The sequence below is a fragment of the Diadema setosum genome, chromosome 19 (assembly GCF_964275005.1).
Source record: "Diadema setosum chromosome 19, eeDiaSeto1, whole genome shotgun sequence".
Taxonomy (NCBI): Eukaryota; Metazoa; Echinodermata; class Echinoidea; order Diadematoida; family Diadematidae; genus Diadema; species Diadema setosum.
In genome coordinates this window covers 22,025,429-22,169,607 of record NC_092703.1, presented here as the reverse complement: position 1 = coordinate 22,169,607, position 144,179 = coordinate 22,025,429, and the positions used below count along the sequence as shown (strand labels likewise).

The window sequence follows — 144,179 nt, the reverse complement described above, 5'->3', positions numbered from 1 at the left end:
GTAGAGGAGGATGCGCCATTTTCCTACGCTCCGGTATCGCACACGACATCATTAACTGCGCCCCCTCGCTTGAGGCGCAACAAGTTAATGTTTTGTTAGGCACCGCTAAATTGTCTGTTGTTAATTTTTACAATCCATTAAAAAAACTTTCATTAGATAACCTCAAAGCATTAATCTCCAATTGCCTCCCAAATTTTATATTAGCAGGTGATTTTAACGCTCACCATCCTATGTGGGGCGGAACCACGGAAGATCATAACGGGAGACTGATAGCTGATTATATATTATCCAACAACATATCTATATTGAATGATTCCTCCCCTACACGAATCGATATTTCACGCGGGACATCGTCTTCGATAGATTTAACTCTCTCAAGTCCCTCTCTAGCCGCACGATGCAACTGGTCTGTCTCTACTACCACCATGGGAAGTGATCACTTCCTGATCAAATGTGATATAGCACTTAAAGCACCTGTACCCAACATCACTCCCACTGATTTCAGATTACCTAAACCATCCCTATCCTTCCACAGGGCCAACTGGGAGCTGTTTGAAAAGGAATTACACAATACTTACAAGATGAAAAATGTTGACATTGAAAACATTTATGATTTCTACAACTTTTTTATTCTGTGCATCCAGAAAGCAGCGGAAACCGCCATTCCAACTAATAAAATAAAAAAACTTTCTCCTAATCCGTGGTGGAATTCAACATGCACCCAGGTTATCAAGGCTAAACACAGAGCTAAAAGAAGATTGGAAAGCTCATATTTATATTCTGATCTCTGTGATTATCTTAAAGCCTCCGCTCTGGCGAGGAAAACGATTAAATCTGCCAAACGTGCTCATTTTGAACAGTTCTGTAATACATTAAACCGTTTTACTCCTCTCTCTACCATATGGCGTAAGATTAAAATACTTTCTAATAACCGCCAGCATGGCACGACTTTCCCTCCTCTCCATATCAATGGTTCTCTTTCTTCTGACCCTCTAACTATAGCCAACGCTTTAGCAGCCTCATTCTGTGAGAAGTCCGCCTCTTCACATTTCTCAACACGTGAACTACCCACTACGGCTACACCGAATATCATTCATGATAACAACACCCCATTAAATTCCCCCTTTACACTCAGGGAACTAAAAAGAGCCATCCGCATAGCCAAAAATTCCTCACCTGGAGCTGACGGGATCAACAAAGCTCTCATATCCCACCTGACTGATAGCATGATTTATTCGCTGTTACGAATAATAAATCACATATGGGACACTTCCACCCTACCACCCCAATGGAAACACTCTATCGTTATACCCATTCTGAAACCTGGCAAGGACAAGCACGACATACGTTCTTATCGTCCCATCTCTCTGACTCCATTCCTGTGCAAGATCATGGAACGAATGATATCCAGCAGGTTAACCTATGTCATAAACAAACACCATCTGGTATCTCACACTCAATCTGCTTTTTTACCTCATCGCAGAATAACCAACAACCTTCTTCTTCTTGAATCAGATGTCCGTAAATCCTTAATCACTAAACATTACACCGCAGCTATTTTTCTAGATCTCAGCCAAGCATTCGACACCGTCGACCACAACGCTCTCATTGCCAAACTCCAATCCATCGGACTACAAGGTAGATTTCTTGAGTGGATTCGCAACTTTTTAGACTCGCGGACTATACAAGTACGCATTGATTCTTCTCTGTCCGACACTTATCACCAAAATATCGGTCTTCCTCAAGGAAGCGTTATTAGTCCAATTCTCTTTACTCTTTTCATCAACGACATCTCTTACTGCAGCAGATCCAATATATCTCTTTACGCAGATGATATAGCGATTTGGCGCACTTCCACCAACCTACGATACATCAATTTCAAATTACAGGTGGACATCGACAACATTGCCTCTTGGCTGAAACAATGGGGCCTCTCTTTATCAAGCAACAAATCCAAAGTAATGATTTTTTATCCACGATCAGTTGCCGCCAGTAATTTCAATATACATGTATCTGATACTCCTTTAGAAATTGTGCAAAATTACAAATACCTCGGCGTCATTTTTGACTCCTCGTTAACGTGGTCATCTCATGTAAACTATATACTGAATAAATGTAATAGACGCCTTAACCTTCTTCGGTCTGTATCCGGCACGTCCTGGGGCGCTGATACTAAAACCTTGTTGTTATTATATCGTTCATTAGTTCGCCCCCACCTTGATTATTCATGTGAAATCTACAATTCCATTTCCCCAACACTCGCTAAGAAGCTGGACTCAGTTCAAGGCCACGCCCTCCGTATAGCCACTGGTGCTCTCCCCTCCACCCCTCTACACTCTCTCCAAGTGGAATGCCATGAAGCTCCCTTAGATATACGCCGTGAGAGGGCCGCTTTCAACTACTGTGCTTATCTGTTTTCTCTCTCCACCACTCACCAAGCTCGGGCCGCCATCTCGGACTGCTGGCAGTTTGCCACTGTCAAATGGCCTGAACACAAAAAACCGTTTGCCCTCCGCACTTCATATTTATTTCCCACTTTCAGCAAACTCATCCCGCTATCTGACTGCCCGTGTCCGCCATGGTCAATATTATATCCAACAATCGATCTCTCCATTCATGACCACTGCACAAAGACGTCCCACCCTGAAATGCAAAGACAAACTGCTCTCCAGATAATCAACACTACCTATGCTAAACACCTTCATCTCTACACAGACGGCTCTCACGACCCCACCAGCAACAGGGTTGGTATTGGGATTTATATCCCCCGCCACGAAATAAAAATCCACGAAAGAATCTCCCGCATTTCCATATGCCGTGCTGAACTCACTGCAATTTTAGAAGCTCTAACTTGGCTAGAAACTTCTTCTCCACAGAAAGCTGCAATATTCTCAGACTCCCTCAGTGCTCTGTCTTTGTTAGAAAATTATTCCTCAAATAAACTCGACCTAACTTGCGATATTTTATTGAAATGTTCAAATTTGTTATCTAATGGATTTTCCCTTTCCCTAGTCTGGATCCCCTCACATTGTGGTCTAAAAGGTAATGATTGTGCAGACTCTCTCGCGAAGAAAAGTCTAAAAAAAGATTACATAACCATCATGATCCCTCCTACCGTTTCTGAGATTAGACATCTAATCTCGACAAAATGTCTGGACGCCTGGAACGAGACCTGGCGCACATCCACCCATGGTCGTCATCTATACTTCATTCATAGTAATGTCAAACAGCTTTTCTCCATCGATTGTACTTGCCGCCGAGACGAAATTATCATTCACAGACTCAGAATGGGTCGTGCTCGACTCCCTGCTTTCTTACACTTAATTCACAAACACCCTAATGGCCTTTGTCACACCTGCAACTCCCCGGAAACTGTAGGGCACTACCTACTATACTGCACCCGATTCAAAAAACAACGTACAGCATTAGCTCAAAGATTACATAAATCTACCCTGCAGCTGTCTGATCTTTTCTCCAACCAGCAGTCCATGGACCACCTGCTTCAATATGTAAAGGACACAAACCAGTATTTCACAATTTGATATCTCTTCCCTTTTATCTATATGCCACTACCTACATTAATTATACCTAGGTATGATGTTTGCAGAGGTCTCAAACGACTGCAAGGGAGAACTCCATACGCATGTCATGTAGCATCGATATACTCATTACGCCTTTGTTCTATTCCGATACCCACCGTCATAATTATTCAACACCATCCTTAGTTCTATATCTCTATTCTTTCTCTTCTTCTACACTTATCGACATTTTTTCTCTCAGGTTAGCATTATCAATGGCACGTGACCGACGGTAACGCTTCTTTTAATTGTTATCCATTTTTACATCCCATGCATGTATTGGTAACGGGCTGACCCTATGTCAGAGAGAGGAGCTCAGCACCCTCCACCCCCCTAGCTGTCTGTCTTCTCGTTCTGTCTTCACCCTTTCCGCTATTCTTCTATCGACACTTCTCTTCCACGATGTCTCTGCCTACTAGGCTAATAATAATTAACACCTAGGCCGATAAGACAACTAGAGGCGCCTGACCCCGGGAAAGGCCAAGACATCACCGGCGTCGGCGGGCTGGTCCTACACCTGCTTTGCCGACGGGAACGGCGTAACCCTGCATCTCTCTCGATGCAGGAGTAGGCAGATGACATCATTTCCGGAACCCTGTCCCCTTTCCTTCCGATGTATATATATCATTGTAAATATAAAATAAATGTAATTAGGTTTTTTGTAAATAATTTAAAGTATTTTAGGTTTTTATAATTAATTTAAGGCATATCTGAATAATTATATTTTTTGGAGCAAATTGCCCACCCGGCAGAGAGCTCCACAATCTAAAAGAACAACAACAACAACACGGTAACTCATGCTGCGCACAAAGGTAACGTACGTGCGTCCCACACGTAGAAATTAGTGCAGGCGCGGAGATAAAAGCCAAGAGTTTAATTGTTATAAATACCAAGGCAAGGAAGAACTGATGTTTTCCGCAGCAGAATGGAAGTATCTAAATTAAATAGGATTTTTTCGCTCATGAAGCTGAGAAGTTACTCTGCCAGAGACATCTCGTCTAGATTGAGAGAGCCTTCTGCGGCGGCCTCACTGCAGCTACGATGCCTCTTTCTGACCAGCACCCGGGAAGGTCCGGCTGAACGGCCTGCCGTGGCTCGGTGCAGTGATTCCGCTGTAACACCGAGGATGGGATCCTTGCTGGGTATTCAACGTTTGGAGTGTAATGCGGGAAGTATTGGTGAGATAATCCTGAAAACTTGTTACTAGTAAGGTGTATGTGTACAAGGACATCTTTCCACGTATAGAAATAAAACAGACCTAAAAAAAAAAAAAAAATGAGTAATCTTACACTCATCTTTGATGTAGGGCACAAGGCCAAGGGGAGAGTCTAGCGTTAATTAGATTAAAGTCAAGAATTAAAAAGTTTTTTTTTTCTTTTTGTGTGTGTGTGTGTTGTGTCTTTTGTACTTTTTTTTTCGTTTGTAGGGAAATATTATTACCTCTGCCCTAGGAAGAAGGTTATGTTTTCATCGGCGTTTTGTTTGATTGTTTGTTAATTTGCTTTTTTATGTGACTGTGTGCAAAATAACTGAAAAAAAAAAATGTGAATGAATTTGGATGAAACTTTACAAATACCAGTACAACTCTATCTAAATTTATCCCCAATCAAGGTTGCGAATGACACAAGGAACAGATGATTAAATTTTGATAGTGATCTGGGAATATTTATGGATCTTATGAGGAATTTTCGATATTTTGGCAGGTAGAGTCAATGAACTTTGGAATTCAAGCGGCGCATTTTTTAGGTTTGCATACGCACACTATTAAAAGTGCTTGCTTCACTCGGGCGAGGCACTTACACGGCACAGTGCAGTTGGAAGCTGATGACTGACGTAAGCCAGTAGAGTAACAAAAGGCTTCTATTTCTAGAAATAGTTCTTTATTGGGAAATTGGGCAATTTTCAACATGCATGTCACATCTTCATGAGTGGAAATACTGATCTATTTGGAGAAGATGATCAGTGGTAGAATGAGCTGCTTGGCGGAGGTCTGCACTCTCGGAGTGTTTCTCTTAGCTCTTATGTTTAAAAGTCTCTAGAAACCTCTGCTTGTAGATAATTTCCTGTTATGTCAACTGCATTTTGATTGTCAGGTACACAGTCACGAGGACTGGCATCCAAGGCCCACACAAAGTATGCCAAAAGGAAGAAAGGTAAGGCTTCTTTTGTGTACAACAGCAACAATACACACATACAAACTTACACTTTATATTTTACGTGGTAGTTTGTTTAATGGACAAAACAGACAGGAAAGTACAATGACATGAGCCCTCCATGCTCTTGCAATTCAGCGTACTGCAGAAGAATCCTCTGGTCTCGGGACCGGCATTGTACTTTTGTTTTTGGGATATCAAACTTTTGACATACCCAAACAAATGGGCCCGAATTCACGAAGGTGGTACAAACAAAACCATGGTTTAAACCATGGACAAAAACCATGGAGTGCCAAGTGTCGCACGGAATATTTCGTTACGAAATTGGTCATTTCGTCGATAAAATGACAGGTTTCGTTAACGAAATTATCATTCCGTGGACGAAATTATCATTCCGTGGACGAAATGTTCATTTAGTTACAAAATGTTGTCATTTTGTTACAAAATAATAATTTCATCGACGAAATGACCAATTTCGTGACGAAATATTCCATGCGATACTTGGCGCTCCATGGTTTTTGTCCATGGTTTAAACCATGGTTTCATTTGTACTACCTTCGTGAATTCGGGCCCTTGAGTACACACTGTATATTCATATTTATAGATTTGTAGGCAATAACTTTTGGCCCTGAATTTTTACTTTGTTGTATTGCAAAATGTCACAACAGTGTGTGTAATAATGGGAGTGTACTGTTTAAATAGCAACTGTGAGTTTGTTGTATAGGTTGAGCCAAATTGATGCATGGCTGGGGGGGGGGGGGCACTTTTTGTGCACCATGCAAAGGAATACATAAGGTGTCATCACTTTGGGCCCCTCCCCCCCCCCCCCCCCCCACTTTTTTAAATCTGGAAGCATGTAAGTGGCACTAAAAAGAAATAGATAGAGATCTTGAAGAGATGAGCTGAATACATGTACCTTTTTTTTTTTTTTTGCTTGTTAGCTCATGAGACCCAGAAGTGCCCCCCCCCCCCTTCATAAAAACGCTCCGCCGGCCCTGTGATGGGACTTAAGTTCATACTTAGAAAGCTCCCAGGCACAGTTATTATGGGCACAGGCCAAAGAACAACATTTTCACACTCTCAGACACCCATTTTGTATGCTCCCACAAACACTCACATGTGACTGTGAGGACAGTCATGGGCAGGGCAGTTTGCTTATTTTTGAGAGGGCAGCCACAGACAGGTTCTTCAGTGAGGTGCTTCCAGTTGAACATGGACTCACATGAGTGGCCAAAAAAAAAAAAAAAAAAAAAAAAAAGGAGTTAGCTAGGAGAAAACTTCACTTTTATGTATGCTAGCAGTATCTGGAAATGAATTGGGCAAATATGCATTTTAGTCATGATAAAATCTGAAATCTTGGGGCACCAAGAGTCATATGCTGTAGTTCCCCAACCCAGGCTGTAGAAGTTGGCAGTCCTGCACACGCATACAATACTGACAAATTCATGTCCTACAAATTTTATGCCATGTGTATATTTGGCTAGGGATGTGTTACAAAGTTCTTGTGAGATTCATTTCAGTGGACTATGATTGATTATCTGTCATTGCTCATTGAAACAAACTGCCCGAATACACACAGGAAAATGGATGCCCACCCCCTGTGGTCTGCCCCAGGTGACTGGCAATACACTAGTTTAGCAAACAGCATCAACTTTGTACATTGTTCGTCACAAAGAAGAAGATTTCTCATTGACTTATTTTCACTGTTCTGCATCATTACCAAAGCAGATGTGTGCATTCATGTTGTTGATGTGTTTTCTGCGCAACACAAATTTTTTGCCCTCAGCACCGACTGATCGCTTCCTTGGCCTGGACCCATCTCAGCCACGACTGGGATTTGAGAAAGTGAAAGCTCTTGAAGAGTAAGTCTGAATGGACTTTTTAGCTGTTTTGTTTTTGTTTTGGTGTGTCGTTGTTATTTTTTTTTTAGTGTGCCATTGATTTGACATTATGTGGATTGGATTTGTTCTTTACAGCAACAACAACAAAAAAAACAAAACAAGCAATCAATCAGTTCAATATTTCAATACTCAAGACACAGCAAGTTCTCTTTTGATTTGATTTGATTTGTTCTTTGTTCATGGCCAAAATCAGTAATGCACTCAAATGTGTCACTCATAGCAGATTGGCATTTGACTAGAGAAAGATGTGATTTGATTTGATTTATTCTATGTCTGTGGCATGAATGATCAATTATGGCAGGTTGCCCACCAAGTACTGACAAGCACAATCACCTTTCAGAAAGATGATCGAAACTTGTAAACAGCAATGATTCATGAGGTGCCCAGTTGGATGATTGTAGCGCACTTCTATCAACTGCACTTATAATACATGTACATCAGAACATTAACAGTCTTAACTAATTTTGCACCCTTGAAATGGAAATTAAAATGTGATCTTTTAAATGTTTGTGAAGGAAATTGAGGTGATCTGTGTTTATGTGAATCATTGCTTTGATGTGTATACATTTTTTGCTTACTTCCATACGTACACATGCTTGTAATGATTTTTATATTTCATAATTCATTCTTTCTTACTACACCTTGAGCACATTAGTCATAATGCGGAATTGGTGCATTTTGTGTATCCTGTATTATCATTATTGTTACCTCCGCCAAGGGAGGAGGTTTGTATGTTTTCGTTACCGTTGGTTTGTTTGTCAGTTAGTTTGTTAGTTTGTTTTTTTGTCCGTGTGCAAAATAACACAAAAAGTTGTGCATGGATTTGAATTAAACTTGCAGGAAAGGTTGAGAATGACACAAGGAACAGATGATTAAATTTTGGCAGCGATCCAGAAATTTTTGTGGATTTTATGAAGGATTTTCGATATTTTGGCAGGAAGGGTCAATGAACTTGGGAGTTCAAGCTGCGCATTTTTTAGGTTTTCATACGCGCACTAAAGTACTTGCTCTAGTTTCTGCTAGGGCGAGGCGCGCCGCGCAGCTGAGGGTTTATAACGTAACAAAGGCTTCTATATTGGGAAATCGGACGATTTTCAGCACGCATACGTATGGGTGGAAGTCACTTATCTCTATGGAAGAGCAAGATCATCATTGGAAAATAGCTGCTCGGTGGAGGTCTGCCCTCTCAGAGTGCTTTTCTAGTTATTACTATTTTTGTTGCTGTTGTTTTTATGTAACGGAATGATTAGAAACCAATTTGTAAACAAGCAGAGGCTTTGAGTAGATCAAGATGCAGTGTTTGTCAATGATGGAGTGTTGGAAAGGGTTAGCATTTATAGTTCAAATGTCTTTCTCATGAATGTTTACCATAACTTGTTACAGTGCACTCCCGTTATAACGAACACGGTTATAACGAAATTCCGGTTATAACGAAGTAAAAATTTGGGCTGCAATGTCATCCACTCTATGTATTTCTATTGTTTATTTGTTCGGTTATAACAAAATTCCGATATAACGAAAGAAAACTGCCGGTCCCGAGGACTTCGTTATAACGGGAGTCCACTGTACCATTTTACTTCATCAAATGTACTTTCGGTGGTAACGAGGTGTTTGTTTTGTTTTCTTTATTCTTGTTCATCTTTCAGTGCTGACGAAAATGTGAAGAAGATTTTCAGCCTTGAGTTTGGCAAAGGAGTAAGTACACATCGTTTCTGTAGAGAGTGCAGACCATAGATTGATGATTGGAACCCATGACAACGTGGGAATTATTTAAAATTTGAAGAGTGGCTTGTCGTTTCATTAAGATTACACTTGATGATGCATAAATTGATATAACTCCATGATGCATTTAACAGTTCATCTGTGTTGAGCCATCACTATGAAAAATATTTTTTTGTTAAATTAATTGTGAGTGATAGTTTGAGGTCTTTGTATTTAAGGCTGAGCTAACTCAACTTCCAGGCAAAAAGGAAAAAGAAAAAGAGGAAAAAATGCAGTTTATTTAAAGGGATGGTATAGTATTGGTGGAGCCGAGGACTCTGGGCTTTGAACTTTTTGCGAGATATCAAGAACTCACTTATGAAATAGTACAGAGCATACACAATAAGAGAAATTCAGAGTTAAGTTGATGAAAATCAGCTTTGGAATGGCGGAGACATCCAAAAACAAAATAAAACGAAGCAGTTTTAATAAAAGGTGGGTCCCACTGTGTATTAAGATCGCTCTGTATTGGATATCGCTGCCATTTCTAAATCAATTTTCATCAAATAAACTGTGAATTCCTCTTAGAATTACATGCTCTTTCACATTTCATAAGAAGTTTCTCATTATCCCATCAAAAAAGTTACAGTATATGTATGTGAAGTTAGGTCTCAACCAAAACTACATGATCCCTTTAATCTAGAGATAACGTTATCAGTTCTCACATTTTATCATGCCTGTTTGACAAAGCAATTAAAAAAAAAAAAATGAGGCGACAGGTTCACATTCATAACCGCCCTCCCCCGTGCACTTTTCAAATGATGAGTAGTAATACTGACTATTCAGCTGTGATAAGCTTGGTTTATGGAGACTGAGAGTATTTCTACATTTGTGCAACAAACAGGTGGATCTCCATAGGATGAGGCGAAAGCTCTCTGAGGACAAGCTGCGTCACGACCCGGATGCCAGGGATGATCTTGGCGTCAAAAGTGAGTTTGTGTCACCTGAAGCATTTCTGCATTGATGAAAATTTGTTGTGGTTAATTAGAGTATTAAACACATTTAAGAGGGCTGCACACTAACCCATTTTTTCTGCTAGTCCAACCTGTCTGTCGGACCAGCAGGGAGAGGGCTTTGGTGGAGTAGGATAGAAAATTAAGTTCTCGTAGCATTGCTTGTGTCTCATATTATTTATATCTGTGACCGTGCTCCAAGGTTTCTCTTAGCCCTTTCTGTGCCGGAGACTTTGGACAGTGTGTGCAATGCTATGGGGGCAAAGCACACAAAGGATTGACTGCGTTTCTCTTTCTCTCTTTTCTTTTATTCTCCCCACAACAGTTGCGACCATTACGGAGCACATCCGAGCTCTTGCACCACATGTTGAGGCAAACAAAAAGGTATGGTATTCTAAACCCTTAACCCTTAACCCGTTGAGGACGGTTTGATTTTGCTACAACACGCATTTCCCATAGACACCTGCCCGAGTATACTCGGGACTCGTCCTCAACGGGTTAAAGGGATGGTACAGTTTTGGTGGAGATGAGAATTGGGCTTTTAACTTTTTGCGAGATACCAAGAAAACACTTATGATATAGTACAGAGCATACCATTTTAAGAGGAATTCAAAGTTTATTTGATGAAAATCGGGTTTGGAATGACTGAAACATTAAAAAACAAAGTAAAACAAAGCGCTCGTAATAAAGTGTGGGTCCCACACTTTATTAGAATCGCTCTTTTTTGGATATCTCAGCCATTTCAAAACCAATTTTCATCAAATAAATGTTGAATTCCTCATAGAATTACATGCTCTTTCATATTTCATAAGAGGTTTCTCATTATCTGACCAAAAAATGTTAGAAACCTGAAATTAGGTCTCAACCAAAACTATACGATCCCTTTAAAGGAAATATTGCCCTACCTTTCAATCTTTGGGCAAAATGTGTTACAGTATCCCAGTCAGTGCCATCCAGTATAACATAATCATGGCCTGCCATGAAACTGATACTGTTTGATAGCTTGTGCACAGCTATGTGGCCAGACACTTGGAAATAAATTGCTACGCTTTATCAGTATCTACATTAAGACATCTGTCCAGACTTGACTTAGTTGCAAAGTTGGCAAGCTCACTCAAAATGTCTAGATGTAAAAGTGTGCCTCAGTCCAACAGAAAGATATGATTATATGCAACAGTCCTGAATAAGGAGGATTCTAGTTTCCAGACATCTGTGCTAATTAATTTAAAAGAAATAACAAACAACAACAACAAACAAAAACTCCAGCATCCGTACCATTTGGGGAACAATGCATGGCAAGGGTCAAAGGTGATTTACAGTGTTTGGCGACAAATCCCACACAATACACTTCAGTGTTTGCTTTATTAAAAAAGTTCTTGATGATGTAGAGACATCTTCTTTGTTTGCAAAATTGTTTTAATCAAAAATTCCCTTTCAGCCCTGCCAGTTATTACAGAGAAGAAAGATTGGCTACAGCTATATCTTTTCTTCAGTTCAGATCAAAATAGTTTTACAAATCCTAACTACAGTGTATTGTATGGATCTTTTGCAAGAGCTCTTTGTTGCCTAATGCTCCTCAGCAGCAGGTTGTGGTTTTGTGTACCCATTGCTGGTCCACCCACAAACATGACTAAATGCTGCAGTTATTATGTTATTTTGATATTACTCTATTATAAATTTTTCCATATTGTGGCATTTCACTGCAGGTGTGTACCAAGCCAGTAATAGTTTTCCATTCTACCAATTTGGTCAAAAAGTGTTGCCCGATGAACTATTTCAGACATTGATTAAAAACTGACATGAATGCTCAGCAGAGCTCTTGTTTAGTGTCCTGTTTCTTGTTCACGAGACATATTTAAAGTGTCAAGAAGATTTGCCCCAAAGTAATGACATGGATATCAAGTGTGGGACATGCTGAGAGTGTCCTATATTTTGTTTCGATTTTTGTGACTTTCGGAGCGGATTGATACTTGCAATACAGCTCACAAAGATACTGCTCATGTAATTAAAATTTGCTGTCCGTACGGTGGGAAATTGATAACTTTTCATCGTGAATAGTTATGGTACCTATTTCCCATTCCATCTCTGTGGTTGTTGATCACAAATCCAACCACTTATGCAATAGTCTTCCAAGTCCCTGTTGTTTCAATGCATGTTTTGCATGTGTGCAATGTAGGGCTTATCGGTATGCACCAGCGCCAAATGGCTGCCTTGTGCTCCTCTTTATATACTGTTTTATTTTCCCTCATTTTGTCTTGCCCAAGTCTGATTTGTATCAGAGCGAACCAGACAACCATGCGTCTGTTTCCCCAGGGAAGAAATGATGAGATGCACCCCACTCAGCTGGCAAATGTTACAAACATATGGCCAAGGATTCTACAATCCACCATGTGCTCTTTTGTGTGCCTTCTCATAACAGTCTCATAATGATCTTCTCGCCTCACCTGGGGCCTGTTGAATAATACTTTTTACCTGAGAAAAACTCAGGTTGATTTCTTACAGAGTTTTTCCATGTGTAAAATCAGTGGCGGAATCATACTCTGGGGCGGAATCATACTCTGGGGCGGATCCAGAAATTCTGTAAAGGGGGGGGGGGGGGGGCAGAGCGCAACCAATATTTCTGCTGCCACTTCCGGGTTTCATTTCATTTTTTTTTCTTTATTTCGTTTGTTTTTAACGAAAATTAAAGGGGGACGTTCGCTGGTTGCGCCCCCCTCTGGATACGCCACTGATACTATCCTGAGTTTTCAGTTCTTACCAGAGTTTTTCCTTAGGTTCAATTTTTAATGCAACAGGCCACAGGTATGTTGCTCTTTCCTTCATGACTTCTGTACTCTTGTCAGCTGCAGTTGATTGCAGTTGTTGCCACGTTGTCTTTTTTGGGGTCATTTTTTTCGCTATTGCAATCATTCATCATCTGTTGTCCGGCCTCCATTGTGCGTCTTGCATCCTGCGTTACACTTTCAACTGTACACTTTCAGCTGCTTCCTGAAAAACCCCATGATAGATTTTCACAAAACTTGGCAGGTAGCATCCATAGGGTAATACGATCTGAATTTATTCAAATTGGCACCATGCTCCCTTCCAACCTGTGGGACGGAGGGATGAGGACCAAACCACCCAAACTAAAGAAACTTAAAATATCTTCTCCTCTGGAACCAAAAGTGATAGCGCTAAGTTAGTGCTCTGAGTATGTACATTTTAGTGACTGTTGTTTTGAGTCTGTTCATGGAAATACCATGGATGGCCTTCCTTATCTTCTTGAAAATGTAAGGTCAAATTTTCACCAAACTTGGCAGATACTATCACTTGACTTGGGTAATAAAATATTATGTTTGTACAAAAATGGGAAAGAATTCCCCACTTAGGGGCCCTGAAAGGAACAAATTAGAGAATCGTAGAATTTCATTTTTTTGTTGTTGATAAAACTAGAAGTGCTCTTAAATAGAAAATGCATTAGTAAGTGTTCTTTCAAGTTTGATTGCGGCAAATCTAGGGGTGATTCTCTTGGGGTGAGACCAAATTGGGTGCCAGTTTTCACATTTTGATCTTCTTTTGGAAAGTAAATTATGGTCTGATCTCCTACAATCTTAGTCCAGGTATTATTGCCAGTGTGATAGAATGTACACGTTGACACCATGCTTCTCTGAACACCCCCAAATGCCCCCAAAGTTCACTATGTTGAATTAGTCTTCGTAGGTAGTCTGCAAGAATGATAGGAAGGTTAGCTTGTGATACTTGGTTGAGCAATAAGCTAAACCCCTTGGCCTTTAAAAAAAAAAATCATTATTCTGGAAGCGGCTACTACCCCCTGATTTTGCTGGAGGCTTCATCTCGTGTGAAATATTTCTTCATGAGGGAGATTGAAAAAACAAAATCTCCCTGATGCAGAAATTATTTCAATTCAATAATTCATTATACAGTTGAACCTCTCATATCCGGACAAGTCGGGACCGGGGCTCATCCGGATAAGGGATTTGGCCGGATATGGGAGACTCAATGCTTTAGACATGTACATATATACATACACATGTACTGATGTAGCCCATTGTAGTACCACATGTGCAGTAGTAATGTGTATACTGCAACCTTTTCATTGTTACACTCAGTAACAGACAGCTACATTACCTAATACTGTACCGGGCCCAAGGTAAAAAGTGATAGCGCATTGCGATTGGGTTGCTCTCTTCCCCACACTCTCTCTCCCTCTCTCTCTTTGTGTGTGTACTGTGTGTGAACAATTTTTGAGTGTTCAATATCATTCGTTGCTCAGCCAATGACTCGAAACAATGCATGTCTATCTAGTCATATCGACGGCTGTGTATGGACCTATATGTGGCAATGCGATATGAGAGGACTCGAGCGCATAATCTGTCCATGTTCTTGCGATGATTTGGGGATGTTTGGGGATGTTAAAATGTCTGAAGGTAAGCAATTTGGAAGGAAATTTGATGTAATGTATGTTAATCATGTTGGAAGTACACGTAATATGTAATTCATGTGTGTTTGTGTAGGAGTTCTCAAGGAGTTGGGAATCCCCCTTTCCTCCCGTAATTATATAAAAAAAAAATCACGGCGAGACTGCGTCCGTATAATAGAGAGATCCGGATAAAGGGAGGCCGGATAAGAGAGGTTCAACTGTATATGATACAAAGCGGTACATGTGTCAATTCGACTTTCATCCAGTTGGGAAGGACAGATCATTGAACACAGTATATATGCACAAGTGGTATTAGAGCAAAAAAAAAGGAAAAAAAAAGAGCAAGGCACACTTTGCCATGGTAACAAAAAAGAAGACGTATATTGCAACAATGGAAAAGTGTGGTCCACTAAAAAGCTAAGCTTTTAGGATGTGGAGCATTTAAAAGAAAACAAATAGTAACACTAATATACCAATATTATGTATCTAATGTTAAATTCATCTATGTATCATTGTACATCAATTTGGTGATTGATATTTATATGGTGCTGATATAACAAGCATACAACCAACAACAGTACTTGTTTTGGAATGCAAATATGATATATTATTGTAACATAGCAATGTTATGGCACAGACACTATTCATTTGGGGAACATTTTCCCATTGAAATGCTTGTGACACACAAGATTCTTGCTGACTCCTCAGTGAAATCTCCCTGATTTCTCCCTGTTGGCAGCCCTGCTGCAGCTCCAGTGACACAGGGAGAAGAAAAAGATTCCAAGTGAAAATTTGTTTACACAGTAAACAATGGGTATAATCAGTCACATGATATGGTCACATGATCAAGAGAGCTACCTATCATGATTACATGACTATGGGTGGCTCAAATTTCCTCATGGGAGATGATGTAAAGCAGTCACCTTTTCAATTTGTTATGGCTGTATCAAAATTTGTCCATTTCTTGTTCAAATTTTCACTTACCCGGTATCTCCTGTTTCGATGGTTTACCAGAACATACTTTTATTACCTCCGCCAGGGGAGGAGGTTATGCTTTCGTTACCGTTGGTTTGTTTGCTAGTTTGTTTGTTTGTTTGTCCTTGTGCAAAATAACTCAAAAAGTAGTTAACGGATTTGGATGAAACTTACAGGAAAGGTTTAGAATGACACAAGTAACAGATGATTAAATTTTGGTAGTGATCTGAGAACTTTTGGGGAATTTATGAAGGATTTTTGATATTTTGGCAGGTAGAGTCAATGAACTTGGGAGTTCAAGCTGCACATTTTTGAGGTTTTCATACGCGCACTAAAGTGCTTGCTCCACTTTCTGCTAGGGCGAGGCGCGCCGTGCAGCTGAGTGTTTATGACATAACAAAGGCTTCTATATTGGGAAATTGGGTGATTTTTCAGCATGTATAGCTATGGGTGGAAACCACTGATCTCTATGGAAGAGCCCAAAGAGCTTTTTCCCAGGGATGGAGAGGAGAAAAATCTCTTTGGGAAGAGCAAGATCATCGGTGGAAAGTAGCTGCTTGGCAGAGGTCTGCGCTCTCAGATTGCTTTCCTAGTTTCATCTATGTTTTCAGTTTTAGAAAGGTGACACCACATTTGCTCCTGCAACAGTTGCTTCGGTCTTATTTTCTCCAAGGAGTTAGGGTTAGGGTTAGGGTTGTGACAGGGTCTTTAATAGGTATAGCGTGATGTTAGGATTAGGATTAGGGTTAGGAATATCTTTATGGATAAAATGTATGTTTGACTTGCAAACATGCAAACATATCATGGGAGCAATTTTTGCAGTAGCAAATGTCATGGAACCCTCACATCAGTTTGGTTTTTTTTTTTTTTTTTTTTTTTCCTTCCTAGTTTTATTCTGTTTCCAGGAATTTCCCATCATAATTGTTCACTGTCATTAGATACGGCATGCAGGGGAGGCTGCCTTGGAGTCAATAACACAGTCAGGTGGTTTGGCCATCTGCCCGTCACACACATAATATTATACAGCTACACACCAAATTCAAGGTGAAGCTGCAGTATGATCTTATGAGTGTTGGAAAGATGATCCTACTGATGGATGGACGTAATTAAGATGTGTGTGGAAGGTTACCGTGAGAACAAACACTTTACCTTTAGTTACATCCAGCAGTGCAAAACACCACATGAGTCAGCTGCACATTGTGAAAAGTCAAAGGGCAGTGTTGTTTGACAATGTACTCTTTTATCTGCATATTCAATAACAATGACATGTACTACAACAAGAAGTAAGAAAGAAAGATTATTTCATAACTTGCACATGACGCCTTTAAAATTGTGTAACTGCTGAGATTGTGTAAGACCAGGCTGGAAATAAATAGTAATTGTAACAACAACATAAAAATCTCATTACTAAAGTAGAACCAGGGTGCTAGCTGTAAGTACGGTGCTCTGTGACTCATAGGTTTTTAACAGTGACAAAAACGACAACAACCAAGTAGTGTTCATGATTTATGACCTATCTTCTTCATGTAGGAGTTTCTGATGATGCTGTTCATGTGCTGTGCTTATTCATAGAGACATCGTAATCTGTGTCAAGACATTTTTGCAGTCAATAACGAACACTGGTGCCTTGTGCCACCCACTCAAAACAGGCATCCGATATTATACAAATGATGCACAGGATAGAGTGCGTTAGTGGAGGCGTATAGTGCCCTCGAGGGTATTTACAATTGTGAAACATGCACTACATTGTAAATACCCGAGAGTGAGCTACGCCTCCACTAACGCCACGAAATAATCCTGTGCATTATTTGTTTTAAAAAATGGGTCGAAAATTAGAAAACTAACAACATTTTTCAGCGTTTTTCACGTACCTTTGTGGGTCAAGACGTCCGAAGATGTTTGTCCCAAACATTTACGCACGTCGCACTCGGAAATCCCGCACATACAGTACAGTACAAGTATGATGGGGGGTTGGGTTTCCGTACACTTAAGTTCCCGCATGAAAACTTACTTATTTTACATAGAATATGCACCCTTTACCTCAAAGACTTGATATAGACTCCTCATAAAGGCCTACTAGACAACATACTCTGAAAACGGCGTGAGAATTAACCTGCTAAATCGTTGGATTTGCCCTTCAAAGTGACTCCATGTACGCGTCCGGTCCCACAACGCTTAGTCTACTGTACTGTACAAAGTGTACGTAAGAGTATACATACGTACGCCACACGTATGCACAAGGGAAGAAAGGCCGGCCGGCCGGCAGCCCGAACTAGAAGTTGTTTACAGGATTGACAGCGCGTAGGGCCTACTGTATGCATGCAATTCAAAGGAGCCGCCGCGCGCACAGACGATCGGCAATAGGATTTAACAGGCAGTGCGATGGGACTAGAATAACCAAAGCACACGTGACTCATTTCAGCGCTTCCTATTGGCTACATTCTTGAACCCATTTTATAACACTCCTTGGACAATGCCATTTTATTCTCATAGACGTGATAGACCACTGGATCATTATTGGCCTTTAATACTAGCCGTGGCATATCTTGTCCTGATTCAGTGGGCAGAAGTTATCTACTTGTTAGGGTGACCACTTCAAAGGGTTAGTGTTAAGGTGTTACTTTTGAACTGCAATTATGCCAGAATTTTCATGTCGAGCTCTGTGTATTATGTGCACACTCAAACACAAAATGTTGTCATTTCATTACAAAATGGTCATTTCGTCAGCGAAGTGACTGATTTTGTAATGAAATAGGCCTTGCAACACTTGGCGCTCCATACAAATTGTCCATGGTTTAAGCCCTGGTTTCAATTGTATCACCTTCGTGAATTTGGGTCTCGATGTCCAAAAATCTGCCATTATTATTTCTTTTTACTTTATTTGTACCATAGTAAAGAAAATCATTGAAATTTTGACCCAATTTTATCTGTAATATGTCCCACACTTCTGAAAGATTGAAAAAACAACAACACACCTCTGTATTAATATTGTAATGATGGATATCTGACATTTCTGATCTCCTGTGCTAAAATTCCTCAAGTGATGGAAAAATACATATTTATATGCTGCTGTCCGTATTATCAGTAGGGCCTATGAGTGTACATAATGTTTATCATTTAAGAAACAATGCTATTTGTGTGTGCGCTCATGTATGCATGTGTGTGTGTGTGTGTGGTCAATATTATAAGGGCAGGATACATGTATACGTAGAAAAGCCTAAACAGGTGAGTAACTGTACCACTTTACATGACCTCATTGTGAAATGTGCGCTCTTTATCAATGTGAACCACCTTTTCCATTTGGTGTCTATTTGAGATAACCTAAAGCAAGGATGTTACTCCTCCCTGCCTAAAGCCAGGAAATTTGATTTATGCATGGAATTGAGATAAAAAGTAATCCTTTGAGGGGAAACGTTATGAATATAATTATGCCCAGATTAGCATTCGAACTAGGTCAGGATTTACCATGCCCAGGCATTGGTATCAGTGACAGTGATAAACTAAACTAAACTAAAACCAAACAAAACAAAACAAAACAAAGCAAAACAAAATAGGCAAATTGTAATGTTATGCATCATGTTAGCGAATTCATTATGTTTCTTCAGCCACCGAATAATGGATGAAATACAATATGGTGAATAATTGATATGAAATGTGACTCTAAATAGGGGAATAAAATTGTATTTTTGTTTTGTTGCCAGCTCAAAGCCCTCCAAGTTATAGTAAGTCCTGAATTTAGCACATCTGAATAAACTTGTCAAGAATTTTTTTTTTATTAGGTAAGAAATAAGAAAATTAATGAAGCTTTATGAAATTTTGCATTTACTGGAAGACAGCTGTCAAATATGCAACAAGCTGTGAACAATATTCCATAAATGTTTTATCAGGAAGGTGTTGTAGATGAAGGAGGAACTTGTGCTCTCCTTTGAAGTCATGCTCGTAACACCAAAAAGTTATGCGTGCGTGGTACCCAGGTGCTTTGACAAAAGAGAGCATTCAGTAATCATGGCTATAGTACTCTTGCAGCAGAAAAGACTCCCCCTTGCTGCAGTTTGCTCTCTCTTTCAATGTGCTGGCAGCGATGAATGTGTGTGGAGCAGTGAATCAAAATGCATTTTACAAATTGAACATTTGACAACGAAAAAGTAGGAAAGTGTGCTGGAACACGCTAAGCAGAGTACTTTAAGTTGAAAGATCAAATATGCCCGATTAAAGACAGTAAACTGGCATGAGCATATGCATGCCTTATGGAGAATATGTTTATAAGTTTTTTGAGTACATTTCATTTTGGTTTGTGCAATATGAGGAGAGCAGATTAATATTTGTGAATGATCAGTAATTCTTTCCTACACTGTTCTACTTCATTCGAAATTTTATGTTGAAGTACAGTTTGTAATCAAATGAAATGTGAGACTTTTCTTTGGCTCCAAATTTCGTCTTGGAGCTGGAGTGGCACCGAGTTTGACTTCAAAGCAAAGAGGAATGTTAGACATCCCATTGTAATGCTGTAGAACCCAAAGATGTCTTTGCATGGACTTCACAGAGTTGCCACCCTTATCCATATCACCTCCCTGTTTTTTCCTTCCTCTTTTGTGATGGAGATAATTTGCTTTCCCAGAATGGAATATTTGTGTGCAGAAATGTAGCTTTTTTTTTTTAATACGATGTGGCATTTAAAAGCTACAAAATCAAGTGCCAGTGAAAAAAAAATAATCAAAAATCAAAATATCATACATTCTGAGTACAAAAGTTATTGAGAGTTGTCCACAACTTTCGTTCAAGTTGATTATCTCTTTGACTGGCCTCGAGAGAGATACCAGAAAATATTCTTTCAGTGCGGGCCTCCTTGAATGTTTTCTCTTCGTGTTCGATCGGAATGTTTACATGTAAAGCAGGGAGGTTAGATTCCACTCCTTCTCTTCCCACCTCCCTGTTTTACAGTGCACTCCCGTTATAACAAACATGGTTACAACAAAATTCTGGATATAATGAAGTAAAAATTTGGGCTGCAATGTCATCCACTCTATGTATTTCTATTGTTTATTTGCTCGGTTATAACAAAATTCCGATATAACGAAAGAAAACTGCCGGTCCCGAGGATTTCGTTGTAACGGGAGTCCACTGTATATATGTAAAAACCCGGATGCTCGTGATATGCTCTAATGTCGCCTGCTGAACTCCACGACCCTGCACAATACCAACTGTAATTGCCTCGCAAAACTACCTCGTATCGATAATCTGGAATGTTGACCTTTAACTCAATGTGCCACCTTCATCACTCTGAAGTGTTGACCTTTAACTGTACGTGCCACAGTGTGAACCCCGTGTGTGTCACATTATTCTCAGACTTGAATGTATGAAACCTCTGGAAAGCATTTTTTTTTTTTTTTTTTTTTTAATAGGGAAAACAAGACATTCAGTCTTGACATTTCTCTAAGGCAAATTGTGTTGCTTCCCAAAAATTCCCCTCCCCTTTTTTAAAAAGAAGAAAAAAGATGATACTTGAATGAATAAATGCATGTGGAGGAAAATGGGAAGTTCAATATCATAAAAGAGGCAGTTATCATACCCACCAAGACACTTTTACTTTGAAAAGGGATGTGTACATGTAGGTATTGGCAGGTGGTTGCCCTGCCAAACTTGGCAGATTCATTTCTTTGGAAATCTGTAAGTGATTCATGTGAAATGTCAGACATTTTTCCCCCTTCTTTTGACATGTCAGATGCATACTACCTTTTTTTTCTTTTCAAGAGTGGCAGATAGGGAGCTGCTATGATCATAGCATGTTCTCTCCCCCCCCCCCCCCCCAACAAATAGCAAACAACTTCCCAAGGGTTCAGCAATTCCAATGAAAAGTGGCACACCGGTTGATCTTGATTTGAGATATTGATGAGCAAGATACAGATTTCGGGGAATAACAGAAATGACTTTGCCAGAGTAATAGAATTTCATCATCAGAACAGGGGGGGGGGGGGGGATGGATGGGGAGTTTGTGGAGAAAACTATCATTTAAGATGGTTTGTCATTTAAAAGTCCACTGGCATGCATCATAGTCATGAAACATTATTGGGTAAGTTGTTGTAATAGAAACACTGTATCAGCTCTTGGGACCTATTGTGGAATGGGGTTACAGACTATCAGCAATGATATTTCATTTCAATCTTTAGTCAGTTCTCAAACCTGATTACAGAAGAACTTGACATGAGGCAACAGCGAATATCCTGCTCCTTTTCTCGCATTTCAAAAGCAAACATTTTATGATGTGTTCAGTAGGTAGTGAAACACATTGATAACGATATGCTAGATTAGATTATAGACACATAGTTACCTTGTTGCACTCTTTGATTCTTAGAGGATAGTGCTATCAATGGAAAGAATTCAAACTTGCTGCTTTATACATATTCTTGAATGAATCCAGTGAATGACATTCATTATGAAGCATTGTTTAAATCATGAAGTCAGGAAAGTTAGGGACATTCTACTGGTGATGATGATGGGAACCAGGTCGGAAGTCTTGTGGTCCCAGGTGAGGAAGAGCACGTCGGGGCCTTGTGCCGACTTTGCATCCTTCTAGGCTGATGCTAAAGATAGCCGAAGTTTATAAAGGCTGAGAGTTTGCAATCCGTGGATGAATACAGTCAGTCTACGACGCTGTCCCACGGTCCCTCGTCTGGACAATGGATCGATTCCTTCGTGAGTAGAGCATACGTGGAGTGTATCCTCGGAAATCATTCGTAGGTCTCAGAGCTGTTGGGGATGGGAAACGTGAAGAGTCTGATGGATTGTTAGGGTCGTTATCTTTTGTTGTCGGCTGTGAGCCTTTGGTGGTGGGATGCAGTGATTTTAAAAACATCCTTTAAAAATACGTGTACCATTTCTCTCTATCTCTATATCTTTCTCTCCCTCTTTTACTCTCTCCCTCTCTTTCATTTTATCAAAAAAAAAAAAAAGATTTATTGAGGGCATGTTCCCTTGAAGTAGAGTCTCCCTCTGCCCTACTTTCTGAGTTAAGAGCAAAAGTTCATATGCCTGATTTCTTTGAAAGTAGGGCAGTTTTTTTTTTCCCCATACCCATACCCAAATCTGTGACTTTTGCTTGTCATATTTAGGGGCTGCTGTGCTTTCATTTGGTTTGTTTTCTTTTGATGCCTCCACCATAAAATGTAGCAGGAGGCATTATGACTTGGGGTTGTCTGTTCGTCTGTCCAGCCGTCCTTCTGTCTTTCTGTCCGTATCACAATTTTGTGGATAGCATGATTTAAAAAAACATTTGAGGTATCCTCATGAAACTCAGCATAATATGTGATGTGTGAGTGGACCAAGTTGAAGATTATTTCAAGAATTGTGGGCCGTGGGGTCAAAGGTCAAGTGAAAGTGCTCAACTTCCCAAATACTTGGCTGCTCTCTTAAACAATTTAGTCATCCATCCAAATGAAATGTGGTTCAAGGACAAATTTGTCATTTCAATATTTTGCCAGTCATGTGAAACTGTCGTCTCGCATTGTCAAGATGTACTCTATACAAGAACCTATTGGGAGAACCATGCCATATGGCAGAGGCAACCAGTTGCCATAGTGACACTTCTAATTTTAGCTCACCTAAGCCGAAGGCTCAAGTGAGCTTTTTGCGATCGTTCTTCGTCCGGCGTGCATCGTGCCCAATTCCTTCTTTACTGTCTTTCCTGATTAAAGTTTGCCTATCTGTGCAAGTTCCCCCATTTTATGTATGAATGTATAGAACACCAAATCAGTACAAATTGATTTTGATGGAACAGTGTAAGTTTAACCAACTCTCTATCAGAATGTCCTTATTTGTAAGTACTGCCACAGCCTCCTGAAACTGTAGATTGGATTTTTCTCTCTTTTTCAGGATTCTGTCAACAAGGTGAAGCTGCTCAATGCTATTGACAGGCGGCGCAAGATGCTCAAGTACCTAAGGAAGCAGAACTATGACCGCTTTCAGCAGGTGCTCGAGGAGCTGAACCTCTCCTGGTCACCGCCGCCGGAATACTACCGGCGACAGACACGGCGTGCCACGGAGAAGCGGGCCGTGGTGCAGGAGGCGTACGAGAAACGGAAGGCGGCCCTGGAGGAGTTTGAGGTGCGCTGGAGGGAGGAGAAGCTCCTGGAAATTGCTCACCTGAAGGAGGATCTCGGCAAAGAGTTGACAGAAGAGGAGCGAGAGGTCCTGGAGAAGAGTCGCGAAGGGGACCCAAACTGAGGAGCCGAACTCTTGTCGATTCTCTGTTCACACTCATCTCCGAATCTATGACAGAGGACCCTGTGTGCGGATAGGGGATTTTTCTTCCAGTTCCTGTGAGTGAATGCTCCGAGGCAAAAGCTTCCCATGTCCAATCCATGTGTTTGGGTTACAAGACATATACCGGTATCCTAGGAGAGGAAACAATGCTTGCAGTGGTGTACATACATCACACACAGATGCAATAACTATTATATATTCCCTTCTACCCTTGTAGATTTTTATGCCTCCGCCACGAAGTGGTGCCGGAAGCATTATGTTTTCGGGTTGTCCGTCCGTCCGTACGTACGTCCGTACGTCTGTACGTCTGTACGTCCGTACGTCCGTCCACTTTCGTTTACGCGATAAATTGAGTAATATTTACTGGAATTTTACCAAACTTAGTCCAAGTATGAAGTATGATGGGGCAATTATTTGATTAAATTTTGGGTGAAATCGGCTAAAGGTCAAAGGTCAAGGTCAAATCATGAAATTGCATCCGTTTACGCGATAACTCAAGACTGGATGGAGCAAATTTCACCAAACTTTGTTGGAGGATGATGTATGATGGGACAATTACTTGATTAGTTTTTCAGTGAAATTGGACAGAGGTCAAAGGTCAAAGATCAAGGTCAAATCCTAAAATTTATCTGTTTACGTGATAACTCAAAACTGGATGAAGCAGCTTTCACCAAACTTGGTCCAAGGATGATGTATGATGGGACAATTAGTTGACTAGATTTTAGTGACATTGGCAAGAGGTCAAAGGTCAAAAGGTCAAGGTCAAATGCTACAAATGTTGCAATTTCCCCCATATCTATGCAATGCCCAAAGGTATTTTCTTGAAACTTGGTGTGGACATGTACTACTGCGTAAAGATTCTCCAGAGAGAGTTTCATGTCATAAGGTCAAAGGTCAAAAGGTCAAAGGTTAGGTGAAAATGTTGCAATATCACTTTTCTTGCAAATGGTTCAATGTATCTTCGTGGAATTTGGTACATATGCATGTACTGTCTGGCAGGGATTATCTAGGGAATTTAGGGGTCATGGGTCAATAGTCAGGGGTCAAAGGTCAAGGTCAACTCCTCAAAATTTTACTATTTCCCTCATATACTAGTATATGCAATGCTTGTATTATTAGTTTCAAAACTTAATACATGCATTATTTACCTAATGGAGATTCTCCGGGAAATTTCCAGCCAGAAGGTCAAAGGTTAAGGGTCAAAGGCCAGGTTTCAATGCCCCCCCCCCCAAAAAAAAAAACAAACAAACAAACAAACAAAACAAAACAAAAAAAAACAAACAAACAAAAAAACACACACACACACACACACAAATCTATTTTGTACCATCATCACACTCTTTCTTCATACTTTGGAAATTACTCAATGCATAAAATTCCCCAAATATGTGTACCTGCACTCTTAGAAAATTATAGCAAACCCAGTTCAAGACATTTCTGACAAACATGTCATTTCAATATTTGGCAGTTATGTGAAACTGTCATGGATCACACATTGTGAAGACATTGTACTATACGCCTATTGGGAGAATCATGCATTATGGCGGAGGCATCAGTCGCCATAGCGACATTTCTAGGTTTTTTTTTTTTTGCTGAGGTCAAAGCTGACCAGTATTATCAACCAACCATCCATAGTTGTCCTCACACAGGATTAACTTTTGTTTTATATGCTATATCATGAAGTGAAATTTCATTCCGTTTGAGAAATAAACACAAAATATAGTCAACATTATGTTTACATTTGAAATAGATCTTCAGACTGCTCATCAAGACGATGGCATCGAACATCGATCATCAAAGGCACAAATGCACCTGTGGAATTGTTTTGTACATCAATAGAAAACTGACAACTGTTTGAATAATCACTACCAGTTAGAACTCCAGCTATGAAACCTCCTTGGTTTTATGTATGCACAATCCAAACTGTGGTCCTGTTGGGCAGGTGGTCTTTACATTATAAAGGTATCAGTGACAGTGGGTTTGGTTTGATCTGAATCAAGATAAATCATTCGTTGCTACAGGGGTGTACCTAAAAACTATGACAGGTACCTTGTTATTACAGGTTTCTCACTTTATCATTGTACAAAACAAGGAAGTATGAAGAATTGGGTCCTCCAAAATTACCTTGTTATAAGAGAGTATTTTTATATCTGACCTCTTTATAATGACGTTCCATTGTACAAGGTTTGAGAGATTTTTTTTTGAAACTAGATCAAAAGGAAGACATGTTCACACAGGCATATTACATTATATAGATTTAATAATGAAGCCATGCTCCAATCCCAATGCAAGTCGCAGTCAAAAGGTCGGTAATACCCATCACATTTAGCGTGTCATACAGATCTAGATATATTTGGGTTGCACAGCACAAGGGTGATCAGCGCGTACTGCAAACAAAAATCAAAGCAGTGCACACTCAATTAATGGCGCATATCGGTATGCATGAAACGATGCATACCGATTAGCGCTGGCTGTGTGGGTGTGTCTTCCCAGACTACAGGCCTTCATCTGAGGTTCCTCCTGAGGCAAAGGAAGATTGCCTGTATGGTTGCACTGAAAGAGAATTTCCCCAAAAATATCATTGTACACTGTCGAAAGTGAAATTTTGGTTTTATGTATGTAACCAACTCCTATCCAGCAGGACCATATGGTATCAGTTAAGACATCACTCTTTGCATGTTTCCTCTTTTCTCCTAATGTGGCATAACACCATTTTATATTTCGTCTCTGGAAGCACCCTAGCTGGCACCCATTTTTCAGTGAGGAAAAAAAGAAAACCAAGACATCCAGCAAAACAAACATGTCAGAGCTCCAATATAAAAACAGTGTAAAACTATCGATGAGGTTACCCCATATGAACAAGGTGGTGAGATAAATAAATAGATAAATAGATAAATGAATAAATAGATAAATAAATAAGATATGGTGTATATCATGTCATACGCTATTTTCGTGTTATAACTTTTTTTTTTAAATGATTGACTTCACAATACCTCTACACTAACCTTCAGTGTACCTGCACTAAATTATCTGTTAAATAGGAAGAAGGTAAAGTGTGTATACGTAGAGATTTCTCAAAAAGAAGTTGCTTTTTCATGTTATTGTGACTGCTAGCCTGGAGATGCTTTTTATTTGCATGTTTTTTTTCTGTGTTTGTTTTTATCTTATGTGCCATTGATGTGGCTTGAAGAAGTATTTGAAGAAATGAATCAATGACAATATTGATAATTATAATTGATGTGCTATCATTGTATCACATATTCTCATCAAGACAAGGCTTTTTCCATACTTTGATCAATGAAACAATGATTTTTGACTGTTTGCTGCACACTGTATTGCTCTCTATCAAGTTACAAATCAGCAGTATAGATACAAGCCAGTGAGATAACATCTACAATATTCTAATTGACACATAATTGTGCACTTTACTTTGTCTTTTCCCCACGTAATGTATGAAAAGTAGAGGTGAAATTGCATAATCCGGTAAAAACAACTTGTTTTTCTATACAATAAACAGTAGTTTTGTCATCATTCATAATCATCAACATTATTTGGTTTTATTCATCTTGGGATTTTATTTTTATTATTATTTTCTATTTTTTAACTATGGCAGTTTGTAAACATGTTTTCCACATAAATGAATAATACCCAGTTTAGATTGCTGTTACCGGCACTCTGATGGGATTATTATTTGCCCAGTGATGAATGTATTTCTGGATGAATAAATGCATCCTCTGGGATGTGCTGAGAATAGAACATTGCAAAATAGCTGCCTGTGGCGTGTCCGTCAGTAGCATGGATGAAGAGTATGCTTCAGTGTAGTTGTGTAGAAAAGCCAAATAGTGTGTTTGTGTGTGTGGGTGTGTGTGTGTGTGTGTGTGTGTGTGTGTCTGTCTGTCTGTCTGTCTGTGTATAATGTGTGTTTGTTTGATAATCTTAGAATGTGATAGAAGCTTTCATGTGGTTGTGTAAGTTTCTCAGTGCATGTTATATTAGTGATTAGCTATATGATTATTGTGTTTCATCTTTCACTCTTGGCTGTCTCTGTGTCTGTTCTCTCTCTATGTCTCTCAATCCATCTATCTATCTATCTATCTATCTATCTATCTATCTATCTATCTATCTATCTATTTATCTATCTGTCTATCTGTCTATCTATCTACCTATCTATCTTTCTACCTATTTATCTATGATCTATCTATCTATCTTTCTATCTATCTATCTATCTATCTATCTATCTACCTACCTACCTATCTATCTATCTACCAGTTCCTTGGTTCTTGATTATGCGCTGCAGAACTAAAATTGACAAGTGTTTATTTTTAAATGAGTATACATGTATAACGTTTTAGGCCAACCGTAAATATAGGCAGAGACAAGAGCTTTTGTTGTGCCTGTGTTTTAATATACATGTTAATATGTGTGTGTGTGTGTGTATGTTTGTTGTGACCAATGATAATTTTCTAATTTTACATTGTACAGTAATTCTGAATTGAATTGCTGTCTTTGGTATTTCTTTTAATGAAGTGAAAAAATAAAAAAGTTCTTTCCAAACATATTACAACACCACAAAACCCACAAACAAGCGCACACTTTCCTTCTTTGCGAATGATGTACATGAAGCTCAGGGGTCTGTTTCATAGATATTGATCGTAAAATTGATCTTATGATAGATGCGATTAATATATGTATATATATGCTCGATCTGCTATTAAATCTGTGCTTTAAATCAAGCGCAAGTATCTTTATGCAACAGACTTAGATCAGGACTGATCTTACCCTCGATTCGCTGAGTTGCGCTCAATAAATTTAGCGTAAGATCAATCGTATTTCTCTATGAAACAGGCCCCTTATAATATTCTAACAAATATAGTTTTCACTGTTTTTAAAAACATTGTCAAGTTGTGTGTTCCTTTTACCTGAAATCAAAGTAAATATTACCGCATTTACCATAGACCACGAGCAGTTACACACAAAACGAATTATACAGCTATAGAAACCACACAAACACACTCACACTCAACACACACACACACACACACACACACACACACACACACACACACACACACACAATCTCTCCCCCCCCCCTTGCTATGCATATAGGACAACCTATGTCTGTATGTTTGTGTGTATTGTCGTTTGTGTGACATCGACGCCAGAGGGGAAAAAAAAATATTGATTATCCTGTTTCGCACATTCAAAATTGACCCTAATCAAGCTCACGAAAACACCATTTCTTGATTAATTACTGACGTTTACTTCAAAATTAAACGAGCGAAATACAGGTCGAAAGTTCAATACAAAAATAAATGACTTAGGCATACACAATAGGCGTTTTCACATCAGCCCGATAAAAATCCAAGCTCGAAATATTTCCCGCGATTGCGAATTAGAGCGCTATTTCATTTCTTATTCACATCAGCCCGAAGAGGAGGTAGCCCGAATAGTTAAAAATTTTAAAAAACTAATTCGACAGCTGAGTATGTGCAAACAGCATCAGTAATGTGTGTGTCCTCTCAAAAATTCCTCATGACTTGTGTGCAGTTTGCCTCCATCGATCGGGTCACACACGCTAGGCATAATGGGATTTATCGCGCTAATTTCTCGAGTCGTTTTCACATTATCAAATAGCGCGCTACTATCCCGCTATTTCAGAAATTTCCAGAGTTGGAGTCGAGAAATTTTCTCGATCAGAGCGATACAATTAGCGCGGTAATTTGTGTTCACATATAGCGCGCTATTTCGCTGTCGGGAAATTTCCCAAGTCAGAAAATAGCGCGCTATTTGGAGACATCGGGCTGATGTGAAAACGCCTAGAGTACCTGGGATAAGTGACAAGTGATTGGGCACGAACGTTCAAATTAAACAGCATGAAACAAAATACTAGTAGTTATTTTGACTTGCACACTACCTTCTGTGATTCTTTTATTCTATCTCGTTCAAGTTATAACACATAGTGAGTCGTATTCGTGAATACTGCGCACAGCACTCGAAAAAGAGATAAATCGTAAATTAATCTTTTCCTTTAGGTCATCATAATACGGCCTAACCGTCCATCACTTTGAATTCTGTTGGCGATGCCTTAAAAACACATAATAATAATTATTATACAATGACTCTGAATATCGACAGAAGAACGTATTGCGAAATTTGCATTTATAAGATTTATCAAGACATAGTAATGAATCGTAAAAGATCCCGCCAGAAACAAAAACAACAGTATTAAGGAATAGCTCGAATGTTGTTCTGGATGATTGCTGGCTCATTACCTTTCCAAAATATATAGCTATAGCTATGAAAACTGCGAGGTGTATCAAACGAAACAAGACCAAAACATATTGGTAAAGGAATTTGTATGTTTGCTCCACTGGCGTGTGGTGTGAAAATTTGCTGTGATTTTTTTTCCGATGACAGGCAAACTCTGCTAATTTACACCGATATTAGATACTTTCCGTATTTCAAATCCCAGTTATCTGCGATGCGATGCCTGCAAATGCTTATTGTTGTTGTTGTCGTCATCGTTGTTGTGTTGAGCAGACTGTCATAAATGCGTCTATTTTCATCAGTAATACCACGCTGGATCAAGAAGCATTAGCATATAGATTTGATTCGAATGGCATTTACCTGCACCGTTAGTATGCTCGGTACGAAAGACGAGCAATGGTAATGAAAATGTCTGTGATGATTTTGCTTGGAAAAAAGATATCTGATGAATAAAAAAAAAAAAGAATCATATATTTACGACGGCTGCGCAAGAAACATTCTCTTTACATGTAGTAGCAGTAGAAATAGTCCTTATGACAACTGAGTACGTTAGTTATTATTATAACAACAGTCGTAACCAATAATGACATGTCGCCGTATGAGGACAAAATGATAAGTACAATACCATACGCAGTAGAAGTATTTCAAATAGTAACTGTCGCGCCTCCGTAGTAGCAGCGGTAGTAAAAACAGTGGTACAATGTAATAGAAAGAGAAGTAGTAGCACAGGTACTATAAATAGAAGCGGTGGAAGTAGTAGAAGTAGAGACAGTGGTATTCAGTATGCCTACAAAGGCAGGAAAGACAAGAATCTGGTAAAGCCCTAAACACAAAGCGTATAAGAGTTCTGCATTGCTAAAGGAACGTTTGTTGATGTGTGAAGCAAAACAAAGGCGTGAATCTGCCAATGGCAAGAATGGCAAAGTAGGCGAAGAAAAGTGAAAGTGAAGTTTTCTTTTGTGTTGGTGGTTTCTGGGCCCTGTTGCATAAAACCCTTACCGCTGGACTTACCGCTCCTTTCTAGCAGTAAGTCTTCAAATTAGCTGTAAATTTTATAATCCTTGATGCTGATTGGCTGTGACGCCTAATTTTGACGGTAGTTACCATTGAAATTCAACGGTAAGTTTTATGCAACGGGCCCCTGGTTTGTTCGTTTTTTTTATTTACGTAGTAACAGCAAGTTCCTTTTCGACATGGACACCATCGTAACGGTCATTGCCAGCCATTACCGGGACACCTCTAACCCTGATTCTTCCCACTCTCCGTAATCGTGCCGACGATCGAGGTGACGTTCGCGGTGAGGCCGGTGGTGTTGGCATGTGTGTGGGAGACAGTAGAAGTCTCGGCGATGTCGATCCTATCGAACAAGACGACGATGATTCCGAGGGGGTGTACGGACGCGATATCGTGTTCAGATTCGGATGCGATCTCGTCATGGCGTTCGTCGGCTTGGCGTCGAGTCTTGGCAACTTCTTGTAAGGCGTCAGTTCGGCGTGGTTCAGATTTGGGATCGACGAGGAATTCGTCATCGGGAAGAGATGTGCGCTTCGTGGACGAGACGGGGAACAACGTTGCTTCAGGCGGAATGGGGAGAAGTCCGGGGGTAACGTCGGAGACACACACGGAGACAAACACGGTGTGGTACCCGACGACACGTTGGGAGACAGGTTGGGGGACACGTGTAGAGAACTCGACTGATTCTGCGGTGAGCTGAGACGCAACGAGGTTCCTCTCTTCTCATGAAATGGCGATGATGATAAATTGTCTGATAACTTCAGTAAAGCAAGCGATTGCTGCAGATTTGTAACTTTATCGGCATGTCGTGACACCGGGACGGGCATGAACTCGATGATTTCAGCCTCGCTGTTGTCATTGGACGATCCCGAGAAATCACCGACGTAGCTCTGCTGTTTCTTTCTTCTCGTTATCGGTGTGGAACACGAACTGGAGCAGCTTGTTCCTGGAACCTTGTTCGGGCAAATTTCGTAGCATGACTTCGACGACGACATCGGCCGCGACTCTGACCACGGTATCGCTGACAACGAGCGACCTCCTTCGGTGCATATCGCAGGCAGGTCCAGTTGCGGCGGATTGACGTCGTCGTCCTCCTCGGCCAGGGAGAGACTGTGGAGGTATTTGCTGATGAGGAAATTTCCTTCTGCTTCGCTACACTCATACTGCTCGTCCTTCGTGACATCTGACAAATCGGTTCTCCGTTGGTCGCTTCCGACGCAAGACGTCTCGATCTGTTCATGCGTTGATTCCATCTCTTCCTGCCGAGTACTCCAGCCGCGTTCATAGCCTTCATCATCACAGCCTTCGCTATCACCAGCTATCCTACCGCCACATTCAGGGGTTTCAAGCCTTTGATCCTGGGCAAACTGGTAGTGGTAGTCGGCTTGGGCCGGAGACACTAGCGCCTCCTCGACTGGAACTTTGCTCTCCCTAAACTCTTCGCGACTCGCCTTCCTCGCCTTGAAGATGATGTCCCGCAGACTTATTCTCTGCTTCTTCAAGTATTTCGCCATCTCAGTCATTTTGGCGCCAGTTGCCTGGATGTTTCCAATTGCGACTCGTTCGATGCTCAGGATTGAGTATAGCAGGCTGTGCGGGTGGCTGTCGAGACAACTTCTGCCTGATTTGATGTCTTCAGCTGCCGACGCTGTCCTATTTATACCTTCGGTTCCGAATGTGACATCTTCGCCGAATCTGCTTTCATCATCTGTGACGTCAGCCAATTAGCAGTGGCATCATGCGTCGGCGACTCTGCCAATGAACAAGTGCACACAATCCAATTGTTATTATCGTTTATATTAATATGCGTATTCTGTGTCCTATACTCGATGCCACCTGCACAACGTAATTATTCTGTCAGTGACAAGTGCAAAAATACACGAAAGGAGACTCTTCGAGACATTGATCGTGCAATAATAAGTCAGCAAGTGTGATTTTCCTCCTATCTCCGTATCATTATAATGGCTCTACATGAATGTTCTCCCTTTTTATCTATTCGCACTCAGAAGTGGATCAGAAAGACAGGAAAAAAAAAATGAGACATTTTATGTAGATATTCACTTTAGTAATCCAGCATCTGATGCGGTTTAAGAAGCTAAGACGAAAGACTGGCCAGGTTGCTCCTAAATGTTTTCCCCGTCTTTGGAATATGTTGAGGTTATAAAGAAGGAATGGATGAATAAATTTAAAAAAGGGAACATGGAGGGATGCATAAAACGAATATGGCAACGTGTAGTTGGTTAAATAGGTAGATAAGAAAATAGACATAATGACACCAAAATTGCAGGATATAACAGTAATGAAAAAACAGCACTGAAAAAAAAAAAGAGATTGACACATCCCCAACCAAGATCAAACAGACGAAATCAAAGACTTTCAGTGATGTCTCTATTCCATATTAATTTCAGATTGATTATATACATACATGGAATTGCGAAAGATATATATATATATATATATATATATATATATATATATATATATATATATACATATATATTTTTTTATATAGTAAATGTATGTGGTATTAGTAGAGCACATCAGTGAAAGTTTGAGAGAAATAGGTGCAGCCATCTCTGGATAAGAAGACTATTACATTTCGTGACGTCACGATAAAGAGAAAATATAAAGAGAATTCAACAAAACTCTTTTAGATAAAAGTACACAATCATTCCCTCGACTTGCTACTGATATAATATTAAGGGTTACATCGTTTTCTGTTTTCTAAAACAGATGTCACGTGTTCTTTTATTATGCTAGAAGAGTGAAAATATGATGTTTAATTTTTCTTAATGTTTTCTTTATAATTATTGTTTTTCATACAAGAAGTAACAAAGTGTTGCAATCTTCTCATCCAGCGACGGCTGCACCAAAACTTAAAAATCCATAACTCTATGTGAAGAATTGTCCGAATATCCTCAGTCTTTCACCGATGTGTTCTGCTAATATTGGTACATTCCCTCAATTCACATATCATTATGCTAGGGTCAATGGTCATGGGCAAGTACCCCCGGGCAATTGTAACCCCAGATCCTTCCCCTGACCCTAACCCTAATCCTAACCCAGGGCTGTCAAACATTGGAAACTAGTTGAGAGTGAGACTCCCATAGGCCAATGCTGTAATTTAGGACTCAAAATGAGTGATCAATAGAAGTGCATGCAAATGAAATAAAGTTTTAGAGTGAGAAAGGACCAAAATGAGTGAGTCTCACTCTCAATGAGTGAGAGTTGGCAGCCCTGCCTAACCCTAACCCAAACTCTATACCCTAAACCTAACCCTATAACACTAACCTTAATCTTTACTCTAACCATATTACTAATCAATAGTTAGCGGTGATAATTCTCATGGGGGGGGGGATTGCCCTGATACATATGTATGTATTTCGGTTTCATTCTCCTTAAAGCGAAATGTAGCGACAGAGCTGAAAATCACTCACTGGCCTTATTGGCCAGTATAAGTGCGCGCTATTCACAAAGGTGCTCATTTAATATCTGGGTTACAGGACAGGTAACGACAATACCTGAAGTTTTCCGCTACCACTAACGAATCGTTTGTGGGCGAGGTCAATGACGCTCTTGAGATGGCTGGCCTGTAGGGGTTAAACTAAATGACATCCGACGGAAACGTTCAGTTGAGACCATGGGAATTGACTTTCTCGAAACGTGGTGGGACATTGAGAAGGTTTGACGCAAAGTTTTTACAACTTGAAACAAAACTTTACTGCAGAAATAACGAAGAATAGAGACGTGCATGTGTTGCACAGCATGGTGTGATAGAAAAGAATCAGTAGATCAGTACATAGTCTTTCTGTAATTATTCCTAACGATAGTTTGTGGATCTACACATAACTGGTAGGTGTCTCTGAATGATGAGTTGGCAATTAAATCGATCAAATATCAACCAGTCAGACTAAATAATTACTGATAGAATTGCCAACACAACACGTGCCTTCTTGCGCGGGGAAAACATTTCTTCGCTGTTAACTGCTTCAGGATTAATTTTTCTGTCACAGGTTTAAAGGATGTGAGGTGAGGATTTAGCTTTTAACGTTTTGTGAGATATTCAGAAACCACACTCTCAAAGAGCACGCAATTCTAGGGGGTATCAAAAGTTTATTTGATGAAAATCGGTTTGGAAATGGCTGAGATGTCAAAAAACAACAACAACAACAAAAACGACAACAATGAGAAACAAAGAGATCCTAATAAAAAGCGTGGCCAGTAGATTTTTATTATTATCACTTTTTTTGGATATCTCAGCCAATTGAAAACCAATTCCCATCAAATAAACGTTGAATCCGTCTTAAAATCACATGCTCTTTCATATTTCACAAGATGTTTCTCATTATCTCACTTAGGAATGTTATAAACCTGAATCCCCGCCTCAACCAGGATTGTACAGTCCCTTTAAGAACGAAAATATAAGCACAAAACTCTAAACCGTAGTTGTGAAGGCATGATATGTCATGATTTACGCCAATCCAAAAGTGACTTCCGTAATAAATACATGTTTTCTTTCTTTATACCTTTCCTTTTTCTCGGTAGTAAATGTTTCATTCTATAAACAATCGCCTCAAGGGAACAATTATTTTGTTCCTTGATCCCACTTCCTATTGCCTTTCTGCAAAAATACGGCAACGAGAAACATGGTATTGTCCTCATGACAATATCATTTTCATGTTTTGCAAGACCATCTACCAGGAATCAAATTTAGTTTAAGGAAACATGTTTATACGAGTCTGTCATAAACACCTATAGATGCAATGTTTGCGTGTGGCACTTTTGTAAACAAATCATTGGTAAACACCTTCCGGCAAGCGATCATTAATTTTGTTCTGAGCATAATGATAATTTCTTTCCGCGGGTTCCTTAAAATGCTAGTGATTACCGGCGGTTACTGCTGATTCATTAAGGCCGCGGCCGTGGCTATGTTTGTCCTGGCTGACTTACTGCACTGGCGGACGATCCCGGGAGAGTGCCTATGCCATGCTGTTTGTAAACATTCCCCATAAACTAGGAGATCCCAAAAGCTTCCTGTTTAGTGGTCTTATATCTAACGAGCTATCGTAAGACGAAATGTGTCATATGAGATAAGATTGGTTTGTTCTTATGAAAAAATAAGTGCTTTCATTGAATTTCTAAAACTTGGATCATTATCTCTATACAAACACGAAAGATTAATATCTTTTACATCCAGCCCTCTTGCTGTAAATGCATGAAAGTAATACCGATATCATTACTGTTGATATTTTTGTTATCATTATCATCACTATGTGAACATACTAGTAACTATTACATACATAATTGCAGGCCTATATATCATCATCATCATCGTCATTATCATCACAACTTTTATATTTGTCGAGGCACTGATATGACTGAGGTGTATGTTTTCTGCACGCCTGTGTGCATACAACGGTGTTCAATGAATGTACAATATTGTTCAGTTTTTTCCCACCATGATAATTTTGTAAATACATACATGAATAAATAAATATATGTAATATATACAAATGAATTAATAATGTGGATCGATGTGACAAACATACAGTTATAAGTGTGTGTGTGTGTGTGCGTGTGTGTGTGTGTGTGTACGCGCGCGCGTGTGTCATAAAAAGTAACGATAAAGTACATTTGTAATGATGATAACTGAATATTCTTCGATAAAGAATAATGGCAATGATTGCCTATTAAAAGGCGGTTGCACTGTCCATGGACAAACACCGAAATGTTTTCATTGTAGGTCCATAAACTGTCTAGACATCATCAGATTATATCGAAATGTGTGGACATTATTAGGTTATATGGAATATACTTAATGGGCCTGTCTTTTGTGACCACCATATTCTGTCCTGGAGACATTTAGAGCCTGCAATGAAATGAGCCCCACAAACAATGCAGCCTACAATGCGTATACAACTATACATACCATTTACTTATTCAGTTCCGCTCCGGCTATAAAGCGCACACACCAATTATCCAGTATTCGCTTCGACAATCGACGTCTTTTCCGAACATGATCATTAAAATGTCACTAAGACTGGTCTTGATATTCCAATTTATAAACGCTTACAGGTTCGATTTTGGATCTCCCTTTCCTGCCGGAAACAACGGCCAATTATTATTGTTGATTATGTCGAGGGTCTTTTTACGAAATATTGAAGACGAGAGCACTGGCTCATGACATGTGGTTACGTAATTGTCATTGCATTCGCATAAAGAGTGACGTCAATACATTGCTCTCTGCACAACCTTCACTGAATTAGTAGGCCGATAATCTTGAGAATGAGGAGAAGAGGTTAAAGAACAAGTTCTCTGAACAAGGTTGCTTTGTGGTGATTGTCCTCATTTGAGGAAAAACAAAAACCAAGAAGAGGGTTCAACGATTGATCGCCAGAAAGAATAATTATCCTCAGTGGCATGGATAAAATGATGCTGGAAAAGTACTAAGAAAGTACATTGATGAAAGCGTTTTTACTTAAACGTCATCACGCCCGGAGCTTACGAGCTAATAATACGGTTTGCGTTTATTGATCTCTCCTTAACACCTTAAAGGGATGGTACAGTTTCGGTTGAGATGCGGCTTCAAGTTCCCAACGTTTTTTTTTTTTTTTTTTTTTTTTTTTTAAATAATGATGGTTTGTTGAGATGATGAGAAACAGCTGATGAATAATTATAAACGAGCATATAATTTTGAGAGGAATATAAAGTTTATTTGATGAAAATTGGTTGTAAAATGGCTGAGATACCACAAATAAACCGATCCTAATAAAAGGTGATGGGACCCATCTTTTATCGCTTTGTTTTACTTTGGTTTTTTTTTTTTTTTTTGGGGGGGGGGGATATATCTCAGCCATTTCAAAACTAAATTTCATCAAGTTGAACTTGCAATTCCCTTTAGAATTGTATACTCTTCAACATTTCATAAAGTTGTTTCTAGAAGTATCTCGCAAAAAGTTAAAAGCTGAATCCTCACCTCAGCCAATATACTATCTATCCCTTTAAACACAGATGATGTGTACTTGTAAGCGTACGAACATGGATGTTAACATAATTATTATGCTATATATGGCTGATGGTAAATTTGCTTTTCCTGCACTGCTGCAAGGTGAATCGGATACCGTAATAATTATGTATGGTCCATGATGTCCCCGGACAGGGCCTTTTTGTTGTTATTGTTGTTGTGAAGGCGAATGAATGACTATTATAAGACAGACAATATCATAACACGTATATTTCTCAATGCTGGTTATGTGGGATATATACGCGGAACAATAAACATATCATATATCAGAACATTATATTTCATTTCATTCTTCTTTTTCTTTACTTCATAAAACTACATAATGCCTGTGGAAATTCTAATTTGTCTGATTTCTCGTCGGGGTATCTCGAGAAAGTCATCTACACGCGCACGAGAATACAACAACAACAACAAAGTAAAAAAAAAAAAATGAGGATCTATATTTTGAACATCCCCCGGAGTATGTGAATACGCTATGTCATGACGGTTCATTTCTCTGAGTGAGCAAGGCAGCTGTGTCCGTTCTCAGAATCTTTGTTGCGTCAACACAATCCTCAACGGAACTAATGAACTGTCTGTAATGCCATTTGAACGAAAGGTGATGACCATGTAAGGTTTCGTCCCGTAACTATTGGGATTCAATCACTTCTTCATTCGGTCATTCGAAATGCTTGCATGAAACCTGGCCCTGGGTTTATTTTGGTCTGAATATACTATTATAGCGAAGTGTATGTAAGTGTCTATGGGGAATCAATGAATCTCTAGAAACATTTTCCTTATATATTATCATCTTTTTTGATATTCTTCATTAGAATTTAGTTCAATAATAAAGAAATCATATTCACAAAGAAACAAATACACCCGAACACACACAATAACATGCACACACGCACACACAGAGTTAACATGAATGCAGATATATGGTGATTATCAAAGTAACCATACATTAATCAAATACACACCCACTCAAACATGCAGCTCATATTAATACACTACATTCATACACGGGAAAATTCGAACACACCCACACACAATTAAGATAGATAATCTATATGAAACTGAGCACGTACGAAATCAAAAGTTATTATGCCTGCGATGATGCCAAGTATATTTTTCTTTTGATAAACGCACATGATCTAGTACCTGCTACAAAATACAATTTGCACTATTGTATTATTGTTGTCGTTGTCTTGGCCATGAAACTTCTCGTAGTGTAAACTCTCTATCAGTCCGGTCTCATTTGTATACTTATTACGATTACTGATCTTGCTAAAAAAAAAAAAAAAAAAAAAAAAAAAAAAAAAAAAAAAAAGATTTCACTCATCAGGCGCAGCTGTACAAAAGGGTGTTTTATGTTGCTAGAATGCTAAAATACGTGACCGTGTACAGGTGTACGAAGGGGTCGGAGGTAGGGTCTAATAATGAAATCAGAATGATTGTTTCAGTATCGCATGTAACAGGCTAACACTTATAATGTATAAACGTCACATCATACAGGTATATAGTTTCCTATTTAATGCCGAAACTTTGCATACAGCCGCAGGCAAACTCATAACAAGTTAGTGACGATGTGTCACATTCCTCCATCAACATATACGCGCGCATAGAATGTTTACTGAATGATACAAATTGTTTCGTCCTGTAACTTAATTGCATTATAATCAATTATTGATTATCGGTACCTTGTAAAACGCTGCTCGATCGTCATCGTAGTAAGCAACGTAACGAAGAGTCCACTTTACTTCATATTCAGTCTTCGTGGAAGTTGTTTGGTAATGTATACGTGATCCGAGTTGTTTCCATGGACACGACTCACGCATGTCTGACAATCCAAACTGTAGCGAGGCACCGTTTTGCTCTTTGTATAAACGTCGCTAACATTCATATCTCACAACGTCGTTTACGGAGAGCTTCATAAATCTGAACCCTGATCCCAGAGCAGCGTATATTGATTCTGGCGAGATGACAGAAAACTTGGAAAGAACCTTTTTATGTGAGTGCATCATCCATGACCTGCATGTCTGCTCGCGTAGCGTGCAGCAGGATCTACCACCGCTGTCTGCAAACATGGAGCTTGATGTCACCCAAAACCGCCACGCGTGTAGTCGAAAAAGAAGGAAAAAAGAAACAAACATGGCATGTGCGATCATTATCACGGCTTATAACGTCTGTTTCAGAGCGAGAGCGAGGGGGTGGGGGGGGGGTGGGAGGGGGAGGTAGAGGAAGATAACTGTAAACACATGTTAGACACTCTTCCGGGTCTGAACTGACCCGGAACCGGGTCCGTTGGGTCACACCCCGTTCCGGGTCAAAAATGACTTGGAATTTGGTCATGTTGGTCATGAAGACCCGGAATGGGGTCACCCTGACCCAATTCATGACTTTAAATGGGGTCATATCTGACCCCACTCCTTGTCATGTCTGAACGGGGTGTGACCCCAACGGAACCTTTCCGTGTCAGTTCTGACCGGATGTTTTAAAGAGTGGATGAAAATGGCTTTTGCTGCCTAGCTTAAACTTCTGCATAATACCTATTCATTTCACAGCCGTGCATCAGCCGTTATTAAATAGTGTACAAAAAAAAACAATACAAAACAAAACAAAACAAAACAAAACAAAACGCTGTTAAATCAGGGAGGTATCTCCCTGATTAAACGTAGTGTCGATCCCAAATGTATAGCAGACCTAGTACATTTTTAACCCTACCTGAACAATCAATAGGGATATAATTTCATGCCAACCGCTTACAAATCTGGTCCTCTGTAAGCAGCTATGTCCTCTCTCAAACCATGGTCATTGCCCATTAAGTATAGGCCTATACCTAAGAGGGTACGATGTATATCTTGTTTCAAGTGTCATTGAAACCTAATAGACTATCGATAAAGCAACTTGCAACCAATGGAACGTAACGGTGGATGAAACCACAATCTTTTGATGCGTATCGTCTAAATCGATATGACCGATATTGACCCCCGGGTATTGATCCTTCTATTTATTGGACATTGATACCTATTAAACCATTTGAAGAGTTGAGAGGGGCATGGGATGGGGGAGGGTGGGGGTTGCGCAGCTGTTGCCAGCACTATCATTATCACAAAGGATAAAGAATTTTTGTGGTTTATGACCTTGGCCATTATCACACCTCATTGTGTTTGCACTGAACACGACGATATACATGCACGCCGAGTTTCCTTGAATGGTTTGTCGTCGGGTTCACTCGTCCGGGTTCAAAAGCTGATGTCAAAGGACAACGTGATTTCAAACAAAACAACTTGGGGGATACAGCATGGCTATTCACCGCAATAGAACTGTATAAGGCTTGCGTGCATGGTGTTCTTCAACTGCCAACAATGTACTACGGCATAAAACCTGCTTGGTTACCATTTTTATTTGTGTGTGTGTGTGTGTGTGTGTGTGTGTATGTGTGTGTGTGTGAAACCTTTCGTTGTCGATTTCATCATTTCAGTGTCAGAAAAGGGGGAGTTACTGACATGATTTTGATGGACATCACGTTCTGATAAGTCGTTCCTACCACTTGAAATTACGATGTGGTCATACACACACACACACATAATAGCTGTAGTTTTACGTGCCCACGACTCCTGCTACAAGGTCACTGGATCAGTACTGAATGATGGTAAATATCCTAAAGGCAAAACCATGAGAATCAAAGTGTATAAGTACAAAAAAGTTGGAATCGGTATATTGGCATGGTTGCGTTCCCCCCCCCCCCCCCCTAAAAAAAAAAAGACAGGCGATCATCTAGATATCAAATTTGACTTTGCACGTGAATTGCATGACAGCAACTTAGTGTACGGAATTTGTTCAGGGTGTTTGTTTCGGATTAGTTAGGTTAGTTTTAGGTCTTTTTGTCTTAGTTTCTTTGATTTCTTCCACTTTTTATGACAATCAGTCAATCGATCATATCATTTCTTGTATTACGTGTGTTTGTGCGTGTGTGTGTGTGTGGGGGGGGGGGGGAATGCACCCTACAGGCACTGCTTTTTAGCATTCCTCCCCATCTCCATCATTTCCGTATATACTTACAATATTTTGCAAACTTATCCTTTATTTTGTATATAGATGAAATCTATATATTCAATTTCTGTAATATATTTATATGTTTCTGTTGGAAATGAAAAAATAAATGAATGTATTCAATGAAATGAGTTGTTACTATCTATGGATACATGCACTTCACTGGATAGCACTCTAAACGCAAACGTTGCACTTGAGGACAAGGTTTGGGGTTACGCATTCTGAAAAGAGAGAAACATTTTCCAGAACCCTAGAGACCAGATTGATAAATACGATCCGTTGCCTGGTAACTAACTTATTTCCACTTTTTTTTTTGCAAACTGTGTATGCGTCTCGATTTCCAATTCTCTGCGCGGAAAAGCTTTATACAGTCAAACCTGTCCATAGCGGCTATACAGAGGGGAGAAAGAGTGGGGAAGAAGTGGCCGCTATAGGTAGGTTCTTTACTTTGCCTTTTCTCTCGGAGGGAATTGTTTTAGTGGCCATATACAGCAGGTGGCCGCTATAGACAGCATCATAGACAGGTTTGACTGTATCTCCAATTACTTATCTCCGTTAATTTACTTTGCGTCCTAATTGACGGAACAAGTACTTGTGATCATAAATTTGGAATGCCATGAAAAGGAGGCCATATGTTTTCATGTAATTTTGTTTACGATTGTTTTTGATAGGAAATGACTACTACTATTCACCATACATCAATGAAGACTATTAACCAGATGATTCACGGCCCCGAATGATATCATCAAGAACGAAAATAGAGTCTTCTTCTTCTTCTTCTTCTTTTTTTGGTAACTTTTCACAGTGATAAATACAGTCAAACCTGTCCATAGCAGTTATCAAAGGGTGTGACTGTGCATCTTTTTGTTCTTGTGCTTTCACATCGCTACATTTCTCGAGGGTACAATGTATATAACTTTGTCTCTCACTACCGACTAGCAGCAACATTGGAAGTTACTTTAACAAGCGATGAATAATGAATTATGTTACATTGCATTAAAAAATAAAATGAAAACAGATAAGAATGAAAACTCTCCAGCACTATTATGACCATGAAATCTACATGCAGATAATTTTTTAACATGGGCAGGCATGTTAATCCTTGAAGAAACAGAAATAAAAAAAAGAACATTCTGTGGGAGAAATTGTTTTTTTTTTGTGGTGAAAATATGGCAAATTTAAGAAAATAGCATGATAATACAAACTGCATTAAGAACGAATCCTTGTTAAGTATTTTCTTCCTTTTGATGAAAGAAGCCCGTTTAAATCTGGTGTCAAAAAAATACTACATGTACTTAGCAGCTCTGCGAGACACTTCCAAATACTCGACAACAACAACAATAAATAAAGCATATATAGTCAGTGTGTTGCCACACAGGCGAAATTTATATACCAGACAATCCAATAAATATTTCTATTTCCAGATATCATCAGAGCGATTTAACAAGTAAACCTGTGTGAAACGTCGCCACTCTAGCTGCAAAACCATAAGAATATAAGCACCATAATTAATACAAATCGGACAACTGCATGTTCTCAACAATAAAATGCTAGCAATGGTTGCACAAAATACGGTAAAATTTCTGAATGACCCTTTTACCTTAAACACGGAGTACTGACTTGTCTTCAGGAAACAAAGAACAAAAAAGAAGCAAAATAACTTGCATACCAGCAAGATAAATATACACTGTAGTTCGATTCTTGCACAAAATTTGAGCGACAATAAATATAACAAAGTGAATTTAATTGCAGTATACATGTACATAATTACCCAGGTTACATAATAGTTGTCCATCACAAATAGCCATAGTTGTCATATAAACAATGAATAAATAATCACACATCGTTATTGTCATTATCTACCAGAGTCAACTCGCATAGAGACAACAACAACCCCAAAACAAGAAAACAAATGTATTATACACATAAACATAACATAAACACGAAATATAATTATTGATAATGACTATGAACTTACTTCATGAGAATTCAACTCGGTCACTCCCACAAGCCCAGCAACCTATCATGTATGTAATGGTTTTGGCAGTTTGACATGTTAGCCCAGAAGGGTAAAACTTCATACCATAATTTTACCCTGCACATGAACAATAACTATAAAATTATAAAAACACATGCCTATGCATCCCTGTCAAACAATAACACATTTCACTTCACATACTCAGCTGGCTATAATAATCATGATACATAATTGCATTTCATGGTATACTGTATACGCTGTTATTTTTGTGTACGAATATTTTCGTTAATGACAAGGCCATAGACATTTTCGCGAGATGTTGTTTTCGCGAATTGACGCCGATGCTTACGTTAATGCACTATTAAAGGGATCGTATAGTTTTGGTTGAGACCTAATTTCAGGTTTGTAACATTTTTTTTTTTTTTTTGGTGAGATAATGAAAAACCTTATATGAAATGTGAAAGAGCATGTAATTCTATGAGGAATTCAACATTTTTTTGATGAAAATTGGTTTTGAAATGGCTGAGATATCCCAAAAAGAGCAATTCTAATAAAGTGTGGGACCCACACTTTATTACGATCGCTTTGTTTTACTTTATTTTTTGATGTTTCAGTCATTCCAAACCCGATTTTCATCAAATAAACTTTGAATTCCTCTCAAAATGGTATGCTCTGTACTATATCATAAGTGTTTTCTTGGTATCTCGCAAAAAGTTAAAAGCCCAATTCTCATCTCCATCAATACTGTACCATAACAGGGCGCATGGAGACATTAAATTGGCGATCCAACTGAGATTCGCGAAATTCGCGAAAATTAAACCCTCACGAAAATAACAGCTTATACAGTAGCATACAGTAGTTACAATCTCTACAGCGTCTTGATAAATGAAAATGGTGAATATCATCAGAGCCATGCTGTCTTCCATATTATGCTGCTGCAGTCCAATTTCAAGCAGTTCAGTGCAATTTTGGTTAAACCTCTTTCCAGATTACTGCATACATTTCCATGCTATGGGACCACATGAAACCATGATATTAACAGTCAAATATGTTACACTACTGTTTAGAGAAATATTGCATGCAACCCACAATTTCAGTAAATAAAAATATGTCAAGAAATATTTGTTATGAATATACCCATAATGAACCATTCTATAGAATACTAAAGCCAGTGCTATCAATTTGTTGGTAATATATGTGTTTATCTCTATGTCAGTACTGTATGAAGAAATAATATTGCCTACAACCCACAATTTCAGTGATTGAATATCTGAAGTAATTATATGTTATAAATTCTGTGTACTTATGATGAACCATTCCCCCACATTACCAAGTCAATGTTAGCAGTTTGCAGGTATATATATACATACATTTGTATATATATATGAAGGGTTTGTTTGCAAAAACCGATAAGTCCATTTTTGAAGATTTTGAAGTACGATCTCTGTCATAAAGTACAAAATAATACCTTTTAAATGATATATTGGTCACTACATTATAAAGGTATATTTTTTAAGTTATGGTCAAAAGAAGCAAAAATTTTCTTATTATTCTCCTTATTTTTCTTGACCTTTAATCGCAAATATCTCCATTTGGCAAATATGGACTTATCGGTTTTTGCAAACAAACTCTTCATATATATATATATATATATATATATATATATATGAGATTCACCATACCACATCATTCAGTTTGCAAGGAGATAACATAATAAAAAAACACTCTCTTTTCAGAGTCATACGATATTGTTGCACACAGTGTTCATGTGTAACTGTCAGTACTGCTTATGATTATTACTGGTACCAGTTTCATACATAAAAGGTCCTGATTTCTCCCATATCAGATTGTACTGTAAAAACCAAGTTGCACATCCTTGTGTATCTGTTACATCTGTCTATGTACACTTTCAAAACTCTTGACAGTGTTGTATGTGATCAAAATAATACACCATCATTTTAGACTCAGCACAGTGAAATACAAAATGCCTCAAGTTATTCAGACTGGGGGAATAATCAATGCGCTACAATCCCTAACGGGCATTCTAAAATAAGTAACACATCTAAGAAGCAAAATGCACATGGCTTCAAATAGCACTCATTTCAACTTCAGAAGTACATAATGTACAGATGTAGCAGACATTGGTAATATATATGCAAAGACCATGAAATCCCTCCAATCTATATGCAAAGATATCTGAATGTTGTTAAGCTCCAGGAAGCTCTGATCCTAGCCAAGGATGGGGGAAGCACTGCCTCCTTTTTTTTTTCCCGTAGCATTTTCTTCAAGCTTAAAGGGATAGTTTAGTTTTGGTTGAGATGGGACATCAGGTTTCCAACTGTTTTTATGAGATTATAAGAAACATCTTCTGTAATATAAAAGATCACATAATTCTAAGAGGAATTCAAAGTTTATTTGATGAAAATTGGTTTTCAAATGTCCCTTTTCTGTGATATTGCTGTGATATTCAAAACACGGTGATCTTAATAAAAGGTGGGGTCTACCTTTTATTAGGATCACTTTGTTTTACTTTGTTTCTGGATATCTCAGCCAATTCAAAACTGACTTTCATCAATTAAACTTTGAATTCCTCTTAGAGTTGTGTACTCCAAACATTTCCAAAGTGGTTTCTAGGTATCTTGCACAAAGTAAAAAGCTAAATCCTCATCTCAACCGTTAACGATCGCCCCGTCACTGTACAGGCATGTTAACCTGGAAACATTAAATTGCACATTACTTGAATATGAGACCATTCTGAAGCAAATAATTTTCACATAACAACAGATATATAATATACTCTTAAATGAATCCTACAAGGATTGGAACAATCATCCCCTAGCATTCCCACTGATTCCCACTGATCAGTTACTAGCCATCCCCTTTAATACTGAAGATAACTTAACATAAAATCAACAATTTCTCATGGATCTGTGACATTAAAGTACAATACCCATCAATCAGTGTTGAAACTAACTTTATCATGATACCAGTTGTTTTGTTCATCTCTCAAAGATATTACAAAACATTTTTTTCCAGACTCCCTGCACAAAATATTATTATTGTTCAAAGTAAAAGCCACTATCATTTAAAAACATGAACATGTCACTGCACTACAGATGCAAAGCTGCCAGTCACAAAGAGCGATATACTAGTTAGGCACCAAGGCAGTGAGTATTGTCATAATTTCAGCAATATTTTTTTTCTTTCTTTTTGCACACACAGTGAATATTTTAAAAATGCAATTGTAGGGAGATGAAAACCTGAGCATTAATACAGAGCCTTAAAAGATTGCACTCAAAAAAAAAAAGAAAGATTCCTGAATGTTCAACTTAAAAGGAAAAAAAAAATGAAAAAGAAACACCACTGGCAAATCATAGTGTGGTATCAGAAGTGTGGTGCACAAATACAAGGGCTGTCAACATTCATACAGCACAATGAGGAAGATTCCAACAAGTTATCCGCGACATACCAATGTATTACATACATCTCAACAGGCAAAGTTTATCCTTGCATCAGTGAGACTCTTACAGTCTATTGTCAGGGCATGGAAAGAGTAAAAACAGTTTTCAGAGAGCCTTTAGGCAGAATCTGTGAGACCTGACAGTTCTGTCAAAGGCTTATGTTCTCTGGTCACAATTTCCTATTTCTTTACCACACTTCTGCTCAACCCTTTCTGAGCCACCGACTTTGGACATTGTGTACAATGCCAAGGCTTTCTATGCTAATTAGCACTCAAAGCACAGAAAGGATTAAAATAAGTTATCAACATGATTTAGACACAAAAAATGGCACTGCTGTTTATGTCATCATCTCCTCTTGTGCTAAATTACAATTGAGGGCAAATATCTTTCGAAATCATGAGCATTTCGACTTGTCTTTTGAAAAATTAGAATATTACAAAAGGAACTTGCAGATTCTCTCAAAAAATACATATTCATAAATGTACTATGATAAAAAAAAGAGATGGATATGCCATGACATGACAATATTATAAGAAACAAAGAACTGGAAATCACTTGGTAACCTAACATTAGTTGTACTTTTTGCATTAAATGTGCATATTACATTTTCAGTGAAAGGCATTGGAATGGAGAGGCTATATTGTGTTGTGCATTAAGTTTCATTTTGAATATTTCTCCAATGTCTACTTGAGGCAGAAAATATTCAAATATCATATTCTGTCTTGGCCCTTCCACCTACACTTTTTAAGATTCAACATTTCCATTTCTTTCGCCTGCAAATGAAATACAAATAAAATTGATAAAGTTAATCTTTAAAATGTATATTAAAATCACAGAATCTAATAGGTAGCTTTGGACAAAATGTGACCCTTACATCAAATGAGAAAGAGATACATAAAATGTTACATTCTGATCACCTATAATACTACAAAATCTAGTCATCAACACCTGCATTATTCTTATAGCACTTGAATATCACATTGTATAATATTGTCACATACTTGACCCTGTATTCAAATACCACATCTTTGTTTGTGCAATATTAAAGTCTTTCATGTCGCTACATTCAATAGACAAAAAAAAAAAAAATGTATAGCATGTCACCATTAAAATGATATTTTCAAACTTGAAGAGAGTAGCCCATATCAGGGGGGTGTAAGAAAAGGAGAGACAACTCCTGCTCTCCTTTGAAGGATGCGCGGCACCGCCGAGAAGTTATGCGCTTAACTACAGGTGGAAATCAGGTGCTTTGACAAAAGAGAGCATCAATAATCGGGACTAGCGCTCTCACATCTAGAATACTTGCCCCTACTGTATTTCGCTCTCTCTCAACAATGAATTTGTGTACCTTGAATTGGAGCAGCGAATCAAAATGCAGGGTAAAACTGACAATTTTAATCAATTCGAGTATTTCATTAAAAATTTTATGGGGGAATAAGGTTTGTAATTCAACGAAAGGTGAAATGCGTTCCTCGTCTCCGAACTTCGCCTTGCAACTAGAGCGGTGCAGAGCATGACTTCAAAGCGTATAGTGGAATGATAGACATCCCATTGTAACGCTTTGAAACCAAGCATGTGTTTGCATGAATTACGAACGAGTTGTCTCTCCTTTTCTTACACCTCCCTGCCCATATCCAACCCAACAAAGAATGTACTGAATGTGAATAGTTTAAAAATAACATGTATATATGATGAGCTCACTATGAATGATAAATTTAAGCACTGAGATAAAAGCAGTCAGGAGAAATGGGTTTCGTTGGCAGGTAAAAACTGCAAATAGAAAGATGCATACATAGTTTTATGTACTTGAATATACACGCTCCATTATACCTAACCTGACAAATAAAGAAAACTCAAAAAATAGAATCACTTGATAAAACTTTTACATGATTATAAACCATAATAATCATGTGAAAATTGGCAGGTATGATAAAATGCTTCACTCTCTCTAAGTACCACATACTGTGACTAACACGTAGAAAAACTTCATGAAATTTGTTGAATTAAGATAAAATATGAGGAATGGATTTCTACAACTTTTGATGAATTGATTGATTCAACAGACAAACACAAATTATTAAAATAGTGTTTTTTATTGCTCTCTACATGTGTGTTTTAACCTTAAACAAAAAATGCCATATGGCCCAGTTCCTACGGGAACATGGTCAGATGGTTGCAATAAATTAATAAATATATGAAATTAAATCAACATGTTTCTCATAGTAAACATATTAACCCTGAACTTGATTGCTGAGGGAGATGTTTTTCTTTTTCTTCTGAGTTGTGATTTTCCACTCTGATCCGTGTGTCAAATTCATCAAATTGCTGACTGCAATTTGACTACAAGTATCATATTTCAACATTCACATCTCGATCTACAGTATTTCAGTTCTGAACCATTTTTTTTTCTTGTTGGTGGCAAGCATAGTGTACTGATGGTTAAAGACCTATTAACAACATAGTGAACACATGAAGTGAGATTGTTTGCATTGACAGTTAGATACTTTTCAATAAATTGCTTTTGATAGTCAGCTTGACACAGTTCATTATGAAAGAGCAATGAGATATTATAGTTTGCAAACATGCAAGAATGGCAAAGATTTTCAAATTTCAGTTTAAACAATTTCACAATTGTCTCTATAGGATTATGAATATTGCAACGTTTCCACAGACCTTCTGTTCCCTGCAACAATTGAATAAATATGACTGCTGGTTAGTCTAACCATAAATTAGAATGTACATGTATGACTGCTGCACACAGTTGACTGGAATTCCTTCCCATGTCAATGATCAGTATATCATCTGATATAACCATGTGACCTTTCACCTTCACTGTTGACTAGAAATTGACCTTTAACCCTTTCTGTACAAGGGAAAAAATTCCGCCAAGCCATTTCTATCCATTACAACATCTATTTAACATTTATTAAACTTAAATAGAAAGCAATGCAACTTTTAGCCAGAAAATGATATTTGAGCTGAATTTTGACCTTTCACCGCTGTCACCACAGGCAACTAATCATTCACATTTCTATCCATCTTACCAGATAATATGATTATAAATGGACATTCCTAAATCAAGGTGCAGTGATCTTTCACTATGACCTTTGACCCACCACCACTTTCTTGCTAATACAATAATAATTTTAAATCTATTCAAACTCTGTCCATCAACATACATCATCACTGACTGGAAATGACCTTGCTTTGCAAGACTAAATGTGACCTTTGATCTTGACCTTTGACAAAAATCTATTTGTTACCTTATTACCAAACAACAGTATCAGCGCATTTCAATTTTGAGCTGTAAACTAGTGACCTTTGACCGAGAGAGATTTTACCCAAAATCTTATGAGCACATCTTCATCTCATGCACTATATCTGGGCAAGATATGCACCACACAAATCCGTCACGTGGTTTTTCTTAAATCTCAGTAACAAGACGCGAGACAAACACATGACCAGAAAACCTCGCATGAATAAACACTGTGGCCTTTTTCTGGATTCGGACAGCACCATGAATGAAAAACACATTGCAGCTAAATAAATGATACGATAATTATCTATAATGAAGCAAAAACTGCCATTTCAAATTTTACTTCTCACTCCTAGCTGGCCAGCATGTGTGCTTTCATCATTCTTTTCTTTCTTTAAGACCTTAGTAACTTCCTCTAGCACATTACAAATCTGTTCGAGATAGTGGAATGAGACGTTCTTGTGAACTGGGAGATATATAACGTGGTCAATGATATACCTTGCTTCACTTGGATACTTCCCATCAGGAGCAGCCAAACTGCTTTTTCTGTCTGGCTTGTCAGCTTCATGACGACCTCCAGAGTGAAGGTGATCACTGGATTCTTGGAGGCATTCAGAGGGCTGGGGCTGGGAGGGTGGTTGCTGTGAGCTGGAAGTCTGGGTGAGTGCAGGAGTACCACTACAGCCATCTGGCTTGATAAGACGAGGAGAATGTTGGCTACTGCCAATTCTACCAGGAGGCAAGAGGCGTCGGCATCCCAGCGCTGTGAAATTATCAGAAGGGGGTGCGGACAGAGGATGCGAGACTGTGGAGGCACTAGGGCGGGAGAGATGCCTATCTGTGTTCCTCAGCAAAGATGCCTCTGGCGCAGAAACACCGTCCTCGGAAGACTTGTCTGATTGCCAGGGAGGTGGATCTTGAAGCTGTGCATGGACAGAGTGACAGGCATGGTCCTCGGATGCTTGTGAATTTGACACTTGGGGGGAATGAGAAGAGAAATACTGCCCTCGGGGCATTAACTCAGCTGCAGAATCAGAAAGGCTGGAAGACAGAGAGTTTAGTGGACCAACTCCATCCAGATTTCTTTGCCCCTCTGCTTCATGCCCCACCCTTCTGGCCACACCCATTTTGGTGTTTTCATCCTTCTTCTCCTCTGCAGAACAGGATGCCTGTGTTTTATTGCTCGTAACCTTGCCACGAAATGCTATATCACTTGCCACGATGCGGCCATTGCAACGTGGAGTGCTGCTGATGTGTGAACTACCAGCATTATTTCTCAGACTAAGTTGGACTGTCGACTGGCTCTTGTTCTCCCACGTAGAACTATCAGAAGGCATCTTCTGACTGGAAGACTCTCCATGATGGGCTTGGTCCCAGCTAACTCCCTCACCGTGTGTATGGGGCGCCGCCAGCCGAGGATCGGGTCTTAGAGAAGGAGGATTGAATTCAACCAGGTTGAGCTGTGTCGCACCCCTGTAAGCATCCACACCCCGGGCATTCAGCTCACGGACAACTCTCTCAGGGTCATTCTGGGAGAAAACAAACATCACATGACTGGTGTCACTGGTAATGCAGAAGCAGCTAAATGAACTTCAGATCAACTAAAATATTCTCTTCTTAGAATTTCCTTGCTTGAATCTCAAAATTTATTCAAAATTTCCTACATCAGTCTCTTTGATCTTCAAATCAGTCTAGATATGGATTTCTTCAGAATAGAATTAAAGAAATACCAGACTTATGAAGCTGCTGAAATACTAAGGCCATTGTAAAATTATAATATGTGACCCGCTACAACTGCAGAACATCGGGGAAGGACAATTTTCTGAAAATTATTTTCTTACTCTTCAATTTTAATTTCATATATAACATGATTCATAAAAATACTTGGTTGCGGGATATTGATGATTTTATTAGCACATGTTGAGTGGTTTAGAAAATCAGCGTTTCGAGAAAAACGCCTTCAAAGTTTTCCTTCTGATGCAATCGTGATCAAGGGAGGTAAAGACAGTATTCACCACTTGATAATAGAAGAGGTACATGTATGCTCCTAGCAACCTCCATGATATTCACTCAAGCTTAGAGCCAGCAGTGTACGCATGGCCAATCAGTAACCAGGATGCCACACACTGACCAACAGGATCACTCCCTTGTTGCTAGGGGTGGAGTCTAGCTGCAGCACTAAATCCAAATCTTCAGACATGTTTCTGTTCCATTGAAAGTCAGAAAATCATGGCAAGAATAATGCTATTTTCTTGCCTTTCCTATGATCATTTAGCTTTGAAATTTTGGCAGATGATAGACGATACATTAGACTATAAAATTATGCCAAATATCCAATTGTTTTGACCAATTTTGATGATCTGACTTCAAACTTGATTTTCTCGGCTCAGCCATTAGTGACTTTAGGATCCTTTTGTTGTAGAGGGTCACTATTATGTTAAACATCATAGTATATTTTCTTTGATGAAAAAAAGATAAGATTAAACCTAAAACTTTCTCATCTATTTCTTACACTTATACTTTTATATTAGTACATATTATCCCCTAATGCGTCCAGGCATGCAGCTATAATTCAATGTACTGTTTTTATCAGTATTCAATCAATATCTCAAGACCTTGCCTACATTATGTAGTTGTAAGTTAAGGCATATATACAGGAAGGCTATGATGACAAAATAAAGATTAAACAAGATTGGATAATCTCTCTTCATACTCAAAACAGGATTTGACTTACAACAAGAACTGGAAATAGCCAGTAATTTCGTGTCTTGGCCTGCAGTCCCAGCTGTTTGACTTCCTGCGGCAGGCGCTCAGACACAAACTCTGCCTTGATGTTGCCAAGCATGAATGAATTTGTGTCAAAGTGAAGCAATCTGTTCATGGACAGAGAGAGAAAAAAATGGTTTCAGTTCTTTATTTCAGTCATTACCCCACATGACCAAAAATGCCAACTTCTTGACATTACGGAACAGACAGAATATCTTCAAAAAAAAAAAAAAAAATCAGATTTTGGAGAGGAAAATCAGATTTCAATGAAATCTTGACACCACCATTAGCCCATTGGCTCTGGGCCAGTGACATGTCAGAAAAAATGTTTCCCTGGTTAGAACAGGCCAGTGAAATGCTGCTTATTCATCAACATTGATGAGAAAATTGAAAAGCATTTGCATATTTTCAGCCCGTTTAGGTTCGTTGTTCAACGTTTTTGCAGGGGTTGCAGGAATTAAGGCTTTGCATCAAAATTATGACCAGCAGGATCCCTCAGGATCCTGGTGGTCATAATTTTGATGCAATGTCTATTAAAGTGGTACATCTTTCTATATGATGACGTGGATTTAGCAATTTTCTGCAGTTTATATTGGCTTCATTTTTTTTTTCAGTTGAAATTTGAAAAGCTGTACTTTCAAGAGGCAATATCATAATCGTATTTTACTCTGTTTATCATACTACCGGTAAATACTATAAAATCGTATTGTTACCATCTCTGCACAACACGTAGCTTTTACTTAGCTGTATTTTACCGTTGATTACAGGCACCTCATGAGTCGTTTGCAAAGAAATACAAAGACCTGAAAATCTTACAGGGATAAAGTTTTGGTCAAGCAGATACCGTATGTTGAAGATGATAAACATTCACCAAGATGTCTACTACTGTACGAGCTGAAATTTTCGCGAATTGCTACTAGGAGAACATTTTCACGTGTTGTTAATTTCGCGGTTGCGAGGTCTAACTGTGCTTATCTGTTCGCACGTTGTTATTTTCGTGTGTTGTTATTTTCACGGTTCAAAGGCGATTCGCGAAATTCGCGAAAATAAAACCACCGCGAAAATTTCAGCTCGTACAGTAATACCATGTCATGGTCAGAGGAGAGAGAGAGATGCCTGATGCATACCTCTATTGTTGTTTTGATGGTAACTTGGTGATTTTACTTTTTTACAAAATTGGGTCATTTCCTTCAAAAAGTATATATTTCTGTATGACTGCACACTTTCTCAACTAGTCAGTTGTTGCTCATTATGAAAAAAAAAATAGATAAATGGGGCCCTATTGAAAAATAAGTTGCTCCAGACAAGACTGAGTTCAATTTAAGCAATATTATAAAAAGTTGTATTACATGTATATTGCTAACAAAAAAACAAACAAACTACTACTTCCCCCACCCCCCCCCCCCTTTAAAAAAAAAAAAATGCACCGGGTATACTAAAAAAAAGTGTGTTTTACTTGACTGTGACATGTGTGGAATATGACTGGAATCCAAATCAATAAATCAAAAACGATGAACCCTGAGTACATACTGACAGATTGGATGGACGTTTGAAAGGGAACAAATAGATGGGTGGACTATAAAATATGTTTTGCCCCAGGCAGATTTCACACTGAAATACAAACCACAGGCCATTATAAGTTATGCTGTAATGGATTGGACCAAAGTCTGAGCTCATCATTATTTCCACATGATATAAATGGCAGAAATTTAGAAATGATGCTTTTAGGTCAGTAGAGAAATGTGTCCTTTCTCGGCTACATTTATAGAGACATTTACAGTAATTAGACATCAAAAGTAAGACTGCACAGACAGAAAAGTGAGAGAGAGAGAAAAAAAACCAACAACATTCCATCCCACTAGAAATCAGTTTGATTTCACTACTAAATTTCACATCTAATTTCTGATATTTAACCTTGATGTTTCTTTCACACAAGCCTGTAATTAAGCAGGAGGCAGTGTACATTGATTGGGTGCCTCATTTGCTCATCCTTGTTTAATGTCAGTCTCCAACTCATATGTCAGAGAAACTATCCAAATTCTCCTCACAAATCATTGTTAATAACACAAATATGTCTGGTAATAATGGGCTATTACAACTATAAGTACCTGGTACACACTTCACATGAGTTTAGAGCTTACAATGTCGTTGTTGTGTGATCATCAACACAAAGTATGGCTATACAGTCAACTCACTTTCTGTACATCATATAGAGCAGAGTGATGTTGGGTTTCATCCTAATGCTGTCGATGAAGTTGGTGGGAAACCCTCGGATGTGCTTAATGATGATCTCCCTGTGGTCCAACCCAAGGCCACTCATGAACTGGGTCAGAAACCTGGTGAGAGAGGGCGAGTTGACGATCGTCATCACCGCTGAGTACTTCAGAACCTTTCTCAGGTAGACGCTCCGAGATTGCACAGGGTAGGAGTGGTAGAGTGTACGCATCTTCTCCCGGAGGGCGGGGTCTCTCACTACAGCAATGGCACCCCCGAAGGCTGTGCACGTCTTGATGATGCCGAAGCTGAAGAAAGTGACGTCGGCTCCGGGATGACCATGATTCTGCGTCCCGCTGAAGCTCTCTGCACAGTCTTCCAAGATGGTCAACTTGTGTTGCCTAGCAACCTGGATGAGGGCGTCTATGTCTCCCAAGTGTCCATAGATGTGAGCGACCAAGATAGCAACCGTCTTTGGGTTGATGAGTGAGGCAAGATATTCAACCTAACATAGAAAATCAAGAGAAAATGTGCTTTTGGCACTAATAAACCACAGTATAGTGTATATATGTCCTTTACACTGGTTGTCTGTGACAATCCAAAGGCTTGTCCGAAGCTTCCTAAAGGACTGCCTGATAAAAAACACATGAAAATGTAGACAAGATTTATTTCATCTGAAGTGTGAAGTGTGAGCGCGGTAAAGCCTATTGCACTGATCATCAATGAAGACCTTTTTTCTCTTTTCTTTCTTTCTTTTTGGTTGACATCTGAAGAAACCCGAAAGTGCCACCACAAGTTGCGCTGAAGGCCTTTTTTGCTTCCTTTCTTATTTTTTTTTTTGCTTGTTAGCTATGAAACCCCCAAGTGGGCCCCCCACTTTTGAAAACGTGGTACTGGCAGGGCCGACAACTAGAACACAAGAACCGTAGGTTATGAAGTGACCCATGATCTTTCAATTTATCACATCATGAAGCAATATTCAGGTGGTCTCATCTGTATAATTACAACTAAAATCACTCTACCAGAAAAAAAAAACACAAAAAAAAAACAAGCAGAGGCACCAAGGAACCCAACAAAATATGTTTCATCCTTTTGTGACTAATGCCAACGAAAAGAAATGCATGCACTGTCATTCACACACAAACAAAAACAGAAACAGAAACGTACACACACACAAACATAAATATGTACAACCCCCCCCCCCCATGCATACACATAAACACGCATAAGCAGGCTTTACCTTTGGAGCTAGAGTCTCAGCATTGATATCCAGTGGGACCACCTTGAGACCATGGTACCTGGCGATTACAGTCATCTGGGGGATGTTGATGGCACTGAAGATGATCTCGGAGCCAGGGGGGTACCGCTTCACGGATAGAAAGACATCGAAGGCAGTGCGAACCGACAGGCAAGGTAGGATCGGGGTGGGCGCTGGGTGGTTTCGGTTCCAGAGCCGCTCCAACTTGTACTCCAGCAGACTCCTGCGGTGGTCCGGTTCCAGGGAGAATGTAATGGAAGCGAGGGAGTCGGCCAAGACGCATCTATGGATGGAAAGAAATTGCTTCAGTATATTTAAAATGACTTTAGCAGTGATGACTTGACAAATGAGAATTCAGATGGCTTATCTTCATGTCTGTAATGCCTCATACTTCAACACAAACACATATTTTCACAATTTTGACAAATACAAATGTAGCTTGTTAAAACTGTAACTTTCACAAATATCACAAACAAGTTTGGATGCCATGACGTGCTTGCATGCATCATCAAACACACATTTCCTACTGTATTAGTTTTAATGACAAATTTTGTTCTGATCAATTTGTAAATGTAATACTAATTACGCTCAAATGTACAAAAAAGCACATAGCATCATATTCCATTCACTGAAAAAACGAGGAAAAGTAGAAATTACGCGGTGCGTAATATATGTCCCCGCCGGAAGTAGCATTTTGTAGCAAACTGTACAATATAGGGCAAAAATCAAGGTCAAAGGTCAAAGAAGTCAAAGGTCAAAATTCTGTGTAAAAGTTTTGAAGCCCTCACCTAGTGCCATCACATAAAGCAAACGGAATCGAAATCGGGTTAGAAATGGCGAAGGAGTAGCATTTTGTAGCCAATGTACAATATAGGTCAAAAATCAAGGTCAAAGGTCAAAGAAGTCAAAGGTCAACATTCTGTGTAGAAGTTTTGAAGCCCTCACCTAGTGCCATCACATAAAGCAAACGGAATCGAAATCGGGTTAGAAATGGCGAAGGAGTATCATTTTGTAGCAAAATGTACAATATATGTAAAAAATCAAGGTCAAAGGTCAAAGGTCAAAGAAGTCAAAGGTCAAAATTCTGTGTAGAAGTTTTGAAGCCCTCACCTAGTGCCATCACATAAAGCAAACGGAATTTAAATCGGGTTAGAAATGGCGAAGGAGTAGCATTTTGTAGCAAAATGTACAATATAGGTCAAAGGTCAAGGTCAAAGGTCACAGCTGAAATTCTGTGTAGAAGTTTCAAAGCTCCCATGTAGTGCTATCATATAAAGCAAACAGAATCAAAATTGGCTCATAAATGACAGAGAAGTAGCAAATTGAACATTTTGATCACACACACACACACACACACACGGACACACACACGTACGGAGCCCGTTTCATAGTCCCCTGCTCGAACTCGTTCGGTGTGGACAATATGAAAATAAATTTCTGTAATGAAATGTCAGTAATGAAAAGAGAAAATATTGGGAACATAGTTGCTTCCTTGATCGCTGTCCAGAGTTCATGTACATGATACACATTGACTGTAAATCTTAAATGCATTTAAAGGGACTGTACAGTACTGGTTGAGGTGGGGATTCATGTTTTGAACATTCCTAAGTGAGATAATGAGAGACCTCTTATGAAATATTAAAGAGCATGTAATTTTAAGAAGGATTCAACGTTTATTTGATGAAAATTGGTTTTCAAATGGCTGAGATATCCAAAAAAAGTGATGATAATAAAAGGCGACAGGCCACAACTTTATTAGGATCTCTTTGTTTCACCTTGTTTTTGGATATCTCAGCCATTCCTAAACCGATTTTCATCAAGTAAACTTTTGATACCCCTTAGAATTGCATGCTCTTTGACATCTCATAGAGTGGTTTCTGAATATCTCGCAAAACGTTCAATGCTAAATCCTCACCTGGACCAGAACTGTACACACCCTTTAAAATATTTTGCCAGGTGTTTCACAATCTGGCCATTGCATCAGCCCTAGAGGGCAGTGCCATCATATTCGTATAGTGGGCCAAAGCTCTGGCAGCATGTGACCATACTACATGTATGTAACACTTTGTATACAAATTCCTTTGATAGATACTAAGCTACTGTAAAAAAAAAAAAAACAAAACAAAAACAAAAACAAAAACAAATTTAAAAACAAAAACAAAATCCTTTATACACAATATAGTTTCACTGCATGGTTATCAAAAGCTTTAAAATACCTATGGCTACATTTTGTTATACATGTCTTCAAATAATCATTGTCCTTCAGTAAGACAAAGTTTCAACAAAGTTTTTGTCTGGTATAAAAGTATCAGGACACACATGTCAAAGTCTTGTCCCATCAAAGCCATAAAAACAACATGCATAAATGTTGCCACAATATTGCCCATTCAAAGCAGTATCTTGATTAAACAATTTTAATAGCAACTGTACACATGTACATGTAGACATTTAGATATTCAGACTTCTGATTAATGCAAATCACTGCACTTCAATCTCACCAAAAGAAAAAAAAACAATAAAAAATATTACAGTGTACAAACTGTCTTAGCAATGAAAACAAGGTTAAAGTCCTGAAAACAAATATGACTCTATGATATTTTATTTCATCTACGACAGAATCCAGATAGTGGAAGTGTATACCTGTATTAGTCTACCTCTCGAGATCCTTTCATCTTTTCTTTTCAAATTGTTGTTGTTTGCAGCTTAGAAGAAGTGGTGTACTTGTGCTTAAATTTCCCACTGGACACCACAAGAACAAATTAATAGTACCAGTACAGTGTAGATGCTTCACCTGGGGTGATTGTCTTGCATCCACTCAAGGACATATCAATTGTGGAAAAGGTCCAGGTCAGTGAGCAACACTTTGCAAGACCACTTGACAGGAGCAAAAGCAGTCACCATTTAGAGTGTCCTTGTAACAGAATACAAAACTGGAGTCACGCTATGAAACTTTCTATAAGTTTAGGTCAAATTTTGGAAGAAGAAATTCTCAGCTTTAAAATAAGTATAGAACTCATACAACTTACACATTCACCACTATTAACAAGTTGAAATGCTATATAAGGGATAGACTATCAACCCTCCAAGAATGAAACAGACTGACTCACACACAACCACATGCACTTCTACAGGATTTAATAAACAGTTAAAGGGAGTATCAGATAATCCTGATCTTTGGCAATTCATTGACAGCACACTAAAATTTTGTTATAATTTCTAAATATTCATGCTATAATAATAAATGATAATAATAATAGTGGCTACTTGTATCCATAGCGCACAGGTCCACCTTTCAGTGCTCATGGTGCTTCAGAAATGAACAGATATGCATATTAAATGTTCAAACATGTCAACAACAACAAATAGCAAACAAAATACAGAATATACCAAATAAAGAATACAACATATACCAAATAAAAGATACAATATTGTTTCGAACATCAATGACAGCAAATACAGTCCTCAGTGTGAGAGGAACAGAAACATAAAAAAAAAAAGAGAACAATTTTGAAGTCAATATGCATGAGTCTCACTTAACTTTGAAATTCAATGCCAAAACATCACACACTGACTGTAGCCACAGACGGGGGGGGGGGGGGGGGGGGGGGGGGGGAAACAACCAAAAAAAAAAAACCGTTATAGGGTTTTTGGCATTCAAAAATATTACTGCACTATTAAAGCCATGCCATACCTGCCTATGGATACCATAATGGGAAGGGAAGATAAGGGAATATATTCATAAAGCCATTAAAAAAAACCCAACAACAACAACAACAACAGAGTATTGCGTACTGAACAGTCTTATTTTCAGGGAAGTGCCCATAAATTTGTATTCAGCGCAGCATAGAAATGACTCCAAACGACTGTTCATGATATCATCTTGGGTTCATCAAACCTTTCTTTGCAAAACAGCCAAACTGACAATTTAAACACTCCCATCCCTTCACCTTTAAAAAAAAAGAAAAAAGAAAAAAAAAGGCCTTGAGGGCTTAGGAAAAAAATCAGAGATGAACCAAACAATTTGCACAAAAGGACTTCATTTTGATGTGCATCCAACACAATTGCTACGTTCCAGCCATAGACTTTCTCATGCCATAGAAAGCCATTCCCTGGAACAAGATATATGGAAAAGATGATACCTTTTGAATAATACCCCCCCCCCCACCCCATATACACAGATAACAATAGCATAATAGAGTATCCAGGGGTACCTCGTCAACTGGAAAAGGCAAAGGCAAAGGAATAGCAGCAAAGCAAACTGCCTAAAACCAATGAGCAAAAGCTGTAAAGAAAGCTTACACTTGACTAGATTTAGCTGCATCTTGGTCTACAACTGACTTGTTCAAAGAATCCCACACTGAACAGGTTTCTTGTCAAATGTTATCAATGTATTCCTTAAAATCAACCAATGTGGACAAGTTTAAGGAAGTTATTTTCATGTACGGCTGTATTGTTTAAATCTATCATTGCATTAACCAAAGGTTTTTTGCTGACTAGAAAAGCCTCAAAAGCAGAGGACATGTGGTTAATATACAAAAGTGCAGTTGATACACCTGTAGACAAACATATTTATTCAAATATTTTTTATATCTCTGTCCTGCAGTGCTGTCACAAACTAATGTAGTCTTTTCATCATGCAATGGCCTCATTGAAACTTAAAAAAAAAAATTATCATTGTATCTTTTAAGAGATTGTCCAGTTTTCCTCAAACTAAAACTGATATGTTCTCTTGATATTGCTGCATTCATGGACACATATATACATGTATTTTAATAGACATCATTCCCCTTTAAATCAACTAGTCCACATCCTCTGTAAGAGAAGATTACTGTTGCAGGTTATGCTGTTAGTGCTAGCCAAGTACTGTATACGCTTATACTTCGAAGTTAGCGAGTCTAAATTTTCGTGAACCGGGAACTCCAGACGATTTCGCGAGTGGTTAAATTCGCGATCGTGGAGTCCAGTACTGAATGGAGCAATGTACACGCGCACGTAACATTCACATTGGGATCAGAGTCAATATTTTCTTGTGTCTTTAATTTCGCAAATAACACCCCACTCGCGAAATTCGCGAAAATAAAAACCTCACAAAATATTTGGCGTATACAGCATGCACGATGGTCTGTGTGTTCTTTAACTCTTTATGTGCCACGTTTGCACACCTGAGGATGAGTTGATGGCTTGCCAATGTTACATATTATGCTACATAAAACGCACACAAACCATGCACAAAGTGATCAATACACCACAGTACACAGAGCTTGCATGGCATGCAGTTTTGATAACTATAGGTATTTTTTTTTTTTAATTAGTAAATTCTGATTTCCTGTTGAGGTTATGCCTTAAATAGTCATGCCTCCCAGACATACAAATAGTGTATACGTGTGTAAATAATCATGACAAAGAATGCAATTTTGTTGTCTGATTTTAGGTTCGCAATGTTGAAAAATAGCCATAGCTTTGTCATAAAAATTTACATCACAGCAAAGCTTGCAATTTTCCCCACTATTTTGCTCACTGCTTTTCTACAGTAGCATTAAACATCTCTCTGGAAAGTTGGATGGATTTGAAAAACAGAATGTTTTCCAAAAGCCCTCATGCATTGCAGTCTCAGAATAATGTGACACACAGCTAACACCTAGAGGGCTTGCACTGTGACACACAAACAGTTCAAGGTAGCACATACTTATCAAAAGGACTCAAATTCATCTTCCACCACTTGGAATTTGCTATATCAAGAGGGTCTACCAAGAAACTTTTCTGGCTGATGCCATTTGAAAGGATAATGACATGGTTTGGAGTATTTTGAGATTAAACGTGTCAAATAATTTTGTTTGTAGTAGACCTGAAGCGCCCTTCCCGTTCAGTAGTAGGTAGGTAGGACATTAATGATTGATCATGCCCTAGCAGTAGTATAATATTCCAACAAGCTGCATGCAATTCATCATATTCGCATGGTCGCTGGTACAGGATACTGCTATTGCACCATAGTTTAGGTAGCAACCAAGATCGGATATGTACTGAGATTCTAACACTGTCGGTGGACCTTTTGGGTTAATATTTTTCATTTTTGCCTTGCCCAACAGAAATCGCATCATAGCTTTATTTCACACATTGTATTTCTATGCACATGTGTCCATTTTAGAGCAACATTGACAATTAATGCAGCCATATTATAGAAGTTTTATTTCACCATAAATTCCTTCAGTTCTCCTTACTATCTGATAGAAGGTACTATCAATGGAATTTTGAGGTTGTGAGAATGAGAAGGTTAAAGAGTTATATCTAAGTAATTGAAAAGCTTTGTGTAGGTTAATATCACACAGGTTACACTTGTGTTGACTAGTATTCAGGAGTACCATAGTAGTAGTAGTAGTAGTAGTAGTAGTAGTAGTAGTAAAAGTAAGTAATTGAAAAGTTTTGTGTAGGTTAATATCACACAGGTTACACTTGTGTTGACTAGTATTCAGGAGTAGTAGTAGTAGTAATAGTAGTAAAAGTACCGGTGAGTAATTGAAAAGTTTTGTGTAGGTCAACATCAAACAGGTTACACTTGTGTTGACTAGTATTCAGGAGTAGTAGTAGTAGTAAAAGTAAGTAATTAAAAAGTTTTGTGTAGGTTAATATCACACAGGTAACACTTGTGTTGACTAGTATCCAGGAGTAGTAGTAGTAGTAGTAGTAGAAGTAGTAGTAGTAGTAGTAGTAGTAGTAGTAGTAGTAGTAGTAGTAGTGGTAGTAGTTTTAGGAGAGTTTGTAATGAATATCCCAGTGTCCCAGTTCACACAAGTTTGATAAGAATAATAATAATAAGCTGGTTTTTATAAAGCGCATTTCACACTTGTGAAGTATCTAAATGCGCTTTACAGACTATTATTTCCCCGGTCACTGAATACATTATTTCCAACCAGCACTGACAGCGCTCATTCTCCACTCCCTGGGGAGCATTCCAGTCAGTCGCAGCCGTTTTACAGGAGCGCACATGCTGATCAACCAACATAAAATTTCTCATCCTACTGGGTACCCATTCATACTCCTGTTTACCTATGTAGAGGCATCCGTACGGCACCACAGAATGCTTCTTGAAATTTGCCGCCATCCTCCACACCTTCCCTCTTGCTTAGTAGCGAAGATTGGCAACATCACCATCCAACAGCACAGTATTTACACCAACAGCTAGCAGCTCAACGCGCATGGGTAGGACTCAATTTCCACCTTTCAAACTGCAATATGAAGCAAAGGTTATAACAATATTTGAAAATAATATCACTCATGAAATTGAGTAATTCAATCACTCATATACATTGATTAAAAGATTAAAACACTGATGTACAAAAGAATCAATGACAAAATAAATGGTATTCATACAAAAATCATAAATACAGATAATTTAACAGAATATTTCCAGTAGAATACAATCAAAGGCCAAATGACATATTGTAGACATTAAAGGGAGAAACATATTGATATATTATACTCGAGTATAGAATTTAAAAAGAATTTTAGCCTTGTAGCAGACTGGCAATCTGCACATTCATTTTATAACAGAAATGTAACATACCACTATTTGAAGATGACAGAGATCATCCTGATGACTATTCAATGATCTGCTGATACAAATGAGCCACACAGAAGAAATCTTGCACTGCACTGTGTACATAGTTGAACTCGGTGTGTAGGCCTACCATAACTAGCCCATATAGGGGTGCAGTATAGTTTTGGCTGAGATGGGAGATTGAGATTTTAACTTTTTGTGAGATAGGGCCTAATTAGAAACCACTTATCAAACGCGAAATATTACAGATCATAAAATCCTATGAGAAATCCAAAGTGTATTTGATGAAGATCAGTTTTGAAAGAGCTGTGCAGAGAAATCCATGCAAAAGCAAAGTAAAATAAAGTGGACCTGCAATTTAATAAAAGGTAAGTCCCACTTTCTATTGGGAGATGGCTCTTTCACATTGGATATCTCAGCCGTTCCAAAAAACAATCTTCATCAAATAAACAGTAAATTCATCTTAAAAGTGTACATTTGTATGATCAAATCTTCACAAGCAGATAAGACTTAGGTTTCTGACACAAGAAAAGTTGAAGACCTGTCAGTCAGCCCGCACCATTTCAACCAAAACTACACTGATCACTTTACAGATATATTTTGCACCTAATGACTATGGCTTGTCAAATCTTGATCTTGATGGTGTACGTTGATCAGCCCTGGTAGAGCAACACTCAACTTTGGTTCATAGGTCGTGGTAGGAGGGACATTAATACTCAAAGTGTTTGAATATTTACCAATCTTACTATGACAACAGAGGATGGTTTTATTAAAACTTTTAAGTCACGTTAGGCTTCAGAAAATGTTTCGGGGTAGCACTAGAGCTTTCTATCACTACCAGTTTATCCCATAGCCATACTGTGTAACACGGTTAGGGCTATAGGCCTACAGTATACACAGACAGTCCCGTCGCTGTGAAACGTCTGGTCGGGCAACAATCCCATCAGCATGCAGCTCAAAACTTATCCATGAACCATTCTACAAATCGATAAAATTGCTTTACAGAGAAGGCATGGACCTCGATACAAGAACTGACACTCAGCAGTGGCAATGCAGTCAGTCACATTTCAGTTACCTGACACAGGCATGGTGGAACACATACATCCACTGAAGTCGTTCAGCGGGTTGGAGGAGGCCAGCGGGCACCCAGCCTGCGCGCTCCCCGATGGAGCCGGGTCGCGAAGGCGTTGTGTAGGCCTACGGTACAGTTCAACATAAACACTGCACTTTGTTGTTGGGAAGGACGTGAATCTACCTAAACCCGATTGGTGTGTAAAACAGTTCCCTACGCATACAGTACATAGGAGGTAGTGTTGAGCCCTGGCTTCCAGAAGGCAAGTGCACTCAATGAATTTCCCAGCGTGCCCGACACCTATACTACGGACCTCGAAGGTCACTCCTCTCCTCCAGAACGCTAGGCTAATTTTGCCTCCTGTCATGCATGTTCCACAGTGACTCACGGGATCGGACACACCACAGACTGCTTTTAATATTCACGCGACTGCAATTACATAAATGGGTGGTGTACATGATTCGGAAGATCGACACTGCGCGTACGTCTCCTCGGCGCCTTTCCCTCATCATCCTGGATGACATACCTTGGTACAAGTCTCCTCCGCTCGCTCCATCCATCTCGATCTCCAATGGAAATGTGAGCCTGCCCTCTCGTGACTGATCCCACACAGTGATGCACGACTGAAAGGGGAAAATATAGTACACTGTATAATTTGTAGAATTAGTGACATCTTTGTGGGAACAAAATGAATGGACATTTGTCAATTTCCCCCCTATCAGAATGCTGATATTTTCTTATTCTGTAAGACATGTAGTGACATAAATTCAAAGAAGAGAAACTAAAAAGAAGCTAGAAAAAAAAATCGAGATGAAAGTGAGGTCAGAATGAGAACTTGTTTGAAATAATGAAAATAGTTTGTTACATAATAATATATTCCTGTCACGAATTGCCATTACAGAACTTTTCGCTACATTATAACAGTTATGAAAGGACCTAAAATACACGATCAAATTCCGCCGCATGTGGCTGTATCGGAATGAAAAATTTGACAAAAATGTTGATGTTGTTGTTTATCATTATTATTATTATTATTATTATTATTATTATTATTATTATTATTATTATTATTATTATTATCATCATCATCATTATTATTGTTGTTGTTGTTGTTGTTGTTGTTGCTGCTGCTGCTGCTGCTGTTGTTTCTGTCGTTGTTTAAGTACACTGCGGTCGGGCGTTGTGGCGTGCGCCTTGGAGACAGGAATGATGATTACAATGTCGGTAGCGCGTCTGCCTTCAGATCCAAAGGTACCGGGTTCGATTCCCGAGTCTCACTGAGCAATGTTGTGTGTCGTCAGCATTCCCCCCTTTAGCAAGAGGCAAAACACTCTGTCCCTCGGATAGGGTCTCGTGTGTGAGTTAAATCCACGACTCAAGCACCTAAAATATTCCACTTCATTCACTCATCGCAAAGAGCAGGGTGTCAACCCGGTGAAGTGGTCCTCCTACCCACCCACCTACAAGAAAACGGGCGAATGATGCCGACTCCTCGTAGTTCGCCCCGGGTGACTACCTATACAAATAACAGTCAGCAAACGGTATCAACCAGGCACATTGTGCCATACGCTTGAATAAATGAAGTATAATGCAAGATGTGCTGTCAAAAAAAAAAGACAGAATAGAAGAGGCAGCAATATGCTGATGAAAGAGATATGTATAATGAAAAGGAATCAAATCTTCAAGAACACATCATTGAAAAATGCTTTATGGTTTTACTGGTTCCAATTCATTTTCTTTGTTTCAATCGAACAAAAGACGATACATGATACAAATTATGCAAGCAAAATGCAAAGAAGTATACACACTGCAAAGATGTTTGCAAATGAATGCATAATACCAGATATCAAATAATGCATACCATACTTTACAGAAACGACATAAATAAGTAGTGATGGAAAGGATTAATCTACTGCAAAGCACACCAGTTTGTAGACGTGGATCCCTCAGAAAAGAACATGCATCTTATATACCTGTAACCAAGATATATCTGTGATGAAAAGCATTATTTTTTTAGCTGTTTTGGAAAGTAAATTTAAATATAACAAAAATACGACTTAGAATGCGATGTCAATATCATTGATTATTGCGGCAATATTCAAAATAATTATAAAGACATTATTATCCTTTTCATTTGATCGATGTAACTATTATCTGCTGTCAGATAGGCCTATCTTTTTTGTTTCTTCAAGTTGCCATTATAACTGACATGCAAAACACGCACAGATTGAGCTCCGAATTGATCACAAAGCGATTCGAAGATTCATTCGGAAACCCATCAGCCTCCTCAAGTTTTTTCCCCATCCATTTCTAAGGGCGCCTCCCACCTAAAGCGGCTGAAGTATCCTCCAGGATCTATTCATCAACTGACAAGTTATTATCTCATGTCTTCCGAGACCTATCCGATGGAGACTTTTTTTTTTGAGACCTAGAAGAAACAAAATGGTAGATTCATCAGAGATAATTATCATTGTTATTTTTTATATTATTATTATTATCATCACCATCATCATCATTATTAGTGTTATTATTATTATTATTATTATTGTTATTATTATCATTATTATTATTATTATTATTATTATTATTATTGTTATTATTATTATTATTATCATCATCATCATTATCATAATTATTTTCATCATTTTTTTAATCCAAGGTCAAGACTTAGCCATGGGCTGATTGCAGGTCAGTTGGCAGTGCGGCTACCTTGTTGGCAGATAGGTTCATATCTATAGGGCTTGTTGCTTTTACGTAATATTTACGTATGAAACAAAAAGATACGCACTCTTCAACAAGTTTTGAGCAAACAGGCAGTTTCCCTTTGTGTTGTATCGGTCGAGAGAGGGCGCATTAGTGTTTATTGACCAGTGACAATGAAGAGAGGTATGTTGGTTGTTACTGTTGAAATGGAACTCGGTCACAATTAGCACGGTGATGAGGTAATGATAAATAGCGTTTATTCGTTCTAATTCTGATTCTGATTCTGATTTTATTTCTGAATTTCTTTTTTATACATAAATGAAGTACAAAGTCAATTGAACAAACAAATTGAGCACAGTGAATCTGACATATTTATTGTATTAATGATTATTTCAAGTATTCAACTTTTTTTCCCCTGACACAATTCAAAATGAAAATAAACTATTTTGTGCATACATTTATGCAAACATAAGTTACAGTATTTCTTGCTCAAAGACAAATTAGGCAATTCTTGAAGTACAGAAATTCAGGAGACCATCGCCATAAGCAAGCGCTTGACGAGGACAATGGCCTCAGAAATGATTGTGTAAACACAGCATTGTGGCATTTAAGTCACCACGGGTGACTCACTTAGTGGTGATAAGGCAAAAGGGAGGGAAGCATGAGGGGAAAAAGTGCAGCGGTGCATTGTGCATTGTGCAAGATGTGAAGTGTTTGCGTGGAAATGAGTTGTGGATAGTGTGTTTAATGTTCACGTTTGTTGTGTATAGCATAGTATATACGATCAGTTCGGAGCCCTTACTTTAACTATGGAGGTGAAGAAAAAAAAATAAAACAGATAAATAGCAACATGCTCTAACATTTAGATACACATTGAGTTAACAACATATCTTTAAGCTGTCTTTTTTTATAGGGATTTTTTCATGAGAATTCCAATTAAAAGAATTTAGAACATCAAACCATTTCAGCGACACAAGTTCATAAATGTAGCATCCTCATTAGATGCACTTTTCCCAAGTAACATCATTATTTTTCAGTATTACTGAATAGGAGTATAGTACTTTAATGCTCTTTATGTTCATTAAAGGTCAAACTTCACATCGAAAAAACAATGTCATAAATTTGCTCTAGAAACATTTTGAAAGGACCAGAATGAACATAATGCAATTATGCAAGTTTTTGAGAAAGATGTATGTTGTCTCATTTAGTCCTTTTTGTGTAACGGATATGAAATGACGGTTATCTATGTGATGAGGACACGGTGTCCACATCACATAGGTACATAGTTTGATATTTTTGAAGAAATTCATGGCTAACAAAGTCCTACTGTTTCGGTAGAAATTGATTCTTGAAGACGCAGAACAGAAGTCACAAAGTGCAAAGAGTCATGAATAAAACTGAAATGCAAGGCTGTCGGATGGGGTGACCTATGACACGCAATGGTGTCTGCATCGCAAGAACTAAGATGGGGTCTAAGGAGGCCTAAATATCCTTATTTTGACCATAAAATAAATTATGTTTGAAGAAACTGCTAGAAAAAATGAGTTGAGAAACACTCAATGCAATATCTGCAGTAACCATGCCATGGCTGACAAGCGAATGTACCTATGTGATGTGGACACCAAATTGTGGTGTCCGCATCACATAGTTACATATTATTTCTGGATAAAAAGAGGTTTGTGTGTGTTTTCTTGAGCTGAAACTCTATTGTTTGACTGTTTTACTGAAAAGCATTAGGAATGGACTAGAAATTAAGTATTATTGTTTTATAATTTGTTTATAGTGATTGATAACGAACAGAGTTTACCTATGTGCTGCAAAAATCTAGGACACGGTGTCGGCATCACATAGGTACTCAAACTCTGAAGAAAAAAAAATGTGCACAGAATCATGTATTAAATCTATCCATCCCACCATAAAACATTGTTAAAAGTTAATAGTTTCGAATCTAATAGTGAAATTTGGCAACCAGCAAGCAATAATAAAATTATGACCAGATGATGCGGACACCAAACCCTCAAACTTGCCCTTGTCCCAAATAAAGAGTTCTTCAATAATGTGCCGTAACTGTAGTAAAACAAAAAATATCCAACTCCACAATACTTGAAGGGTATAAGTTAGTCAGTTTTGAAGACTTCAGTGTAAAAAAGTGACTTTTGACATGAACTCCTTGTACCTATGTACTATTGTGATGCGGACACCAACGCTCAAAATGGCTGTTACTTCTTGCAATGTATGAAACCATTAAGCTTCCAATCACGTCCATATTTGGCACATATGTTTATGGCCCAAGGTTGATTTCATTGGTAGGTTTTGCAGCTCTGAACAATGCAACATTTCTGATGGGATAGCCAGCATACCTATGTGATGCTACATTCAAAGTATCAATGTGAAACATCACATAGGTACAGCAATCCTCACGTGTGATTTTCTAATAATATTTTAAGATGGCCGAATTTTTATTGTAAGCGAGACAACTCATAATAGTGTATTTGCTATGATCTAATACAATGATCTATCACAAGGCACTTCTGTGTATCAGTGTTTTGAAACAACATACATTTGTGTTACACTTGGTACCCCCAAAATAGGGTAGGACATCAAACATTAAATGAACACAACAACAATAACAAAAACGGAAGATTAAATTTCTGTACCACACATTATAACATACATACACATACATAATTACACGCAACCCCCCCCAAAAAAAAACAAACAAACAAACAAACAAACAAACAAACAAACAAACAAACAAACAAACAAACATTGAGCTTTGGGTATGAAGTGTGTATTTACAGAAGTTGCATTTGTATGTGCAGGTGATGAGATTTTGCCTATGCCCCAACCCTATGGAAAGACCCTTCGATACTTCTACTATTTCTACTACTTCTACTACTACTGCTACTACTACTACTACTACTACTACTACTACTACTACTACTACTACTACTACTACTATTACTAGTATAATCTACAACTACTACTATACTATACTACTACTACTATACTACTACTGCTACTGCTACTGCTACTACATTCGTTCCATGATACACTTATTTGTTAGCAGGAGAAAAGATCTCACGAGCAATGTATCCTCACAGAAAAAAAAGCGAAAACAAAAACAACCGACGATGTAGTTGTCGCTGAGCGAATGTCGCATTATAGGGCTCACACCCGTAAATACAATGGACTGTCCCAGACCCCTTCACAAATTCGTACCAAAGATACCAAAATAAATGAAGAAAAAAATTAATTAAAAATCAATGATGTAGATTGGCAAAAAAATGAATAGCTGTAGATATTGAGTATGAATTCCTCTACAAATTGCATTTTGGTTGGAAGATGAAAGCTTTTTCGGTGGAATTTGAGGGGACTATATTTCATTGGGTGATTTTTTGAGTGACAAGAACTCGTAGTCTGGCTTTGCGGACCCCTGGACAGAATTTGAACTGAAGAATCCACCCTGAAAATTTGATGAATGAAAGGATATATCTCACTTATCCAGGTTAGTGAAGCTGAAACACCTCATTTCTCCCAGCTATTTTACAGAATTTTTTGAAATTTGATTTTTAACACACATCCCTATATGGGGAAATATTTATTGGTGTGAGCCCTATAGAGGATGCATGCAATGCACACAAGTCTATGGGAAGCATTCATCCCATACATACTCTGCTGGTTTATGTTGATCTATTGTGTCAGATCTCTTCCTCCCTCCCCCTTCTCCTTTCTACCCCCCCCCCTACTCTAGGGTACCCCTCTCCTCTACCCCCCCCCCCCCAACTCTGTTTGGCTACAATTTGTTTTCTTATTTAAATTCATGAAATTCTTCCGTCGAGATGTTTTCATTGCAACTGATTGACAAATTGCCCTACATCGACGTAAATAAGCACTGAATTGATCAGTGTTTTAGTAGTAGCCATGATAAAAAATCATGGGCGTACATACTCGAGCAGGATTCGAACCTACGACCTCCTGATCACCGGACAGGCGTCATCTCCACTAGACCACCGAGCTTTCGCCCGACAGCAAGTGTTAGTTCTAATCCTTATAGCATGCAGCGGGTACTGCTTTGTTATTTAAATTCATGAAATTCTTCCGTCGAGATGTTTTCATTGCAACTGATTGACAAATTGCCCTACATCGACGTAAATAAGCACTGAATTGATCAGTGTTTTAGTAGTAGCCATGATAAAAAAAATCATGGGCGTACATACTCGAGCAGGATTCGAACCTACGACCTCCTGATCACCGGACAGGCGTCATCTCCACTAGACCACCGAGCTTTCGCCCGACAGCAAGTGTTGGTTCTAATCCTTATAGCATGCAGCGGGTACTGCTTTGTTATTTAAATTCATGAAATTCTTCCGTCGAGATGTTTTCATTGCAACTGATTGACAAATTGCCCTACATCGACGTAAATAAGCACTGAATTGATCAGTGTTTTAGTAGTAGCCATGATAAAAAATCATGGGCGTACATACTCGAGCAGGATTCGAACCTACGACCTCCTGATCACCGGACAGGCGTCATCTCCACTAGACCACCGAGCTTTCGCCCGACAGCAAGTGTTGGTTCTAATCCTTATAGCATGCAGCGGGTACTGCTTTGTTATTTAAATTCATGAAATTCTTCCGTCGAGATGTTTTCATTGCAACTGATTGACAAATTGCCCTACATCGACGTAAATAAGCACTGAATTGATCAGTGTTTTAGTAGTAGCCATGATAAAAAAAATCATGGGCGTACATACTCGAGCAGGATTCGAACCTACGACCTCCTGATCACCGGACAGGCGTCATCTCCACTAGACCACCGAGCTTTCGCCCGACAGCAAGTGTTGGTTCTAATCCTTATAGCATGCAGCGGGTACTGCTTTGTTATTTAAATTCATGAAATTCTTCCGTCGAGATGTTTTCATTGCAACTGATTGACAAATTGCCCTACATCGACGTAAATAAGCACTGAATTGATCAGTGTTTTAGTAGTAGCCATGATAAAAAATCATGGGCGTACATACTCGAGCAGGATTCGAACCTACGACCTCCTGATCACCGGACAGGCGTCATCTCCACTAGACCACCGAGCTTTCGCCCGACAGCAAGTGTTGGTTCTAATCCTTATAGGATGTAGGGCAATTTGTCAATCAGTTGCAATGAAAACATCTCGACGGAAGAATTTCATGAATTTAAATAACAAAGCAGTACCCGCTGCATGCTATAAGGATTAGAACCAACACTTGCTGTCGGGCGAAAGCTCGGTGGTCTAGTGGAGATGACGCCTGTCCGGTGATCAGGAGGTCGTAGGTTCGAATCCTGCTCGAGTATGTACGCCCATGATTTTTTATCATGGCTACTACTAAAACACTGATCAAGTCAGTGCTTATTTACGTCGATGTAGGGCAATTTGTCAATCAGTTGCAATGAAAACATCTCGACGGAAGAATTTCATGAATTTAAATAACAAAGCAGTACCCGCTGCATGCTATAAGGATTAGAACCAACACTTGCTGTCGGGCGAAAGCTCGGTGGTCTAGTGGAGATGACGCCTGTCCGGTGATCAGGAGGTCGTAGGTTCGAATCCTGCTCGAGTATGTACGCCCATGATTTTTTATCATGGCTACTACTAAAACACTGATCAATTCAGTGCTTATTTACGTCGATGTAGGGCAATTTGTCAATCAGTTGCAATGAAAACATCTCGACGGAAGAATTTCATGAATTTAAATAACAAAGCAGTACCCGCTGCATGCTATAAGGATTAGAACCAACACTTGCTGTCGGGCGAAAGCTCGGTGGTCTAGTGGAGATGACGCCTGTCCGGTGATCAGGAGGTCGTAGGTTCGAATCCTGCTCGAGTATGTACGCCCATGATTTTTTATCATGGCTACTACTAAAACACTGATCAATTCAGTGCTTATTTACGTCGATGTAGGGCAATTTGTCAATCAGTTGCAATTTGTTTTCTTTATATTATGTTGTTGTGTTACTAGATATTTGTACATAGCAGTCATCATTATAACACAACTTTGAATGACTGTGTTATTTTAATGTATTTCTTTGTTTGGCTACCACTGAAACAGGTCAAAATTCATAAAGTTAGTCTGTTTGACAAAACAAATTCTTTTCAAGTATTTTGTAGGCGATAATGTGATGATGACACCCCGATAATCAAAGATTTCTGCCTGCATCTAGGTATTCATCTTATGAAGAACTGATCAACATTACATTTTTATTTAAAAAAAAAAACAACTCAAAGGGCATGAGATTCAAAAGTGTCCCTTTGAGAAGCTTTATAACCCTTGGATGTGTAATTTCCCATATGATGCAAGTGCAAATATCATCAAAAACACATATATGATGTTTAAAAGTCAAATGAGAAATATGACCTCCACTATAGGGCTCACACCCGTAAATACAATGGACTGTCCCAGACCCCTTCATAAATTCGTACCAAAGATACCAAAATAAATGAAGAAAAAAATTAATTACAAATCAATGATGTAGTTTGGCAAAAAAACTGAATAGCTGTAGATATTGAGTATGAATTCCTCTACAAATTGCATTTTGGTTGGAAGATGAAAGCTTTTCTGGTGGAATTTGAGGGGACTATATTTCATTGGGTACGTGTACGGAAAGTGGGTGATTTTTTAAGTGACAAGAACTCGTAGTCTGGCTTTGCGGACCCCTGGACAGAATTTGAACTGAAGAATCCACCCTGAAAATTTGATGAATGAAAGGATATATCTCACTTATCCAGGTTAGTGAAGCTGAAACACCTCATTTCTCCCAGCTATTAAATTTACAGAATTTTTTGAAATTTGATTTTTAACACACATCCCTATGGGGAAATATTTATGGGTATGAGCCCTATACTGTAGTCGGAGCAATATATTGTCAAAGGAACAAATGCCGGCAGAGCAAATGTCGGCAGAGAAATGTGGGCGGAGCATATTTTGTCGCAATTTACGGAGCAATCGTCGGCCGAGCAAATGTCGGTGAAGCAATAATGTCGGCGCAGCAAGTGTCTTGGAGCATTTGTTGCGGAATATTCTACATGTATGTCCTAATTTTCGGAGCATTTGCCGGTGGAGCGTATGTCATGGAACCTCTCAAAGTAGCCTATGTATTTCTTTTTCTACTGAAAATGTACTTTGTTCCGTGGTCCATAATTTCACAATAATTGTCTATTATTAGCTACTGTAGTTGTGTGTTGAACATAAAGGAACGCTGCAGAGTTGTTAACTCTTATTCCTATGCCAAGCAAGGCGAATCAGTATGATTTTTTTTTTTTTTTTTTTTGGGGGGGGGGGGGGGACCATATGAGGCAGTTTAGGCTGTCTAGCATGTGTCGACAATTTCACTTCGTGTCCACGATATTTTTTGTTTGTTTGTTTGTTTTATTTCCGTCTTCAGATAAAAACAAAAACAAGCACACAGACACGTTGCGTATACATTACATACGTACAGTAATAAAGAAAACTGCCCGTTCAGTCATATCTACAATTCGATCTCTGTATATGCATCAATATACAGAGAAATACGCAGTTCGTGAGATTGTTTGTGTTTTGTTTTGGATCTTGAGAAAGGATTGCGACCCTCCTGTGTTTCCCTGCTGGAAAGAACACAGTGTCCCACAATGTGAAACATAATGTGAAACACAGTGTGAAATCTCTTCACACTGTTAAATTCGAGCGTTTTACTTTCTAAAAAAAAATTATATCGAGTTAAAATATTCACTCTTGAAGGAGTGAATACAAAAAAAGTGAATTTTTAGTGAAAATGTTCCTTTTCACTCGTTTTAATTCAATTCAATTCAATTCAATTCTTTTATTTTTTATTCCTCTTTTTCCAATAAAACATATACGCATAATAAATCTGGAATTACATCATAAACATAAACATTCGACTTTGCAATAGATATGATACAGATAAACAAAAGAAAGCATACTGGCAAAAAAAGTACAAAGTTATGCTTCAGTTTTAGAGTGACGTCAGGGATCACTCCAAAATCTTTGAGTGATCCTTGAGGTCACTACAAAAAGAGTGAGAATGAACATTTTTCACTCAAAATTCACTCCAATTTCACTCTAAATTCACTCTTTTTTGTATTCACTTCTTCAAGAGTGAATATTTTCACTCGATTTTTTTTTTAGAGAGTAACATTGTGAATACACTGTGAATCATCAGTTCACAGTGTGAAACAGAACACAACTACATGTGAACTCTGTGAATTACCTTCATCTTCACGTGCACTGTTAGATTCGAGCGTGTTCACGTGGCCGACTATGTGAACACATTGCGAAGACACTGAAGGACGCAGTGTTTTTTCCAGAAGGGATAACTTAATTACAGGGAATTATTTCTGCTTGGGTTTCATACTGGCTTTCAAACTTTTTTCATATGCACTTCACACAACACGAAAAGTACATAATACACAAACACACCAAACAAAAACAACAAGAAAATTACGAGAAAATATCGGGCCATGAATTTACGCAATACTTGTGGAAATCCCCGGCAAAGCGGTAGTAGGCCCACGTGTTTTGTTAGTTTGCGCCTTCAGACCCATAGCCATGAATGACTTCGCTTTCGAAGGCTTCTAGAGAAATCAACGACACTAACCGTCTTTTTTTCTGACAGAGTATGATACACTTAATCACCGTTTCAATCATGTTCAGTCATATTCATCGAATCATTAAAAATTAGGGTAATAATAAATCCCAAGTGAACCCAACTGTGATTAGGAAGGGACCGGCCATAAAATAGGCAACTAAAATCCACGGTAAAGCGATAGACATTCAGCCCCTTTGCTCCGTTAGTTGACGCCTTCACACCCACGGTTTCAACCATTGTTCATGATAATGGAATATCAAAAATGAACGGATCGAATGATAAAACACAAGTGACCTAACCGTCATTAGAAAGCCTACGCGCAAGGATACACATGAATGTGACGGGTGAATAGTGCGGCACAGCGCTGCATAGACAAAAGGGACGTCATAGATAATGAAGCAACGCGTTTGTATTTATTGTCTTCTTGGTGGACACTAGGAAATGACGCCCTGACTGATGTTACGCTGATGAGTTGTCTTTTATAAGTTGGAGCATTGAATTAAGATAATGCGTTAGAGAGAACGGGGGATAGACGCAAGTTTGTATCTGAAATAATGTGTATTTGACTCTGCTCCCAATTAGGTGAGTTGTGTTTATCTTATAGTTCTTATCATTATCATTCTTACTTCTCTGTTCGCTTTGCCGATTGCAGCAACTTGTGTAGGCCTAAGGTGGTCAATGCCGTCTCTTTGACGGCAGGCTCGTAGCTGGGGCGGGGGGGGGGGGGTGTTAAACAACCCCCCCCCCACTGCGTGTCCTCCCAAACATTGAACATAATATTATTATTCTTGCACCTCTATGAAAGTATTTCTGCCTACGTCAATGAACTGGACTACGTCTTTTGCACGCCTTCATATTCACTTTCACAGGGAGTGATCAATGTGAAAGAAGTGGTCATTAGTGGTTGATAACTGCAGCAACACAAATCCAAGGATGGTGATGATGAACTTGGTATAGGTAATAGGCTAGAGAGCATTTCAATTTTGGCACGAAGAAGTTCAAAGACTTTATTTCTGCATGGCTGATACGTCGTACGCCAATATAAGCTATCATAAAGGCAAACATTTATTAATTTTTACATTTGAAAATGTACCCCTCCCTGGATGTAGGAGGCTCCAGGGGTACGGTGTGGTGGCGTGTATTTTTATAGAAAGGTCCACTATTTCCAGATTTGAACCCACTCATACAAATCCTAGTTAGGAGTCTGGACTGCTATGTCACCTCCCTATTTACGAGGCGCGGGCGTCTGAATATCACCAGTATAATCATACTCGACATCTGAATATATTGCTACCTTTAACAAGTGGGACTGGTTCAAGTCGATAACACACGGAAAAACATGCATCATATTTCACCATTTACAACATCAAAACGCAAAAAAAAAAAAAAAATCTCACCGCGGGAGGGGGGCACCCCCTACCCTCCCCCCCCCCTCTCTCTCTCTCTCTCTCTCTCTCGCTCCGCTCGTTCGGGATCAGTGTAATAATAATACAAGAATTTTACTGAAATGGCACCATTTTATGGGCATATTGTTCAATAATAATCTACATCAAAATGTACTGCTACCTTCAACAAGTGGGACTGTTTCAAGTCGATAAAACACGGAAAAACATACATCAAATTGTACCATTTACAACATCAAAATGCAAAAAAGTTCCCACCGTGGGAGGGGGACACCTTCGATATAACAAATATGTTTTCATTGCCAGCGCTCTCATTGTTCAAACTTTTATAGAATGACATGTCATATTGAATTCCTTGTATATGCTATACACCAGCCTCATTTCTCGTCGGATTTTATTTTATCCTGCGACATTTGCCATATTATACAACATTCTGGCCTAAAAAGTAATCCAGATGGGGTATGGGGGACGGGTTCGGGGGATACATTGTGCTCGAACGGGTCTCCTGTGCGAGTGCTCTAGTTTTTAGCTTTTTTTTTTTTTTTTTTTTTTTTTTTTGATAGATTGACTGCCTAGTAATCACTGGGATACTTCCATCTCACAATGTGCATTTCTGCTGAATGACACCACTGTCACGACCAAAACAATATTATGACACTAAGCCAGTACTTAGAATAATTGGCTTCGATTTGAACATTCGGAAACACCAATATATCCCAAGTGAGTGCCTTGCCTCTCATTTCTTGAAGATGTTGAAGCCACAAGGAAAATAATTTCATGGCTGATAGAATTCACCCACACCAAATGAAAATGGCATAGCAAAAAATAACATACATGATTTAATGAATATGTTTTTATGACAGCAACCAATCATTCGCTTTCTGTCTAATGTAATCAAACAATGTTTTATACGGAGCTAGTACACGAAATAGGTATTTATCATGCACACGGTAAAATAGAACTTGAAGGAACCCGAGTTTAATCAAATTTACCAAAGTGAAATCTCTGTTAGATTTCTTCATAAAGAACGACGAACTTTCATATGAAACTTTGGACATGTCATACTCTCGTTATCATAGCCATAGGCAAAACATTAAAAAAAAAAATGGGAACATCAAGATTGGCTGAATCATTCATCTCATAATAGGTGTTTACTGCCAGCAACATGCTAAGTGACAGCCTTCGCATAGACCTTATGCATGTGACGTCACGCAGCCTTGGAAACGAAGTACGCCCTCACTCTGAGGGCAAGCGAGCGTGCATGAGCTCACGAGGCCTAGTAATAGGCTATTCATCATTCACAAGTTAAAGGATGTGTACAGTTCGACTGGTCGAGGTGAGGATTTAGCTTTTAACGTTTTGCGAGATATTTAGAAACCACTCTATGAGATGTCAAAGAGCATGCAGTTCTAAGGGGTATCAAAAGTTTATTTGATGAAAATCGGTTTTGAAGTGGCCGAGATATCCTAAAACAAGGTGAAACAAAGAGATCCTAATAAAGTTGTGGCATGTTTATACGTGTTTAGTTTTTTATTATTTTTATTTTTTGGATATCTCAGCCATTTGAAAACCAATTTTCATCAAATAAATGTTGAATCCGTCTTAAAATTACATGCCCTTCATATTTCATAAGAGGTTTCTCATTATCTCACTTAGGAATGCAAAAAACCCCCATGAATCCCCACCTCAACCATTACTGTACAGCCCCTTTAAACAAACGCCTGCGCATGTGGCGTTGTATGCGGTTTTGACTTTTCGACAAAGATTGCCAAAACGTTTTTTTTTTTTATTTTTTTTGCTGTGTTCTGGGCCCTATACTCAAACCGCAGTAACCGAGAGAAGGACGTGTTTTTCTACAGGGCTACACGAAGGAATTGGGCTTTTGAATTTTTGCGAGATACCAAGAAAACACTTATGATAATATAGTACAGAGCATACCATTTTAAGAGGTATACAAAGTTTATTTTATGAAAATCGGGTTTGGAATGACTGAAACATCCAAAAACAAAGTAAAACAAAGCGACCGTAATAAAGTCTGGGTCCCACACTTTATTAGCATCGCTCTTTTTTGGGTATCTCAGCAATTTCAAAACCAATTTTCATCACATAAATGTTGAATTCGTCCTAGAATTACATGTTCTTTCATATTTCATGAGAGGTTTCTCATTATCTCATCCAAAAATGTTAGAAATCTGAAATTAGGTCTCAACCAAAACTATATGATTCCTTTAAATCTCAAATCAGTTTGACTAAATATGACGCCACGCGATATGCAGTGCAAATATGCCCCAAAACTGTTCATATTAAATCCGTTATTAGCTCGCTCATTAGGATAGACAATGACCCCCTCCCATTTTCTTTACATATTCTAAAAGCTGATGAGTTGTATATATCAATGCATGGGTTGATGATGCTGGCAAAATGACTTAAAGTTATTAAATTCCTGTATGAAAAATAAAAGTGAAATTTCAAATAACGTCATCAAGTTATTGTATGAAAAAAAAAATTCATCTAACGTCATCAAATTTTCAGTTCATTCGAGCGGATGTCACTTTTCCTTGGCCAATTTTCCTCCAGGTTTCAGTATATTGTAGCTTATTGAATTATCTTTCGGATGTTTACCCTTAAAATTAAAATCGGATAACATCATCACCTAGAAAATTGATTGAAAGTAACCTTGTAAAATTTGACCATTTCAAGTGTTATCTCTGAGTCAGTCCATTTTTTTTTTCTCGAAATACCAATTTGACATGACTGCTTTCATCAAGTAGTAACTCCCTTATCCTTCGGTAAATTTCTGCCGGATTTTGATATGTTGTAGATGACACTTTGGGCTATCAGCGATGAGCTCAAATTTCTCCTTGGATGTCGGGGTCACGTCGAAATATTTGGCTGAAATTGGAACTTAGCTTCGGTGTAGGGAGATATTGGGTAATACGTATCATGATAGAGGGAGACGGGCGAGAGAGAAACCTCCCTGGTGTATGTGCAGGCCGATTATTTAGCTCAGTCGGTATAGCGCGTCTGCCTCCAGATCCAAGGGTACCGGGTTGCACTACCGGGTTCGATTCCCGAGTCTCACTGAGCAGTGTTGTGTGTATAAGCAATTTCCGTCCCTTCTAGTAAGAGGCAAAAATACTGTAATTCGGATAGAATAGCACAGTGCCACATGCTTGAATGAATGGGGTATGTGCAGTACCTACACTCTATCATGCGCAAGATCAGTGATTCGAGGCTTGCACTTGCGAAGGCTTTTTTTAAATCCATCTTTTTCCCTTTTTCTTTAGTGACGTCTAAATTCTCCCTCCGAACTCTTTTTCCCCGATTTTTTTTTTATTTTTTTTTTATTTCTATACTCTACCTTGAATTATATCCCTTCCTTTCTGCCACTTTCTGTGGAATAGCTCAAGAACAACTACAGGCCTATCACCCCTATATTTTGCTCATATTTAGTACATGTCACGTCTTAACGTGACATGTAACAACTAGTTCATGAGACACCATCTTGGCAGTGTGAATTACGGTCAAAAATCATAAATGCTTCATCCTGTATCTTGGTATAAATACATGCTCTATGCTACGACTCCTATATTTTGCACGTTTATTAACCATGTTGCGAGAATCATTAAGAAAAAAACCCACGACTTTTTGCTCAGACGCCATCTTGGCTGTGCAAAGGGGGTTCACAGGTCAAATATTCTTCATGATATTTTGCACACAATAGACCATGTTGCAATGATCATTTTCATAAGATTACTACTTCTTGCCAACACGCCATCTAGGCTGTGCAAATTACGGTCAAAGGACAGAAATACATCATCCTGTATTTTCGTGAATACGTGCCGTATTGTCAACATATTTTGCACATAGACCATGATACATTGATCATTTTGTAAAATAACCGCTCTTTTCTTTTGGCTAGGACGTCGCATTGGCTGTGCAAAAGTAGGGTCAAAGGTCACAAATATTGTACCTCTTTTCTTCGTAAATACACACCACGTCACCTCCGTATGTTTGGTTAGTACACATGCCTTATCATTCCTATATTTTGCACACATCATGTTAGACCATGCTACAGATATCATTTCATGAAATACCGATTTCTTGAGCTGATACTATTTTGGCTATGGGAATTATGGTCAGAGCTCGAAACATTAATTTCTGGACGGAACGGATCACCTACTTTTTCAGTCTTGACAAATTTGTACGTCTAGTTAGGTGATCCATTAAAACTCACGGATCACCTGTTTCTGTGCGAATTATTTCCTTTTATTTTTTTTTCTTTCTAAACACATCTTGTGTATGGATTATCTTTGAAAGCTCAAGCTCTAAGCTCTTGAAACCTACAGCACTTATGTCTCACGAGGTCAGGATGCTGTAATCATTTTTTTGTTCTAAGTGATTGCTTAACGGTGACGTCATTATGACGTCATTTTCTACAATCACATTTTTAATATCCATTTCTCAGCGTCATCTTGCCATGAAATTTGGTTTGTGCATATTATGTAATATTGTATGTGTACAAAGGAAAAACTTGCACTTACGTAGTTACGTGCGCGTAGGTGTGCGTCAAAATTTCTAAATGCTCCAATCGAGCTAGAAATCATTTTGTATACATTCCAGACCACTGTGGAACACTTACATTTTGTGCACGAATCATTCGTAAGTATTTACGCGTTAGTTACAAGGCAAAAACACAAATTTAAGTGCGGAGTCCGTTTCTAATTTCATGAGTGAGAATATTTTCACCATGTTTCAGGTTTATCCGACATGACATGACGTCATACAGACCAGTCAAAGTGGGAATTCCATCGTTCGTAAATGGCGATAAACAGTGGAAATGTTTGAAAAGAAAAAACATATTTAAAATTCCTTTAGCTCGTTGGGATGGACAATGACCCCACATTTTATTCCATATTCTGAAAGCTGATGAGTCGTAGATGTCAGCTATGGGTGTTCAAGGCTGCAAATTATTTTAAGATAATCAAAAAGCTACCCTCTGCAAGATACTACGATGGATTTTTTTTGTTGCGTGGAATAAATTTGTAATCTTATGGAGAGTATTTGTACCAAATTTCCATTCCATCCGACATGATATCATATGGACCCATAGAATTTGAAATTTAAAATTTTGAAATTTTTACCTACCGTATTCGGCCACTAATAACAATTCCCTCCTAGAGAAAAGCATGTTAAAGAACCTGTCTATAGCGGCCATCAGCTGTCTATAAGGGCCATTTTTGGGGGGTAAAATTCCAGTATGTTGTAGCTTGTGAAATTTTCTATCGAAGTAATGAAACATAAAACATAAAACATAGAAGATAAAACTTTTCTTATCTGATGACGTCATCAGTATGAAGACCTAGATTGAAGTTGACCTTGTAAAATTTGACCGTTTTACGTAATGACGTCACAAATGTCATTCCTATTTGAGCAGCTCTCATACATTCTATACTAATATTTAACTAGATTTCAGTATGTTTTAGCTTATTCAATTCTCTATCGAAATCATTACTAACAGTTTTTTAATTTGATGACGTCATCACTAAAAAAAAAAAAATCGATTTTAAGTTAAAGGGAATTTCACCCGAAATATACATGTGGATTGGATGAATGCAGCAATATTAGTTAAACACAACATTGAAAGTTTAAGGAAAATCGGACAATCCGTTAAAAAGTTATGAATTTTAGAAATTTGGTGACGAGACCGCTGGATCAGAAGACTACTACAGATTGTGACATCACAGTACCACGATATAAAGAAATTATAAAGAAAATTCCACAAAATATCATTTCACATGAAAACTACAAGTTCCCTGGACTTGCTACTGATATATGTCAAGGATAATATATATTCCCCCTGCTTTCTGAAAGATAAGTCTAGTGCTCTTATATTATGCTGGAAAAGCAACAAAAATGTTTCATTTTCTTTATAATATCTTTATTTATGGTAGTGTGATGTGTGATAGTGTGATATTTATGTATATGTGATGTCATGATCGGTCGTAGTCTTCTGATCCAGCGGTCTCATCACCAAAACTCATAACTAACATATTTCATAACTTCTGAACGGATTGTCCTATTTTCCTCAAGCTTCCACTGATGTATTACTAATATAGCTTCATTCACTCAATCAACACGTATTATGGGGGTTAATTCCCCTTTAACCTTATAATTATTTATAAGGTTAAAATATATATTTATATATTTATTATAACCTTTATAATTTGACCACTTTACGTGCTATAGTACAGTATCTCCATGGCAGTCCATGTTTTTCGGAGTGCCAATTGACATGACTTCATTTACTGAGCAGTAGCTCACTTATCTTTCCACAAATTTCTTCCAGATTTCGATACGTTATATCTTATACTATAATCTTTTGTAAATTCCTTTATTTATTGACGGCATGTCAGTATTACGTAATAAAATGTGATTGAAATTGAAGTTTAGGCTTAGAATTAGTGAGATTTTGTGCAGTACTCGTCGTCAATGGACAGAACCTGTGGCTTGTCGTCCGAATGATTCAAAGTTCGAATATTTGTTCTCTGTTGAACATCTCAGAAATTGCATGGCCAATCGCACCCGATCAAGAATTGAACGGATCACCTAATTTGTCAGTTTTGACAAATTTCGAAGTCTAGTCTTTATTTCTTTTTTTTCTGTAGAAATCTTGTGCATCGTGTATCTCTGAAAGCTCAAACTCTTAGCTCTTAAAACTTTGCATTACTAATGCCTCATGAGCTCAGGATACTGTAACATGTTTTGTTTTGTTTTTCTTCTGTGGGATCTATTCACTCAATCGTGGTGTCATTATGACGCCATGTTCTAAAATAACGACGTCATTTTCTAAAATCACATTATCGTCTCTATCTTCATTTCTAAATATTGTTTCGTAATGAAACTTGGCAAATACATATTTCATGCAATGATCTAATAAAGCTGAAATTCCGTGCGTGCGTCAATGGCGATATGCAGTGCAATGAGACAGTGCATATTTTAAATCCTATGTAGCTCGTTAGGATGGGCGATCTCTATAGCAGTCCATTTTTCTCGAAATGCCAATTGACCTGCCTGTGCTCATCGAGCAGTAGCTTAATTACTTATCCTTTTGTGAATTTCTCCCAGATTTTGAAATGTCGTAGCTGACGCTGTTAGCTATCTTGAATATGTCCTTTGCTCGTTGATTGGATGGTTTGGCTTACATCTAAAGCTTGGTTGAAATTGAAACTTATGCTTCGATATAGATATATTTTTGCAATACGTATCTTATCTTGGGAGAACCTGTAACTTATCGTTCGCCAGATACTACGTTCGATTCCTGTTTTTTTGATTAACGTCTCAAAAATTGCGTGGCCAATCGCCCCCAATCACGGATGGACTGATGGAACGGAACACCTAATTTGTCAGTCTTGATAAATGTCTAAGACTAGTTTATTTTTCTCTTTTTCAGAAAGGACCTATCGCCTCTGAGTATGGAAGAGAAAAGCATGAAGCCTGAGGCGGCGACAAAAACCAATCGTATTACACGAAGTAACGCGTTTGCTGAGCTCGTTACAAATGCAAGAGGAACTATACATGACTCGAAGCAAACTCCCATGTTTCCGTATGGGTACGACAGTTATGACGGCGGCACAAGTTCCTCCAGTGACGTCGATGAAGACGTATTTTCCGGCACCCAATCAAATGCAAGAAGAACTGTACATTACTTAAATCAAACTTCCAGGGTTCCGTATGGGAGTCAAGAGAAGGCTGCAACTCCATTTAGTCCTTTACTGCACTATCCTCCCAGGCGAAGCTATACATCGTCCAATTCCGCGTTAGGTGCGGAAATCGCACCTATGTTAGCAGCTAAATGCACATTACGGGAAAATCACAACACCAGACAGAATGACGCATTCCTTTTCGGCACGCAACGCACTGACTTTGCCCTGAATATCGAGGAAAGCGACGAAGAGGACGACAGTGATGACGACGGTACAATTTCCTCCAGTGAGGTCAATGAGGCGGTATTCTCTGCCACCCAATCAACTCGCAGACGTGCTGGCGATGGTCAAGGAAACGTTGCTGCCGATACTGATGTAGTTGAGGAAAGCCCAAATGTTGGAGAGGGCATGGGTGAAGATGACGCTGAGGAAGTACAATTTGATCTACGGTATTTTGCTGACACCAGGTAACGCTTTACGTCTTTGAATGTCGTACTGGTTATAAGCAGAGACTGTCTTTGAAGCAGTTTTGCATCATAGGGAAAGACAAAAAAAAGTTACATATCGCACACGATTTGAAGGATAAATCCTAAACCAATGACAAGCAGTACTCCATATTCCATAAAACTGCAATTTACTGAATAGTATTGTGTTGTTAATGCAATTAAAAGCCTTCGGCAGGTCAAAACATATTCCTACCAGCATGTTCTTGTTCTGAATAGGAGTTGCAATTTTACCGTAATCTAATAACGTCATGTAAGTGGAATGCTTTCGTTGAAAATCCACATTGTTTGTCGAATAATATGCTTTTTTTGGGGGGGGGGGGGGTTTGAGGTAAGAAGTGATACGTACGTGTATGGACAAGTTTTTCAACTTTTAAAGAAAACAGATAAAATAGGAATTGGCCTTTAATTTAATAAAATACTCTTAAATCTCTCTTTTGTATGTATTGGTATAACTTTAGATATTTTGAATCACTTGAAAAATACCCCTTTTTTCTATGGAAAATTAGATATCTGACATAATGGTGTGACAAAAGTAGTAGGCCTATATTGAATTCTAAAAGCGTGTAAATTAAATCTGTTCGACTGGACTTACTTGTGAAAATAACGGAGAGAACATCAGTTTCGTGACTCGTCCGAGTCACTTCTTCAGCTCTATCTGGCTGGCGGGCATTTACCCGTGAAGGGTGAATGGGCGATGTTACTGCCTTTATTGTCCGTACGTCGAGTAATTCCAGTCACAAGTAAGTCACAAGTAAGTCCAGTCGAACAGATTTAATTTACACGCATATATCACCTGGATGAATCAAAATCTACATCGATATATTGAATTCTCTACAACCAAAAGGGCAATGTCCTCAAATCCAGGACTCCTGTTTGTTTTCAATTCACGCACAATCTTAACTATTTCGTCTATAATGAAATGGTTGCAAGAAAAAAAAAGAATGCATGAATGCTATATGGAGAAAGAACTGGTTAAGACTAGTGTAAGTTTGGGGCAAACTGTGTGCAAGTTTTGATCCTATATTACAAAAATGGATTAAGTGTATTACCAACGGTTTGGGGGTCAGATATAACTTCACCATCATGCTTGATTTCCAGGTATTGCACACTATTCGTTACAGTGTTTATCAGTTGCCATGTACCATCATATTTTGTGTGCATATTCAAACTTGTTACTATAATCAATGATAATCATAGTACATGGTACTCCCTTTTACGAAATCGAATTTCACAGTTTACCATATTTCTTCTTTATATTGTCGGTAAACCAAAGATTCATGTTTCTTCAAGCAGTGTCAAAGGGGTGTTTTTTTTTTCTTTCATGGGATATCACTGACTATATACACATGAACAAATTATATAAAAATTGATTGTATTTTCATCGGTTACTATTTTCATACACTTTAGTGTTTCCATTAGAACATAAATAGTTATAAATGTTTGGGGTTGTACAAATACCAAATGATCACTCACATTTTAGTCATAATACATTTAATACCTGTTTTCAGAATTATCTGTAAATATTTGTAAATATTTTCAGAGTTATTTGTAAATATTTGTAAATATTTTCAGAGTTATTTGTAAATATTGTGTATTAATGTTGCAGTATTTGCTGTAATTCTGGTTGGTTTTTATATAAGAGGACAAATGCAAAAGTAGCTACATGATATAAAAAAGTGATTATGATGTGAGATAAAACAACAACAAACAAACTCCTTTTCTATAAAACTGCACTTCCTAACTCTTTCTTATTTCATTTTAATTTTTTAATGGGTTAGGATGGTCCCATTGAACAGGTTGTACATCATTTTAAAGCTCTGAGCTTATTTTTTAATGAAAAAGTAAAAACTCATTTTGGCCTACCTTTTGTGGGTTTTGTATCGGACGGTCACATAATAATTCAGTACACTATGATGTGAATTTAGTAAAAACAGCAACCTGGTAAAACACGTCGGCAATATGCAAGGAAATTTGACAATTCGTTAAAGAGGTACTGTCATTAAAATTTTGTGATGTGCTCTTCTATACGTGACCATGCATCACAAAACGAACAAAAAGTCTCACCCATTGATTTCGTGTGAGGACTCAAAAATTGTGAAATTGGTCAGCCGAGTCAATCTTGAGTTTTTCACATTTTCTAAAAGAGCTATCCTTCTTCTACATTATTGTTTAGTGTGGGATCATAACATGAATGGGAAAGTGTGTTTTCAGCAGTTTTTCTACAACCTTTTTTTTTGTGGGGGGGGGGGGGGCAGAGTAGAATGATCAAGTATGTATAGAGGCCCCTTTCCATTTCTTTAATTCCTTTCCACACGCTTCACTTCAAGTCTGATAACTTTTGAAAGGATAACGCTACCGCTTTGAAAGTCGGCATTAATCATGTACAGAATGTGTTCATAGAACATTCTCAATTTCAGCTTAATTTGATAATTCCTTCATTGTTGCTGCTCCATTGGTGTACATCCTGCGTTTTGTCTCTTTCATCGCACCTAGCACGTCTTGTTAAAGTTTATGCGTTTGAATAGATCCTGTACGTCAGAGCCTCTTTTCTCAGTTCACACTTTTTCGGAGTGAGCGCTATCTTTCCAGTATTTAGGAAGGTTAGAAGAGTCCATTTGAATTGAGTATACTGGTACATCATTTCAAAGCTTAGAGTCTGCTCTTTCAGAATCTGCCCTTAACTAAAAATCCATGTCTAGCGACTTTTTGTTGGTTTTGTTAGAAACATGATGTTGGCCAAAAAAACTTTGTGTGTGTGTGTGTGTGTGTGTGTGGTTTTGTTTTTGTTTGTTTGTTTGCTTTTTTTGCCATCGGGCCAACGTTGGATCAACAGCGAAAGATTGACGTTGAACTGACGTTGGTAAAGCGTTGGCACCAAGGTGAAAAAGTGGTTGCTAAAATATTGGTCCAACGTTGGGATTACGTCGTAATAAGGTCAAGAGGTGATATTTGCCACTAACGTTGGTCTTACGTATAGGGATAATGTCGTATCGAGATGGAAAAATGGTTGATGTTACGTTGGGCCAGTATTCGTGTATAAATACACGTAAACCAACTACCTGTAATAAGAAAAAAACACACGATATTACATTATGATGGTACCTTGTCATTTAATTGTCAGCGATGATTATCTAGATATTAATGGGGTCAACTATCTTACATTTAGGATGAAAGATACATTCAGAATCAAAATGAATTATATTTAAGGTTGTCTTCGGTTATAACATTCACGGTTAAAGTATATTACATTTAGGGTTGACTCTGGTTATATTACGGGTGAAAGGTTATGCATTCAAGGTGTTATACATGTAATTGTTAAGATGTATTTCATTTAGGGTTGTCTCCGGTTGTTGCAGTTAGATAGGGTTAGGATGTAACTACAGTACTTGTCTCCGGTTATTACATGAAAGTTGAAGTGAATAACATTCAGGGTGAAATTGATAAGTTCTTTTAGGGTTGATATTACATTGAGAGTTGAAAATAAATGAAATTCATTCAGGGTCAATTATCATTTCGTTTAGGGTTGATATAAAGTTCACGGTTAAAATGTTGTCACGTTTTATTACATTTAGAGGTAAGCATTTTATTTAGGGTTGACATGATTATTTGAAATGCATTGCATTTAGGGTCGATATATTCAAGGTTAATAAGTATTACATGAAAGGTAAATATTGCATTGGATGTTGCTTCAATCCATGAGGGGAGATAAATATATTTGAGGTAATTCCCGTTTGAATAACCATGGGTAAAACCGCCGATAAAGGCCATCCTCATGTAGCATACAGTTTGCAGTTTCAATGAACGCTGATATTATGATCCATTGATTTGTCCCCCGTGTGTGTTGGCAAAGTAACGACTGTGTGACTCATGGGGGAACAAAAATGGTGTTTTAGCTGAAGTTGATCTTAGCGATATCGGTCCATTATGGACTGCCGTCTATATTTTCCATGAGCACGGATGTTTACAGAGAACGTGTTATTTCGTCACATTCGTTGTATTTCTTATCCTTGCCCTAGGAGCAGAGATACGTCCAAAAGTAGAGGAGACGGGAAGATCTACCGACACATATATGATAGTAAGGTGGATGGAAAATTCTCGGAGTCGATCGTGGGAAATGGCATAGTAAGGAACCGACATTTCATTGCATTGAATCTATTTCATTTCCGACCAAAATGCAATAACAGTAAAACATTCACATACACATGTTTATTCAAAATCAGTGTTTCATTTTAATAGAGGAAAATACATTTGTACTGTTATATGCTATGACGCCTGTGAACTATTGACTATAACGAAACAAAGCTGTTGAAAATTCAGGTGACTGTTAAAAATAGGGCTTGTAATTTGCAGTCCCTTCATGAACAATAACTTACAGAAATGCGGCAGATTTCCTAAAGGAAAAAAAAAATATGATTCAAGGGATTGCCACACTTTCACCAAGATTATTGATGCAAAGATCTATCGGAAACTAAAACATAATTATACCCAAATGCGTTTGTTGCTACTTTGCGTGATGGCTAACGCGTCAACCTCAATTATTCATAAAAACAGTATACCGGGTGTCCTCCCAAAAAGCGGAACGGTGGATTTTCAGTACCTTGCGTTCTAAAAGTGATGTATTTTTTGACACCATTAGAAAGAACATATTCCACAGAAGACAATGATACCAAAATCATTTAATTTGACGGAGTACTTTTCATTCTACGCCAATTTTTGTATTTAAAATGCAGTCATTTTTAAATTTCGCTGGATTTTTGCGACTTATGAGATAATGATTTGGGAACGACGCGATCCATAAGGTGAATATTGTGTAAGCTCGTTGATCCATGTCAACAAAAGATACAGCTTTCACATTGGGCGCGGGCCAGGAAAAAACAACAGTGTGTGTCTGTGTGTCTGTGTGTGTGTGAGCGCCCAATGTGAAAGCTGTATCTTTTGTTGACATGGATCAACGACCTTACACAATATTCACTGTATGGATCGCGTGTCGCGCCCAAACTATTATCTCATAAGTCGTAAAAATCCAGCGAAATTTGAAAATGACTGCATTTACAAAAATTGGCGTGGAATAAAAAGTTTCCAGCCAAATTCAATGATTTTGGTATCATTGTCTTCTGCGGAAGATGCTCTTTGTAATGATGTCAAAAATATATCACTTTTAGAAAGCAAGGTACTTAAAACCCACCGTTCCGCTTTTTTGGGGGACACCCGGTAAAGATACATGAACGAATCCAACAAAGACTTCTAATGCCTCTACTATTACTGCTATTATACAGTTGGGCGGATGAATATGAATCACCCATTTGGAATTTGTGGTACATTTATTGCATTGATGAAAGATTTTTTTTTTTTAATCTAAAAGTTGTCATTGTTACGACTAGCAACATTCATATAAACCCAACCAATCACACCATACAATATGACAAACCCTTCGTTGTATTTTCTCCGTGTGTTGTTTCCTTTCCGAACGAAGTCATGAAGAACTGATGGCAACATGTCCTTCTTTGACAAATTGTAGACAATGTGATGCGACAAATGCATGTGTTGTTCCTTGTATTGCATCTGTTAACATCTCCTATGCCTGTCACTGGATGGCGCCATGACCATGATGAGATGAACGAAAATGATGAGGATGTCAATAATGATAACGGCAGTGATGATAACTAACATCCTGTTCATAATTAATGTGACTTCAATAACTTCATCATAAAGGGATATGACTTGAATAAACTAGTTTTTCATCATGAAGTGATCAATCAATCTTTTGTTTACAAGAGTGTCCTACCTATTCATCTAATCCTCGGATGACATACCAAAGGGCATGAAGGATGTGACCACTACATTATGTGACCTTGACAACCACATTTTCCAAAATAGTTATTGTGATATGTACAGAGATAATAAACCGAGAAGACGTTCACATCTTTCTATTTTTTTTTAAAGAGAGGCTGCCCTCAACACCATTTGTAAAGACTGTTTTACCATCGTTCTTTTGCATTGCATATAGATAAGATTACCATCAAACTGCAGGCACCAAAACATGCCTAAGTACGAGGAGGTCGTTATTCCGCCGCCGAACTATATATCAAATACCGCAAGTGAGCAGGGTTTAATTCCCATCGCGCAGCTGGATGAGGTGAGATCTAGCATAATTACAAGGAGGTAACTTGGACTTATAGAGCAATCGTAATAAGGTATTATTACAACTGAAAAGCATACTGAAAATATTCATGTTTCTTTCGGAATCTCTCGCCCACTGAAGATTCATACATTCCAGAAAAGCAGTGAAATGTTAACTTGGCGGTAATATTCCTCCAGGAAGCAGTACACGTATTTTGTGATAGCTAAACACGACCAAAAAATCTCGGTAATACGTCTTTTTCCCATGACCTGCATGCATTGCACGACACCTTTCTTTTTGTACTCGATTTGTTTTCATAGCTTACTTATTTTTTCTCACCGTACGAGGAGTGCAATTTCATACCAAACTTAATGTTGCAAATTACAGAGTAATGTAATGATTACAATAAAATCAGATGAAAGGAGCGGTTCAGGTTTCTTGAAAGGAACTTAAAACAAGATATTAATGGCAGTTTACGGTTTTTACGTGTTTTCACGAAACGGTAATACTAATTACAGAGACATATTCAAGTCTCCCTTTCACCTGTACATTACTTTCACAAAGTTTTCTATCTTTATTTCGTTAGATCGTTTAGGGAAATGCTATACTTTACATCGAATTGTTGTTTCCTTGTTCTAACAATGTCTTCTAGCGCGAATAAGGTTGAAGTTGATAAGTTACCAACAAAATTTTCGTCATGTTATATTGCGTTCATACCAATAGGAGAACAGTGAGATTATGACATCTACCTTTTTGTCTGATTTTCCTATGTGAATTTGACCAATAGTGTTGTTCATGCAGTGAAACATCTATGAATGTGTATGCATGTGTCTACATGTGCAGCTATTTGTGTGAGGGTTTTTTTTTTTTTTTTTGCATGAGGATACAATATTGTTCTGACGGTAGAAGGTTTGTCGTGTTATAGGGCTCTTTGATTTTGTGAATTGATATCGCCTGTGCATGGCATGAAGGAAGGAAACTTTTATTTAATGTTTGATTTATTCGCTACCGATAATTTTCTGTTAACCTAAATCAAAACCTAAAGGTCAGTCGGAAAGCCTTCCGTGGTATGAAGACATTGAATCTCATTCAGACGATTGTCTTTGACGCGGCCTACAACACCGACGAGAATCTGCTGATCTGCGCGCCGACCGGAGCGGGGAAGACGAACATCGCCATGCTGGCGGTCCTGCACGAAGTCAGGAAGCACATCCAACAGGGTGTGGTCAAAACTGATGAATTCAAAGTAAGCGGGCCTTCATGAGCCACAGCTAATCTTTTATCATCATCACAAATTTATTAGACTTATTTGGTCGGTTGATTATTTTCATTTTTTTCCATCTACCTTCTACATGTTCTAGCTAGCGTCTAACCCTATATCATAAGAAATATAAATGAAAAGAATGAAATAATGTTATTCTGAGAACTAATCAAAGTGATGAACATTAATTTTCCAAATATGTAAAGCATCTCAGCCACTACTTTGTGCACGTCAAGTAACCGTGTGGTGGTCAATACAGTTCGAAATGACTAAATGATTATACTGGGTATAATATCAACGGTGAGGATGATAATGATACTGATAAATAATAATTAAAACAACCTATAATAGTAAAAATGCGAGTGATGACGATAATAGGCATAAAAAGTGATATTGTTGATAGTGGTGGCACTCATATCCTACCTTTGATACTCGGAATATCACCATTTTACTGTATAATAATTATTGTATATCAATATATTGGCGATGTGCCACAATCGGCGGGCGTTCATACAAGTAGATGAAAAGAGACATTATACTTGGTTAAAATCAATTTTATATTTAATCATCTTATTTTCAAGATTGTCATGTTAAGACAGGAGCAAATACTGTGGTATAATCGACCAAGAGGTAAAAAGAAGAAAGTTTTTTTTCTTTTACTTTTGTCATGAAATACTGACGACATTAAAACCAAAATTATAAAAAAATATACATCATCGAACCTCAAGAATGATATTTCTGACAGATGAAGTTATGTAAACTGGGTATAATGTAAAAGGAAACAGATTTAGCCCTAGAAATTACAGTTCGTTACATTCCCCACTATTGTTACTAGTAAAAGTTCAGAAGTTACTTTTAGAGGACTTTCTCGTTAACATTACGGTATTATGCATTTTGCACTTTCCGCTCAGATCGTGTACGTGGCACCAATGAAAGCCCTGGCGGCTGAGATGGTCAAGACATTTGGTTCCCGCCTCGCGCCGCTGGGCATCTCCGTGAAAGAATTAACCGGGGATTCGCAGCTCACCAAGAGAGAGATCATGCAGTCACAGGTTGGTTTTTGCTTAGTGGTGGTACAAAGTTTTAATGGAGACATAGAGTTTGATCTCCCTCCCCGTGATTTCTCTCTTTTCTTTCTTCATTTTTCGAATCATTCCAAACTGTAAGTTTCCATTTCTTTTTTTTTGTCCATTCAGCGCGATGTGCTGACCTTAATAGTCACTGCCTCAGCGAAGTATTTGTCTTATCGAAATCCATTGCTTAAACACATTAAAATACCTGCAAACATTATATAGATGATGACTGGCGGGGGAGGGAACATACCGAATGTTCCACCCGAAGGGTTTGAAATGCTATTGAGGGAGGTTATAAGTTCCGAGACGAAGTCGAGCGACTTATAGCCTCCCGAAATAGCATTTCAAACCCTGAGGGGGGAACGTTTGGTACATGTTCCCGACAACAAAAGTCATCATCTGTTATATTATATGGGTTAGTCATCCAAATACGTCAACGTCAACCACCAAAGATCGTAGAGATCTGTAGGCTCCTATGAACTCTGCAGCCACGGCCACCATGTACATTGTACCAGCAAAGCGTGCATGTGCAGGCTAGCGCGCACTACGCACTACATTTTTATAACTCGCTCGCGCAGAGCCAAATTCACTGTGCGCGCGATCCTACGCGTAGGCATTCTGTCATTCGTTACGTTGAAATGCTTTCCCATGGGAGAACATTATTACCAAGAATGTTCGCCCATGGGAGAACATAACGAATGTACCTCCATCACGTGACTCTGTTTAACCAATCACCAACCAGTATTTGACTAACCCATTTAATATTACTGGTTAACCATGTCTGGACCAGAATATTTTGCACATCACCCAAAATTCTTGGCATGAAAGGAACCTTTGTAACTATCTCAAGAGGAAAAGACAATGGACCTTCAATCAAATTGATGTCTCTGATTTGAGTCCGCTGGCAGCAGCGGTTGTGATCTTTTTAGGTATTATTCACTAGTCTTTCGGAGGGGGCATAAAGCTGTCGGTTCCGTGGTACCTTACCCGTAAAATCACACAGATTATTCATTATTGGCCACAAAAATAAATCCAAAGACATACGATTGATACGTCAGCATACAAACCCGCCGAAATGGCAGATTAGGCAGAATCTTGCCAAATATACCCCAAAACGTGTGGTAAATGTTATCGATACATATCTGCCAAACAATGCGTCCTACATACATTACCAAAGACCGAGTGGTCGAATAGCTGCATTGTAAACGCTATCCTGCAAACTTGCAGCCACTACCAATTTATCATCCACGAACTCATTTCTCAGAACCTCGCCAAAAATATCAAGAACCTTAGTAGATTTTGTAGCTTTACCGTAACCCTTCATTATTTACAGATTTTCCAGACCTTATCCCCAGTACTAGAGTATACGAAACCCTCTGGTTTGTTGCTTTGCGTAAGATTTCGTAATCAAGCTATGAACGTTACAGATGCTTGTCGTCACTCCCGAGAAATGGGACGTCATCACTCGGAAGAGCACGGGCGATGCCGCCCTCATCCAGCTGGTCAAACTCCTCATCATCGATGAGGTCCATCTCCTGCACGAAGAGAGGGGGGCCGTCATCGAATGCCTGGTCGCACGGACTCTAAGACAGGTATAATATAGCTACCATTGATGCTATGAATTTGGGATACAGATATCCATCTATCCTTTGATACAGCTGTATATACCATGGATGAAAAACGGGTAGAAAATGACTGGTTTTGGGGATGAGGGTAATTACCACCTGAGCAATATTCGTTTGAAAGATAGATGGACGGGGATAAATACATGTGAAGGTACCTGTAGCTTGCGTTACAAACCACAGATTTCAATTTACCGATACCTACCTTTGGGCGCTGGCACTTTTAAGATATGCGTGCTATTTAAGAGTTTGTTTCTTTGTTTGTTGTTCAAGGGGTTGTCGGGTACGACGGGGTGCGGGAAAATGAATATGAGAGTACCATCTTCAGCGGTTGAATAACCACCAATGCAGCGTGGTACACCTTCCCCATCTATCAACACTCGTAGACTCAAGCTAAATGCCTCAAAATGCTGGGGGAGATGGAAATGTTGTTTTTAGTTCATTTCAAGATTTCACATCTTTACAGAGCACTGGTGCAGTAAAAACTTTAAAAAAAAGTTTTAAATGTGATAATGCGTCATGTGCGTACACGTTTATATACACTTCGCAAAAAAGTTTGGAAATCTGAGTTTTATCGATTATTTCTCTCTTATATTAGTAACAATTGACGCAAGCTTGGTAACCACGAGAAGAACGGTTAAATTCTGTGTAAAATGATACCCTGCTTGTTATGATAATGGCTTACACGGAGGTGCAGCGGTATAGATACGTATGTGGGGTAAGTTCAAACTTGAAAAATTGAAAAATGACCCAAATTTGGTAAGTCACTTAATTTTTTCCTTGTTGATGAGTGAATTTCCCAATTGTCAGCGTGCGCACAAGCAAACAAACATGTATGAGCGTTTAACACAGGACTCAAACCATTTAATATCACAGAACCTTCACCAAGTTAACACAAAAAGTCATAAACAAAATATGAAGTGGCAGGGCTATGCATGGATTCTCATCTTTATTGTCAGAGATCTTTAATTGATTTCATCACCATTCATTGATTTCAATGACAATGTTCTAGCAGAGAATTCATGTTCGCGGCATTATTGCCACTTGGTCTGCTATCAGATGGTCTACTTCGCAGTTCGTCTCACACCACTACATGTTACGACCAAAATCACACTGAGAATGATCGCACAAAAGAAACCATCAACTAATGTTCAGGCGGTTTATTAACAGTGATATTGTGGGTACAAACTCGTAATCGGTTTTCACATCAGTACAATAATGATCAATAGAAACAATTACACATCGGTAATGGAATCACTTACATGCATTACAGCCAAGTCTTAAATCACAAAGTCCCTACAGTTTCCTGGTAGTGTCCAGATACGATGTTCGATGCACAGATGAATGATCCGCAATGCACCGATGAAGGATACCTCCGACGTAAATCCAGAGGCGCAGGTTGCGATAATCCTCGGTATAAATCCGGGGTAAAGATCCAGGATATACGTCCACGGCGAAATGTGCAGAATCCAACGTTACGACGACCACGCCCAGTCGATGCGTTGAATGATGATTCACTTTACAGTGTTCAGGTAGGAATCCAGCCCGTCACAGTCACAGCTTTGCCGTAGCAGTGTCCAATGACAGAAAAATATGGAGTCTATCTCCAATGTAGGCAAATCAATTCTCTGCAGGCAAAATGTCTCCAGGCCTTATCTCCACAAACATAACAGGTCAGCAGGTAACACAAGACTGACTATAACAAGTCGCTTCAGAGCCAGAAGTGACGTAACTCTCAAAGCAGAGATGTTGGGTACTCTGCCTACTGCAGAATTTCTCCGGCTTTTATATCCATTCACCCCCCCCCCTTCTAGCACATTCTGTAACTCTCTCCAACCTGGGGCCACACACCTGAACAAACTAGCAAGTCCAAGTTCCAGGAATCCTGGATGACTCACTGCCTAACTATGTGCATAACATCCTGCCAAAAATAACTACCAATCACATTGGGCTACAGGGACAGTGCCTCACTCAGCCAAATATGTAAGCACTTCCTAGAACATTCTAGGTTGGGTGAGATATCATTCTAGATTGAGTGAGCTTGTAATGTATTCCAGCTACATTTATACCACCTAGAAAATTCTCCTCTGATCTGGTCAGCCTGTATGTGCTACTATAGCTATACCACATAGAATGTTCTCCAATAATCTGGTCAACCTGTGTACATTGTACATACACATTAAAACAACCATGCATGCAGTACATCATACATAATAATAATAATGTACATAACTACTAGTGTGTATATTTGTGACATACAGCTAAACTCATTAGGTCTACTATCAATTTCGTCTACAGCCTGTTTGGTCTAATCCTCACCCGGTCTAATGCCCAGGTTAGCTAATTATCATTTCGTCTAATGACCAGATGGTCTAAGTGTCATTTCGTCTACTTGGATTTTTCCCCACATCGTCTACTATCGTTTGGTCTATTGTCAATTCATCTAAATTTCATTTAGTCTACGTATTTATCATTTTTAGTCTATGAACATTTCGGCTAATTACTGCTTGGTCCACTTCCCAATCGGTCTATATTTCACTAGGTCTGAATGACAATTAGTCTACTCCCAGTTCGTCTAATTTCCAGTTTATAGTCCACAAGCCAATTTCGTCTATATTAGCATTTCGTCTAACACCGTTTCGGCTAATCACCTTTTAGTCTAATTTGGTCATTCTTTGGTCGAATTTCCAATAGGGCTTATTTATACTCTCGTTTCGACGGCAAGATACAAATAAATTACCGACTTGGCTGCTATTGAAGTGCCTTTCTTGTGTGGCATATTTACCAAACTAATTCTGATTTCATCTGTCTATTCCTGCATGTGCCATTGTGTAGTTTGTGTATTCACCGCCTGAGATTTGGCTCATACGTTAGACTACTTACCGTGCCAATGTGCCTGGTTTGTGGAAAGTCTCAGCGCAATAATTGATTAGGAAACAAGCAGGCATTCGTTTTCCGGACATCAAAGTTTGGTGTCAGAAAATCAATAGATAATTCTAACATGGTAGCTAGAATTTGGCACTTTATGCATTCTCGTCAGTTTCTTAGCTCTCTGTTTAGCTGAAGAGTGAAGTCCACTGCAAAATCATGTGGACATCAATACCAGATTATTCTTGTCATCAGTGATGTGTCATGTATAGATCAAGTTTACTTTACAGTTACACGCGCTATAATGACACTCGGGTAGAAAGTATGATTACACAAGAGGGTGGAACCTCCTTGGTGTAATATTCACCCCAGGAGGTGGCATACACATTCCTTCCTGGTTCTAGACATGCAGATACAATGTCTCATCAGGGAGGTGGGAAGAAAGTCTTTCTTCAACCCCCTCAGTGGATGTATATCTCTTACATATATATTATTATAGAGTTGTACAACAATCATTCACAGGAAAATAGGCTATGAAAATATACAGAAAACTTATAAGCAGCTAGCTTCTACATTCTAGATAATTCTCCCTGTGACTTGCACTCCGCATGTATCTCAAGAAGACCCATATTGGGAAAAAAAAAAACCGCAACCGCTCTAATTCTGAAATCCACCGAGTATACATTGTAGTTAGCCAGCGTGAATATTGGACGAAATGTATATTAGACTAACATTTTAATGGTCATTAGACCATCTGGTTAGTAGACTAATCTAATGGATAAATAGCCAAACTGGTTATTAGAATAATCGACAAAATGCCGGAGTGGATATAAGCCTAAGTGGGTGGGAGCCCAAGTGCGAATTAGTCGAAATAGTGATTAGACAATGTGCTTTATACAGTGGCGGATCCAGAGGGAGGGGCGCACAGGGCGCCCGCCCCCTTTTATTTATTTATTTTTTATAAAAGAAAACAAATTAAGGGGGACACGCCCCTTTAACTTCTTTCTTTTTTCTTAAATAGAAGTATGCATGAAATCGCACGATGACCAACATAGATGTTTTTGCTTCTCAGCTAATGAAACCCGGAAGTGGCACCAGAAATATAAACTGCCCACCCCCCCCCCCCCTCTTTACGGAATTCCTGGATCCGCCCCTGGTATATAGACCAAATGGCAATAGCCCAAATTGAAATTAGACGAAAGGGACAAAGCCCATGCAGCTGGCAAGTAGACGAACTGGTATTGAGGCTAAGTGGCAATTGGATTAAATGGTTTAGACGAACTGGTTGAAGACAAAACAAGATTAGACCATGTGGATTGAGACGGGTATTAGACAAAGTGGGAGTAGAGCAAGTGATGAGTCATCATCCTGCAGAGCAAGCACCCTGATGTAACGGTCTTGCTGTTCCGTTGTGATCTTCGGAAGTCCGCTCCTTGGTCGGTCCTGGACATCTTCTCTTGCGTGGAATGTTTGTTTCCATTTTGATGATGGGTCCCAGGATTTACACCTAGTCTCTCAGCAACATATTTTGGAAGCATCCCAGCTTCGATTTGGCCTACACATAGCATGATGAACAACCTGATAAAAAAGAACTATGTAAAGCTTGCCTGGCATGGCACCCAACCTTCCAGCTTATAGTGCGCTATATAAGGAGGAACGTTAAGTTCAGAATTTTACTGAAATTCGCATTCATGGTTAACCAGGTAAGAACAAAAAATATCACTCCATGTTCCTTATTGACTCTTCATGACCAGTGATCATTCTGGCACTTTTCAATTTGGACCTTATAACATACTTTGAAATACTGTCCTTTCCCGGATTACATAATCATAACAAGGAGGGTATCATTTCGAAGAGAAGGACATTGATTATCTTTCTGATGGCATCATGCATGCATCGATTTTTTAAGGGAAAGGAAAAATGATAGATCAAACTTGGCTATCCAAACTTCTTCTTTGCAAAGTAGATATAACTATCATTATTAGATTTATCGTTAGACAAAATAAGATTTTTGTATTTTGTATTTATTTATTTACCACTTGTGGAATGGATAGCCCTTTCAGCAAATTGCTGTTATTCGAAGGGGTCCAACCTAAGTAAAAACAACATAACAATACACAAAACATTCAGTAGGGGAGAGTAGTAAAAAAAAACAACAAATGAAAAAAATGACTATACAAGAAATACACAAATCTAGCTGATATTAATAGACACACCTGCCCGTCGGAATTTCCAGCTCTCGGAGTACGTCTATCGATTAATCGACTAACTTGAAGCATCTCCTTTATTAGAGGGACAGGATTTCATGCAGGTAATGCAAGTGAAACCAGCACATGTGTAAAATTTATGGAGTCCAACTCACTTCGCTGGTGCTTGTGGTGTATCTGTATAAACCACCCAGTATACATTTTATATGCATATGCATTATTATTATGCATATGCATTATTATTATGCATATGCATATTCATTTACTGCATCATACATTTATATATTTGCTCATTTACTTTTATCAAGGTCGAGGCCTACCAGAACAATGTCCGTATTGTTGGACTGTCGGCTACTCTTCCAAACTATAGGGACGTCGCGGAGTTCCTCCACGTGAACCTCGACAAGGGGCTCTTTTTCTTCGATGCCCGATTTCGCCCCATCCCGCTGCAGCAATCTTTCACTGGCGTTAAGAACTTGCATTTCTCAAAGTATAAAGAGAAAGATCTGATGAATGACGTTTGCTACGAGAAGATGAGAGCCGTGTTAAAGAATGGTCACCAGGTTAGTCAACCCTGTTACAACCTGTTTTGTGTGTGTGTGTGTGGGGGGGGGGGGGGGTTAGTGGTACAAAAATTCGTCATTGAAATGGTTAAACAAAATCGTATCATGCAATCATTCCTCGCATGGTAAATGACAGGCTAGGTCTTAAATCTACCTAAATTCTGCCTTTCCATCAATCAAAATCCTGCATTCCAAGATGTGTTTTTGTTTTGGGGAAATTTCTCATTGTCTCCTTTATGGTAATTATGCGAACTTTCAAAAATGTCATGTTGACAAGGCCTGTATGTGATAGCAAAAGCATCCATGCAATTGATATACTGTAAATCATTACACTAAAAACAGGTCAGGTGAAATGCAAATGATGTTATTCAGGTCCGTAAACCCGGAAATGGCACGAGAAACGACAAAATTATACGAGGAGCCTTATTTTTTCTTGTGAGCTGATTAAACCTGGAAGTGGCACCAGATTTTTTTTTTTTTCTGCGCCTCCAGTTTGTAACGGAAGTCAACATGAACTTGAACTAAAAAGGCCCACCTTTTCTAATTCCGAACCCTCTCATAAAAATCCTAGTTACGGGCCTGATTATTCTCATTCGCTTTCCAGTAAATTAAACAAAATTGGGTGTGCGTAATGCTTTCCCTGGGCTTATCCGCTTGTTTAAAAGATTGCGAAGGGATATGGGGAAAAAAAAAATCAAAAGAATGTTTTCTCCAACGAATTTATAGGGGAGTTATGACGTATTAAAAACAATACTGTAAATTTGCTCCAAGGTTTGCCTTACAGATGGGAGCAAAAACGTTCAACATGAAGGTTATCACTGGGTTTATACTCGCTTAACAGTTTGTTTGTTTGTTTTGGTCTTTCGACAGGTGTTGGTGTTCGTGTTTTCAAGAAATGGCACCCGTGAAACCGCGGATGAGTTGTTGAAAAGGCTTGCAAGGGAACCAACAGCGCTCTTTGACACGGAACAACACGAATCATTCGAGGCTGCTAAATTTGGGGTCGGCGAATACATTAACGAATAATATTAAATTCCACGCAGGTAGCCTCGTCAGTGCACACACCTTTTGCACAACTTTTGCAGAAGGCAAAACAGAGCTTAAAACATTTCGTCAAAAGTTTTTGGTTCAAGGCATGATTCAAACCTCAAGTATTACGAATCCAGCGCCAGCATCAAATACGAATATCAAAAGAGAGCTATTGTCATGATTGTGTCTGTGTGTGTGCATACATAGATATACAAATGAGAACGTTGATTCATGCAAATCATGACTTACATGTGTACACACCATTATTGTAATAGAGACTATAGGTATTGTAAAAACATTAACAACTAGTTCCCATAGAAAAACGCTTCGTTTTTAAATCTATACCACAACATATTTTCTCTTACGTGTCCAAAATTTTCTTGATAGTACATTTTCATTTTTTTTTCCTGAAATCAAAGTCATCTTTTTTTTTGTGATTTGACTGTAATTTGTTTGCTATTAGTCAATTCATACCTTCTTGATAGCAGCCGAACATTCTTGTACCGTGAAATAAGAAATCATCAATGTGAAACAAAACCTAAATCACAGAAATACACAAACTAAAATAATACTATAGACATGATAGATATGTGCGGTAAGACCCGGGTAACATGGTCCAACTACATTAAATTCCTTTCTGTCTTTCAACTTATTCAATATAGTGCATGTGCAAAACCGCAAATGTCATGGTGCTTTTGTGCATCTAATTGGTGTTGATGATTTATTGCAGAAAAACCACGATTGAAATCGTGGTCTTAATCATGCAGCAAGCGTGATGGTCTTATCAGATTGTATCAGATCTTAAGGTCGATCGTGGCAATCGCGTTAATCGTAGGAAAATTTTGGACGGTTCAAAAATTTTCTACGATTATCATGATTAGTAATTTGATCGTGATCATCTCATCAGATCGTCTAGAATCGTATCCAAACGCAGCAAATCTCTTCTAATCGTGCTTCTTAATCGTGTTGATCGGGAACGACTTTTTCACTTTACTTCCGCTTATCATTATAATTATTTTTAGCCCATTTGCCCTTATGTTACTCATAAATTGATTTATTTTGTATTCTGATAGGTGGTCGCCTGCATCTTTAGATTATTTTTTCCAAACGGTAAATTCTATGACGGTGTGGGGTTTAATTGTCGTAATTTTTAAGGTACATTATCAAAATAATTTTTTAATGATTTCATAAAATGATAGTTGTATTACAGATTTTTAGATGTTTTCATACATTATGTTAATGATGTTTTCATTAATGAGTTGCTATTACCATTATACAGACACACAAAACAGGATATGGGATAACTTTTGTGACCAAAACAAAAAATGAGCAAAAATAAATTGGCAATTGTATGTCTGCACGTATTGACTAAAGTCAGTACAAAGATGAGAATAGTTCAATGAATCGTGCTTGAATGGGTACAAAGGCAAATGGTTAATTTTTAAAAGTATATTACAGAGTATTTTTTTTTGGGGGGGGGGTGCAGTATCCTGCTGTTTGTGTCTTGTGCATAGTAATTAAGAGTTCTTGTTTCATCAGCCATCGTTTGACCCCTTTACATCTATTTTGCCACTTTTCAATGTCTTTTTTGTATGTTTGGTAGCACATAATTTTAGAGGAAAATGGTTATTTTTAACTCTCATTATTACTGCAAATGTAAAAGTGACCATTGTCGTGGATGTGAGATCACTCGTATGATTATGACAATGAAGATCACTCTTATTATTTTTCACAGTTAGTTATTCAATAAGTGTAGCAATATACCCCTGCAAAATAATCTTGCGTAAAACCTCCTTTTTTGTTAAAAAGTGACATCATTTTGATTAGGGAATCACTTTTCTGTTATGTGTGTGTATCAGTTATGTTAAACATTGTTAAGTAAAACACTAAATCAAGCCGAATAAACCAAACTTTTAATAACCCATGAGATAACGACATTTTGAAATAAAAAGGCATATGATACATATACTTTGCAAATATGAAATTGAACACATAAGCAATACTATCCATTCGGCCAACTTTCTTATATCGAGCGTATATAACACACGATACTATGTTACATAACATTCAAAATGATCCCATCTTTCTTAGCTTCCATTTCATCATGTAATTATTTTCTTCATGTATTGGAGAAAGGTCATTTTGTCTTGCTGTTTTGTTTTTTTCTGGGGAAGAGGGGCAATCATCTGATCTTATGTATTTGGGTTCGTTATTTCATTCTTTTTTTTTTGTTAGGGGGGAGGGTGAGCATGTCGATTTAATAATCTATTAATTTCTTTACGCTTAATATTAGACGAGGGAATATCTGAGGTTATGGCTGGCCTGGGTGCTGTTTTCTCTCTGATAACATAATCGTTATTAGCAATACTGCAAAGGTTACGATGTCATCATCGTCAACCTGTCAAGCCTTGCCATCATCAATGGTTGTGGATAAAATTAATAGGCCTAATCACTCTGCATAATTTAAGGGAAACAATGAAATCTCTCGTCAGCTGGACTATAATATTCCCATTCGGGTCCAATCGCGTCTTAAATGGGGGGTCGCTTCTGATCCCGATCGTAAAAGATATCGTATCTTATCTCAGCAGCCCGTATTGGTTCGCGGTATTCGTATTGGAACGTATCAGTACGTTGCTGCACGTACCAGATCGAGGATCCTGATCGTAATGGTCATGTTAGATCGGTACCAATCGTGAACTCAATCAGGACAATCCTGTCGGATCGTATTTGAACGGCAGACCAGATCGTGACAGATCGTATCGCTTGAAATAGACCAATCGTGACCGTATCGCATCCAAGCGTACCAACACGTATTGACTCGCATAACCTCGTATCCAAACGTGAAATTTCAGACGAGTTCAACGAAACTTCCACGATCAGTTACGAATGTCCAATCGTGGCGTTCGCAATGGATCGCACGATAGTGGGAACCCCGCTTAGAACTCGTCTGAAATTTCACGTTTGGATACGAGGTTATGCGAGTCAATACGTGTTGCTTCGCTTGGATGCGATACGGTCACGATTGGTCTATTTCAAGCACTACGATCTGTCACGATCTGGTCTCCCGTTCAAATACGATCCGATAGGATTGTCCCGATTTTAGTCCATGATTGGTTCGGATCTGCCTCTATCATTACGATCGGGATCCCCGATTTGGAGCGTGCAGGTATGCTCTGATACGTTCCCATAAGAATACCGCGAACCAATGCGGGCTGTTGAGATAAGATACGATATCTTTCACGATCGGGATCAAAAGCGACCCCATTTAAGGTGCGATTGGACCCGATAGTCCGGCTGACGGTGGATTTCATTGTTTCCTCAACTTCTGCAGAGTGATTAGGCCTACTATCCACAACTATTGATGATGGCAAGGGATGACAGGTTGAGGATGATGAGAGCGTGACCTTTGCAGTATTGCGAATGACGATTACGTTATCATCAGATAGAAAGCATCACCTAGGCCAGCCACAACCTCAGATAGTCCCTCCTCTAAATTAACCTAAAGAAATTAATAGATCATTGATTCGACATGCTCACTCTTCCGCCCCCCTCAAAAAACAAAACAAAACAAAACAAAACAAAACGAAACAAAATAAAACAAAACAAAACAAAACAAAAACCGAATACACAAGATGAGTTCATTGCTCCATCTCCTCCAGAAAAAAACCCCAAAACACCAAGACAAATGTTTTCACCTTCCTTTGAAATACATGAAGAAAATATGATGAAATTGAAGCTAAAAAAGATGGGATCTTTTGAATGCTTACACAATATGTGTTATATACGCTCATTGACCGAACTGATAGCATAGCTTGTGTGTTTGATTTCATATTCGCATAGTATGTATCATATGCATTTTTATTTCAAAATGTCGTTATCTCATTGGGTATTGAAAGTTTGGTTGGTTTGGCTTGATTTATTGTTTTATTAAACAGTGTTTAACAAGATCGACATACATACACAAAAGAAAGGTAACTGTCTTAAAATAATGTCACTTTTTAACAAAAAAAAAGTCTTAAGCAAAATTATTTCGCAGGGATATTGCTACACTTATTGACTAACTTCTATGTGAAAAATAATGACAGTGATCTTCACAGTTATGCACGAGTGACCGTACATACACGGCAATGGTCACTTTTCAAAAGTCACAAAAGTTACTTTGTTGGGTATGTGAAACATTGTGCTTCTGGTGGATGTTTGAGTGGTGTTGTTACTTTGTATTTCATTGTGCCACCCCTCCCTTATTCAACCTCGCAGAATACAAAATATATACGATTAGTAGAATAAGGGCGAATGTGCAAAAAAAAAAAAGCAGAAGGAAAGTGAAAAAGTCGATCCCGATCAACACGATTAAGAAGCACGATTAGATAAGATTTGTTGCGTTTTGATACGATCCCAGACAATCTGATGCGATGATCACGATCAAAAAGTAATCGTGTTAATCGTAGAAAATGTTTGGACGGTTCAAAAATTTTCTACGATTAACGCGATTGCCACGATTGACCTCAAGATCTGATACAATCTAATACGATCTGATAAGATCACCACGATTGCTGCACGATTAAGACCACAATTTCAATCGTGGCGCCCATCGTGATAGTGGGAACCCCGCTTAACAAATATCCATGAACCTAAAACGTAAAATTCGTTGTATATATAGGTCCATGGAGTATCAAAGCTGGTACACTTCTTCGCTTTTTCTCAACAGGTTTTGTAGAATGTAGCGAAAAATCTACAAGTGCATGACATGCAGAGTGTTTGGGCCCGGTTCCAAATTGCTTCGCATGTAGAATATAAAGATTTATATGAAACCATAATCCTATAGCTAAATGCACTTTTCCAATATTTTTGAAATCAGCTATGGTATCATGAATTTATTCTTTTCTTGAAGGTATATGAAACCAAAGTATTCATGTGAATTGAGAGAATGTAGAAATATTATTAGACCACATCAGCGAAGTTTGAGGAAGATCGGACAATCTGTTCAAAAGTTATGAATTTTCAAAGTTTTGGTGCAGCCATCACTGGATGAGAATACGACAACACTTTGTGACGTCACGTATGGATAGCAATATAAAGAAGATACAAAGGAAATTTACCATATTTTCACTTTTCCAGTATAGTTAAATAGCACTTGAATTACCTCTGTCAGAAAGCCGGGGGAATGATATTACCCTTAACATAATTTTATTAGTAATAAGTGGATGTAATGTTGACATTTTGTAAAAGAATGCAAAATTACATGAGGTTTGTATATAGCATATTTTATTTCTTTCATTACGTAATATTAGCTATTCGATTGTAACAAGGGGCTTTGCTATCTTTGAATATGGAAATATCTTCTTCTTTTTTTCAACAGTTTTTAAGAACCACTGAGTTTAAGCAATTTCACTCGTGACATGAATACAATGATTATTTGTGCAGTGAAGAATACTTTTGACTTTCTTGTTAGGAACAATACATAATGATAGACATTTCTTTAGAAGAATAAGTACATGCATAGAATGAAAATTTCACCTCTGCCCTGTCAGATCTAATCGTTCACCTGTCCATAATGTGAAATACATGTAGATCTGTTTACGAATGTCAATATGCCTTCCATCCAAATGCACAGTATATCTAATCAACCAAGAGCAGCTATACCGTACGTTGCAGTTCTCACTGGTTCTAGTAAAATACTAAAATCAGAAATCAGAAATGCGTCCTTCATTTCCTAGGTTTCTCAATAGCTTTGGCAAGATCCAAAAACTGATTGTTTTTGCCGTACCTCGCACGCTATCTGTGAATGAGAAAAACAAAGTTTTTTCTTTTCATGTGTTTAATCAAGAGCAAATACAACTCGCAAAAAGTTGAAAGTGGTCCAAATTGAGTGCGGAAATTTAATGAAATATAATAATACTACCGCACCGCAGTCTGCCAAGGACTTGCACATAATTCTTCGTTTAATTTCATCTTAAAGAAGGGAATAAGAAAAACTAACTTTATCTACTAATTGAATAATGATAATTATCTAACTATCCAATTGTGATTTTTTTGAGGGGGTAAATATTACAAATGTATCATATTTACGACATTCGATGTTTAATACCGTTTCATGCACAAACTGACAAGAAATTTTGGATAATCTACATTATTGTTTCTTTTCTTATCTCTTTATGTTGTTCCTGCGATTTTTTTGTTTGTTATGAAAAGACATGAAAATTATAGGTTCCATACAATACTATACTTAATACAAGAGGAAACTGCAAAATACAAGCTTTTCTTTTCAGCTTGTCTCCTCTATTTCCAATGATTTTCATTTTGATTCAGTATTCAGAAAGGCCACAATATTTATTGTCAGTTCACAGTATTTTTTCTCTGTTACAACATTGTACTGGTTTTGTGTTACTATGTGTATGTAAATGATTTGTGTTGGAAATGAAATGAAATGAAATGAAATATTTATGTTTAGAGTATATACAACTTGTCCATCCTGTTTCTTTCATCCTCCATACTATTTCCTTGATTTCAGCGTGAACATGGAGCAAAGTGCCACTCTATTATTGATTCTGGTCTGTTAATTCCTGTAGGATTGATTATGTTTGAAAAAGGACACATAATTGCCTTTGGTTTTCAGACTGTTTTGACATGGGTCATCAGCGACTAGTGAACACGTATTAATGTATGCATCTGAGCGTAGTCACTGACGAATCGTCTCTCTATAATTCGATGTCACCTAGCTGGCGGGCCTCCATGACAGAATTCTGATGGACTTGGTGCCCAAGGGGTTCGCCGTCCATCACGCCGGTATCTCGAGGCTGGGCCGCAACTTCGTAGAGAAGTACTTCGCTGCCGGACTGATCCGAGTCCTGTGCTGCACAACAACCTTGGCCTGGGGTGTGAACCTCCCTGCCCATGCCGTCATTATCAAGGTACAAGGAGCTCCGAAGCTCTGTGCCATGAATAATTCGTGGATAATAACTCGTTATTACGTAAGCTTGTCTGGTCAGTGACGCACGAGGGAAAGTATATGGCTGGATGATCCATTCGAATGGTTTGAAATGCTAGTGATAACCTCTCAAAATTACACTTCATAACCTGAGGATAGAATATATCCCGACAATAAAAGTCGTCACTCAAAGAGTAACGCATACATTCGATTTGCCTTTTTCATGGTAGCCATTTTCGCAGTGCATTGTAGTACTAACATGACCGATTAATACTTGCTAATTTTATACAACTTCATCCAGCTTCAGTTTGTATTTGTCCGTTATGGATGCAATACGTTTCATTGTCAGATTGTTGTGCCCTTATTTTAATGCTCTCTGCGCTAATTGTTACTCATGATTCATTCGCATTGATTGTTAAGGAGGATGTGTTTGACTGACCCATAAATAATAGAATATATACGTTTTACCTGTCTTTCGGTGTTGTAGGCCTATTGGGGTTTTCGTGTTTGCTTCACAGTTTGTTTTCCCTTCTTAGACCAGGCGTCCACTAGGGCGCGGACAAGACGCGGACAAGACGCGGAAAGCAAATTTGGTATTCCGCACTCGTTCGGGAACCTCTCCGCACGTTCCTGAAAGTGTCCGTTCACTGTCCTAAACATGTCCGAACGTTTCCGCATATTCGGGAGAGAGAAAAATTTCCGCGTCCTAAATTTGATCGAGATCAAAATTTGGACGCGGAAATAAACTTCCTTCGGCAACTTGTCCTGAGGACATCGTCAGAACATCCCGCCTGTCCGTAACCCTTCCGCTTCTTCCGCAAACGCTCCTGAAAGAATCCCACGATGTGGGGAAGCTTCGCGAATGAAAGCGGAAGACACCAGGAATGTTTTAGAACAGCTATATATGCAAGTGTCCGGAGCTGATGCGGACATTTTGTGATCAAGGCATGAAAGAGTCAATAGGCTCGTATATATACTATATGCTTTAATATACACTATATGCATACTGAATGCAGTGGTAATTCGCGAAAATTGTGCCGCGAAGCAGGCTGTCGGCTCCAATTAGCGAACATTTCATGCTGCGAATATTTTTGGTTTTACAGTATTCATGTTTTTACTTTCAGGGCACGCGTTTTTACAACTCGGACACGTCCTGCTTTGAAGACGTCGGTATTTTGGACGTGCTTCAAATCTTCGGCAGAGCTGGTCGACCTCAGTATGACACGTTCGGAGAAGGGCACATTATCACATCTCACTCGAAGCTGCATCATTACCTCCGGCTCCTCATGACCCAAAATCCGATCGAGAGCCAGTTTAAGGAGAGGCTGGCAGATAGTCTCAATGCCGAGGTGAGATACTCTTATGAAATAAATACGCCTTTCAGTAACCCTCTTGGCTCGGACCAGGAGCGGGCCAGGAGCGGATCAAGCCGAAAATTTTGAGTTTATGAATGGGTGGGGCTAAAGTGGCCCGCGCCAGGTGCGGAGTATTTTGGCGCTGCTGCAGCTAGCACGAGGCGCGGACCAGGCGCGGGCCTGGTGCTGATCGAAGAGTTTATGAACGATAGCAGCGCCAGGCGCGGGCCAAAATTCCTTTCACGGACAAAGGTCACAGCTTGCGCTGCTCAGCTCATAAGCGCGCGGCACGTACATCAAATATCACGCGAAAATACACTTCCGTTCTGTCCACGAGGTGTTCAGTTACCATGGCAGTTTATAACCCTTACTTGACCGAGTTTAGGAATGGCTCATCGTGAAAGTAGCGCGGCTCTGCTGTTGTTATACTGAACGCAATTTTTAATGCTTAGGCGCGGGCTAATTTAGCTCGGACCAGGAGCGCTGGTCAAAAATGCATGAGTTACTGAAAGCGGTATAACACTGTTATACATTCGAAATCACATGCCGAGGGTAAGAACAGAGAAGAGTTAAGGCTATAATCTGTTATAGGGAAGAGTCAAAAGGTTACATTATTGATACATCCTTTGACTATTCCCTGTTTTTGCTCTAAGCACTTGATTGGACGTCATATCATATCATATACTATTTTACACAAACGACATTATTATCATATCTTATCAATTCATCTATTTCCTCATTCTTTGAGTATATCGTCGTTTTGAAGGCATGTACCTAATGATAGATGATGAGCCAAAAGGTCAACATATCTCTACTACGGCACTGTCGTAATGGACAAGTTTGCCAATGGCATAAAAGTTCAAGCGTAGTGCTGTGCTAGCGCACATTAGACGTTAAAAGTTACCACTAGGTGACAATAGTTAATTGACACACACATTCAAGACGTCCGTAGTGGCTGTCACAGGAATTGGTCTGTTTTTTTTTTAACGCTCATTATTTGCATTTTTATCCCCTAAAACCATGTCAAGTTGTTCGAATGTTTTGACGTTTTTTTATGATAGCTGCTGATCTTTTCTATCATTTGAAAATAAACTGGGTCTGGCGTCCCTGTTACCGTTTAAGGATGGATTCTAAAAATTAATATCAGTCTTACGTCACATTTGAGGTATGGGCATAAAATGAAGCATGAAAATCACATTTTAATGCACAGAGCACTCTCTTACGACTGTGTTTTGGGCATTAACAACTTCCAACTAACTGTATTTCTCCATTAACTATATTCTTCCATACTATAAAAACAATTCCGTGTCTACCTGCAAGGAGCGACAAAAGACAAACTGTGACCCTGCACCTCAAAACAAACAAAAAGTCGCCGAACATGAATTTTTAGTTAAGACCATATTCTGAAAGAGCAGACTTTAAGCTTTAAAATGATGTATAACTCAAATCAAATGGACTCTCTTAACCTATCTAAATATTGGAAAGAAAGCACAAACTCACGAAAAGTGTGAACTGAGAAAAGAGGCTCTGAAGTACAGTGTCTATTCAAGCGCTTAATCTTTACCAAACCGTGCTGGCTGTGCGATGAATGGGACAAAAACAGGAAGCAAACCACGAGAGTAACAACAATGAAGGGATCATCAGATTAAACTGAAATTAAGCATGCCTCATTAACACATTCTGTCCATAATTAATGCCAACTTTCAAAGCAGTAGCACTATCTTTTCAAAAGTTATTAGAATTGAAAGTGAAGAGTGTGGACCAGGTTTTTCAGAAATGAAAAAGGGATTCTAAAGACACACCTAATCACACTATTCTACCAAAAAATGTTTGAGATAAACTGCTAAAAAAAAACACACTTTCCTGCCCGTTTTATGATACCAAATTTTAGCATAATGTAAAAAAAGACCCGCTCTTTCAGAAAATGTGAAAAAAGTCTAGTTCGGCCAAGATCACACATTTCACTTATTTTCAGTCCTCGCGCAAAATCAGTGTGTGCGACTTTATGTTCGTTTTGAGGTGCACGGTCACAATTGAGCCAGGCCCTTGCCAAGATTTTGGCGTTCGTTGTTACATTTACTGTTTCTTGCGCTACAGATCGTACTTGGTACAGTGAGTAACATGGAGGAGGCTCTTTGCTGGCTGAGCTACACGTACCTCTACATCCGAATGAGACGCAATCCTACGGTGTACTGTCTGTCACGAGCTGACGTCGAGGTATATTTGCCCCTGTGTTAATAGCTGAGTATAGTTTTATCACCACTATTTGCAGATTGCAGCACAGATTCCTTCTAAAGTTTTGTACATTTCTCTCACAAATAGCATATTCGTAGTTTTGAATATTAAATATTAATTCAATACTATTGTAAAAGAGTAACTGCAGGTCTTGTCGTGTAATTCCCCAGAAGCGCAATAAATTGCTTTATAATCTCATCAGGCACGCAAAAGGAATAACGCCTTTAACTAATACCCCTCATAAACGCAGTGATCCGGATAGTATTATTATTTGGACGTACAATCGGAGCGGAACAGATTAGGCCCCAGTCACATAATGATTTGCGTCCGGCATTAGGTCCAAAAAAGTCATTTTTCTGCGGACTCCCGCGGATCCTTTACCGTCACCAGAAAATTTGTACAAAACATACGGGGGAAAATGCGGGCGATATACGGACAAAACGACCAGCTAGATGCGAATACTTGGGTCCACTTGCGGATATTCTTATGAATTGGCTCGTAATAGTTCTGAACACTTGCGGAGAGTTGCGGATATTTTCGGATAGTTACGGATACTTACAGATTGTTATAAATAACTCTGGACAATATGGTTTTCTGTGACGATCCCTGCTAAGTCAGTGTATTATGACAGCAAGGTAATCACATATTGGACTGTCTTACATTGTACACTGGGGAAAACTGAATTGAATTACGTACAAGTTGTGAAAAAATCTTGATCCTTTGATTTGCTTTACAGTAATAAAAGATGTATGAAATTTTGAACTTGAAGTTTAAATTCTATTTGTGCACCTCAAAAATGGATAAACGTCATAAATGTAAGGAATACATAACATAATCATACCACAAATAAAGTACAATGTAGATCGATAAGTTAAACACTATAGAGTAAGAAAATATTACTTACAGTCATGGAATAGACAAATTTTGTTACGCTGTCGTTGTGCAGCGATATTCATGACTTATTGGGTTATGTTAAGGAGATTTTTATAATAAAGCAATGCTTACTAAATTTCCAGAAAAAATTACATCAAGACTTTCAAACACCCCTCCCACACCCAAGTACAATATACCGTATGCCCCAACAAAAATTACAATGGGGCCCTCCGCAATGATATCTTTAAAAATATTAAATCAATCTAAATACAAATTCAGATTGGGTGTTATCAACGCGATAATCTGATTGTAATTTTTTGGGGACATACTGTATATATATATATATGTATATATATATATATATATGACCTCAAAACAAACAAAAAGTCGCCAGACATGAATTTTTAGTTAAGACCATATTCTGAAAGAGCAGACTTTAAGCTTTAAAATGATGTATAACTCAAATCAAATGGACTCTCTTAACCTATCTAAATATTTTAAAGAAAGCACAAACTCAGGAAAAGTGTGAACTGAGAAAAAAAGACTCTGAAAAGTACAGTGTCTATTCAAGCGCGTAAGGCCCCGTCACACTACAGTGAATGCCCACCGAATGCCCAACGAATGTCCAATAAATTTGAAAATTTGAAGATTATGTTCACATCCGTTGGTAATACTAGAATAGTTCGTAACATGCTTGGCGTTCGTTGTATTCATTAGCTATTCGTCGGGATTCGCAGAGATACGCTGGAGCCGATTTTTTTTTTTTTTAAACATGTCCAAAATCTCCAGCGTATCTCTGCGAATCCCTACGAATAGCTAATGAATACAAAGAACGTCAGACGTGCAAACTGTCTTCACATTTTCGAATTCGTTGGCATGGTTGGGCTTTCGCTTGGCATTCGTTGGGCATTCGCTGTAAGGCCCCCTCACACCTGAGCGAATTGCCTGAAATATGACTTGCGATGGCTGGCGAAAGGCATTTTTGAAAAAATCGTTTTCAATGGTAACTGATAGTAAGTCATATTTACCCTTCGTGTTTGGGTTCGTACACCTTCTGAACTAACAGTTGCGATTATTCAAATTCGCACGGGATTTTTGAACATGTTTAAAATTTCCCGACGAATTGAAAAATCGTCTGTCATTTGCATCTCTTATTTAGTCTGCGGTAATCGTTCGTTTATGGTTCGTGTGCTATCGTCACGCATAGTCCCTCATCGCGCTTTTGCCAAGGTGGACCGATCTCGAAAGAACCCTAAACGAAGCAACACGATGACTAAATATGACTTACGCATAGAAACGAAGATACTATGACAAACGTATTTTCGTTTGCCATCTTATATGCGAAGGGAAACTAAGATTGACTTTTACTAAATTTGAAAGGCGATGCATACACGAAGGCAAGTCTAAGAGATACTATGACAAACTATGGATTGCGAAGTGATACGAATAAGAGCGAATGACCTGATGAAAAAATTGGCGAATGCTGAGCTGCTCTCTGTGACCAGCCACTCGCCACGCTACTCATATATAAACATTCCACCTGAAAGTTTCAAAGTTTCTTCAGAAAAATGGAAGATGCAGCCCGCCTCAGAGTCCAGTATTTACTGGCAATGGCTCAGAATGATATTATACATCAGCAGCTGAACCTACACCAGTTCATCAGAGGCCAATTCAGATGGAGACGAGGCTTCAGACGACGTCGTATCTGGAGAAGGACGTGGCTGAACCCTGCCAGAAGAAGGGCTTTTGGAATCTACGACCAGCTGTTGGTTGAGCTCCGAAGAGGAGACCCTTCGACTTTCAAGAAATTTCTCTGCATGCCCCCTGACTTCTACGATGAAATCCTGGAGAGGGTCAGAAGAAGAATCAGGAGGCAGTACACCTGGTACAGGGAGCCGCTGGAAGAAGGTCTCAAGTTGGCAGCTCCTCTCTGTCATCTTGTGTCAGGCACCAAGTACTCCGACATGCAGTATGGGTGGACGGTGCCTGAAAACACCCTATCTGTAGTGGCCAGGGAAGTGTGTCAGGCCATATGTGACGAGTATGCAGATGAAGTCATGACAGCCCCTTCAACCCCTGATGGATGGAAACAACTTGCTGGTGGATTCTACAAGCTGTGGAATTTTCCCCACTGTGTGGCAGCTATTGATGGCAAGCATGTGGTCATCAGAAAGCCTCCTCTGTCCGGCTCGCTATGCTGCAACTACAAGGGCTTTTTTTTAGTATAATCCTGTTGGCTATCATAGTGGACAGTGACTACAAATTTGTCTGGTGCGATGTTGGTGGTAGGTACGATACAATAGGGGAAAGGGGGTAGGTCGAGTCAATTTAGGGGTACGTCAAATTTGTTATCATCTCACCTCCATTGTTACTGTTTCAATATTTATTTTTTTTGCTAAAATGATAGCAATTGGGGCAATTCATCTCAGTTTTTGCTTGATACCCTTTTTCTTCTTCAAAAACGTGCTTTAAGAATAATTAATAATATTGGATATTTATTTCACACAAATGATCTTTTGTATAGAAGTAAAAATCTGAAATTGATTGATTTGTTTCATTATAATGCTGGTATTTTTATGTATAAATTTTCAATTGATGAGCTTCCTGACATTTTTGCACATGTTCATAAGAAATAACTCTCTTCATATCTACCCAACTCGTCATCGTGATGACTATCACCTTCCACGTACTCGCACAATTAATGTTCACAGTGCCAAAAATACTGGAATCTTCCGGCTGATTTTACTGTTTATCTTTGTCGTCCTTTAGATGTAAATGTTGCGTAGATGGTTTCTCTGGCCGCACTGAAATCTGGACGGACCTGGTCGCTTTTATACTCCCCAAGGAGCGCACACACACTTACGAGAACGCCTGATCTATTCTTTCGTCTTCGTTTCCAATCGCACGCCAGATCAAACCATTGCTCATTGTTCGTTCGTCTTATCGGGTCATATCAACCCTTCGCTCGCCTTCGGCCGCAATTTACTCAAAGAAGTGAACCGAAAAATCGTTATCCTTCGATGTCATATTTATCCTTCGCTTACCGTTCGTTGATTATATTTGACTTTAGTTTATAATCGGATGATTTGAAGGCAACTTTATTTGAAATCGTTGAATTCGCGCGCATTTCGTACGTTTTTCTCATTCGTCCCCCTTCGTCCCCCTACATTCGCTCAGGTGTGAGGGGGCTTGTAGTGTGACGGGGCCTTAAATCTTTACCAAACCGTGCTGGCTGTGCGATGAATGGGGCAAAAAACAGGAAGTAAACCACGAGAGTAACAACAATAAAGGGATTATTAGATTAAACTGAAATTAAGCATGCCTCATTAACACATTCTATCCATAAGCAGTAGCATTATCCTTTCAAAAGTTATTAGAGTTGAAAGTGAAGTGTGTGGACAAGGTTTTTCAAAAATGAAAAAGGGATTCTAAAGACACACCTAATCACACTATTCTACCAAAAATGTTTGAGATAAACTGTTAAAAAAAGCACTTTTTCCTGCCCGTTTTATGATACCAAATTTTAGCATAATGTAAAAGAAGACCCGCTCTTTCAGAAAATATGAAAAAGTCAAGTTCGGCTAGGTTGACCCAGTTCACTTATTTTCAGTCTTCACGCAAGATCAGTGTGTGCGACTTTATGTTAATTTTAAGGTGCACGGTCACATATGGGCCGTGACGCGAGAAAAGGGTTCTTAGCGCCGCTGCGCGCAAACGCCAAAAAACGGCGCGACGCGCGCCAAAAAAAAAAGAAAGAAAAAGAAAAGATCAATTAGCTAACTACGCGGAAATGCATAGACGCATCAAAAAGTGACAGGATTTTTGACAAAACATGCTGTTTTGAATGTCGTAATTGGAGCATTTAGGAGTAGAATTTCAAGCAAAGGTTTGCATATCCAAATACGTCGGAGTTTCTTCTACAATATGGAGGTGAAAACTCATTTTCGGTATATAATACCCTAAGGGCCCTTTTCTCGCGCCACGGCCCAATGAATGTAATACACATTCCATGGAGCGTAAAGTGGGTAAGACTAGAGAAATGCTAAATTCATTCTCAGTTTATATAGTTATCGCTGTCCACCTTCCCCGGCCTGAAAAGTGAATAAAATGCTGTCACCCCATCCCCTACCCAATATATTGCCTTTTTCGAAAAATATACATGCAAAGAGTGCAAGAAAAAAAGTTCAATACCAAGGGTCAACCGATGTCATGAGTATATATGGGTGCCACCTTAAGTGACAATTTGAGGGAGAAATTTCATAATTTGACCATGCGGTTCTGTCTCTCCACCGCTCGACTGTGTTGTAGCATTCCTTCAGGTAAATGCGCTGCAGCTTGGTAACACGAGTTGTGTGGCTTCCCACGAGTCTCTGTGTTCCCATGCGTGTGGAAAACGGAAAATGTCGAAGGACGTAATCATCCGCAGTATCCGTAACTGTCCGCAAATATCCGTAAGCGGACGAAAGTGTTCATATTATCTTTAACTTGCGGTTAATTTCGGATACTTACGGTGGACGTAAACGAACGCAAACGGACGGGAGGTAATTTTTTTTTTTTTTTTTTTTTTTTTTTTTTTTTTGCGGATGGTCTGCGTCCAAGCTACAGGTAGTTACGTTCAGTTACGGATAGTTACGTTTTGTTGCGGTTACTTGCGTAAGTTTGCAACCGTGGACTACCTCTGCGAAATTTTGAACATTTCCACATTTCGCAGGCTTGGCGTCGTCATTTTGCGCTTTTTTTTTTTTTTTTTTTTTTTTTTTACGGATGAGTTACGGACAGTTACGTCTACATACGTCCCTGCGGATGCCTACGTCCACTTTGCGTCCCCCTGCGTCCACTCATCCGTATCTATTCGCGGCGGACGTAACCCATCGTAAAGCACTGTGTGACTGGGGCATAAATCCGCACAATTTCGACGCTGCTATCCCTGCACGGTATCCGTATCACGACCAGACTTGTACCTTATTCATAAGCTCAATTGCGTTGATAATATCCGTATTGATTGGTGATCAAATCGGAGTTTTTGACCCCAATTCCAAAATACAGCTGAAAAAATTCCTATTATTTCCAAGGTGCGGTCAAAGGTCACCCTTTTCCAGCGCGCATCATTAAGGGGCGTGTGCATTTACCATGACGTGTTTTTTTTTTTTTTTCAGGCATTTTCTCTTTTTTTTTTTACGGGAGCGTGTAAAAGATAAAGTAAAACAAAACAAAACAAAACAAAGCAGAAACCAGCGCATCATTTTTAGGGTTTTTGAACGCCATTTTTTTTTTTTTTTTTTTGGTGAATTATTCGCATTTCTCTTATAATGCTGATAATTTGGGATAAGATTTTGTGGAAGAGGTATTATTATAAATATAAGATGTGGTGTTCTCTTTACTGTGCCTCTTTACTACATGTAGAAAAATTGCCCACTTACACTTCCATATACATGTGAAATTGTGTGAGACGAACGTAAGAATTGCCTGATTATGCTGTCAGTTTTCATTTTCGTTATTTTCTATACAGCATTATCTCTGTTGTAATCGTCACTACTGTTATCACTATTGCATCTATTATAATACCGTCGTCGCCATTATACATGTGTGTTATATCATCAGTCGTCAGTACCATTTTACATTACTATCGGCCAGCCCTGTCAACACATCACGCATTAACGATGTTAAAGGGGCCCTGAAATCCAAAATTAATGCATGTTGATTTGTGTTGATTTGTGATACCCTCAACATCACCTTTGCGTTGAAACGAATATCTAGAAACATTCCATATATTTTTAACGATTTTTTCTTCTATTTTTCTTCAGATTACTTGGGAACGCCCACAAAAAAAAAAAAAAAAAAAATCCTTCCAAACCAATATTCTTGAGTTGACCTCATCTGTCAATCATTGCTATAATCCAGGTACTGAAATGTTTAACAAAAGACATTGGAATGCACCTTTCCCTCGACTCAGCATAACTTGCATGTTCCCTCGCCATGCCTTTTGTTAGTCACATTAATATCACAGAAACCATAGGAATACACTGGGTGTCACCTCTTTGTCCCCCCCCCCCCAAAAAAAAAAAAAATAAAAAAAAAAAAATAAATAAATAAAATTTTAAACCCCCGGAGAAGTGTGAGCGCGATAAGGCCTTTTTATTTTATTTTTTGTTTTATTTTATTTATGTATTTATTTATTTATTTGTTTGTTTGGTTTTTTTTTTTGGGGGGGGGGGGGGGCTGAAGACCTTTTTATTTTTTATTCATTATCATTATTATTATCATTATTATTATTATTTTTTTTTTTTTTTTGGGGGGGGGGGGGGGGGGGGGGCTTGTCATCTAAAGAATCCCGGAACTAGAACTTGAACAAAAGTCAAGACGTCCGAAGAAATGTTCCAAACACTGAACACGAACGGACACGAAATAATAACTTGTTAACAGTGCATAACTGATTGGGTGCGCACTGCTAAAGTATGATGTCAGTGAGCGTGATCATGACAAGCTCTCAGCCTGTCATTCAATTAGAACCTTAGGAATATCACCATTTTATAATAACGAAATAATGGATGTTTGAGTGCAGGGGACAGAATATTTCATGAGATGAAAGATAAAATAATCCATTCAAAGAGGCGCAGCCGAGTTGAATGGATCAATAATTTCATCTTTCACCGCTGTTGGCACAGGCGGTCGTGAGCTAAGAGAGCCGAAGCTCAAGGGCTTTTGAGATCTGCGAATATCACTGTTATTTTATGAGCCAGCAGAAATTCTAACCTGCGCACCACTCATACTGAGTAATGCAGCACAAAATACACCATGCATCTCGCTTCGTCACTTCGATCGTGTAATTTGTATATTTGCCCACTGACCGCCAGTGCGAAATGTACCATGTTTTGTACGAGCTTTTTCGAATAGTGCTCTAATTAGTACTAATTGGTTGTGATTTTAGCCACCAAACATTTAAAGCAAAATTTAGTAATTCAGATGCCTAAAATCAGAAATTCGGCCACCTCGTTATTGCTTGCCTCTCGTGATTGAAGTTAATGATTTCGTATGATATATTTTTCGCAAAAAAAAAAAGTGTAAATAAACTCCTTCTTCTACTTGACTGAACAACAAACAGTCACTAAACTTATTAATCTGTAAAAACGCTGAGTTGAAGGCGCTTGCTATAGAGATACGCCCTTAAAATGATATTATGATGTCTTCTCTTACTTGCAGGATGATCAAAAATTCGAGAACATCCTCAAAAAACTAGTGACAACATCTGCGTGCCTGCTCCAGAGGGCTAAGATGATGAAGACCGATGTGAGTTCGGGATCCTTCGAGTACACGGAGATCGGACGTATCGCGAGTCACCTGTACGTCACGTGTCCGACCATCCAACATTTTAACGAAAAAATCCCGAAATGTCGCGGCGCGGAAGAGATATTCGCCATGATAAGCAGGGCGGATGAGTTTAAAGAAGTCAAGGTATGATTTTTTTTCTCCTCCTTTATTTGTTTCCTCGTCTTGTTTTTATGTAAAAAAAAAAAAAAAATGCTCTGCGTCCGGCGTTATGTCCAAAAAAAGTCATTTTTTCTTCGGACTCCCGCGGATCCTTTGCCGTCACCAGAAAATTTGTCCAAAACATACGGAGAAAAAAAATGCGGCGATACGGACAGATACGACCAGATGCGAATACTTGCGTCCACTTGCGGATATTCTTACGAATTGGCACATAATAGTTCTGAACACTTGCGGAGAGTTGCGGATATTTTCGGATAGTTACGGATGGCATGCGTGTTGGATTTTATTTGTGCAACTCAAATATGAATAAACATCATAAATGTAAAGAATACATAACATAATTATACCACAAATAAAATACAATATAGATCAATGAGTTTACTTACAGTCATGAAATAGACGAAATGTACGTTGTCGTTGTGCAGCGATATTCATGGCTTACTGGGTTATGTTTTTTTGAGATTGTTATAAAGCAATGCTTATTAAATTTCCAGAAAAAAAAAAACATTAGAACTTTCAAACACCCCCCCCTACCCACAACCAAGTACAATACTAAAAAAAAAATGTAATACACATTCCATGGAGCGTAAAGTGGGTAAGACTATAAAGAAATACTAAATTCGTTCTCATTTTATATAGTTTATTGCTGTCCCACACCTTCCCCTACCAGAAAAGTGAATAAAATGCTGTCACCCCATCCCCTACCCAAAATATTGCCTTTTTCGAAAAATACACATTCAAAGAGTGCAAGAAAAAAAAAAGTTCACCACCATGGGTCAACCGATGTCATGTGTATATGGGTGCCACTCAGTGACCATTTGTGGGAGAAATTTCATGATTTGACCATGCGGTTCTGTCTCTCCACCGCTCGACTGTGTTGTAGCATTCCTTCAGGAAATGCGCTGCAGCTTGGCAACACGAGTTGTGTGGCTTCCCACGAGTCTCTATGTTCCCATGCGAATGGAAAAGGGAAAAACGTCGAAGGACGTAATCGTCCGCAGCATCCGTAACTGTCCGCAAATATCCGTAAGCGGACGAAAGACCAGTGTTGTGATACGTTAACTTGCTGTTAATTTCGGATACTTACGGTGGACGTAAACAAACGCAAACGGACGGGAGGTACATTTTTTTGCGGATGGTCTGCGTCCAAGCTACGGGTAGTTACGTTCAATTACGGATAGTTACGTTTGGTTACGGTTGCTTGCGTAAGTCTGCATCCGTGGAGTCCCTCTGCGAAATTTTGAACTTTTCAAAATTTCCCAGGCTTGGCGCCGTCATTTTGCGTTTTTTAGCGGATGAGTTACGGACAGTTACGTCTACATATGTCCCTGCGTCCACTCATCCGTATATATCCGCGGCGGACGTAACCCATCGTAAAGCATTGTGTGACTGGGGCATAGAAGCACGATAATTTTTGTTGAAAGTGAAACCGCTGTACGATAATGATAGTGATAAAAATAGATTATTTAGTTTTCCCGATTCGTGACCAAACTATGTCGCGGCTGACATTCAAGTTAAAAAAAAATAAAATGAAAATGTTCACTATTTCCCATTAATTAGTTTATTTCTTTTGAATATATACAAATTTAGGACCTTTCCCCCTGGGCCTTAAGCTTACCTGCGTAGTGCGCCAAAGGCTCATGTGAGCTATTGCGATCATACATCTTCCAGCGTGCGTAGTGCATCTGTATCGTTTTTGTAAACTTGCGTTTGTAGCTTCATCTTGGAAACCCCATGACTGATTTTCATCAAACTTGACATGTTGCACCCTTACAGTATGAGTATATTTGTTTTCATATTCTTATCTCCTTCTGGAAAATGCATGGTCATATTTTCACCAAGCTTCTCAGATATTATCCTTGGGAAATAGAATGGTAAATATTAGTACAATTGGGCATCATGCCCAATTATTTTCAGCGTGGTACAGTATGTCAACAGATGGACACCATATCCCCCTAGAGGTCCCCAAAGCTCCCTAAATTTGCTATGGTAAAGAATGCGTTGAAGGTGAACTTGTAATACTCAGATGAGCAATAGACCCACTGGGTCTCTGGTTTGATAAAGAAAGATCATTTCTCTCTTTTTCTTTTTTTTTTTGGGGGGGGATATCTTACGTAAAAGTTGTTCCTTTGTGGGAATTTTGGTCTAGAACAGGTTTGTTCTAATAGAATAAAAAAAATACTTATCAAAAGGCTATTAAACCGGTTTTTTTTTTTTTGAACACCTCCCCCAAACAAACTTAACCACATGAATAATAGATCTTTACGTACTGCCTTTATGCGGCAGGTTCGCAAAGAGGAAAAAGAAGAGCTGGAATGTCTAAAAGAACATCACTGTCAGATTCACGTGAGTTATACCAAGCCAATTGGGTCAGGAAGTGCAAAGGTCAACATCGTTTTGCAGGCGTACATCTCGCATGTGAGACCGAAAGCTTTTTCCCTCGTTTCCGATATGAACTACGTCGCACAGGTAAGAAAGAGATGATGGTTCACAGTACTATAGAGGGAGATGTTTTCGCCATAGGGGTTAAAATTTTTAGTAATTATATCTATGTAAATGCATAATCATGAGAAAATAAGTTTGTTTTCTATTTCATTGCTACTCCGTTTATTTTTTTCTGATGTGATGTTATAATGAAGCAAACATAAAAACAAGGCATGTAAGTGCAGCCATTAAAACAAAACAGCTAAGTCGGTAATAGGTTTAAATGACAAGTTTTGAGAACATCCAGAGCGTGCAAAGATTTTTCGACTCCTCTGCTTGCAATGTGATAACCAGTAGTTACTTTTTTTTTACAGGCCTTCTTTCAATAATTGTCACTTTCCAACCTGAAGACTTTGTACTTGGTGTGTTACCTGTCCTGCAGAATGCAGCTCGCCTGATGCGGGCGCTTTTTGAACTGGCACTGGATGCAGGACACCCGCATGTGGCTGAACAAGTTCTGGAGTACAAACAGGCCGTGGATCAGCGAGTGTGGCCCATGACAAGCCCACTTTACTAACTTCATTCCAGGGAGTGCAACCACGTCATAGACTCTTACCCGTCACTTATCGCAGAAAAGTTGAAGAAGATGAGTCCGTCTGCAATAAGTACGTGGCGTTCCTTTGGAATGCTGTCAACATTGCAGTAATTTTGTTATCACAACACAAGTTCAGCACAGAACGAGAACCTCTCTCCAAATGGAATGGATGTATCGGATATATCGTATATTGGATGTGATGTGTAATTTCACTTCGAAGTATTGACATGATAAGACATTACGTTAAATCACTGGACGTGTTGCCTTGCTATTTTCCTTCGACTTGCATGTCTGATAACATAATCTCTGCTGATTATTATATTACAGGTTTTAATTGGACTGTTTGCTATCTTAGTTGATGGGAGGCGTGACCAGCAAAGGTTATAGCTTCCAAGGATTAGTAGTCCTACCAAGATAATTCGGCCATGTGATTGTGTGAAGTGTACTTTTCTCTTGTTGGGGTAACCTCTACATGGATGAAAAAATTAATGAATGAATTGGCAGAAAATTTAAAATTTCACATTTGCTGAATGAAGGACACTTGTCTTCTTTTTTTTTCTCTCCCGCCTGCAAAGTCGTAAGACGTACACAATACATGCATGGTATTAGTCAATTCTATGCTTGAAAATAGTTTATAAGTACTTGCAATAATTCAGTGTCAAACCTGGTTTTGAGATCGTATTACAGACAAAGGAACGCTTTCACACTCTACCTGCACCTTACTCCGACCCTCATTCCAAACCGAGCGTGAATATTCCCCACACGCAAGAAATTTCTCGACACACGGACACATGAACTTTTCCCAGACAGTTTGCATAATACACTGAAGATTGAAGCCAAAGATTTACTAGTATGACTTTACCTGGTTTTCCCCTTATGTTTGTTAGCTTAACCGTTGTTATGTACCTTTCAGGTGACATTGTGCAAGGCTGCAATAAGTGGAAGATGAGCGAAGCATCAGCAACTGCTCGATACTCGGGATGACACTCCCCATCGCACTACGCGCTTCACCTCGGCCAGTAGCTCCGGGAACCGAGTCGGCGAAGGCCGTTCACCGCATATTGATCCCGCACACAGCCCTACAGTGACCTACCTGCACAGCGATGACACCCCTCCGCCCCTCACCCGTATTGTCACCGCCATGGTTCATACCCGGCCTGAGTAGTTATAATTATATCCACATAATTAAGCCGCTATCACTTAATTCTTTTCCGCTGGGAGATGGCGGGATGGGCGCCATATCAGCCTTCGGACATGCACCTATACGGCCAAAGGACTGGTATACATGTATCGCGCTGTGTTATGTCATTAGCAGCCGCTAGTTGGGTAGGGCCTATCATTCATCTATGGAATGGATCGTTGTGCTCGGTCGCTCGGTGTTAATTACATCACTATGCTTATTATCAGTCTTCGGACACGCATCTACGGCCAAAGGACCAGCATATCGCTCTGTGACTATTGTTCATTTCATTTGCAGCCGCTAAGCTGGGTGTCATTCGTCTACGGATCCTTACGCCGGTCGCTCGGGGTTACGTTCGTTACTATCAGCTTTGGACATGCAGCTACGGTCAAGACCGGTTTATCGCACTGTGAGACTGTGACTATTGATTTCATTCTCATCGCGGCCGCTACAGCCGGATAAAATTCGTCGATGGATATCCCCATCGCGCGTATGTTTGTCACCGTAGCGTTCAGACAACTGTTGATCGTTATGTTCTGCCATAATAGCCGGGTTCACACGTACAAATTAGCGGGATGACGATCGCGATGCTCATCCCGAGTTTTTTTGCGAGCGTCCACACGTACCAAATTAGCGGGATAGCGATCGCGATCGGTATCCCGCTAATTTGGCGAGCGTCCACACGTACCGAATTATCCCGCTAATTGCCGATAGACAGTCAGACCGCAACGCTGCTGTTAATGAGCTCAAATCAAAAATTTATCGTACGCGCAGGTTTTTGCGCATGTCCTTCTCAACACCCGAGATTTTGCGAGATAATTCAGAGACAAAATGCATGGTCTACGAGATTCATTTATTGACGACATGAAGATCTACTCTCCGTGACTAATTGACATGATTTGTGAATATTTGATATTAATCAGACTTTTTAATGCTTATATCATGTGAAATAAACTTATGATACCGTTATTCTTATCACCGCATCCTACTGACATTTTTTAAAACGATCCTAGAACATATTATGACAAGGCTTTCTATTTATTGATCACCCGACCCGTTCCAAAGTTGAATCAACTCATTACTGATATCCAACGTTCTAGAGATTCTTGTTATAATAGCACAGTAAGAACTGAATTGGTCCCTCGCTTAGAAAACTATAAAAATTGAAAGTCTCGTCGAGTGAAAATCGTGGAGTGGCAATTTGAGATACATGCATAATCATGCGCTCCCATGGTATCATTAGTTAAATTACTCAGCGATGTATACAGTGGAATTAGATGGAATAATTATTGTAATTCACAATAGAGATCCCCAAAGAACTATGTGTGCACAATAAGTTTTAGATCTTTTATGATTGATTGATAATGAGCCATTCATTAATGCAACAGTTGCTGCTAGCTGAGTAAACAAAGTCCAAGCCAAAGTTGAGCTGTCGATCAGAGTGGAGTGTTGTTCTTGTTGTTGACGTGGAGATCTTAGCCCGAGCGCGTATGCATACATCGTGCGCGCGCACACACACACTCATAGGGTCCTACACTTTTATCTACACACAGAGTATTACTGTATGTACAGCACACGTTTACTGTCCTTCCGCGCTGACCAACTGTTTCAACTCTCCACTCAGAGGGAATTAACCAATCAGAAACGCATATTCGCGGCAAACTGAAATCTCGTCCAAAATTAACTGTACAATGCAATGATTTATTCGATCACCTGACCCGTTCCAATAATCAGTCCACATGAAGTCATCATATTTCCATAGTATGATATTTCCTCTTTCATTTCATACCTCTTCGATTTTGGTCCACGTTTATTTCATTGTTCTAATGTACCCCCTAAGAAAAATGAAAAATATGCAAATTTTATGTTTTATAATTTCCTTGCTCAGTATATTTTATATGTCATAACCTTTCAAGTAGTCGGATGTCATTAAAGTACAACTTTTCAGCTTTTTATCGATGTATTAATCAGGAAGATTGGTAATGTCGTTTAGATTTACAAGGACTCTAAAAATATGGTCTTCCAGCTCATTACGTATTCATGTCCGCAGGGTCCATGCATACGCGTACGATAAATGAGAAGGCTTTTCAAGGTGTTGCGGTCTGACTGTAGAGATAACAGCAAAGCCTGCAAACTGGGTCACACAGCGCCCTTCTCTATCACCACCTGTGCGCACTTTCCTTTGTCCATTGTCTTTTACGCGTCATTGGTGTGGTTCGCGCGCTGTTGTTATTGTGCTCCAAAGAGGTGAAGGACCTCCTCGCAGAGGCCTCGCTGTTGTGATGTGCGCATTGCATGATGGGATGTAAAAACTCGAGATTCTAATCCCGACCGTTCACACGTACCAGCGCGGGGCCAATTATCCCGCTAATTGGCGAACCAGCGCAAGATTTCTTGGGATTAGCATCGCGATGCTTATCCCGCTAATTTTCGGGTTTTTTCTGTCCACACGTGCAAAAAACTCGGGATGACGATCGCGATGCAAATCTCGAGATTTGTATCCCGCTAATTGATGTACGTGTGAACCCGGCTATTCTAAGCACCAAGACAGCAGCTCCAAATTCACTCTGGTCATTGTGTGCTACAGCTGTTTCAGTTTTTACGCCGAAATTGTTTTTGCTCTAAACGGCTTTTTATATGTATCCTTGTAGAAGTCGTGCTTAGCAGTTGTCTCTCGGAATCGGAGTCTGATTCGTGTTTCTCATAGCAGCCATGCACTGTGTTTTCTTATTTTTCTCGAAGCAAGCCTCATTCTATATTTTTACATTAGTAGGGATGGAGGAAAAAAAATTACATATCTCGTATTATCTCTACATTTTCAATGCAAGTTGATGTGTGCGGTACTAAGCTCATATATCATCGTATTAGATAATTATGTTTCGGGACCAGTTAACTTACAAAGCCTGTTTTTAATGCGGTCGTGTTTTTTTTTTTTTTTTTTTTTTTGAGTAAAAGAACCCGCTGTTATCTATGAATGTAATTGGTATATATTCATTGAACGTCAGAGGTCTTCGTGACAGAGTTAAACGCTTAGAAATGTTTACCTGGTTCCGTATTAAAAACGCAAATGTATTTTTTATTCAAGAATCTCATTCTTCCCCTTAAGATGAAAGCACATGGGCGAAAGATTGGGGACATGGTGCAATTTATTTTTCTCATGGTGCCTCAAACAGTAGAGGAGTTTGTATATATTATCTAAAGACGCTTCTCTGGTTACAATTAATAAACATTGTGATGACAATGGAAGACTTCTTATTTTGGACGCTTTGCTTGATGATAAAAAAAAATTATGGTTGTCAACGTTTACGGACCAAATGTTGATGACTCTTTGTTCTTTTTCGATGTTTTGGAGAAACTGTCTGAATTTGACCGTAAGTCGATTGTTTGGGGAGGTGATTTTAATTGTGTCCTATGTTAACCTAGAAAAGAGAGGAGGCAGAGTAACTACTCATTATAATAGTGTTGCCTGTATAAACGAAATAAGGGAAGAATATAACCTCAATGATGTATGGAGATTTAGAAATCATAAAATACATGCATATACTTGGCACTCGAGAAATATCTTTTGGTATTTAGACTTTTTTCTGATATCATGTAATTTAGTTGTTCAAATTGACAAATGTGAGATCTCACCTAGTTTTAAGACAGATCACTCAGCAATATCCCGCAATTTTTCTGTAGTAAATGAAATCAGAGGACGTGTTTTTTGGAAATGTAATACATCTCTCTTACAAGATGAAATATATTATGTTGAACTGATTCGCAATTGTATTAAAGAAACTAAAACTTTATATTTTGAAATTTTAGATCCAAACACTTTTTGGGATTTTTTGAAATGTGAAATGAGATCTATGACTCTCAAATATTCCATCAAGAAAGCAAAACAATGAAATATATGAAAATGATTTGCTTGAAAAAATAGGTAATTTAGAATCTGATTATGTTCTTAATCCGTGTGATTCTCTGGCCCAGCAGATAAAACTTTGTAGGGATGATTTAAATGTTTTATTTGGAAAGAAAACTCAGGGTGTCATTGTTAGATCCAGAGCAAACTGGGTCGAGAATGGCGAAAAGAACACTCGGTATTTTCTGAATTATATGGAGAAAAGGAATCAGAGACAAAAACTTATTACCAAACTTTACAATGATAATGGTGAACCTGTTTCATAGACAAAAGATATTTTAAACACTGTTAAAGATTATCATCGCCTAGTTGATTTATACTTCGTGTAATCCCCTAACTGCAAATTTTGAACATTTGTTACCTCAAGACACTCGGGAAATTAAATTGTCTGAAAGTTCAAAATAAAAATATAAAGGTTTGATCACACTTAATGAGTGTCTACACAGTCTTAAAACTATGAAGAACAATAAAACTCCAGGAACTGACGACTTCCCGTATGAATTTTATAAATTCTTTTCTACAGATCTTGGAGAAATGTTACTTAATAGTTTCAACTATTCTTTTACTTCAGGCAAATTATCCCCGGACCAAAGGAGAGCAATCATCAATCTTATTCCCAACAAAGATCAGGAATTACTTTTTTTTGAAGAATTGGCGACCCATATCTATTTTGAATACTGATTACAAGCTTTTGGAAAAATGTCTTGCCCAAAGGCTAAAGAAAGTTTTGTCTGACATAGTAAGTTGTGATCAAACCGGTTTCATGAAGGGGCGATTCATTGGTGAAAATATTAGACTGGCATCAGACATGATTGACTGTGATGTTACTGGTTTTATGCTCTTAGCAGATATAGAAAAGGCATTAATTTTGATAAACTGGAATGGTCATATATGTTTCAAGCCTTAGGATACTTTAACTTTTGAGATGATTTGATCTCCTGGGTGCAAATTTTGTATACTGATATTTATTCTTGTGTTGTAAATAATGGTCATGCATGCCTCTGAGTTCTTTAATCTTACGCGAGGTGTGCGCCAAGGATGCCCCCTTAGCCCGTTACTGTTTATAATCTGCAGTGAAATAATGAGTATATGGATTAAAAGAGATGATAATGTTAAAGGGATCATAATCAATGATGTTGAAATAAAGATAAGTATGTTTGCTGATGATACAACATTCTATGTTGAAGACACAAACTCTCTTGCCAGAATTATGTTTATTATAAATCAACTGAAAATATATTCTGACTTGTGTATTAACCGCAACAAATCAGATGTTATTGCTTTAGGATATTACAAAGCCCATCCTCCAGATGTATCCTTTTTGGGTTTCACATATTCACCAGGGCCTTATCGCCTCTTGAGTATATATACGTTTTACTACAACCCAAAATGACTTATTTGAACTCAATTTTAAGCCTAAAATGGAATTATTGAAAAGAATTTTTAGAGTTTGGGCTCCTAGAAATTTAACCCCAATAGGTAAGATTACTCTTGTTAAATCTCTCGGTATATCTCAATTAGTATTTTTATTCTCTGTTCTTCCAAAGCCTCCAGATGATTTCATAAAAGAAATTGAATCTGTTATATATTCATTTATATGGAGCAAGAAGCCAGATAAGATCAAACGTAAAATTATCATTGGAGATTATAGTGAGGGAGGACTACGAATGATACACATTCAGTCAATAATTGTTGGTCTTAAAACCGCATGGGTAAAACGCTTTTTAAACCCTGATAGTAGGGGTAGCTGGAAATGCTTCTTTGATTTGTCAATGAAAGCTCTCGGTGGAGACTTCTTTTGGATTTGTAATCTTGATTGCAAGGATATGATTAATCAGGTCGGAAATATATTCATACGAGAAATTCTTGTCTGCTGGAGTAATTTAGTTTTTTCTTAGAACCCTCCTGACAGATATATTCATATCAGGTTATATGGAATAATTCTTGCATTAGAATTAATGGAAAAGTTGTTATTAAGCATAATTGGATAAATAAAGGTATTACGAGAATTAATCATATTTTGAATGAACAGGGTAATTTTCTTTCATTTTCACAATTTAGAAATAAATATGAAATTCAATGCAATTTTTTGGATATTTTTTTCCATCATATCTGCAATTCCTCTTAACTGGAAAAATGTTGTTAAAAAACCCCAAACTCAAGATAAAAATTATCACGAAGAACTGATTCTTGATATTAAGAAAGCTCCTAAAGTATGTAGATTTATTCATAGAAAATGCGTAGATAAATTTCGTGAAGTTCCAAAATCACAAGAAAAATGGAATTATATTTTTATAGAACCAGTCACTTTTAAGAGTTCATTGTCGACAAAACTGCGTTATTTTCAGTTCAAGATTCTACACAACATCCTCGGGGTGAATAAACTGCTAAAACAAATTGGTTTGTCAGATTCTGATTTATGTACCTTTTGTTTAGATACAACCGAGACAATTACACATTTGTTCTGGGAGTGCCCTTATACTCAACGTTTTTTGAGAGAGTTCCAAAGACAAGTTTTGAAAGACGAAGTTATTCTCACATTTAACGATTTCATATTTGGTATCTCAAATGGTCCTTTACTACATTGAATTCTGTTTTTTTATATGCCAAATATTACATATTCGCCACAAGATGTAAGAACGGTACATTATCTTTGGCGTTATTTCAAAAAGCTTTGAAACATTATTATGAAATGGAGACATGTTCAACTTATTTGAACTGTCTGATGTTGTTTCGTTAATATAGTGTATTTCATGTTTCTTGATGATCCAAGGATGGGGCTGATGCAACACTTTCATTTGGTTCGCAGTCAAATATATGGAGGTATTTTCTCTCGGAAACTGGTAACATTCGATTTTGTTTGTAGAAAATAATTCCATACTTGGAATCCACCTTGCATACATTTAGTTGTTGCAACGTCAGGTGGATATTGACGGTTGCTCCAGGCAACCTTTGCTGGGGAGGTATGCGTGAAAATAGTTTACAGGTCTATGTGCCCGCGAGTTTCTTCTAACGTTGTTATGATGTAAGTTAATTTATGCATGCTTTCGGGCAGGGTATGTTCGTGGCAACCCGGTGGCTTTCTGGGAGCCTACCTGGGTGTGGCGTGTGTAATGTAAATGTATACACTGTACATGCTTTCGGGCAGGTTGCATCCTTCGAGTTCCAATGGCTTGCCGGAAGTCCGCTGGAGGCCTGCCTGAGCGTGGGGACGGCGGGTGAATGTGGTTTGCTAATTTCTAGATTTTCTGTCCATGGGGCCTATTAGTATTTACGAATTTCCTTTTATTACCTGTACATTGCAATGTGGCTGTGCGCGGCCCTGTCGCTGTGCACAAGTGTTACACTTGTGTACGGCGGCTCGGCTGTGTGTAGTCAATTGCAATGGTCCTATAGAAGTTATTCAATGTGCACTCGTCGTCGCCATGTCGGGCGGGCCTGGCCGCGCCAAGGGTTAGTTAACACCAAGAATTAGAGAAATAAAGGAATAACCGTACGACTTTGAGGTATGATTTGTGATTGAGTTTATTTACCGTGGCTAAGAGGGTGACGCCAGATGGCGCTACATCACTTCACATTTAGTGGTATCAAATCACATTATAACATATAATGGCGTGACTCATTTTTCTTTTTTTCTTTTGACATGAATATCACAAAAATGTATATGAAACTTTATGCATGAATATACAACATACGGTTTATGCAGGATCAATGTATGAACTCAGTTACTATCAGGTGTTATGCCTCGGTACATCAACACAACATAATCATTCCAATTATCCAATCTTAGCATGACACAACTGGTAGCTATGCAAACACAACTCTTCAATATAACCATATCATTTGAATTGAGCAAAAACCAATGAGATACATAGTCATCAACTTTAAGATGCAAACTAAATTACTTCTAAATATTTTTTTTTTAAACTGCAAATGGATTGTTTCTTTTTCTCTTATCTTCTTTCCTATATTGATAATAAATCATATCACGTGTACTACTGGACACATGGCCCAATTAACAAAATAATCAAAAACTAGAAATGTCGCTTTGGCGACTGGTATGCCTCCGCCATAATGCATGATTTTCCCAATAGGTCTAGATAGTACATGTGGACAATGTGTGATTACATTTTCACAAAATTGGCAAAATATTGAAATGACAGGTTTGTCACAAATGTGTTGAATGTTCACCTTCCTTGACCTAGGTTTAATTGGATGAATAGGAGAGCATGTATCTAGGGATTTAAGGACTTTATTTATTTATTTATTTATTTATTCAGTCTTTTTTCAACAGGGTAGCCCCATCAGTAGGCAAGTACTGTTCTTACTGGGGGCCCTGCACAAACAAACATTACAGTTGCAGAGACATATACATCAATACAACACACTGTATGTGGACAGGTACAATTCTTCCACTGAGTCCCCTACATACAGTCACACAATAACTATACACTGACAATTACACATTTACTAGTCAAACAAGCGATAATAACATGGTGATGGGCCTATTAAAACTTTCACTGAGAGTGATAAATACCCCCACCCAAAGCGGGAAGAAATGAACCCAGCCAGCAACCATCTTATTATATTCTTGCTAATAACAAACTAATGAACATGATAATATGTTACTCAACATAAAATAAGAATACGAATACACTGCCCAATGGCATTCACATATACAGCTGTATATCATATCTCATATCTCTTGTCTAGTGCCCAAAATCTGAGAAAAATAAATATATCGACAATTTCTGTGTTTGTCAGTGAAAACGCTGTTGCCATGGTAACAGCGTAACACAATGTATAACATAAAAAAATCTACACAACTATGATATCATGAGATCATATCATATCCCAAATTTCAAATCCAATACTCAAGAACTAAAAAAAAAAGGCAGTATTATTCTATAATTTTCATTCAAATGATGTTGTTAACATGGCAACGCACTTTTCAATTACATATATAACATAGGAAAAATTCAAACATCTAAATCATATAATGATCACATATGCCAGATTTCAAACCAAATACTCCAAATCCATATTTTTTAACATGATTTTTCATTCAAAATGTTGTTACCATGGCAACACATTGTGCAACAGTTAACCAGAAAGCCTATCTCATCTAATAGCAATGTGAATGACCTTCAAAACAGAGAAAGGAAAAAAAAAACAAACAAACAAAACAAAAAAAAAACAAAAAAAGAGAAAAGAAGAGTAAAGAAAAGAAAAGAAAAGAAAAGGAAAGAAAGGAAAAGAAAAGAAAAACAAAACCTGTCACCACAGCACAAACTCTCCGACAACCACCAAAGGTGGGCCTGCACTCCTACAAACATGTACATACCATAGCAAACACATGTGTGTATATAACTTCAAGTCATTACCAAAACAATATTGCTTGTGAAAAAAAAAACCAAAAAAAAAAACAAAAAAAAAAACATATACCAAATTATCAAATGTAATCATGTATATGATAATCACCAATACAGCATCTTAATATTGCCGACTTTTCAGAAACTGAGTGCAAAATGTTTGCTTTGTTTGAGCATTTCTCACTTCACTTGGAAAACTATTCCAAAGTATTGCACCATCAAAAGAAAATGCCTTTCTGCCACTTTCAGTTTTTACTTTGGGTACAACCAAACCTCTACTTTGAGCATTTCTCGTACTGTATCGATGTACACTCATGGCAGCTGAAAACATACTCTGCAGATATACAGGGGCTGAATCATTCAGAATGTCAAACATAAGTTTTCCTTTCTGAAATTTCCATCTCTTCTCCATATCTATCCATTTTAGACGTGTGAACATTTCATCGGTTGAGGTTCGAGTGTTTGTCTGCAAAACTATTCTTGCTGTTTGTTTGTGTTGCTTGATTAGAATATCCTGTATTCTTTGACTTGAGTTTGACCACACACTTGAGCAGTAATCATAGTAAGGTAATATCAGAGCATTTGCTAATAGCTTAGCGCTCTCAACAGTCAAATACTTTCTTACTCTACGCAGCAAAGCTAGCCTGGAAGCAATTTTGGCAGATACCTGGGAAACATGTTCATTCCAGGTCAAGTGTTGATCCAACCAAACACCAAGATATTTGACCGTCTTCACATGTTCTATCGACACACTTTCAATCTGAATATCAATGTTTTCCCTGATACCATTTACTCTCTGTGGGGTGCCGACTAACAAAAACTTTGTTTTTTCAGTGTTGAGTGTTAAACGATTCGAGTTCAACCACGACTCTACTCGCCTTAGATCTTCATTCAATACAGTCTCTAATTCTTTGGGACTCGTAGCGCTATACATAATAGCAGTGTCATCTGCATATAAAACGATTTTGCTGTGTTTAACAACAGAGGGTAGGTCGTTAACAAAAAGCGTGAAGAGCAGGGGTCCTAAAATAGAACCCTGCGGTACTCCTGATTTGAGTGCCAGTGTATCAGATTTTTTCCCTTGAATCATTGTGCTTTGTTTCCGACCTATCAAATATGATTTGAACCATGATATTGCGTTATCACCTATACCATATGTACGTAGTTTATGTAACAACAGGCCATGATCCACGGAGTCGAAAGCTTTCCTTATGTCTAGGAATACCAAACCTGTCAGTTTCCCGCTGTCCATATTCCTGAATACATAATCACTGACATAAATTAATACTGTATTTGTTGAGTACCCTTTCCTAAAGCCTGATTGCTGTGATGTTAACAGGTCGAGGTCAGCCAGATAATCATGTAACTGAGTGTGAACAGCTTTCTCCAGCACCTCCATTATTGTTGGAATAATTGAAATAGGACGATAGTTATTTACACTGTCCTTATCCCCTCCTTTGTGAATGGGGGTGACGGTGGCTAGTTTCCATTCTTGGGGAATTACCCCAGATCCAAGGGAACGATTAAAAAGGTCAGTAAGCGGTTTGCTAACAAGAGGTGCAGCCAGTTTGAGAAGGCGGGCACTGATACGTCCAATCCGGTTGATTTGTCAGTCCGAAGTGATTGCAACTCCTTCATAACAAAACTCTCATCTACATTCACAAAAGCGAAGGTACCTGGGGTGACTGAGTGATGATTATCCCCATGCGCAACTCTGGTTTCTGCAGAAGAGAATTCAGCTACCATGTCTCCATGCTAAAGAGTCATTTGTTCGCTCAGCCCTCGCACGAAGATAATCTCTTTCACGTGACAAATTAATGAACTCCGGGGTAACCCATGGTGTCTTTAACCCTCTTACTCTTAACGAAATAAAAGGAGCATGGGTATCACAGATCTCAGTAAAAGTGTTTCTCAATACTCTCCATCCTTCTTCTAAATCCCCCTGTTTAACAACCGTATCCATACGGGCATCTAAGAGTGCCTTGCAAAAAGCATCTACATTCAAACGCTTGAAAGCCCGTGTATACACAATCCTGGGAGGTAATTTTGGTCTATAATGCTTACATACTACATATATGAGCTTGTGGTCACTCAACCCGTGCGTTACAACATTTTTTTCACACACATTTGCAGGTCGGTTAGTTAAAACAAGATCAATAAGTGTAGAAGAGTTCTCAGTTACTCTAGTCGCTTGCTCAATCACCTGATGCAAATTATATTGGTTACATAACTGTTTAACTATCCGAGATTCTCTCTTCGTGAACATAATCATAATTTAAATCACCAAGTATATAACACTCGAGACCGGTATGCGTGGCCTGGGCTATGCTATCAACCATACATTCATGATATCGTGTGTCTGATTTAGGAGGACGATAATATGTACCAATCAGAATGGGTTTCATATTGGTGATTTTCAGTTCTATCCACAAACATTCAATATCAGGGTGCTCAAAATCATATTTCCGCTTGTATGCTATCGCATTGGAAACGTAAACTGCCACACCGCCTCCGCGACGGTTCCGGTCCCTTCTTTCTACTGAAAATCCTTCAAATTGTATTTCTGCATCATTGATAGTGTTATCCAAATGGGTTTCAGAGAAAGACAAAACATCAAAGGGATTATTCACAAATTTTTCCCTGATATGGTCACATTTTGGAAACAAACTGCAAATGTTTACATGTGCTAATTTCAATCCCCTACAGTGTATGTTAACAGAGAAACTAAAATCAGTCAAATGTTCAGTGAGTTCATTGTTGTCATCATCGCCTTGAAGGTGATTGCAAACAGTTGCCTCTTCATTCTGGTCTGAAGAGCGGTGACCCCTGATGGTAGTAGGCATCTCAGAGTGAGTCTTGGTGGCTCGTCGACCACGATGAGTACGTCTTCTACGTCCGATACCCAGCTCACAGATCCTGTGCCATAAATCCTGTGATAGCATCGACTGCTGGCATTTGATGTTCAGACGATGAAGGGTGGGAACATCATACCTTATGTTCGCCTGACTGTGGGAGGGCAATTCCATGTCGCGGTGGTTCTGAAGATCGTTGTGACGCTCGTCGCTTGATGGGCCTGGATTTTGTTGGACGTCCCCAGACAACTGGATGGCTAGTTGAAAACATGCTGTAGAGTTGCTGTAGTATGGTAATGGCTGTCCATAGAGTTTTACACGGCAGCCTCTGGATGTACTCTCAATGCATGCAGCTCTCCTCCATTCATTGGCATCAATAGGATAGTTGCATTCAAGTCCACGGGTCAAAGATACCGTGACTATAGTCACTAAAAAGCACAAAGACCACAGTTTGATCCCCGCCATTCTTGCAGCGAAAGATGCTAATCCTCTCACAAAAGATTGCAGTCTCTAGTGCTGTAGACATTGGTACTGTACATGGGATGCAAGAGTGCAGGTTATGGTGGTTTCCTTCCAGTATTAGCCAAGTGATTTCCAAATCTTGAAAATTCCAGGGAACAACTTGATAACTTCCCTTCAAATTTGCCCAGTTGAAGCACGAAAACACCATGAATCATCACTTGCAAACAGAATACAACAACGCTGCACAAAATCAAACACAATCCCAAACAAATACAGAGCTCAAAAGTTGTGGGGCTACCTAGGAAGGCGCACACCAACGTGACCCATTCATACATTTAGGCATTGAGTAATTTTCAAGGTACAGATGTGGAGAAAAGTGCAATTTCTGAATTGAATAGTAAATTGTTACCATTTTCATCTGGCCCTTGACCCTAAAATTCATAAGATAATCACTTTCAGGTAGAACATGCATAATATGTACTAAGTTTCAAGATAACTTGAGCCACTTCGAGATATGGAGGAAAAAGTGAGTTCAGCACTTTCACTTGATCTTTGACCTTTTGACCTTTGAGGCAAAAAAAAGAAGAAAAAAAAAAACTTTCCAGAGAATTTCTATTAGGTTACACATGCATACACCAAGTGTAAAAAAATAATAACCCTGCTGGCATTGCATAAATATGAGGGAAATAGTAAAATTTTGAAGTGTTGCACTTGACCTTTGACCCCTGACCTTTGACCCCATGAACCCTACATTCTCTAGATAATCACTTCCAGTCAGTACATGTATATACTATGTTCCATGAAGATACCTTGAACAATTTTCCAAGGCACAGAGAAAAAAAAGAAGTTTTGATATTTTTACTTGACCTTTTGACCTTTGACCTTTGACCTCATGACCCAAACTTTCACCAGAGAATCTTAATTGGGTAATACATGTATACACTAAGTTTCAAGAAAATATCTTCAGGCATTCAATAGATATGGCGAAAATAGTGAAATTTCATGTATTTGACCCTGACCTTTTGACCTTTGACCTTTGACCTCATGACGCAAACTTTCACCAGAGAATCTTAATTGGGTAATACATGTATACACTAAGTTTCAAGAAAATATCTTCAGGCATTCAATAGATATGGTGGAAATAGTGAAATTTTATGTATTTGACCTTGACCTTTTGACCTTTGACCTTGAGCATGTGCACCCAAAAGTTGATAGGCACAACTTCACCCCCTATTACACATACATGCCAAGTTTCATTAGGATACCTCAACAGGTTTTGATAGTTACCTTGTCCACAAAATTCATTACGGACGGACGGAAGGACGGACGGACGGACGGACAACCCGAAAACATAATGCCTCCGGCACCACTTCGTGGCGGAGGCATAAAAAACCAAATTTTGTTTTAAAGATGTATTTGATGCTATGTATACAAAATGTATCAAAAACTAATGTCTCTCCTCCAAAAACAAACACCATGCATTAATCGAACATAAAGGATAACGATGACTGTACTAGAGTTTACTAAGCTAAACCAATGTGGCTGTAGACCTTCACAAAAACCTAATAACCAAACAATAATCCCTTACATTGCAAGAACGAAAAAGGACATTTTAGGTTAGCAATACTCATGAGCCAATGCATGCACACGTTAAAATAACTAAACCAACTAGTAATGAGACATTATGCACATAACTAAACCTCATGTATGCTAAAATAAAAAAAAAAACAGTAGTCCGACAGCACAATAAACATTTTAAAAGGTACATGCACCTGTATTATGCAAATGATACGTTTAACTAACATAAGTATAAAAACTTACATTGTACTTTTTGACTGTACTAAGAACTGTTTACTGGTATTTAAAAAAAAATCACTCAATCTCATTGATAACTGTTTCTTGACAAAATGACAGTAGTACAGGTGCACTTCTCATTCTAAAAATAGAATCAACTATCAAAACCCTGTCCATGTAACGTAAACAACCAAATCAAACAAACAGAGTAATAGTGTGGTCGCTGTTCACATACATATCATTTTACGCATCAAGGTGTCCCTAATACCAAAAAAAAAAAACCAAAACAAACAACAACACATTTTAAGGTACAAACATAGCATTCTCTAAACAATTATCACTCACTTTCCATGAGCAAGCAAAAGGGTTACCATGACAAATACACACAAATCTGCTACTCCTTTGTGGTTACAAACGTTATAATAACAAACAGCTACTTAATACAATCAAATCATGAATGACGAGGTATCCCTTGAGAACATAACAAAATCAGGATTAAAGTGATGAACGCATTCTTAATGATAGGAATAAAAGATAAAGGCATTTATAATGTAACAGTATTATGGCTTGTTGGAATGCGAAAAAATCATGGGATATATGGTACATGTACCAAATAGCAAAAAACAACAAAAACACAAATCTCATACAGTTGTTTAATTATCAAAGCATAAATGATTAAGAACATTTGTATTTGTAATCAACGGTATTGTAATCAAAATTCACTTCAGAAATGCACATTATATAGCGTGAAAAAAAAAAATGGACATCCTCAGACTGGGTGGTGGTAACATATAACGTCAAGCCAGTCTATATAAGAGAAAGGCATGCTCCGGACTGTCGAAAAGGGGTATGCCCAATTTGGGAAGAACAATATACATCTCTGTCCATCAACATCACAGTTTGACATAAAATGGTTGCTGGTAACAAATTTTTAGATTTACATAAAATTCCTCAGGATAAAATGAGAGCTATCAGTTGCCACTATTTAAAGTATCAGATTGGGGGGGGGGGGGGGGGGGTAGGCGGATGTGATTAATGTCTGTTATCATCCAACACTGACGAGTGTGGTGGAGCGACCGGTGGGTTCGCAACGGGAGATGGCGTGCAGGTCACTCAGGACCCGGGATGTAGAATGTCTCATTGCAGACAACATCAGCTACTTTAGTGGGGGAAAATGGAGAGTCTGTGCCATGCAGTGGGTTGGCCAACAAACCAGGACTGTAATGCCCTCTAGATCTGTAGGGGATAGACGGTTGAGCAGGTCCACGTTCCGTACCGACTGGAAAAGTACCTTGCGGGTGGTCCTGTGGACAAGTATGGGGAGCGACCTCGATCGGGGGTGAGCTGTCAAGCAGGTTGCCATCGAATGGCCAATCACCCAGTCCGCTAGGTGGCGAAGTCACATGACCTGGGTATCGCAACATTTCTGCTTGCACGCAATACGTGGGCTGTATGGGCGAACTAACATGCGCCGTTGAGGAGCTATCACCATTTGATGGGGATGGAGGCGAAACGGTCCCTTCATCACCACCTTTGTGGCTGTTACTCACACAATCAGGTACCTGTAGTTGCAGATCAGTTAGAGGCGTGACAGAGTGGATGCATGCAGGTACCATTGCTGTTAGATGAACAGCTAGAATCGGCGAAACTTCTGCTTTCAACCGTGTGACTGCTATCCAAACAGCGATCTACTGTAGGCACTGCGTCGGACATGACCATAGTCCCATCAAGCAACTTGCTAATGCCTTGATCAAGACTGAACTCAAACTCTCACACTCTATGAGCTGGCTGTCAAATACAACTGACTGAAGACAACTCTTGACTGCCATGGAGGACTCAAGGGTGAAATCAACACCTGGGAGCGGAGGTTGCAACAGAGCACTTTTTCCATCAGCAGGAATGTACACAGCTGCACAATCCAGGAGTACTGGGGGCTGACCAGCTTTGGTTACACGGCCAGCTACGTCATTCTCATTGAACCCCTGATTACGTTTCTCATGATCACTGATCACTTCTTCAGTATCTCTGATCTCTTTCCTTTGATCTATATTCACACCATGTCCATGTGTTGTTTCTATTCCACCATGCTCATTCTCACTTGTCTCAAGTTTGTCACCATGTGCAACATACTCTGATGCATCGTCATCACTACTCATCTCACATCCCTCATCTTTGGGATTCATCGCACATTCCCCATCTTTGGGACTCATTTCACATCCCCCATCACTGGGATTCATCTCACAACCATCATTTCTGGGATTCATCTCATATCCCTCATCTCTGGGATTCATCTCACATCCCTGATCTTTGCAATCATTGGCAATCACATTCCACCCATGTTCTTCATGCCTGAGACCTTCACTACAATCATGTTGACTGTTCCCTGTCAACCATCCTGAATTGTCCCCATTCACCTCTCCCATGCCATGAAAACATGCGAAGGGCGAATCAACAACAGGAGGGGAAGACGAACCGTACGAGCAAGTGACATTATCACCAAACATGATCTGTTTCTTGGAGGGGCGAACAGAGATACTGCTCCATGAAGGGAGCCCCACCAACAACATCAACTCGAGTATCTTACAAGCATTCATCGTGGACCACCACACCATCAAACACCATCTCATACCCGTCAAACACAAACATGAAACAGGTCAATCCGACGATTTGAGTCTGATCGACAAGACTAGCCAGCAAAACGTCATCATCAAGAAAATAGTCACTTAACCCGAACTCATCAACAGCAACATCAAAACCAAAATAATCAGCTGCGGATTCTTTGATTAGATTGATGTGTGATCCACTCTTCACTTCGACTGAAATTGTCCTATTCTCGGACGTGCTTGCACGAAAGCAAGGTTTAGAGTTTAGCTGCTCGTTGGCAGAATCGCGCAAACTGTCTCGCGCTTGCAGTGACCTGCTAGCCGGACGCCAGCGCTCAGGCGCCCCGGCTGCCGCGGTGGCCAGCGCGGCCTTAGCCTTGGTATTGTCCCGTAGTGTCTTATCACACATCGTCGGTGTGTATGTATGGGACTATGCACAAATCGAAATTAAATTGAACCTCTCGTCTTACACCGATTTAACACGGCATGCACGGCCCCAATATAAAGGGTAAAATTTCTTTAGTTGGCTTA

The 144,179-nt window shown here is 38.7% G+C and overlaps 2 protein-coding genes and 1 pseudogene across 2 annotated transcripts; 2 read left to right on the top strand and 1 right to left on the bottom strand.

Annotated features, from left to right (window-relative positions):
* The first annotated feature begins 4,465 nt into the window (after window positions 1-4,465).
* Window positions 4,466-27,766, top strand: LOC140242570 (small ribosomal subunit protein uS15m-like). Its single transcript, XM_072322315.1, has 7 exons — window positions 4,466-4,720; window positions 5,672-5,731; window positions 7,518-7,593; window positions 9,279-9,327; window positions 10,238-10,322; window positions 10,672-10,730; window positions 23,611-27,766. Exons 1-7 carry the CDS (start codon window positions 4,504-4,506, stop codon window positions 23,959-23,961), a joined length of 897 nt encoding a protein of 298 aa, XP_072178416.1. The 5' UTR covers window positions 4,466-4,503; the 3' UTR covers window positions 23,962-27,766.
* A 23,604-nt stretch (window positions 27,767-51,370) lies between these two features.
* Window positions 51,371-64,375, bottom strand: LOC140242339 (uncharacterized; annotated as a pseudogene).
* A 22,093-nt stretch (window positions 64,376-86,468) lies between these two features.
* Window positions 86,469-111,953, top strand: LOC140242338 (activating signal cointegrator 1 complex subunit 3-like). The gene is made up of 9 exons (XM_072322075.1): window positions 86,469-86,800; window positions 90,856-90,961; window positions 92,847-92,975; window positions 94,006-94,206; window positions 95,133-95,273; window positions 96,722-96,886; window positions 102,300-102,554; window positions 110,303-110,494; window positions 111,636-111,953. Exons 1-9 carry the CDS (start codon window positions 86,469-86,471, stop codon window positions 111,951-111,953), a joined length of 1,839 nt encoding a protein of 612 aa, XP_072178176.1.
* The last annotated feature ends 32,226 nt before the right edge of the window (window positions 111,954-144,179 follow it).

Excerpts from the sequence above, each read along its gene's own strand:
- LOC140242570 (XM_072322315.1), top strand. The coding sequence starts at position 4,504 with ATGGAAGTATCTAAATTAAATAGGATTTTTTCGCTCATGAAGCTGAGA. Across the intron at positions 9,328-10,237 it reads GCCTTGAGTTTGGCAAAGGA|GTGGATCTCCATAGGATGAG; the intron begins GTAAGTACACAT and ends TGCAACAAACAG. Across the intron at positions 10,323-10,671 it reads GGATGATCTTGGCGTCAAAA|TTGCGACCATTACGGAGCAC; the intron begins GTGAGTTTGTGT and ends TCCCCACAACAG.
- LOC140242338 (XM_072322075.1), top strand. The coding sequence starts at position 86,469 with ATGTTAGCAGCTAAATGCACATTACGGGAAAATCACAACACCAGACAG. Across the intron at positions 86,801-90,855 it reads CGGTATTTTGCTGACACCAG|GAGCAGAGATACGTCCAAAA; the intron begins GTAACGCTTTAC and ends TCCTTGCCCTAG. Across the intron at positions 94,207-95,132 it reads TCAAAACTGATGAATTCAAA|ATCGTGTACGTGGCACCAAT; the intron begins GTAAGCGGGCCT and ends CTTTCCGCTCAG.